The sequence below is a fragment of the Micropterus salmoides genome, unplaced genomic scaffold, assembly GCF_014851395.1.
Source record: "Micropterus salmoides isolate LMB-PRFRI ecotype aquatic unplaced genomic scaffold, ASM1485139v1 Ms_hic_scaffold_17, whole genome shotgun sequence".
In the NCBI taxonomy this organism is placed as follows: Eukaryota; Metazoa; Chordata; class Actinopteri; order Centrarchiformes; family Centrarchidae; genus Micropterus; species Micropterus salmoides.
Window position 1 is genome coordinate 298,281 of NW_024040817.1, and position 144,179 is coordinate 442,459.

Here is a 144,179-nt window from a genome sequence, read left to right on the forward strand (position 1 = left end):
GCCCCATCCGAGCCTCTCTTGCAGCCACGGACCACCACTTCAGCCCAGGTTGACTGATGCTTCGGAGTCGAGCAGGATGAAAGCCTGGGAAGGCTAGAGGGGTCCCAAAACACGGTGTCCTGGATGTTAGCGGTTGTGCTAAGAGAAACAATCTGTTTGGCTTGTACTGAAGCTACATCCATAAAGCCAGTCAGCAGGGAATCTTTCTCTTTGAGTTCCTCTGAAAGTCGTCGGATATCTTCCATAAGGTCAGCAATCTTCTTGTTCGCTTTCTTAAGGAGTGAGCAGTCCTCATGGGCTATCATAGTCACCGGAGCTTTGTTGTGGTCAGTAGCGTTGATCGCGTTTTTACGGTCATCTAGCTTAAAATCCATGTCGGATGACTAAAATCCTTAACCCACGTAAAACTTAAATAAAGTTAAGTTAAATAAAAAGGATATAAAAAATGTAACGGAAAAAAAGAGTGGATTAAAACTGGATAAGAGTCCGGTTTAAGACGGAGCTTCCGACAGGTGGCTACAGACGCCAACACATGCGCAGAGTGCAGATTACGTCAGCAATTACGTCAGAGATCTTGTGACAAGATGATGCAAGCACCTGTCACCAAATGAACAAAGCCTGTGGGCATGCACATCTTTATCTCACCTCATGGTTGTTCTATCCCGGACGAGCCCCCATTTGTTACGTCCCACCCTTTGGTGGCAACATGGGACGAACAACATCCCAACACTGACCCAAACTCAACACAAATAAACCCTTTAAAACAACCAAATCAAGTGAATTTATTAATATTAACTAGACAATAAATTAAGAACACCAAAAACACAATACAAAAATGCCCCAGCTGGGAAGCAGCAAGGCTAGCAGTACCAAATCAAGAAGGGTCCCCTCCTGACACTTGCACAGCAGCTTTTAAAGCCCGCCTTCAAAGGCCAGGTGGACCTTATTCGGTAATTAGCTGGAGCACTCCCAGAACAGAACTGAAAGACAGAAAACATGGACACAGCACAGGCTCCGCTCTCAGAGACACTGAGGAGAGACCAGTGTTCCCAGTCCTGATCTGACTCACTGGGACTCTGTTACTGGTTTTACTCTGCTACTGCTCTCAGTCTGCTGTCTGTAACTCTGTCTCTCTTTTTTCTGTCATCAGATATTATTAACATTATTCAACTTTAATTAGTGAAGTTGTTAACACTGTAAGAAAATAAAAAAGTTATTTCAAATTAAGCAGTATTCCATGAATTCCTTTATGCCAAAAAATATGTATATTTCTTCATGTTATAAGTGCAGTATTGTATTTGATGTCAGAAGAAGACTTATTCATTACTGGTGATGGTTTTATTAATACATTCTGGGATTGCATCATTTATTTTCACTCAGCCAGAAACTCCTTGAGTCTCACCTTACAATGTCTCTGTTTAGCAGAACTATCTTAATGCAATACTAAATAATAAACAAGGTGTGAATGAAAAGTGAAAGAGAGTGTTTTCATGAAATCCTTTAAGTTAATAATTATCTACATTACTCAATACAGCTTTAAGGTTTAAACATAGAATACAGAGTAATGTCAACATGAGATTGTTCTTATCTCAGATTATTACACCAAAGATTTTATGTCAGTGTCGCACATATGTGTTTAAGATCACCACTAATCAGTTATTGTTTACATCTTGATTTAATGTTTTTAAATGTGCTGGTCAGTAGTTTTCAGGAATCAACATTTTCTAATATGTCATTATATCTTAAATTTTATTATCTGCAGACAAAATACTGTTTCATCAGCTAAAAACAAATGTGGGTTTTGTTTAGTTATATTTTAAGTGTTCTAACATGGCTTCACCATATTTCCTATTTCGTCAGTGTTTTATTTGCATGAAGAAAATATTCTCCATCCTGTCAATACATCCACAAAAGTTTCAACAAAAATAATTTCAGGCTTTAAAATAAGGAGACTCATCAGTAAAAACAACAACACAATATCAAAATATCGCAAAATATAAAAGTGATTTCACATTTTAGCAAATCCATATGTAGGTGCATTGAATTTAAATAACACACTCACCTAAAACAAAGGAAAACTTACAAAATGACATTTCTTATTATTGTAACCTCTCAGTGTGTTCAATAAAATGTAACTTTAGAACTTTTAACTGCGTATATTTTATTTTAATTAGTACTGTTGTGTTTTTATTTTGAAGTCTCCCATTTGTATATGAATGTTGAATTACTTGGAAAATAACATTTCAGGACACTGAGAAACATATGTCATTATTTTAATAAATCTTTAAATAATTTTGTGTGAATATTTCAAAAACTTCTGTCTTTTTTTTAAATAATTGACTTTGGATATTCTGTTTTAACACTTTTCAAAAAACTATCAACAAACTACTACTTACTTCTGAATATTCTGTATTTCCATGATTTTGTTACACTTTTGTTGTGCTGTTATTTCTTTTATACTGTTTTAATATTGAAACATCTAGTGTTTTCATTTCCAAACTTTCCAAGGAAGGCAGTAATAAACTCCTACATCTTCAGTCTGGACTCCTCTGATGGTCAAAGTGAAGTCAGTTCCAGACTGACTCCCACTGAAACGATCTGAAACTCCAGACTGACCGTTTGTAGCATGATAATCAAGAGTTTAGGAGCTTCTCCAGGTTTCTGAAGGTACCATAACTAACACTTGTACTGGCTTTACATCTGAGAGAGACAGTCTGTCCTGGAACAACAGACTGAGCTCCAGGAGACTGAGTCAGGATGATTTCTCCTGATGAATCTGGAAAACATGAAAAAGAGGAGAAGGGTTATTGAGACAAATCCTGTTTGGAGAAAGATGATCAACATCCAAACAGAAGAGTCTCGTTTCTTTAACATGGAGAACAGATGGAAGAAGGTAAATGCTGCTTGTTTCAGTGTTTCTCCATCACAGCAGAACATCATTGTGGTGAACTTGGTTGCATCCTGAAGCAAAGTTTTCAGAAGAGAGTCTCACCCTGAACAAGGAGCCCCAGGGTGGCCAGCAGTAGAATCAGTGACATCATTATTGTGCTGCCGGCGTGTCAGTGGCTCTGAAAGGCCTGGACAGCCACTGATCAACACTGGCCTCTTAACGGCTGGGAGCAGAGAGGCAGGACACATATGCAAACACACAGAGTCAGTGAGCTGTAGCTGTCCTCAACATATCATGGTGTTTCCCCCTCAGTGCTGAGAGCGTTGATCTACATATTTACATATTTACATGTAGACGATACTGAAAACTTCCTCTACATGTAATGGTAATATGGTGTTTTAGACCATGATTAGTGTAGCGGCCCCTTGGATTTATTGATCAAGACGCAGAGAGTTTCAAACGGGTGTCGATTTATTATTCCTCTCAACGTGCACCATGCACCATGAACACCGTGAAAACTACAGAATAAAACAGAAGAAACACAAAAGGTTCTATGTAGCTTCACAAATAATTTGCACATAAATTGTGTTCACATATTAATCATGTTTACACACAATACAAATCATTTGACTAACAACCAATATGAAATGAAATATTTTTAAGCCTTTATGACAAATAAATATCACATGCCTTTAAATGAAATACAATATATTATAATTGTTCACAGAAATAATATTGCTTTTATATTGACGACATGTGCAATTAACCCATAAACAAATGAAGTAATGACATTCTCCTTTCCTTAAACAAAATCCCTTCTGATAATAATACACTAGACACATTTTCTTTCATACCTCATTCCGCTCTCCAAGGACGCTAATCAAATGGTTTTCGCCATCGGCTATCACGCTCTCTAGCTCGACACGCTCACAGTTCGTAGGTCTTAGAAATAACATGTACAAACAATACGAAAATAATAAAATCACAATGTAAACTCCTTCTTTACAAGATTCAAATAGATGAACATGATAAATAACGTGTTTACCAGTTTTTTACCGTTCTTCCGACGACGCGTGAGCACCACATTGTGAAGAGAAAAATAGCAGGAAGTTTAGCGTCACAAAAAACATAAGAAGAAAACGACACCTTTCAAAATAAAAGCAGAACAGGCAAGGTGACACTGTAGAACTACAATGTCTTATTAAATATATAAATATAATACTATGTAGGAGAATATTAATGCGATTTATCAGACATTTACACTCCCACCAAATCCTAGTACAATGAATGAACAAATACACAAATTTAAATGAATTGTACAGGATTTCTTGAAATGAATAGCCTTAACTTAAGCTATCAGAGGTGTAACTATATAGCCTCACGCATAATAAAGTGGTGTGCAGTGTTGTCAATTGTTTTCTTCTAATCAGTTCTCAAGGAGGAGCACCAATTTTTTGATTGGTCTCTCAATTACTGAGGGCTTGGTTGGAAAATCTTGTTTTTTATGAGGTTTCCTCTCCCCAACTTGCACTTTAACTCGACGAACTAAGCCATCACTACTTTGAACAGTCTCAATCACCCGTCCAAGTTGCCACTGATTTCTTGGGAGATTATCATCTTTAATAATGACAATATCATTCACTTTGAGGTTGCGCTGAGGTGAGTGCCATTTCTGTCTTATGGACAAGTTCAACAGATACTCCTTTTTCCAGCGGCTCCAAAACTGTTCGATAAGATACTGAACTCTTCTCCACCTCTTTGTCGCATACAGGTCCTCCTTGACAAATACTCCAGGAGGAGGAAGAGCAACTTTAGATTTCATCAGGATGAGGTGATTCGGTGTTATAGGCTCCAGTGCCTGAGGATCATTGATTCCATCCACTGTTAATGGGCGGCTGTTAACAATAGCCATGGCCTCATATAGCAGTGTTCTGAGGGAGGCGTCATCAAGTCGACCTGGGCACTGTGCAAAGGTGGCATTCAGCACGTTTCTAACAGTTCTGATCTGGCGTTCCCAGACACCGCCTGCGTGACTGTCAGAGGGAGCATTGAAGACAAATTCACACTGCTTCTCAGTCAGGAAGATTTCCAGTAGCTTAGTGTCACATTGTTTAAGTGCTTCCTTGAGCTCATTCTTGGCGCCAACAAAATTAGAGCCTTGGTCACAGCGTAGTTGTTGAACAGCTCCTCTCAGGCTGATGAAGCATCTCAATGAGTTGATGAATGAGTCTGTTGACAAATCTTCGAGCATTTCAATATGAACAGCTCTAGAGTACAGACATGTGAAAATCAAGCCGTATCTTTTGTATTCTTTGCGGGCTTTCTTTACAATGAACAGGCCGAAACAGTCCATGCCGCTGTATGTGAAAGGTGCTGAGGCTTCGACGCGTTCTTTGGGAAGTTCGGCCATTTGCTGTGTCTCTGTCGGCCGTCGCAGTTTCCTGCAAACACACAAGCGTGTATCAGCTTAGCAACCAACTTGCTCCCACCAATTACCCAGAATCCGTTGGCCCGAAGTTCCATTAAAGTCTGGCTTCGCCCCTGATGACATGTCTTAGCGTGGAAATGGGACACAATCAGCTTGGTGATGTGGCTGTTACTTGATAAGATGACTGGGTGCTTGACTTTGTGACAGAGCGATGACTGGTTCAATCTCCCACCAACACGGAGGAGTCCTTCAGACCAGATAGGGTCGAGACGGAAAAGAGAGTTTGATTTTGGAAGGTCTCTTTTGCCCTGAAGCATCTTTATCTCCTGGGGGAAGGCTTGCTGCTGTAAGATCTTAATCACTTCGTCTGCAGCCTTCTCACGCTCCTTAACAGTCACATACTCACTGTGTTGTTTCTGTTTAGACCCCAGCCTCTTGATTCTTGCCACAACCTTAAGAATAGTTGTCCAGGAGGAAAACTGACTCAAACGCCTGAGGATGTCATTGTAGTTTTTGACTTCTGTTGCAAGCACCTGAATTGTCTTGACTTCTGGGTCACCCACGAGTAATTCTGATGGAGCGCTGGGTGTTAGAAGTAATTCACGCTCCCAGAGAAACTTCGGTCCTCGCAGCCAGTTTGTTGAATGAATGTCTGAAGCACGAAGACCTCGGGAAGCATGATCTGCCGGGTTTTCTGCGGTGTCTACATAGTGCCACTGACTGGGATCACTGTTATCCCTTATCAGCTGAACACGGTTCGCAACATATATGTGGAACCTGCGGGCATCATTGTTAATGTACCCAAGCACTACTTGTGAATCTGTCCAGAAAACCTCTTCATCAATCTTTATGTCAAGTTCACCTTTTAACATGACACTGACTTTTGTAGAAACCACGCTGCCGCGAGTTCTAGCCTCGGGATACTTGTGACCTTTGAGGGTGCAACTCTTGCTTTCGCCAACACGAGACTGCAATGGACTTCATCCTTGTCATTTTTATACCTGAGGTAAGAACATGCACCGTATCCCACGCAGCTGGCATCCGAAAAATGGTGCAGCTCTACTCTGACAATGTTGTGGAAGTCATATGGGTGGTAACATCTCGGAATTGAAACCTCTTTCAACCTGTGAAGCCCATTTATCCACTCCTCCCACCGTGGCCTCAGATCTTCTGGGAGTGGATCATCCCATCCGATGCCTCTGTGACACAGCTCTTGAAGTATACGCTTTCCAGTTAGACTGAATGGAGCGATGAATCCAAGTGGGTCATAAAGAGAGGCAATGACAGAAAGGCAACCACGCCGGGTTGAAGGCTGATCTTTTAAGCTGCTGCTAAAGCTGAAAGTGTCCGTTTTAATCGACCATTGAATGCCGAGTGCACGCTCTGATAGGGTTGGATCGAGTCCCAGAGGTTCGATGGTTGCTGCTCTTTCTGAGGGATCTAAGGAGGCGAGGGCTGCTTCCTCATTTGAGTTGAATTTATGGAGGCGTAGGCCTCCTCTTTTGCACAACTCCTGTGACTCAGTGATCAGTTTCTTGGCTTCCTCGACCGATGGGACGCTGACTAACCCGTCATCAACATAAAAGTTCTTCTCTACAAATGTTGATGCCAATGGATAGGTAGCTTTGTGTTGCCGTGCCAGATGTTTCAAGCCAAAATTGGCGCATCCTGGGGATGAGGCGGCTCCGAAGAGATGAACTGCCATCCTGAATTCCTGTGGTTCCTTCTCCAAATCTCCACCTTTCCACCAGAGGAATTTCAGATAATTCCGGGATTCAGGAGTAACCGAGAACTGATAAAACATTCTTTCGATATCACAGATAATCGCACCCTCCTTCCTGAAGCGGCAAAGAACTCCTACCAGAGGATTGATAAGATCAGGTCCAGTTAAAAGAGTGTCATTTAGAGAAACCCCATGGAATTTGGCTGAACAGTCAAATACAACCCTCAGCTTGTCTGGTTTTCTGGGGTGATAGATGCCGTGATGCGGAAGGTACCACTCAGTCTCTCCAGCAGATGTTGTAGGGGCAGGCTCTGCATCACCCTTGTTAATTGTTTCTTCCATGAATGTTTTGTATTGATTGTAATATTGTTTGTTGGTCTTTAATTTCTTCTTAAGGAACTGCAGGCGAACTGTGGCTAGTCTCTTGTTGTTTGGTAGGTTGGGTGGACTGTTTCCCTTGAAAGGGAGGGGCATCTCATAATGCCCATCTTTCTTCTGTGTGATGTTGTCACTGAGGAACTGTATGAAATGAACATCGTTCTGGGACACATATTTATCTTCATAAGCTCTCTCTGTGAAGTCTGATTCTAGGGCTTTTAGAACATCTGTCGCCGATGGAATTGGCAGTTCTTTTACTGTGAGCCGATGCACAAAGCTCTGACTTCCTTGTCTGTCTAGGTGAGGGTTTGATGAGCCTATGATACTCCATCCTAGTTTTGATCTCTGTGCAAACGGTTGATTTTCCTCCCCAATGATGACCTCAAGAGGAGCCAGTGCTGATGGACAATCATATCCAATCAGGAGCCCTACATCACATTCTTGAAGGGGTGGTAACTTATCTGCCAAATGTCTGAGATGAGGCCACAGTAATGCGGTTTCCTTCGTTGGGATGTAAGACTTGTCCACCGGGATAAAGTCACGGCTGTAGGCCTGCTGTACTTGGATGTGGTTCTTGGAGTGCAGTCCTCGAACTTGTAGACCATGGACGTTCTTGCTGGATATGATTGTGTCAATAGCCGTCATAGTACTCAGTTTCAGTTTTACTGGCTGGGCATCCACGTTCAGTTTGTCAAGTACATCTTCTAAGACAAACGTGGAGTCACTCTGTGTGTCCAGTATTGCATATGTAAGTACTTCTCTGTGTGGCTCTTGTATTGAAGACACAAGGACTGGGACAATACTTGAGGTAGCGGCAGCACGTTGTGTTGATGTATGGGACATGACCTTGTGCATTTCCAAGCTTGCATGGTTTTCTGTGGAAGTGGAGGTATTCGTTGTTGCTTCCACAGGTCTTTGTTTCCTGTCATCGTGCAAGCAGGTTGGGTGACGACGGCTGCATATGTTGCATGTGTGTCGCCTCTTACAATCTTTGGTCATGTGACCCTTCCTCAGGCACCCAAAGCACAGCCGATTTTCACAGATGAATGCCCTTTTATCTTCAGCACTCTTTGCTGCGAAGGTGGGACACTTTGTGATGTTATGAGCTTCACTTTTACAGACGGCAAGGTGATTTTGGTTTACTGCCGTTTGTTTCTTGTTTCTCCTGAGCGAAACTCTTCGTTTGTGCTTTTATATTGAAAGCTTTGGCTCTCTTTAGTGATCTTTCATCTATGGCCTTGAAATTCATCAACAATGGAGAAGCAATAGGGTTACAGGCTATCCGTGCCTCTTTGCTCAGGAACTTTGTGAAGGATGCAAGGTCTGGATAGCTTCCGCATGTGTCAAGTTCCTCAACATCAATTCGACTCCACTTGCGCACTATCCATTCTGGTAGTTTTTTGAGCAACTTGTGGTTTTCCTCACAATCATTAAGGATAGCTAATCCTTTGACGTGTGGGATCGCCTCAGTGCAGCCTTGGAGGAAGTCAGCGAACCCTTGTAGAGCTAATGGGTCGTTAGTGTTGATTTTTGGCCATCTCATGAGCTTATCTCGGAAAGCCTTTTGAATGATGAACGGGTTCCCATATCTGTCATGTAAGACTTTCCATGCTCCACTGTATGCGCTCTCTGAATCTCGATAAAAGAAACCTTCTACAGCTTTGCGCGCCTCTCCAGCAAGATAATTTTTGAGGTAGAACATCTTCTCACTTGGTGGGAGAGGTTTTCTGTCAATAAGAGCTATGAATGACATCTTCCAATCTGTAAACTGTAAAGGGTCACCACTGAACGTGGTTGGTTCGGGGACCGGCAAGCGATTCATGCTTAATGAGCTGGCGATTGCTTGGGCTAGACTGACAGACTCCTGGGTCATTGTCACTTCATGAGCAGCTTGGTGAGGTTGGAAGGATGCAGCATCAGGATTTAATCGAGGTTCAGTTTCCGTTCTGTAGCAAGCAGAGTTAGTTTTGTCAATCTCCTCATCATGGTTCTCAAAACCTTCAAAATCATCATATGCTCTCACACGAGCTGCTGCTATGGCAACGTCTTTTGCTGCTTGTAACTGCTGCAATTTGGCTCTCTCTTGTTCCAACTGTTGTTGCATTTCCACCTCCTTTTGCTTCATTTCTACTAACATTTTTGCCTCTTTAAGTTTCCATTCATTCTCTAACTTGTGAAGATGTGCTTGCTGTGTTTGGATTTCTTTCATGGCTTTTGATTGTTCCAGCTTAGCCGCAAGCTCTGCTTGTGCATCTACTCTACTGCTGTGGGTACTGGCTGAGCTGGAATGGTTGCTCAATCTCTCCGATGACTCCGCTGAGCTTACCGTTTCAGTTTTAGTGTGGCCAAAGACAGACCCATATTCATCTTTGTTTAATGTTTCTCTTACCCTTTCCTTCTCAAGTTGGTCATTACAATCTTGATTAATGGTCTCTAGACGGTTACTTATGAGGTCACAAATGTCTTTTGTTAGCGTAACACAGGCATCCATTTTCTTTACAATCTCTGGTGTGGTGTTACCGTTACGTAGGATAGGTTCATACTGCTGGCCTACGTCATCATGCTTTGCTTGAATGTCTTGCTGTAATTCATTAAGGTCTTCTGATGAACAGAGGGTTTTTAATTTTTTCCTAGTCTCCCTAGCTACCAGCTTCCAAGAGTCATAGGTCTTGTTAAATGCTTTCTCACGTTTTCTGGTGTCTTGGTCATGCATCTCTTGGCCTTTCTCTGTTAGCTTTCTTTCACGTGAGCTGGACCTGCATGGTGTGTCTTTACGTGACATCTTGTTTGTTTGTGCTGCTGCTTTAAGTCGAGTGTAGCCTTTGATTGTCCTACGCCTGAATTTGCACTTGTAAGCTGTAGTTATCTTTTACTACAGAGTAATTTTTATGCCAAGCGTTAGCAGATTATGGACATCTAAAAGGATTTTAGCGTAAAACTGCAGTAACAACAAAATTCACCCTTCAACCTTTTCATAAATAGACATGACACAAGCACATTGGTCTTGAAATAGTCACAATTTTTGGAAGTGTTAGGAACTGAGAATTAGCTCACAAGTTATTTTGACCTTATAATACCACGTTATTATTTAAGTCACTTCAGTTATGCTGTAAGTTTGCGTGTGAAGAAATTGTCCATTTTTTAGCCTTTTTGCTCCTTGGCATCCAGTGTCTCTTTTTGCATCTCTAGTTGTACCTTAAGCATGCTGTCCATTTCAAGTCTTGCCTGGGTGCAGGAGTTGGATGGAAGCGATGTAAACTGGCTGGTATCAGGTTGGTAGTTGGACCTCAGATGTGATGGCGTCAGCTTCTCACCAGGGATGACAGGGCTGGTGCAGCGATGAGTTTTCACTGTAGCGGCCCCTTGGATTTATTGATCAAGACGCAGAGAGTTTCAAACGGGTGTCGATTTATTATTCCTCTCAACGTGCACCATGCACCATGAACACCGTGAAAACTACAGAATAAAACAGAAGAAACACAAAAGGGTTCTATGTAGCTTCACAAATAATTTGCACATAAATTGTGTTCACATATTAATCATGTTTACACACAATACAAATCATTTGACTAACAACCAATATGAAATGAAATATTTTTAAGCCTTTATGACAAATAAATATCACATGCCTTTAAATGAAATACAATATTATAATTGTTCACAGAAATAATATTGCTTTTATATTGACGACATGTGCAATTAACCCATAAACAAATGAAGTAATGACATTCTCCTTTCCTTAAACAAAATCCCTTCTGATAATAATACACTAGACACATTTTCTTTCATACCTCATTCCGCTCTCCAAGGACGCTAATCAAATGGTTTTCGCCATCAGCTATCACGCTCTCTAGCTCGACACACGCTCACAGTTCGTAGGTCTTAGAAATAACATGTACAAACAATACGAAAATAATAAAATCACAATGTAAACTCCTTCTTTACAAGATTCAAATAGATGAACATGATAAATAACGTGTTTACCAGTTTTTTACCGTTCTTCCGACGACGCGTGAGCACCACATTGTGAAGAGAAAAATAGCAGGAAGTTTAGCGTCACAAAAAACATAAGAAGAAAACGACACCTTTCAAAATAAAAGCAGAACAGGCAAGGTGACACTGTAGAACTACAATGTCTTATTAAATATATAAATATAATACTATGTAGGAGAATATTAATGCGATTTATCAGACATTTACAATTAGTGACATTAATATCAAAGTAGGTTTGACATCTTTAGGTGTCTGTAATATGGAAATTTCTTTAAGTAAAGTAGTGTTGGGTGTTTGAGGGGATGCTGAGTCTGACGATCTCAGAGAGCTTCCTCGAGAAACTCCAACCAGAAAACATGGAAGTCATCATCAGTTACATTACTATTTTTATGACATGATCTTCCTCAGCAGATGGAGTTCACCCAGCTGTCATGGAATATTTTAACTTTGAAGCCAACGTGGACATGAAGTCCTAAAAATGCAGAGAGGAATAGGAATTTGAAAATCTGCATTTCAATGAAAACTGGGTGACTCCATCTGCTAAGAAAGATCATGTGATGTGATTGAAAGCTCCACAACAGTTAGTGGATGGATGTTGTGGGTTTGTTTGCTGTTTCCAAGGTTAAGAATAAACATTTAGTCACAGTGTATTTGTGGAGTTTTGATTTGCATGTTAGAGAAAATGTGTTATTCCATATTGTTTATGTATGGGATATAGTTATATATCAAGGAGGTTATTTATTTCTTTTGTATTTTTATGATTTAGTTGATATTTAGCTTTTCTATAGAGGACATATGTGTATATATTTAAAATACTATTTTGTGCATTCAGGGATGTACTGGTTTTGTTTGGGCAGTCTCTGATCCTGAATGTTTCTGATGCCGATCTGTTTCTTCATATTTCCAATTAAATGTATATTGTTGAAATTGCTTTAATCCCGTATGAGGCTGAGGTCAAAGGTCGTGACCAAGACTTTTCTTATCTGCTTTCCCAGGCTGGCTACTCTGGATTATTTGGCAAATCAGAAAAGACAGTGGGATCATAAAAAGACATGAATGGATCGTGAGAAGCTGTGATGGACAAAGTAATTTGATTTCATATTTTTTACAATTGAGCTTATTTTGCTACATGTTCATTGGTAGTTAAAGCAAAAGTTGGGAAATCTTCAACCTTTGTGTGTGTGTGTATGTGTGTGTGTGTGTGTGTGTGTGTGTGTCCTAAATTTCTAACACTGTATGACACACACTATCTACCAAAACACACTCATCACAGATAGAAATACAACATCGGTTATTTGTTTGTCATATTCCCATGTGTAGTGTTGTTGGTGCAGTTGTAATCCAGTGCTGTCATCTTGTGGATATGTTATATAATACAAGTGCCCAAGTTACTTAAACAGGCTTTTTCCTAACATGTCTGTGTGTTGAGAGTGATTTATTCAGAGCGGAAAGGGCACCAGACACTGAGCCAGGACAGACATAAGTCTGATAAGAACTGTGCTCTGGTCCAGATTGAAGTATCTCAACAACTACAAAATGGATTGCAGAGAAATTTTGCACAGACATTTGTGGTGCCCAGAGGAAAAATCTGACTGACTTTGGTTGCTGACTTTTTCTCTTACGCCACCGGCAGGATAAACTTTTTGCTTATTCTGTGAAACACTGTATCTCAACATATAACTGACAGATTGGTATAAAATTTGTAAAGACAGTCATGGTTCCTATACAATAAATCCTAATTACAGTGGAGCTCCCTGACCTTTCCTCTGGCACCACCATGACGTTCATATTCAACACCCATTTGATGGATGGACCATGAAATGTGATTCACATATTCAGGTCCCCCTCCAGGTAAATTGTAATAATTTGGTGATCCTCTCACTTTTCATCCCTGCATCATCATTTCAGTTTGTCCAGTACTTTGATTTATGAATAAATCTCTGCAGAGCTTATAACATTCACATCAGCCTCACCTTTACTCTGTGCTCAATGCTAATTAGCATATGTGATAACACACCAAACATGGTGAACACAGCAGAGGCGGGACCAAGTCATTGTTTTACAAGTTACAAGAAAGTCCCAAGTCGAGTCCCCAGTCCAGACCTATCATGTTGGGCACATCTGAGTCAAGTCTCAAGTCAAGTCCCAAGTCCTAAACTTTGAGTTTCGAGTCCTAAACAAGTCATAATGCGCTCTTTTCATAAGTTTCTTTTCCAAGTTAAAAATAAGAAAATGTGTTGAATAAAACATTAGCCTGTACAGAAAGAAGGCAGAGGAGCACTTTCACACAACAAATGTTCTATAATTTCATGAATTAAATGAAATGTTCATGTAGGGCTGCTAATTATTTTGGTCAATGTTGAGATCACAATTATTTAACATGATTACTCATTGACTTAGGAAATATTAATCTATTGAACTTTTAAAATGTAATACTTTCTTTTTAAAAACTGAATGATGAAATAAGAAATAATAATCCAACATTATTAACTTTAAGCAGCATCTATAGTACAAGAGGATGACAGCAGTTTCCCCCAAATTGACAGCTTTGGGTAACAGATGGGTTACTGAGGGGGCTGTATGTGTGTTGTGTGTGTGTGTGTGTGTGTGTGTGTGTGTGTGTGTGTGTGTGTGTGTGTGTCCTCAGTGAAGTGTATCAGTCTCTGCAGTAGCTTCCAGCTGCAGCACTCAGTTCAGTTTCTGTTCAGTCTGACTGAGGGAGGTTTTGGTACGACGCTTTTTCACTGTGTGAACACACCCTGACTGTTGATAACATGAACACTCTGACAGTAGTAAACTGCTGCATCTTCAGTCTGGACTCCACTGATGGTCAGAGTGAAGTCAGAGTTTGATCCACTGCCTGTAAAACGACCTGGAATCCCTGATGCTCGAGTGCTAGCAAGTAAATGAGGAGTTTAGGAGTTTCTCCATCTCTCTGTTGGTACCAGGCTAAATGTGGTAGTTGCTCGAAACATATACATTCTGACTGGTCCTACATCTGATGGAGACGGAGCCTCCCAGAGCAGAGCTCACTGCTCCAGGCTGAGTCACTGTGACCTGGCCTCTGGACTCTGAGGATACAGAGACAAAAACATAAAGCAGCGTCATGGTTTTGTGGGCTTCATTTCAGAGGGACGGATGTTCATAGAGGAGAGGAGTTTGATTCTCTGGACTTTACCTGTGAAGCAGCAGCAGAGGAGAGTCCAGATGAGGACGCAGATCAAAGTCATGTTTTTGATGAGGAGGATTTCTGTGGCTTCTGTTGTCATGAAGGACAGCTGTCAGTCATCCAGTGTTCAACTCTCAGGACTATAAACTCTCCCAGAGCACTGGAGCATGGTGCTGCTGATGCAAAGTGGCTCTCTATGGAAATGCTTTGACTAACTCCAGTTAGTTATACTATATTTTAATATGGTATAGTAAAAATACTATGATCATAACAAACCAACTTCTGCCAGTACAAATCATCTTTTCAGCACCATTATTATTGCTCTGAATAGCAATTTAAGAGACAGTAAATGCTTTTCTTTTATTCTAACAGAGTTAATGCACATCTCTGCCATCTAATGTTGTGTCACTACGAGAACAGATAACAGGTAGGGGTTACACAGAACTATCAATCGTCTGCTGTGCTGTAGAGACACATTTATACAGATGTGCAACCGCAGCTTTAAAATTTTTTATCTTCTTCATATCACATTTATTTTCCTTTCACAGGTTGATATTCATTGTTTACTCTTCTGTTTGTTCCTAATGTTTCATTCAACACTTGATTTGCTGTCATCAATTGAGTTATTCTTAAATGTTTTTATGGTAACACATGTGGCAATGAAACGAATTTGAAAAGTTGAACGAATATTGTATGGAAGATTCCAAAGGAAATTTAGAGATCGCTGTTTCTTGTTTATATCTGTGTCATTCTATGATACAAACGTTCATTTTGTACAGTATGACGTTGCTGGACCACAAAGTCCAATAACACGGTTGCTGAATGTAAAATTTACTACAGTTTCCTCCATTATAAAGTTGTAGCTGTTATTTGCCACAGTAATAAGGATTTGTACATTCTTCTTGTGTTAGCTCCTGTCTCCAGAGACAATAGAGCCAATGTTGTATTCCCCAACATAGTTCTGAGACTGACAACATTAAGTGGAGAGAGTTTGTGCTGAGATTGTATTTCTGATTCCAAGTTCAAGAAAGAACTTTAAATGTCAATGTATTTGTTGAATTTTTGTTGCATATAAAAAATGCTTTGTATTCAGTTATAGTTATGTGTAGATGTAGTCAGATGATGTACGTGATTCATGATTTTTTAATAATTCCAATTGATATTTAGCTGTTCTTTACACAACTGTCACATCCCCGGCTTGTCTAGGGGCGTGGGACTAACAAAGAGAAATAAACCGGGTGGAAAAAACCATGGGTGACCCAAAACACGTCAAGTTAATGTATTTATTTCAAATTAGTAACAAAAAAAGGTGTTTAACAACTTAAAGCGATCTTTCATCCTATCAGAGATGATATGGGGTTTGTTATGTAAAGTAAATTAATTAACAAGATATTCAGCGAAAAATATGCAACACAATACACGGTCTCTACGGCTCCCAAAGTGCTGGTGAGGCACATGTGGAGATCGCCGCTCCTCTCACTACACCGGCTTTCAGTTGGTCGTGAACACCGGGCCGACGGCTGCCACCGCAGAGTCACCAGACATACAGCGCGAGAAGGAGTTAAGATCACGTCCCGCTACGAACCACACAATAAACCACACAGTAAGTCATACAGTCTAACACGAGCAGCCAAGGAAGAGTGAGAGTCAGAGCACTTCACTGGCTCAGCTTGAAACCCACTGATGGCCGCTGACCAGCTCCAGCTGCGGGATTTACGCAGCGCCAGGCTCAGTGCCCAGGTACAGACCTGCAGAAAAGAGACAGAGACACCCACAGCAACAAGCACAACCCACAGACCTCACGGGTCGTAACAACATTTTTATATTTGAAATAATATTTTGTGAGTTGAGGGAGTTTTGTTTGGACCATTTTTTACCATGAAGGTGTCTGATGCTGATCTGTCTTCATATTTCCTTTAAACTGGAGCCAGAATGAGATAGAGGTCAAAGGTCATGGCCAAGCACAATAGCTGTTAAAGGAACAAGGGTGACATTTTCAGTCCACTTAATGAAATTTTGTATGTGTTGAGTATGTGTGTGTGTGTTTGTGTGTGTGTGTGTGTGTGTGTGTGTGTGTGTCCTCAGTGAAGTGTATCAGTCTCTGCAGTAGCTTCCAGCTGCAGCAGTCTGTTCAGTTTCTGTTCAGTCTGACTGAGGGAGGTTTTTGTACGACACTTTTTCACTGTGTGAACAACCACTGACTGTTGATATAATGAACACTCTGACAGTAGTAAACTGCTGCATCTTCAGTCTGGACTCCACTGATGGTCAGAGTGAAGTCAGAGTTTGATCCACTGCCTGTAAAACGTCCTGGAATCCCTGATGCTCGAGTGCTAGCAAAGTAAATGAGGAGTTTATGAGTTTCTCCATCTCTCTGTTGGTACCAGTGTAAACGGTTAGAGCTATATACATTCTGACTGGTCCTACATCTGATGGAGACGGAGCCTCCCAGAGCAGAGCTCACTGCTCCAGGCTGAGTCACTGTGACCTGGCCTCTGGACTCTGAGGATACAGAGACAAAAACATAAAGCAGCGTCATGGTTTTGTGGCTTCATTTCAGAGGGACGGATGTTCATAGAGGAGAGGAGTTTGATTCTCTGGACTTTACCTGTGAAGCAGCAGCAGAGGAGAGTCCAGATGAGGACGCAGATCAAAGTCATGTTTTTGATGAGGAGGATTTCTGTGGCTTCTGTTGTCATGAAGGACAGCTGTCAGTCATCCAGTGTTCAACTCTCAGGACTATAAACTCTCCCAGAGCACTGGAGCATGGTGCTGCTGATGCAAAGTGGCTCTCTATGGAAATGCTCTGACTGACTCCAGCAGGGACTTGATTACTCTGATGATGCTGTTTATCAATGGATCAATCAGTTTATCAGAGTATTCATCTCAAATGGTTTAAAATCTTTTTTACATGATTTTGGTTTCATGCTACAAGATATATTTTGTTTCAAAATATCTTCTGCCTAAATTTCCAAAGAAAAAATATAGAAATTGAATTTAACATTAATATAACTAAAACATCCATTCTGGAAATTTGTGTGACTGTCTTAATTTTACATCTCAGCTGATAAAATATTACAAACAGAAACTATTTTTGGTGAGTTTGTTTGTGTCAAAGTCAGAGAGCCGTGTCTCTCTACAGTGAGAGGTTTTTGTACGGCGGCTCAATGAGTTTGTATCACTGTGGTTGACTTTTGGTGGAGGAACCAGACTGGATGTTGGAAGTAAGTCAAACATTTAACAAACTTTTATTGAGTTGTTGTTTTTTTCTTTTATATTCAGCATGCCAAAAAACCTTTTGAATGTCCATATTAATGTATAATGTTTAATCTAATACTTTGCACTAGGAAACAAAGTTCCCTTCGCCAAAAAAAACTCAACTCATTGCAATGAATATATACATATTAGCAAAAGGGATAATGATTTCCATCTTTAATGGTTAAGTTGTACCTTGAGAGGTTGTAGCTTTAGTTCTGCCTGAAAAAGTCTACAGTGAGGGTTTTTTGTAGTGCAGCTCAATGTGTTTTTCTCACTGTGGTTGACTTTTATTGATATTTTAAATTCGCTTTTGAATGTTTGATGGAGATAAATATATTTAGTTTGTTTCAGTGATTGGGTTTTTATTTCTCCTCATTTACCAGCAGCTTTACTAAACATTTCTTTACACATTACTCACACTGAAATTCAAACAGCTTGAAGTGGAGAACAGATAAATAATAACAATAATAACTTTAGTTATGATTAAATATAACCCCGCGACCCTGTACGCAGGATAAGCGGTTGATGATGGATGGATGATTAAATACAATTCACTTTCTCCACGTAATGATTGAAATCTGGATGAAGAACATTTGATTATTGTCAATTAGTTTGATATGTTTCAGGTCGTTCTGTATGATGATTCTCTCTGTGCTGATTTGCATGAGAGGCTTCTTAAAGGGAAGTGAAACAATGTGTGAGTGAGTGACTGGTGGAGCAGAAAAACCATCTGACAGAAACTCCTTAAAGGAGAAAATCAGCTCTCACACAGTAAAGGTGTCCTCTAAGCTGATTGGTGTCTCCTAGGTGATGTCCGTCCCACCCTGACGGTGCTGCCCCCCTCCAGTGAGGAGCTGCAGCAGGGGAAGGCCATGCTCATGTGCCTGGCCAACAAGGGCTTCCCCTCAGACTGGAGTCTGGCCTGGAAGGTGGACGGCAGCAGCAGCAGCAGCAGCAAGTTTTAAATAATGCTATTTTCTTATTCATAGTCACGCTGACTCTGTTATCTTTTTCAGATAATAAAGATGGTTTTGTTCAAATCAAAATGTTTCTGAGGATATTATTATTTAAACAGAAGTATTATTCTTTTTAAAATTAAAATTATTAAACTACTGTCAGAGCTTATTAATAGACATTTTCTAGGCTTTAATTTTAATTTTATTAAAAATGTCTGAAATCATATAACTACATAAGTACAGCATGATAATGTTTTCATTTTCAATGTTATAATAAAGCATATTTATGTGGATAAGAAAGATAAGTGAAAGTCCTGTTCAAAATTACCTTTACATAACTGTAAAACAGAATATATAGTTTTACAGCACAGGAAAAGAATAACAGGAAACATCAGCATAAATGGATATAACATTCAAGCAATCTGAAACATAAACGTATTTTAGTAACATCTCAAGCACAAATGTAAAAAAAAGATGAAGATGATTTCTAATGGGTTACTATTTATAAAGTGGATTAAATTTCATTATTAAACATTTAGTTTCTGAGTTTTATAGTACAATTTCATTTGTAGTGATTTACTTTTGCACTGAGTTTTGTGTTGAATTTATTAAAAAGAGTAAGAATTGTCATCTGTATGAACTGTCTAATGACACAGTTGACATCAGTTGACTAAAAGTTAGAGAAGTTTATAAATGTATTCTTCACCCAAAATCATGGTCCATAAATGCAGTACTGTCATGTTTGAAATGTTATTAATTTACACATAATTATAAGAAATATTTTTGTCATGTCTTATGTTTAATTTTCTGTGCAGCTGTTGATTCAGATCAGTTCCTCTCCAGCTGCGAGAGGTTTTTGTACGACGTTGTATCACTGTGTGAGTGGGAAGCTGTTATGCTGCTGACAGTAATAACTCCTGTATCTTCAGTCTGAACTCCTCTGATGGTCAAAGTGAAGTCAGTCTGTTGGGCTGTTGCACTGAAACAATCTGAAACTCCAGGCTGATGAGCTGTAGTATCATAAATGAGGAGCTTCTCCAGCTTTCTGATGGTACCAGTTAATGTCATCACCTATAAGTGTACTGGCTTTACATCTGAGAGAGACAGTCTGTCCTGGAACAACAAATGAATCTGGAAAACGAGGAGAAAAAAAAAAGAGGAGAAGGGTTATTGACACAAATCCAGTTTGGAGAAAGATGATCAACATCCAAACAGAATCTCATTTCTTTAACATGGAGAACAGATGGAAGAAGGTAAATGCTGCTTGTTTCAGTGTTTCTCCATCACAGCAGAACATCATTGTGGTGAACCTGGTTGCATCCTGAAGCAAAGTTTTCAGAAGAGAGTCTCACCCTGAACAAGGAGCCCCAGGGTGGCCAGCAGTAGAATCAGTGACATCATCATTGTGCTGCCGGCGTGTCAGTGGCTCTGAAAGGCCTGGACAGCCACTGATCAACACTGGCCTCTTAACGGCTGGGAGCAGAGAGGCAGGACACATATGCAAACACACAGAGTCAGTGAGCTGTAGCTGTCCTCAACATATCATGGTGTTTCCCCCTCAGTGCTGAGAGCGTTGATCTACATATTTACATATTTACATGTAGACGATCCTGAGAACATGTCATTTTCAGTAACTTATACATGTAATATGGTAATATGGTGTTTTAGACCATGATTAGTGACATTAATATCAATGTTGGTTTGACATATTTAGGTGTCTGTAATATGGAAATTTAAGTAAAGTAGTGTTGGGTGTTTGAGGGGATGCTGAGGCCGACGATCTCAGAGAGCTTCCTCGAGAAACTCCAACCAGAAAACATGGAAGTCATCATCAGTTACATTACTGTTTTTATGACATGATCTTCCTCAGCAGATGGAGTTCACCCAGCTGTCATGGAATATTTTAACTTTGAAGCCAACGTGGACATGAAGTCCTAAAAATGCTCAGAGGAATGTGAATTTGAAAATCTGCATTTCAATGAAAACTGGGTGACTCCATCTGCTAAGAAAGATCATGTGATGTGATTGAAAGCTCCACAACAGTTAGTGGACTGTAGTGAACAACGGTGTGGATTTGTGCATTTTACATGGAATAAATTTGGAGCTACCCTAAATTCCTTTCTCCTCCCCAGAGAAGAAGGGGAGGGGTCAAAGTTGCTTTCTCTAAGTGCTAGCCCGACCATAAAACTGGCACCTTTTTGATTCCGAAGCTGATAACGCGGGGCCTGACTGTTAAACTGACAAAGGGACACGAGCCAGCCATTGGCATCTCCCTGAACAGCCTATCAAAACTGGCCCCCCACACACGTTTCCGTGGCAACTGACCTTATTCTTTGTTTTATTACCACATCAAAGGGATACTCCTTGTCTCACCTAAGTGTGACATGGTCCAGGACAGCTGAACTTTCAATGTAAAAGGACTGCAGTCTCCAAAAGACTCAAAGCATCTAATTAAATTGAATTAAATCTTTAGTTACCTGAATATGTTTGCCTCTATTTGAGTAGTTATGTTAACTGTTGTTGCTATCTGTTGTTGATATTAGTGCTGAAAAGAAGTTACTTGTGCAGTGTTTTTATTTTCAGCAAGACACTCCTTCATCTAATGTAATCCAAGCTTTCCTCATGTAACCTGAGCTTCCCCAAGTGGACGAAATAAGTATTACATGCCCTCGTCGGAAATGCCGTTAAATGTATAAATATCCTGACCACTAATGTGACAATTGTTTCCTGTTACCAAATGCCTAGAACGGTACAACCGTTCAACCATTGAGGTTCAATTGTGGAAAATATTTGATGATAATACGTGCAAATAGATTTCTTTTCTTTAGACATTAAGTTTAGAAAGGCAGTCCCTTGGGAAACCTGAGACGCCCCCTGGGGAACCACGCCCCAGGCAACAAAAGAGCGACACGCGACCTTGCGTACTTTCTCTTCTCTTCGCTGTTGGCTCTGCCACCCTGCTCGGCCCTCTGGACGCTTCGGCACGAGCAGTGTGCCTCGCCAGGCAACGCCCAGACTCGGCCAGCGAAACAAACAGGCCCTTTGTTCGCTTGAAGCTACACACCTGAAGTGCCGCGACATCAATCTGCCTTCAGTTTGTTTTATTTTCTTTATTTCTTTTGTTTGTTAAGGTTATCAGTCCGTTAAGTTACACTGGACTAATTCAGGAACGACCAAGTTCCATTTTAAGCCTTTTTCGTCGAGCCAACTTCACCGAGGTCAGACCAAGCCACGTGGTCTCGCCAGCTACAACGAAGGAAACCTGAAAACAGCCCAATTGCCAGACGGAGGAGGCGTTTTCAATCAGACACGGAGAACCCTGGAGAATCCCTAGCAAAAAGCCAGGATCGGCAGCTAGCGTGGGACCAGCAACAGGCCAAAAGCAGGCTGTCGACAAGCAGTAAGACTTAACACACATCCTGTGATCAGATGTCCATTTAACTCCTAAACTATAGCATTAGTTTACTTTCATTAGCTCTTCTATGCCGTATGAGTCAAATGCTTCCCACAACCGAACCTCCAGGCTCATTGTTCAGCAAATGTTTATGTTCCCTGTATCCAACCATCTTTTTATCACCTTAGTTAGAGAATAAAGTCACTGCAATATAATCAAGAGATGTGTGTGTTGCCTATTTATAGTTCCTGCCAAGAGAATTGACCCTTTAGATATGAGACTGACTGACTGATTTAAGATAATTGAGCGATTATTAACTAACTGATCACTAGTAATAATTGTATAATTATTCAAAACTACCTAGAGGTCCGGAGACTCGAGGATTATAACAACTCCGGTGGTGCCCTTAACGAGGAAATTTAGATTTTATGAATAAAAATTCATAATTGGGTACCAATTCTTATAAATTTATTAAAATGCATAACTAATAAATTTAGGTCTACTACACTGGACAGGTCACCAGTCCATCGCAGGGCCAAAGTGGACATGAAGTCCTAAAGATGCAGAAATTTGACTCTAGGATTATAACAACTCCGGTGGTGCCCTTAACAAGGAATTAAATAAATTTAGATTTTTATGAATAAAAATAAATAATTGGGTATCAATTCTTATAAATTTATTAAAATGCATAACTAATAAATTTAGGTCTACTACATAATGGAGCCTGCCGTGTGAGGCCTTGTGACATACTATAATAGACTATACACACAGCCCTGATGCAGAGAAATAATTATTGAGTCCCAGAAAAATTTTCCCTCCAAAATTTTGCCACTGAAATAATTATCGCCCAGTAAATTGCTCCATAGAAACTCTCCTGTCTTCCCTCTTAACTTAACGTTAGTGATGAAAGTGTGTGTGAGTTTTGACCATGTTCTTTGTTGTGAAATGAAATGCTTTGTGCAACTTGTTTGGCCGCCGGGCCATTGTTCTTTGTTGTTCAGTACAGAGCTGTAGTGAGCTGAGCTATGAAGACCGAGCTAATGTTAAACTGAATGCATTCCTGTAACGTTACCATTTGAGAAATCTGAGCTAAAGCTACATACAATCTCTGATGACGAGCAGATGAAATGCCCTTTTGGTTGAGAGAAACTTAACCGATATTGATAATTTTAAGGCCTAATAAGAGGCAGACAGATTACAGTTGCGCTGTGCCAATGTGATTTGTTAGCGGCTATAAATAACAGTCTGACGCGCTGAGCCGTGGGTTGTTATGTTATATGAAAAACTCCGGTAATCTGTTGAAATTAGCTACTTCAACAAATACAGCTGCCCGGCAGTGGAGTCACAGGCGTGAAGACGCCGAGTTTAGCCTGTAGCGTTGTACCTACCGAGCTAAGTTAACGCTAAATCGCTTGAAATAGCTTGAAAGCAAGCTGAGTCATTGTCTATGAAGATTCTCAGTCATCCAGGTCATAGTTATCCAACGAAGGTTAAAATCAAGGGCAACTGGACTTGGTTGAAGATACTGGAAGACGTTTCGTCCCCAAGCTGAGTCATTGAAACAAAGGAGCGAGTCCTTCCCCCATTTTGAGCGGGACTGGTGTCCGTCAGTGTTCTGATTTACTGCCGTTGCTGCAACAACGGTTTGCTAACTGACGCTTCTTCTTCTACATTGAGAAATAAGCCGCGCCCGAGGCGGAGCCACAGCTCCCCTACTGGCTGGCGGAATAAATTGCATGCTCTGCATTAAATCGACTTCAGCGTCATCAGTGACAGAGATGAGCGTTTGAATCGAGTGAATTAAACCAGACTTTGGTGATAGATCTTGTTAACTTAAGACACATAAACCATTGTGTTGACACTCAGATTAAATTAATAAGGAGTGCTACTCCTTAAGTGTAGGATAGAGCACAGGCTCTCCTTTTTCCTTGAATAACCTTTAATGATCTATTGGGTGTTTGCTTGTAACAAGGTACTGAGCCAGTTTGGTACCCTAACCTAGGATTACACTGAGTAGTTCTATTAATTTTGATGCAATCTTTTATTCAAAGATTCGCTTTTCTAATTTTGATCCAGCTGTATTTGAATGAAAAGCTTTATTCTCATTACTGCTGCAATATCCCTGATTTTGACTTTGTCATTTTGAAGCCTTTTCTGTAGTGCTATTTTTGATCCTTGCAGGAATAAAATAAATACAGAATAACATCTTGATTTGAATTTTGTTAACCTTTTGGACTGATTGGAATTCTGAAACCCACATTAAGCTTGATAAGTTGAATTGATAGCTTTCCAACTAGGCTTTCTTTAATCCTTGTTCATTATAAATGTAATTTGGACTCTGACTTTTATAGCAATTGGAATTGTGATAACTTGATAACTACCAAAGGGTAATTAAAATCTTTTAAGTTTAATCAGCTTTGATTTTTTTTTTTATTTAATCCACTTTAATCAGCCTGGGATTTTTGTTAATGTAACTTTGAACTTTGAGTTTATTCTCATTGCCTTTGAACTTTGATTTTAGAAATATAATAATTTTAATCTCAAAATTTTAATTTTTCCAATTTTGAACTTTGATTCTAAAATTTTATTTTTCTCAAACAATTTTTTTTCCCAACTTTGACTTTGATCATTAAGGACTTTGAGCTTTGATTGTCAAGCTAGTTGTAACATGAACTTCTATAGCATTTAACTTTAATCCCAAGTGTGATTTAATTTAATTTTTCCTATTTTTGCTTTCACCCTAAATGACCAAACTGAAAATTTTAATTTAAGTCTGACTTGAAAGTCAGCTTTCTCCAACCTGACATTCCCTTTTCCTCAACTAGTAAACACACTAGCTGAAACTGTTTAACTGACTGGCTCTGGTCTGCTGTACCAGCTAACACCTGTAGTCCACTTCTGATTTTATTAAACCAAATTGTATAACTGAGTCCATAGATTTGATTTTGATCCTTCTTTTCTTCAGATTCCAACCTTCCAAATTGACTGAAAGGAACATCAACAGCTCCAGGAAGCTATAGAAGCAACACCCATTTATTTTTGTATTTTTATGCATATCCTCTGAGTTGACACACTTGTTTGTTGTCTGATTTGGACTCACACCAAAGTCCTTAACCAAACCACTTGAGTACCTGCCTGTGAACATGGCAGACCCACGCTTAGTGGCAGCCAGTGGGGGCGACCCACTGGAACACTTTGACTCCATCTTGGCCCACATGACCGAGACCTTGATACCTGGCTACTCAAGCCAACTACAAGGCACCGACGCGGTGAACCTTGAAACAATTTTTGCAGAGCTGGTAACAACTGCTCTAGCCACTTCCTCAAAGGACAAAGCCTTGTCCCAGATGCTAGGAAAACTAGCTATTGTAATGTCTGCCCAGTCTAAGCACACGCACCAGCTTGAACAGCAGCTGGAAAACACCAGGCAGTCACTAAGTGAAGCGGAAGAACGCATCACTGACCTACAGGCTCCTTGCTACCTCCCACAGGAGGGTGGAGTCGATGAGGAGAAAATTGAGCTGCAAGAAAAGGCCAATCAGCTTGAACACTCACTCTTTCAGCAAGAACAGGAGTTAGAGTGGACTAAAAGTAAACTTAAAGACACAACTGAATCCCTTGACCAATCAGAAACCCTCCTTAGACAAGCAGTGGGGGAAATTAAAGAGCTAAAATTACGAGTTAAAGTTTATAGCAAACTTAGAGAAGCTGACCAAAAACGCATGCAAGAAATGCGAAGACAGCTAGAGGATAGGGACAGAGTAACCCAATCCCCGCTACAGCAGGAAAACAAGGAGGAGTTGGCTGATACCAGAAGAGAGTTCCAGCTCTCATGTGAGACAGCCAAACATACTCCCTCCTACAAAACACTCCCACCAGAGAGAGACAAGGCTTGCTCCCCTTTGCCAGCCTCAGGAGGATGGTCTCCACGTCCACTCCCACAACTGATCCCACAGGATCATATGACAGAGCGCCAGAGAAATAGCCCTCCACCTACTCAGGTGAAGACGGCTTACTCCCCCGGCTGCATCCGCCGCCCACTGCTGACCATGACTTAAGCCCCTCTGACAGGGACTTAGACAAAATCGCTCGCCACATAACACGCTTCGAGCCTGAGTCTACAGGCTCAAATGAGACCAGTATCTATCTAAAAGATATTGAATACTACTTGCGGAAATTCCCTGCTGCCACCACTGACGACAAGATATACCTGATCAAGGTGACATCTAGTCGAGAGGTCAGCAGTTTTATTGAACGCCAGCCCAGGTATGTCAGACAAGATTATGACTCACTCTGCCAGGCACTGGTGGAGGAATATTCTGACTTGACAGCACAATCAGGTCTAACGGCTGCACTTGCTGTTAAGCAAGGGAGGCCAGAACCTCCTCAGCAGTACTATAACCGACTCAGACAAGCGTACTTTGGTACCAAAAATGAGCCCGATATGGAGGAAGAGTTGAACTTCAAATATCTTTTTATCCAAACCTCCACCCCACTACCAGTCATCATCTGGGTGTGGCAGCCTGCCCACGCACCCAAACCAGTCGACAGCTACGGGAGTTAGCTACAAAAGGTTTTGAAAAGCAGAGACTCACCATGACGAGGCATTCTGAGCCCCATGGTGTCCTCACTCTCAGCATCAATTCCCTACAGGTGGAGCCAAAACGAGCCCCTGGTCTTGAAACACCTGCGTCAACCTGCATCACCTCCCAGAATTATAGACCAAGCCAGAAGCAGAGGTGCAGCCTGCCTCAGCAAAATGAGCATGGTCGACGTAACTCAGAGCCATCTTGGTCTGAGAAGAGGCAAAATCTGAGGCCTGAAACCCACCTCTTTTCACGGAAGGGGGGACACAAGCAGCACAAATCCCAAAACAATTGGGACAGGCGATCTCAGAGAGCTACACTCCAGAGATCCCACTATAGAGACACAAATAGCGATAACACTGAAAGTGAGTCTGGCACACCCACTTTTAGTAAGGAGGAAATTACAGCGCTTAAGCGCCTGCTCCAAACCCTGTCCAAACAGGAAGACAAGAAGGCAGAGCACTTGGCCACAGCTGCTGCAAAGCCAAAGTCCCCTTCTCCTGACACTTTGTCAAAACGACTGACACGCTCACACAGATGGACTGAGAGAACCGCTCCCTCCAGGACACTCCTGCTGGTACAGTCCGACTCAAGAGAAATCCTCTCACAGAGTCCAAAGCCACTCAGGGCAGTCCGCCCTCCCAACACTTCTTGTGTCACCTTACTGAAAGGGGAGTTTCACGGAAATTCTACCTGCCTGTAACACTTGAAAACACTCTGGTGCAGGAAGCACTTCTTGATTCAGCCGCAGACATCACTGTAATGTCATCAGCCCTCTTCAGGCAGCTACAGGCTATGACCCGCTCCCACCAAGACCTGAAACTACAGACTTGTGACCTTGAGGTCCAGCCACTCGGCCCTGAAAACCTCAATTTGACAGCCATGACATTAGTCCACATGTCTATCGGTCCCATGGACCTCATCCACCCGGTGTATGTCTCACCATTTGACGCCATTCCTCTACTCATTGGCAAAGACTTCCTTAACCTTTTGAGCCACTGCTTGACTTTCAGAACTTGACGATCTGGGCACAGGTGAAACGACCTCTGCGTATCTCACTGTCTGAATACATCACAGAATGAGAAACCCGCCTCTGTTCTTTAGTTACCACTTCAAATGACGCACTGATCCCCAAAACCACTCCACTGGATTGGCCGATCAGCACCGACACTCATGACTGTGAGCTCAGGACTCCAGAGATGGGGCACACGCCTTCTTCCTTGCCTCCTGACCTCTCTACTAAGGAAGTGATTCACACTGAGCCTTCAAAGGCTACTGTCAGCCTTTCTTCTTTGCCGCTTACCAGCGACTCTGTTCCCACAGGCAACATGACAATGACAGACAGATGGGTGCACAAACTGTCACCGCCTTCCCTGTCAACACGTCACCAGAGCCATCCTCCACGACTTTACATAAAGGCATGAGAGGGGGGTCAGACACCACATATAGTCATCCTACAGCTGAACTTACAGCAAACAAACAGGGTGCTGTTAAAGACACACCCCAGCACTCCCAAGCGGATTTGCTCCCCCCACCCACCCTCCCACCCTTATGACTTGCGATGCCACCAGAGCCCAGGCAGCAGGCTTGTCTCTGACAGCCACCCCTGCGCCACAAATGTCAGTCCCTGACTCTCTTGGTGACTCTGACTTAATTCGGCTTCAAACTCTTGATCCCGCCATTAGCAAAATGCTCCTCTGCCTTTCTGACGCAGAGCCTGTCTCCAACACTGAACTTGATTCCATCCCTGGCTTGAAACACCTTTACCTGGTGCGCTCTTCTTTGCGTGTCGTCACGGGCATTCTCTCGTATGTCTCAGACGCCCGCACTTCACCTGCGTTCGTGGTGCCTCAGAGCCACAGGGGGGATGCTCATGCACGCCCATGACTCACCTTACAAAAGCCACAAAGGGTTCAGTGCAACACACAATGCACTAAAACAAGTAGCATATTGGCCAAACATGCAAAAAGATGTAGCAGACTACATCAAAACCTGTAAGGTTTGCTGCCAGTCTCAACCAGCAAAACCATCACACAGAGCCTCCTTACAACGGAGAGGCATTTCTTTTCCCTTGTCAAAGACACAATTTGACAGGAGGGAACCCCTAACTGAACCAGCCAGAGGAAATAAAAACTTCCTCACAGGCCAAAATAATTTGGACAGCACACAAAGATGCAAAGTCTATAACGACCAAAACACGTCTCACAACAAGCTCCGAAGGGGGGACAGAGTTTGTCATCACATCTCTGCTCCACTAAGGAAACAGGACGGCCAGAGAACAGGAAGACTTGCACACAAGTTCTCTCCCCACTGGACCGATCCTTCTGTGGTCACAGACAAACAGTCACCTGTTCTGGACCGAACTAAGCTTCACAAAAATCCCATGGGACTTGTCGGGAACGATAACGTCCTAATAAATTAATAATTAACAGAAATCCTCAATTAGGGACGATAGCTGCTAGTGGTTAAAAGGTCATTAGAGTTCACGTGCGTGCCTTGTAAAACAGAACTTGGAAGCCAGGTATCTTTTACTTCGGTCTGCCACCCACAGCTCTAGCCACTATTCTGTGTCTCCCTGTTGCAATTTAAACCTACCACTAAGTTACCAGTGGCGGTCTTTAACCAATTACCAATTTTCCAAAAATTTCCACCCACCAGGTGGAGCCGCTCAACCTGACCACTTAGTCACAAGTGGGGGTTACTGTCCAAATTTATTGCTCCTTTAACCAATTAAGAATACCTGCTCCAGAGCAGACATCTTCTTGCAGCAACGGCAGAAATAGAATACCACTCAGAACAGTTCCTCTCAGGACTAAAAGCCGCTTCTTTTTATAAAACTTGTTTTTGAAAGGGCTAAGACCCTCAGACAAGTCTGTTAGCCTAAACCAGCTAAACAACCCTCAAGCTCACTGCAGGTTATGGTTCTGAATATCAAAGAATTTCTGAGAAAAATAATGTTGGTCATGCTCACACACGACTTGTCATTATTTTAAGATATTTGTTTTGCTTCCCAAATTAATTTTCCGCTTTACTTTGTTTCAGATGATTAAGTAACACAGCAGGCACCTGCTACTTTAAGACTAGCTAATTGGGGTTACCCTAAGTGACTAGCAGAATTAGTAGCCTTAGAAGGACATCAACCTGATCACAGATGTTGTGTTTTGCCACCTGCTCTGCTCTGCTTGACTCCTTCCACCTCACCAGCATCATCAGCACCTGACCAGCAGTTGACCAACACATCATCAGTACCTGACCAGCAGTGGACCTGCACCTGACAAACCACACTTGTTGTTTCTCATTGCGTCCAAAACGTTACCTATCGGAGGGAACATTTTGGCCGAAGGGGGGACTGTAGTGAACAACGGTGTGGATTTGTGCATTTTACATTGAATGAATGTGGAGCTTCCCTAAATTCCTTTCTCCTCCCCAGAGAAGAAGGGGAGGGGTCAAAGTTGCTTTCTCTAAGTGCTAGCCCGACCATAAAACTGGCACCTTTTTGATTCCGAAGCTGATAACGCGGGGCCTGACTGTTAAACTGACAAAGGGACACGAGCCAGCCATTGGCATCTCCCTGAACAGCCTATCAAAACTGGCCCCCCACACACGTTTCCGTGGCAACTGACCTTATTCTTTGTTTTATTACCACATCAAAGGGATACTCCTTGTCTCACCAAGTGTGACAGTGTCCAGGACAGCTGAACTTTCAATGTAAAAGGACTGCACTCTCCAAAAGACTCAAAGCATCTAATTAAATTGAATTAAATCTTTAGTTACCTGAATACGTTTGCCTCTATTTGAGTAGTTATGTTATTGTTGTTGCTATCTGTTGTTGATATTAGTGCTGAAAAGAAGTTACTTGTGCAATGTTTTTATTATTCAGCAAGACACTCCTTCATCTAATGTAATCAATGCTTGTTCATAATACTTTCTTACAAAATCCCTTTAGAAATGATGACAAAGAAATGTTTTACGATACTCTTAATCGCCAGCTTGAATTTAAGGATGAATCAACAAATTCTCCCAGTTCCTAAGGAGAGACGATCTTTGATTTAATCCAAGCTTTCCTCATGTAACCTGAGCTTCCCCAAGTGGACGAAATAAGTATTACATGCCCTCATCGGAAATGCTGTTAAATGTATAAATATCCTGACCAATAATGTGACAATTGTTTCCTGTTACCAAATGCAAATGCATTGTGGAAAATATTTGATGATAATACGTGCAAATAGATTTCTTTTCTTTAGACATTAAGTTTAGAGTCCCTTGGGAAACCTGAGACGCCCCCTGGGGAACCACGCCCCAGGCAACAAAAGAGCGACACGCGACCTCGCTTCTGGCTCTCTCTTCTCTTCGCTGTTGGCTCTTCCACCCTGCTCGGCCCTCTGGACGTTTCGGCACGAGCAGCGTGCCTCGCCAGGCAACGCCAGCGAAACAAACAGGCCCCTTTGTTCGCCTGAAGCTACACACCTGAAGTGCCGCGACATCATCTGCCTTCAGTTTGTTTATTTTCTTTATTTCTTTTGTTTGTTAAGGTTATCAGTCCGTTAAGTTACACTGGACTAATTCAGGAACGACCAAGTTCCATTTTAAGCCTTTTTCGTGGAAGCCAACTTCACCGAGGTCAGACCAAGCCACGTGGTCTCGCCAGCTACAACGAAGGAAACCTGAAAACAGCCGAATTGCCAGACAGAGGAGGCTTTTTCAATCAGACACGGAGAACCCTGGAGAATCCCTAGCAAAAAGCCAGGATCGGCAGCTAGCGAGGGACCCGTGCAACAGGCCAAAAGCAGGCTGTCCACAAGCAGTAAGACTTAACACACGTCCTGTGATCAGATGTCCATTTTAACTCTACTCCTAAATTATGACATTAGTTTACTTTCATTAGCTCTTCTATGCCGTATTAGTCAAATGCTTCCCACAATCGAACCTCCAGGCTCATTATTCAGCAAATGTTTATGTTCCCTGTATCCAACCGTCTTTTTATCACCTTAGTTAGAGAACCCAACGAGGGTTAAAATGAAGGGCAACTGGACTTGGTTGAAGATTATCTTCAACCAAGAAGATTATCTTCAACCAAGTCCAGTTGCCCTTCATTTTAACCCTCGTTGGATAACTATGACCTGGATGACTGAGAATCTTCATAGACATCTTAGTTAGAGAATAAATTCACTGTAATATAACCAAGAGCTGTGTGTGTTGCCTATTTATAGTTCCTGCCAAGAGAATTGACCCTTTAGATATGAGACTGACTGACTGATTTAAGATAATTGAGCGATTATTAACTAACTGATCACTAGTAATAATTGTATAATTATTCAAAACTACCTAGAGGTCCGGAGACTCGAGGATTATAACAACTCCGGTGGTGCCCTTAACGAGGAAATTTTGATTTTATGAATAAAAATTCATAATTGGGTACCAATTCTTATAAATTTATTAAAATGCATAACTAATAAATTTAGGTCTACTACACTGGACAGGTCACCAGTCCATCGCAGGGCCAAAGTGGACATGAAGTCCTAAAGATGCAGAAATTTGAAAATCTACATTTCCATCAAAATGACTCCATCTGCTAAGAAAGATCATGTGATGTGATTGAAAGCTCCACAACAGTTAGTGGATGGATGTTGTGGTGAGTTTTCTTTTTTTTTTTGCCGTTTCCAAGTTTAAGAATAAACATTTAGTCTCAGTGTTTAGTGTTTAGTCTCGGAGTTTAGATTGCATGTTGGAGAAAATGTGTTATTCGATATTCTATATATAGTATATGCAGATATAGTTATATCAAGGAGGTTACTTCTTTCTTTTGAATTTTTATTATTTAAGTTGATATTTAGCTTTGCTATAGATAACATGCGTTTATATATTTAAAACACTTTTTTGTGCTTTCAGGGATGTATTGATTTTGTTTGGACAGTCTCTGATCCTGAATGTTTTTGATGACGATCTGTGTCTTCATATTTTCAATTAAATGTACATAGTTGAAATTGCTTTAATCCAGTATGAGTTTGAGGTCAAAGACTTTTCTTATCTGCTTTCCCAGGCTGGCTACTCTGGATTATTTGGCAAATCAGAAAAGAGAGTGGGATTATAAAAAGATCTGAATAGATGGTGAGAAGCTGTGATGGACAAAGTAATTTGATTTCATATTTTTTTGTAATATTATTTTGCTACATATTCATTGGTGGTTAAAGCAAAAGTTGTGAAATCTTGAACCTCATAGATGACGTGTGTGTGTGTTTGTGTGTGTGTGTGTGTGTCCTCAGTGAAGTGTATCAGTCTCTGCAGTAGCTTCCAGCTGCAGCAGTCAGTTCAGTTTCTGTTCAGTCTGACTGAGGGAGGTTTTTGTACGACGCTTTTTCACTGTGTGAACACATACTGACTGTTAGCAATGAATTCACCCAGACAGTAGTAAACTGCTGCATCTTCAGCCTGGACTCCACTGATGGTCAGAGTGAAGTCAGTTTTGATCCACTGCCTGTAAAACGATCTGGAATCCCTGATGCTCGAGTGCTAGCATAGTAAATGAGGAGTTTAGGCGTTTCTCCATCTCTCTGTTGGTACCAGAATAGGTCCTCTCCATCATCTACCCTATGACTGGTCGTACATCTGATAGAGACGGAGCCTCCCAGAGCAGAGCTCACTGCTCCAGGCTGAGTCACTGTGTACTGACCTCTGGACTCTGAGGATACAGAGACAAAAACATAAAGCAGAGTCATGGTTTTGTGGGCTTCATTTCAGAGGGACGGATGTTCATAGAGGAGAGGAGTTTGATTCTCTGGACTTTACCTGTGAAGCAGCAGCAGAGGAGAGTCCAGATGAGGACGCAGATCAAAGTCATGTTTTTGATGAGGAGGATTTCTGTGGCTTCTGTTGTCATGAAGGACAGCTGTCAGTCATCCAGTGTTCAACTCTCAGGACTATAAACTCTCCCAGAGCACTGGAGCATGGTGCTGCTGATGCAAAGTGGCTCTCTATGGAAATGCTCTGACTGACTCCAGCAGGGACTTGGATTATTCTGATAATGCTGATCAGTGGATCAATCAGTTTATCAGAGTATTCATCTGAAATGGTTTAAAATCTTTTTTACATGATTTTGGTTTCATGCTACAAGATATATTTTGTTTCAAAATATCTTCTGCCTAAATTGCCACAGAACAAATATAGAAATTGAATTTAACATTAATATATCTAAGACATCCATCCTGGAAATTTGTGTGGCTGTGTTAATTTTACATTTCAGCTGATAAAATATTACAATCAGACACTATTTTTGTTGAGTTTGTTTGTGTCAAAGTCAGAGAGCCGTGTCTCTCTACAGTGAGAGGTTTTTGTACGGCGGCTCAATGAGTTTGTATCACTGTGGTTGACTTTTGGTGGAGGAACCAGACTGGATGTTGGAAGTAAGTTTCTGCTCAAATACTAAATACAATATTATCAAATCCTGCTTAAAATTAAACTTTTCAATGTTTAAGGCAGATAAATATATCTTGTTTTAATTATAAAACTTTTATTGTTCATGTTTTTATTTCTCTTCCTTTACCATGGAGGCTAACTCAGAGCAGCTTAACTAAACTGTTCCTCACACAGTCCTGTCAAAATGAAATATAATCAACTTGGAAGTGGAAAAAATATAAAACTTTAATCTTAATGTAAAAATGTTGAGTTTAGTTTAAAATGTTCTCAACAATAATGGCTGTTGTTGTGATTAAATACAATTCACTTTCATGTAAAACTGAAGTAAAGACAAATATGAGTGTTTTAAAAATGTTGCCTATTGTTATGAATTTGAAAAAAGAATACAATATTTCCATATTAATAGTGAAAGGACAACTGGCACTACTTTCAACACAGTGGTCAGTGTATCTGTCAGTAAGTGAAGTGATACAGCTGAGCAGTGATACCTGTGTGACTGAATTTGCACTTGAAAATTAACGACGTTTAAACTGTATCTAGTGGTTCAACTCATCATTATAGCTGTTAATGTAAGTGAAGAAACACTTTGAAATCACGATGAAGAACATCTGATTGTTGTTAGATCATTTCTGTTTTGTTTTCCACAAAATAATCTATTGTATTGTCAAGTTTCTTGATGATCTTGATAAGATAGTTTGTTATTTTATTTCCACTGTAGTTTAATATATTTCAGGTCGTTCTGTATGATGATTCTCTCTGTGCTGATTTGCATGAGAGGCTTCTTAAAGGGAAGTGAAACAATGTGTGAGTGAGTGACTGGTGGAGCAGAAAAACCATCTGACAGAAACTCCTTAAAGGAGAAAATCAGCTCTCACACAGTAAAGGTGTCCTCTAAGCTGATTGGTGTCTCCTAGGTGATGTCCGTCCCACCCTGACGGTGCTGCCCCCCTCCAGTGAGGAGCTGCAGCAGGGGAAGGCCACGCTCATGTGCCTGGCCAACAAGGGCTTCCCCTCAGACTGGAGTCTGGCCTGGAAGGTGGACGGCAGCAGCAGCAGCAGCAGCTGGGAGGAGAGCAGGAGCCCCGGGGTGCTGGAGAAGGACGGCCGCTACAGCTGGAGCAGCACCCTGAGGCTCCCTGCAGACCAGTGGAGGAAGGTGGGCTCTGTGACCTGTGAGGCCACCCAGGGCTCCCAGGCTCTGGTCTCAGAGACGCTGAGGAGAGACCAGTGTTCCCAGTCCTGACCTGAATCACTGGGACTCTGCTACTGGTTTTACTCTGCTCTCTGAACTCTGTAACTCTCTCTGTGTCTGTGTCTCTTTCTTTCCTTAAGTCATTCTCTAATCACATGTTTCATGGTTAAAGTTTGTTTACTGGATTTAATTTGGATTATTTCAACACAATAAAGACCAGTTCATTCAAATTTGTTGTTTTCATTTCTGTTATAGTGACTGTACTCTGTTACTCTGTCATCAGATCATATTAACAATATTCAACTTTAAGTAGTGAAGCTTCATTGATGTAATAATGCTCATGCTGTAAACACTGTAAGAAAATAAAAAAGTTATTTCAAATTAAATAATATTTCATGATAGTTTTATTTTTTACCAACAAAGATACATTTTCCTTCATTTTATCAGTGCAGGATTATATCTGAGGTAATTTCTTCTTCTCCTTGAGTCTCACCTTACAGAGTCTCTGTTTAGCAGAGACACTGTAAAGTTTCTCTTTATAGCTGCATTAAGAGAACTTTCTAAATGCAGGTATAAACAAGGTGTGAATGAAAGAATGAAAGCGGGTGTTTTCATGAATTCATTTAAATGTAGTTTGTACAAATCTACATTACTCAATACGTTTCAAGGATTAAAAATGAAATTAAAGTACTTTCAACATGAGATGGTTCTTATCTCAGATTTTCAAACCAAAGATTTTATGTCAGTGTTGCATATACCACACAGTGACACATTGGTCTATTCTGATGAAGCATGCAGGGTGAAACAGTAAACACAAATATCAAATTTCCATCACATACTCCTCCCTTGTGAGCATTCTTTGATCACTCAAGAATATACAGCATTACAAAAAGATCATCAGGTCATAGAAAGGCATCATGATGTAATCTACACCAGTTTAACCAAGAAAACGAATCTGGGTCCTTCCTTTCATCACAGTTCTGCTGCTGCAACAATGGCATGTTCACTTGTTCATGGAGTGTGATCATTTGAATAGACACACATTTATCAATAGCTCTTACAGTCAAACCTCTGGCACATGGAATAATGCAACATCCACAGAGAGGTAACAGCGCTACAGCAATCATTAGGCCTGCTAGTATGGGCATCACTAAGGCTTTTTATTTAGCAAATACAGAATCAGACCAGTCAAACATATTAGTGTCCACTTCAGAGTTCTCTGCAAGTTCTTCTCGTAGCGAACGCATTCCTTCCAGCACTGGGGTCACCGAACCATCTGGAGCTGTATTGTTGGGCACAAACGTACAAGAGGAGTTATTAAAATTATCCAAGCATCCCAGCCTCTTTGGGTGCTTCTCTTGCCTCTAACACTGCTATGTGATGTCAATGCCTGTGTGTAGTTCACTGTGGTGTTCTGTTGTGGTGGCTTTTGTGCATCATGCTTGTGATCTAAGAACTGCAACAGAGGCACTGTTAATGCTATTGCAATGGCAGCAAACATCTGTGTTGTTCCTCGTAGGCCCACATGTCTGGGTGCCTGACTGGGTCCCATGGATGTCTCCTTCCAGAGACAAACATGCTACTCACTCTTAAGTCAGCAGTGGTGAGACCAGGAGTTTTTCCACTAGCTCCCTTGTGTTGATGTTTGCTGTCTAACAGCCTTTGAGTCCGAGACAAAGGGTGCCTAAGCGTTCCCAATCCCTCCTTCACTCACAACACAAGGTCAGGGAAAACAGTGGTGCAGTTGCTGATTGTGCACGCTTGTTGATCTGTAACTGTTCTGGTGCAGGCACCTTCCTGCAGTGGCTGGTATGTATCCATGTAGCTCTTTCAGCCTCCACAACCACCACAAAACCTCCTGGCGGGAGACTGCATCGGCTTTGTTGCTGGAGAGGGAAAAACTTCTATCCATTTTGGAAACATATCAACTATCATCAACAGTACTTTTTTGCCTTTGCTTGGGTTTAGTTAAAAACCTCCCTCATAAGGTGGTTAAACGGTTCATCTGGTGGTGGATGTGCTGCTAATGAAACCTGTAATCCCCTCCCTGTGTTGTGTCTTAGGCAGATTGAGCATGTTTGACAAAAGTTGTGAGGGTGTGTTGTGAAACCTTTCACGAACCAGTGGCAGTTTCCTAAACTCTTTGTGGTTATCATTCATCACCAATGTAGGCTGTTCAAGCTCATCAGCATTTACTAATAAATTAATATATTATTACTTTGTTTTTTTTTACCTTCAATGTGCTTAAGTTTTTATTTTTCTGTGAGAAATTGTGACTCACCCACTGTGTGTGTGTCCCAGTTGTTTCCTGTCACTAGCGTCCGTCCCGCCCCCTCCAGCTCAGTCCATTTGGATCTGTTTTGTATCTGTCCAGACAATCTCTGTGCACCAATGTCCATTTTTGTCTGAAAGGCCTGGACAGCCACTGATCAACACTGGCCTCTTAACGGCTGGGAGCACAGTGTGTGTGTGTGTGTGTGTCCTCAGTGAAGTGTATCAGTCTCTGCAGTAGCTTCCAGCTGCAGCACTCAGTTCAGTTTCTGTTCAGTCTGACTGAGGGAGGTTTTTGTACGACGCTTTTTCACTGTGTGAACACATACTGACTGTTGATATAGTGTTGACTCTGACAGTAGTAAACTGCTGCATCTTCAGTCTGGACTCCACTGATGGTCAGAGTGAAGTCAGAGTTTGATCCACTGCCTGTAAAACAATCTGGAATCCCTGATAGTAGCTGATTTGCAAGTTTAACAAGCAGTTTAGGTGTTTCTCCATCTCTCTGTTGGTACCAATGTAAATAGTGGTATGGGCTGCTATAATAAACATTCTGACTGGTCCTACATCTGATGGAGACGGAGGCTCCCAGAGCAGAGCTCACTGCTCCAGGCTGAGTCACTGTGACCTGGCCTCTGGACTCTGAGGATACAGAGACAAAAACATAAAGCAGCGTCATGGTTTTGTGGGCTTCATTTCAGAGGGACGGATGTTCATAGAGGAGTTTGATTCTCTGGACTTTACCTGTGAAGCAGCAGCAGAGGAGAGTCCAGATGAGGACGCAGGTCAAAGTCATGTTTTTGATGAGGAGGATTTCTGTGGCTTCTGTTGTCATGAAGGACAGCTGTCAGTCATCCAGTGTTCAACTCTCAGGACTATAAACTCTCCCAGAGCACTGGAGCATGGTGCTGCTGATGCAAAGTGGCTCTCTATGGAAATGCTCTGACTGACTCTAGCAGGGACTTGTATGTGAAATATAGTCATCATATACATAACAAACCAACTTCTACCAGTACAAATTATTTTTTAGCACTATTGTTACTGCTCTGTATAAAAATTTGTAAGATGACTGCTTCTGTTTTTTCTAATGGAGTTATTGCACATTCCAATTCTAATGCTGTGTCAGTACCAGAACAGGTAGAGGTTACAAAGAACTGTCAGTCACCTGCTGTGCTGTGGAAACACCTTGATACTGATGTGTGAATTTTAATGCTTCATTTGCAACACTTCATTTGCTGTCAGTGAACCCAGACTGGATGTTAACTGTAAGTAAATTTGACTCTTTTAATAACCAAAGTTAAATTTCATAACTGTAGACATTGCTGTATTTTTGCTGTTGCAATGATTCTTGAATGCGCTACATTATGTCCTCCAACAGATTAAAATCTTCTTCAGTTAACCAGTTTTGTATCACAAGAATTAAATTTCAGCAGTTTCAAGATATGTTTTCGGTCTGACAAAAAAAAAGTAATTTTCATGTTTTAATTGATCTATGTGAAGATTATTGTAAAATGTATTTTTTCAACCTTACATGTTTGTCATTTGCTTATTAAAGGTTCAGTGTACAATATTTAGGAGGATCTTTTGACAGAAATGCAATATAATATCCATAACTATGTTTTCAGTAGTGTATAAAGAACTTACATGATGAACCGTTATGTTTTTATCACCTTAGAATGAGCCATTTCTATCTATCTACACTGAGGGTCCTCTTACGTGGAAGTCGTCATGTTTTTACAGTAGCCCAAACGGAGAAACTGCTCTACAGACTGTGTTTCGTCACTACATTGAATAAGTCTGAAAAACAAGCAGAAGAAAAAGTAATGATAGTAGTAGTTTTAGCAGTAGTAGGGTTTATTAGAAGAGAAGCGAAATTCTGACAAATGGAGGACCACACATATTATTTAACCCAAGAGCCGACCTAACATGTCGGCCACCGTAGCTTCTCCTGCATGCTTGGAAAAGAAGGGCTGAGCGGTGACTGATGGTGCATTCATGTGGTGTTGGAATAATTGGATTTATTTTCAATTTCCTTTATTGAAAAAAAGAAGAGTGAAGTGTAAATGGGACATAAAAAAGTATAGAAAACAGCAAATATAAGAAGACACAAAAAACACTTTGCCAGGGGTAGTCTGTATCATATATAAACATTAAAAGAGGACCATGTGTTGAAAGTTTTCACAGCCTTTTTGTTGTTGGATTTAGAAATTAAATTGCTCTGATAATGCTAATCTAACACATCTTTGTAGTAGCGTCCATGTTGATTCCACATTCCGACAAAAGAGCGCATGAACACACCAGAAGTCGGAAGAACGACTTCACAACTCGGGAAATGGGACCATCCGAGGAGCACGTGAATGCACAGTGAGCCGTTGGTTGCAAACTGCCACCCTCACCACGAAATGCAACTAAAACTTATACACTGAACCTTTAAACATGAATGCATCATAGAAACAAAATGTCATTTTAACTTCTTTAAATTTGTAGTGAAACCTGTTTGTTGCCATGGTTCAGCAGTGATGCCTGCCTTATGCCAAGGTTACTGAGCTCAGCAGATGAGAAGAGAAACGCTTCTTTCACATATGTCTCAATGTCAAGTGTTTTTTAACTGCGAGGTGTCCACACTTGACAAGGACCAGACTTCGGATTTCACTCAGAATAATTTATTTGAATAATTGAACAGGAGTTGAACAGTATAGGTGAAAAACCTTTAAACACAGAAATAAAAAGCATTTTGAATAAACAGGTATTTCCACAGTAAACACAAGTCAAGGTAAATATTTCAAAAACGGTAAGTATATTTAAATTCAATATTATTCTTCACATTTCACCAAACTAATTATGCATTTTAATTAATCTTTAACAAACCAATTTTGGCTTACTATTTAAGCATTCTTTTACACAAATTAGGTAGAAAACCCACACATTTTAACCATATGTATCCATGCATTTGAACATAGTTTCTCCCTCTCTTCAACCATGCAGTGACAACTTTAACACACCCATATTAACACCTAAACAGAAAAAGATTTAAACAACGTTCAAGTGAGCTTACCGATAGCCCGTCAAATCAAAAGTCTCATTCCCCGCAGTGGATGTGTGCTGCTCATTCCGTCGTGTCAGTCCCTTTCCACCAGCCAAATGACTGCGTTATATGGTCCCGCTGATTGAAGTGTGTGCGAGCTTCTGATTGCTCAATCTAATTCACCTGGTCGAGGGTGCGCCAGGGCGCGCACGCACGGTCACACGCGGCTGCCGATGCAGAGCGGGGCGGCACGCAGGTGAGACGGCATGCAGGAGGAGGCGGGCACACGGGAGACAGGCGCACCTCTGCCAGATCAGCGCGACACTCAATATCTGGCAATCTTTAACTCTCATTTGTAATTTATTGAATATTTACTGCATGTTGTTATGCTCTTTATTGTTGATCAATAAGGCCAAAAAGTTTTATCCAAATTCATGAAAACTTCACATTTGCTCTCTGTCTCTCTCTGGTTCTGTCTTTTTCCCTTTACACGTTTTAACATTAAGTGTTCTTGCCTGTTGTATTATTGGTGGTTTTAATAGTTCAACACAATAAAAAATCTCATCAAATACTGCTTTCCTTGTGGATTATATTTATAAAATTGACATGTCATGATTTTCTTTTTGTTGCCATACATCTAATAATAGGACCAGTCATTTGAATAAGGTATGAAGACACAATAATAGCAAGAATGTCTTTTTTTAATGTCACTTGTTCATACTTTAATTACTGGGGTACCACTAACTATAAAGCATGTTAATATAAAACCGCCATTTATCTCGTATCACAGGAGATTCCTCTTAATGAAGATTTATATGTTGTTTAGACCTAATTTGTAGCCAGAAATGATGGTAAGTTTTATTTCTCTGAATAAATATAAGAATATCAGGAATTTTATTTTTAGCAACAGAAATAAAGAGCAGGATATAATCAGCATAAAGTGATACAACATGACTGTGAGATTTTAACCCCAGGAATGTTTTAAATAACAGGCCCAATAAAAGGGATGACAACTCAGTCTGTGTATGTAAATAAAGACCTATTCATCTCATCAGTGGTGTCCAATTACAGGAATAACTACTGTCTTTGTTTTTAATAATCACATTCCATTAGAGACCGGGTTTACCACAGGGTCAGATAACTAGTATTTTATAAGATCAGGGGATAATAAAAAAAGGCATTAAGGACCATGTACAGAACACATCTGATAGTTTTGTCAGTACAACCAGACAGTGTTTATCTGTTATCCTAAAGCAGGTAGTGGTGTGAAAGGAGTCCATTTTAACAGAAGCAGTAAGTCTGTGCTACATGTTGTTCTTCACATCTGCCCTCTCTGTCCTGCTCTGCCATCTTTGGTTATGAAGGTTTCTGGTGCTGATGTGTGTCCATATTTTATTTTCACTTGAAATAGTTGAAAAACCTGTGATCCAGTGAGAGGCTGAGGTCAAAGGTCATAACCAATACCTTTCTCGTTAACTGTCCCAGTTTGGCTCTTTTTTATTAATTGTCAAACCAGACAAGACAATAGGATTATAATGAGATATGGATGAATGGTGAGAAGCTGTGATGGAGAAATTTATTTGATTTTCACTAAGATATTTTTAATCATTGTAGTGATACATGTTCATAGGTGGTTAGTTCAAACATGTTGAAATGTTCAATCTATTTGAAGAAAATGTGTGCGTACTGTATGTGTGTGTGTGTGTGTGTGTGTGTCCTCAGTGAAGTGTATCAGTCTCTGCAGTAGCTTCCAGCTGCAGCAGTCACTTCAGTTTCTGTTCTGTCTGACTGAGGGAGGTTTTTGTACGACGCTTTTTCACTGTGTGAACACAGCTTGACTGTTGATAGAGTGAAAACTCTGACAGTAGTAAACTGCTGCATCTTCAGTCTGGACTCCACTGATGGTCAGAGTGAAGTCAGAGTTTGATCCACTGCCTGTAAAACGATCTGGAATCCCTGATGCTCGAGTGCTAGCACGATAAATGAGGAGTTTAGGACTTTCTCCATCTCTCTGTTGGTACCAGTGTAAATAGTGGTAGTTGCTCCAAACATAAACATCCTGACTGGTCCTACATCTGATGGAGACGGAGCCTCCCAGAGCAGAGCTCACTGCTCCAGGCTGAGTCACTGTGACCTGGCCTCTGGACTCTGAGGATACAGAGACAAAAACATAAAGCAGCGTCATGGTTTTGTGGGCTTCATTTCAGAGGGACGGATGTTCATAGAGGAGAGGAGTTTGATTCTCTGGACTTTACCTGTGAAGCAGCAGCAGAGGAGAGTCCAGATGAGGACGCAGATCAAAGTCATGTTTTTGATGAGGAGGATTTCTGTGGCTTCTGTTGTCATGAAGGACAGCTGTCAGTCATCCAGTGTTCAACTCTCAGGACTATAAACTCTCCCAGAGCACTGGAGCATGGTGCTGCTGATGCAAAGTGGCTCTCTATGGAAATGCTCTGACTGACTCCAGCAGGGACTTGGATTACTCTGATGATTCTGTCTAGCAATGGATCAATACTCACATTTTGTGTCTGATATTTAAAATGTGATGTGTTCACAGGGACATGTTGTTTTTTGTTTTTTGTTTTATCAGTTTGTTTGAAAATGTCACGCTCTGCCGGTTGGCCATCCTTGGTGTTGCACTTTTGTGTTTAGTTAGTGTTATTTTGGTCTGTTGGGTTTTGGGGGTCTGTCTTGTCTTTCGTCTAGTGTTCGGTAACCCTTGTCATGTCTGTTACCCCAGTGATCCCTCTGCATGTCTGTCTCTGTTTTCCCCTGCGCTCTCTCTCTCTCTCTCTCTCTCTCTCTCTCTCTCTCTCTCTCTCTCTGTCCCTACCTGTGCCTCGTTAGCCTCATGTCTTTCACCTATGTTGCTCCCGCCCTGCTCGTTAGTCCCTGTGTATATATACCTGGTGTTTCTGTCTTGTCTTTGTCTGGTCATTGTTGATGTTACCCCCCAGTCTGTTGTGTGTTTACTCTCTGCCTGCCTGTAACCAGCCTTGCTTGTCTCGTCTCCCTGTACTTTTGGATTTCTGTTATTCAGCCACTCACCTGTAAGTGTGCTCGCTTTTGGTTATATTAAAACCTTTCGTTGAACTATACCTGCTCCGCTCTGTATCCTGCGTTTGGGTCCTCCAACCTGCCTCCACACCACAATCGTGACAGAAAAAGTAGTTCAGTAGTTAACATTGTCATTTGAATATTTCATTGTTGATTCTTAGGTACATGAAATGGACAAACATACCATCTTCATGTAGGAGGTTTTTGCTTGAGACAGGAAATATTTACAGTCTTCACTATATGTGAAATATTTAAAGAATAAAGAAAATACATAAGAGGAAAACTGTGCCTGTTACTACTTTTTATCTTTAGTCCTGAAAACCATCTGTTGTCATGGTTCAGCAGTGATGCCTATCGGTTGCCATGGTTACTGAGTTCAGAGAGGGAAGTGAAACCAGTTTCATCCAATCTGAGGAAGATCGACACACTAGCAGCCTCCTCTCCTGAGTCGAGTCGTCCCAGAACACTGAGGAGAAGCTCTCTGTGTCTTAAAACAATAACAAAATTATAAACATCGATTCCATTGTGTTCAATAACTGCTGAGATACGTTCTGGTGAAATTTCATTATTTGAGTAGACTACTTAAATTTCATACGTTATATGACACAAGCTATCTATCAAAACACAATTATCACAGACTCAGAACTACAACAAAGGGTATTTTTTTGTCATATTCCCATGTGTAGTGTTCAGTTGTAATCCAGTGCTGCTCTCTCGTGGAATTGTCATTGTACTACACATGATTTTCAAGTCACTTGAGGTATTTTTGTGTCTTTTTAATGCAAGCAACAAAAAGAGCATATTTATCGCACTGCAATGACAAATAAAGTTTGTAATGTGCAGCAACACGAAGGAGGTTAACCCTGGCTGCTAGCACAGCTTTAGGGTTAACTGGTCGACATGCACATAATCAATAACTTAAGTTTAGGCACACATTCTGTGATGGTTGTGGTAAGGGTAAGTGGCTTCGGGGAGCTGTCAAGAGTAACATAGCTAGCTAGCTTGCTAGCCAGCTAGCTGGCAGTATCAAAGTAGTCCTAGAAATGCAATTCCGGTCCTAAGATTGCGATCCTGAAAATTCAGCCTTCGGTTCTGCAGCTACATACTACTCCAAAAATGGTCAAAATAAGAGATTCTATTGGTGGGTTTGACTGACCAATCATGGGTTTGCATTGACTGCTTCAACTCCGAGCAGCCCTCAATTGTGACGTGTAACGTTAACAAAATAAAACTGTGACGTTGCATAATCAACAATAAGCCTGTAATCTGTTTTTAACTTACAGAGCACAAACATGTAGCCTAATGTACAATGCATCTACAATTAATGACTTATTATAAGCTTATAAACTACTGTAAGTCAACAAACCCTGTTGACTCTCAAACCCAGTGTAAAGTTAACTAAATAAAACTGTTAAGTTACAAGGTCAACAATAAAGCTATAACCTGTTTTTAACTTACAGAGCACAACCATAATGTGCAATGCAACCAATGGCAGCGTAAACTACTGTAAGTCAACACATCCTGCACACTCTCAAACCAGTGTAACGTTATAACTAAATAAAACTGTAAGGTTACATGATCAACAATAAACCTGTAACCTCTTTCTAGCCAACGGCAATAATTAATTAAGGTGATGGCAGCTAGTGGGAAGTAATAATTACGTTAATTGACCACCACAAGTTTTGCAAGTAAACAAACGCTCATTCATCTTTTCATAACAAACGACAGTCGGAGTAAACCTCTCGTAGGTCGTAGCTGAAGCAAGAAGCAAGCTAACGTTAGATGGTCAACACTGAGCTAAAGATGTTTACCCACCATGTTCGCGTTCAGCGCTTCTTTGTTTGGGTGTTGTTGTATGAAGTTTTAAAGCCAAAGTTTATGATGAATGGCACAGCCGCTGCCTGGGTTTGTTGTCCTCTCTCGTGTGCGTCCGCGTGCAGCAGATGTTATGTGTTAGGTTATAGGTAACGGAGGGAGGGCAATAACGGCAAGCTCATCAGACGTTTCCTAATAAATAAACATTGTTCACGAGTCCCGCACCTCGAGTCCGAGTCGAGTCTGAAGTCTTTGAGGACGAGTCTGAAGTCGAGTCTGAAGTCACTGTGTGTGCGACTTAAGTCAGACCCGAGTCCAAGTCTCTAACTCGAGTCCCCATCTCTGGTGACCCCCATGTCACAAATACACACACACTAAGAGACCTTTGGATACATGCACATAGACTCATTACACTGCACAGTACACAGTTCTGATGGACAGGATGCAACAATTTTTAATTATTTATGGAACAGGGACAGTGAAAAAAGAGAGAGAGAATTATTTCAACATCTGGACAAGGAGCGCTGCGCTGTTGTTTTGTTTCTTTTTCTCCTTCTCTGATCTTAGCAGTACCAAGGGGGACATATACACATGGCGAAGCAAAGTGATTTGGACACGGATGGATTTGGGGATGCAAGTCCGCCCAGAGTTGGCTGACTGTCAACAGGCCCATAAGCTGGAATCTGAATACACTGGTTAAAACATTAAACTGTGACCTCATGTCTGAGGTGCAAATTGAATGAGAGTCTATAGCTATAGTGAACACAAAGTTTGATTTGATGTGTGAAATAATATTTACTAAAAAAAAAAGAAGCGCTTGGAAATATTAAACATGTTTTCTTTTTGTTCACTGCTACAGGCTGGAGTGACCTGTACGCACCAACATTTTCAAAAAGATTGTGCTGAAGGCCAACCAACAGAGCAACAGAGTGGTGGTAAATGCATTAGTGCACCCGCGAGTCCGAGTCTCTAACTTGAGTCCCCATCTCTGGTTAATGGTATGGTGTGAATATGCCAATATTGGCCTATTTGTGTTTAGAGTATTGAAAATGTAACTATAGATTGAACAAAATGATGTTAGCGGTTGTAAATGACTGTAAGTAGGTCACCTATGGTTTGTTGTCCTGGGTCCAATTCATATTGATCTTTTGTTAACGTAGGTTTATACAATTAAAGCCATGTTTTGATCATGACATTTTCCTGATGCTGATTTTTTGTTGTGATTTCTGTTATTCAGTATAAAGCTGAGGTCGAAGGTCATAACAAAACTTTTTTTAATTAAATGTCGCAGATTGGATGTTTTTAATTTATTGGAAATACGAACAGAGATATGAACATGGGATTATAATAGGATATGAATGGATGGTGAGAAGCTGTGATGGAGAAAGTAATTTGATTTCCACATCATTTTTTGTCATTGAACTTGTTTTGCTAAATGTTTATTGGTGGTTAAACAATTAAGGTGAAATGGTAAATCTGGTAGATGAAATTGTGTCTGTACAGTGTGTGTGTGTGTGTGTGTGTGTGTGTGTGTGTGTGTGTGTGTGTGTGTGTCCTCAGTGAAGTGTATCAGTCTCTGCAGTAGCTTCCAGCTGCAGCAGTCAGTTCAGTTTCTGTTCAGTCTGACTGAGGGAGGTTTTTGTACGACGCTTTTTCACTGTGTGAACGCATACTGACTGTTACAGTTTTTCTCAAATGCTAAAACACAAAAGCCAATCCTCTAAACCAAATGACCAGTTGTCTAAACACATTTACTAAATCTAGCCATCATTTTCCAATATCATAAACACATTTCACATGAAGACACAATTCACAAAACACAATCCTCCGTTCACATAAATCTTAACACATTTTTCCTTGCTAAAACACAAGTTGCAAAAGAACTCTGCTCATATTCTCAAATGAAAGCTCATGTGATGCAAAATGCTTGCCACAGTCAGCAATATTTGAACAAAATGAACACACCTGGCATCATTCATTACACACAACGACTCAAAATTGAAAACACCTGTTGCTAATGCTGTGACCACATGTATGAAAGCAAGTTCAGAGGGCACAGTTTGCTGAAGATTCCAAACAAACACAATGGATGAAGGCAGAGTCAGGGGAAGAGGTAATTGAGTCAGAGGAGGGAGAAGAGCAGGCCAGGGAGGAAGAGGAGCAGGCCAGGGAGGAAGAGGAGCAGGCCAAGGAAGAAGAGGAGGAGGCCAACAAGGGAGAGGAGAAGGTCCAGGAGGGAGAGCAAGACAACCTCGCACCATCATTACGGACGAGATGCGAGCAACAGTCATTGACCATGTCATTGTCCATGGCATGACGATGGCTGAAGCAGGACTAAGAGTCCGTCCAAACCTGAGTAGGTTCACCGTGGCCACCATTATCAGGGCATTCAGACAACACAACAGGTATTGTACTCTATTGCTTTCTTTGTCACAATACAATTTTACAAGCCTGTGAAAGTAGTCTATTAGTTTCAAATCAGTTGTTACTGTATTGTAAAACATGTCAATTGACAACACGTTTCTTTCTTTAGAGTTGAAAGAATGCCACATAGAGGTGGGAGGGTTGCCATATTTCCAGCGTCACAAGAAACCCTCATTGTGGATATGGTTCGTGAGAACAACCTCATCAGACTCCGGGAGATCAGAGACAAAGTCATTGCCGATAATGTGAACTTTGAGGGCATTGATGATGTCAGCTTGGCCACAATAGACCGAGTTCTCCGGCGCCAAAAGATGCGGATGAAACAAGTCCATAGGGTTCCCTTTGAGCGAAACTCTGCACGACACAAAGACCTATGTTACGAGTATGTGCAAGTAAGTATACATCCATGTTCACAGTACAGTTGGTGAACATACTGTGTTGCTCAGTGGCCTACATTACTTCTGGACAATACTATGCTACCTGATTGACTGTTGTTCTGAACACCTGTGCACTTTCACATTTTCACAGAGAATATTACAGTTGGACGCGATGGCCAGACCTCATGAGTACCTCTTCCTGGATGAGGCTGGCTTCAACCTGCAGAAACGAAGGCAAAGAGGCCGTAACATCATTGGCCAAAGAGCCATCACTGAGGTTCCTGGCCAACGGGGGGGGTAATATTACTCTTTGTGCGGCCATGGGTTTGGAGGGGCTTGTCCACCGGCAGGCTGTCCTTGGGTCTTACAACACCTAACGTCTCCTAACCTTCCTAGAGGAGCTAAAAGATATCCTTCTGGACCGCCAACAACACCATCCTGAGCCCGAACATCCCATTTATGTGATCATTTGGGACAATGTACGCTTCCACAGAACAAACCAAATCAGAGAGTGGTTCACCACCAACAGTAACCACTTTTTAAATGTCTGTCTGCCACCCTACTCCCCTTTCCTGAACCCTATAGAGGAGTTCTTCTCATCGTGGAGATGGAAGGTTTATGACAGACAACCATACACTAGAGAGAACCTCCTAAGGGCAATGGAGCTGGCGTGTGTTGACATCCCAGTGGAGAACTTCCAAGGATGGATCCGCCATTCCAGGGCGTTTTTCCCGCGGTGCCTGGCAAGAGACAATATAGCCTGCGATGTGGATGAGGTGATGTGGCCCGATGCAGCTCAGCGACATGATGCCGCACAGTGATTGTGGTGTAAATAAAAAAAACTTCACACCCTGATCATGTTTTCAAGAGTACTGTTGTGTGCAATAGATTCTGTTTTTGCATTGAGTTGTGTTACAGTAGTGTACAGAATTTACTATAGATTTATACTCTTCATATGAAACTCACAAATCTAAATGCCCAATCCTCTGCAGAGATCTAAGAAATCCATTATTGTAAAGTTTCTAAAAATATGCATTGGCAGTTATGAAACAAAGAACCTTCTCACAAATTGAGCATTGTGTTTTCAATTGTTTTGCTGTAGTGTGTAATGATGTGTATAGTGTTTACATTTTTGAAAGCTTCGAGCTGCTCTTTTGGTGTGAAAGTTTGAGTTTTGAAGGGAGAAGGTGTGGTTGTGTTTATGTAGCTTTAGAAAAGGGTGTTGTGTTTAGACATTGGAGAACATGGACGAAACGTTTGTGAAATGTGTTTTAGCATTTGAGAAAAACTGTAATATAGTGAACACTTTGACAGTAGTAAACTGCTGCATCTTCAGTCTGGACTCCACTGATGGTCAGAGTGAAGTCAGAGTTTGATCCACTGCCTGTAAAACGATCTGGAATCCCCGATTCTCGAGTGCTAGCATAGTAAATGAGGAGTTTAGGAGTTTCTCCATCTCTCTGTTGGTACCAGTGTAAATAGTTCCCACTATAAACATTCTGACTGGTCCTACATCTGATGGAGACGGAGCCTCCCAGAGCAGAGCTCACTGCTCCAGGCTGAGTCACTGTGACCTGGACTCTGAGGATACAGAGACAAAAACATAAAGCAGCGTCATGGCTTCTGTTGTCATGAAGGACAGCTGTCAGTCATCCAGTGTTCAACTCTCAGGACTATAAACTCTCCCAGAGCACTGGAGCATGGTGCTGCTGATGCAAAGTGGCTCTCTGGTGTTTCCCCCTCAGTGCTGAGAGCATTGTCCTCAATATTTACATATTTATATGAAGTGGATACTAAAAAGTCTGGTAGTAAACTGTTTCAGTGATTTTGTTTTTTCATTCCAATGTGGAAAATGAGTTTAATATGGTCTGTTGACAATGAATAGTGACTTGTGTTTGTGGTTGTTTATAATATTGAGATTTTCTCAAATAAAGAAATGATGAGTCATGAGGGGAGGCTGAAGCTGGTATATCAGGTAGCTCGCTAAAGAAACTACTAGGAATTTTGGACATGACGGCAGAGCCAGAAAACAGCTATTATGGAATATTTAAACTTTGAAGCCAACATGGACATGAAGTCCTAAAAATGCTCAGAGGAATGGAAATTTGAAAAAAAAAATACAGTTTGCAGTTAGAGTTATAAACATCTAATAATATGAAGTAGGTCACTTGTGTCTTTTTGTCTTGATTCCATTTGATAATGAGCTTTTCTTTACATAAATTTAGCTTAAAATAATATTTTCATCGTGAAGCTTATGCTGATCTTTGCCTTCATATTTTTGTTTTAATTTCTGTAATCCAGTATGAAGCTGAGGTCAAAGGTCATGACCAAACATTTTTGTAATTGACTGTCCCAGATTGGATCTTAATGATTATTTGGAAAATAGATACGAACATGGGATTTTTATTAGGATATGAATAGATGGTGAAATGCTGTGATGGAAAGATTCATTTGATTTGCACTAAATAAGTTTTTGTCATTGAACTTGTTTTTTAGGTTAATTGATGGTTAAAGCTGCAATGTTCCATCAATTTGATGAAACAGTGTGTGTGTGTGTGTGTGTGTGTGTGTGTGTCCTCAGTGAACTGTATTTGTATTTAAAATTCAGATTAAATGTTTATGCTTTCCAATCAAATTTCACCACAAGATAAATACAGTGAATGATCTACACTTTGTCACTCCCCTTAGCATTTCTATGAGTCTCACTGGACTGCCACAAAGCTTTGCTAACATGTGATCAAAGTTTAGGAAACAAAACTATTGGTTAGGTAAAAAAAAATAGAATAGATAAAATTTTTAAAAGTCAGTAACGTAGCTACGTAACACTTGTGTAATTTGATGTCCAGCAAGATAATTATTTGACACAGAACTTGTTCTGATACTGATACTGTGATATTTGTAATCCACTTTATAAAATTGTGCATTTGCTGTATGTGTGTGTGTGTGTGTGTGCATCCTCAGTGAAGTGTTTCAGTCTCTGCAGTAGCTTCCAGCTGCAGCAGTCACTTCAGTTTCTTTTCAGTCTGACTGAGGGAGGTTTTTGTACGACGCTTTTTCACTGTGTGAACAACCACTGACTGTTGATGTAATGTTGACTCTGACAGTAGTAAACTGCTGCATCTTCAGTCTGGACTCCACTGATGGTCAGAGTGAAGTCAGAGTTTGATCCACTGCCTGTAAAACGATCGGGAATCCCTGATACTCGAGTGTTAGCATTGTAAATGAGCAGTTTAGGAGTTTCTCCAGCTCTCTGTTGGTACCAGGCTAAACGGTGGTTGTTGCTATAAACATAAACATTCTGACTGGTCCTACATTTGATGGAGACGGAGCCTCCCAGAGCAGAGCTCACTGCTCCAGGCTGAGTCACTGTGACCTGGCCTCTGGACTCTGAGGATACAGAGACAAAAACATAAAGCAGCGTCATGGTTTTGTGGGCTTCATTTCAGAGGGACGGATGTTCATAGAGGAGAGGAGTTTGATTCTCTGGACTTTACCTGTGAAGCAGCAGCAGAGGAGAGTCCAGATGAGGACACAGATCAAAGTCATGTTTTTGATGAGGAGGATTTCTGTAGCTTCTGTTGTCATGAAGGACAGCTGTCAGTCATCCAGTGTTCAACTCTCAGGACTATAAACTCTCCCAGAGCACTGGAGCATGGTGCTGCTGATGCAAAGTGGCTCTCTATGGAAATGTTCGTACTGACTCCAGCAGGGACTTGAATTTCTCTGATGATGCTGTTTATTAATTAATGGATCAATACGTTCAACAAAGTATTGATTATGAATGCGTGAGAGCTGAATAGTAAAGTAATGGGAAAGCCAGTATTGGATCAATACTCACTGAAGATCAATACTCACATATTATGTCTGATATTTGAAATATGATGTATTCACAGCAGTCCTTTTAGTCTTCAGTGTCGTTAACCAGACTGCAATCCACTCCAATTAAAATTGTTATATTCGGGCTCAAGAACTTTGCAATTTCTTTTGATTCAGTGTTTAATGTGCACAGGATTCAATCTTCTTCCCAGAGTAAGGATTTTAAAGCCATTGGACATGTTTTAGTTGTTGATGTTGTTGTTTTATCAGTTTGAAAGAGTAGTTTAGTAGTTATCCTTGTTCATTTGAATGTTTCAGAAATGAAGCCCGACTGTACAGTGATGATTCCAGCTTACATGAACACATTATCATTTATGATTGTCATTTTTGATTGAGACAAGAACTATTTATTCTAGTTGAAACAAATAAAGCCTCACAATCTTCTCCATATGGGAAATATTTAATTAAAAAAATATATACACCTGAATAAAAGTGTGCCTGTTTTAACTTTTTATCTTTAATATTGAAAACCGTCTGTTGTCATGGTTCAGCAGTGATGCCCGTCTGTTTCCTTGGTAACTGATTTCAGAGAGGGAAGTGAAACCAGTTTCATCCAATCTGACGAAGACCAACAGAAACTTGCAGCCTCTTCTGCTGCAATCAACAGGATGGAGTTTAGTTTACCTCATTTAAAGTTTATTATCTCTCTCTTTGCAGTGGGTCGAGTCATCGCAGAACACTCTGGAGAAGCTCTCTGTGTCTTAAAACAATATAAAAAAACATAATAATAAGCATCAATTGCATTGTGTTCACATGTATTGTTACAAGAATAACTGCTGAAATATATTGCATTCTTGTCTCACTGTCAGATAAGTAGGATTTTATAATGTCATTACTTATTTTTTTTACATTGTATGACATAAACTATCTATCAAAACAGACTTATCACAGATTTAGAACTACAACAATGGTTATTTTATTGTCATATTCCCATGTGTAGTTGTAACCCAATGTTGCTCTCTTGTGGAATTGTTATGGTACCACACAAGTTCTCAAGTAACTTATGCAGGCTTTTTCCTGATGTGTCTGTGTGTTGCGAGTGATTTATCCAGAGCACAAAGGGCATCAGTGACACTGAGGCAGGACAGACAGAAGTATGATAAGAACTGTGCTCTAGGGTACTTTACATTTTTAGGCTTCCCATGGCTCCATGGACGGCAATGTTGGTCTGTTAATCGGCTGGTCAGTCCACTACTTTGGTCCAAAGTTCAGGTCTTTCAGGTCAAAGTTGTCTGATTCTGTTATATAGGCTGTAGTATCACTAATTTAGTAAAGACTTTTGTGGTTCCTAGATGCTGTATGACAATTACAGTGCAGCTCCACATGAGGTTCACATTTATCATTTTAGTGAAATGTCTCAACAACTATTTGATGGGTTGTCTTGAAATGTTGTACACACATTCATGTCCCCCTCTGGATGAATTGTAATAACGTTGGTGATCCTCTGACTTGTCATGTGGTGCCATCATTTACAGTTTTTTTCAATACTAACAAGCATTAACCTGAACTTAAGATACTCTATTAACTCTTAACACAGTAACACACCTACCTCACAGAATTAGCCAAATCTTGTATTTTCTGCTCAAAATCACATTTTGTTCTTTCAAATGGCAAAAAAACATTCTCTACATACACAGACTATCAAAACAAAGCAAACCTGACTCAAAATAAAATCATTCTAACAAAACACTAGCACATTTTCTTTCCAAGAGGAATAGATCAATCAGTCATAGCACAATAACCTTCTAAATACAAACAGTTGATGGCATTACAAAAACTGCATTACTTTCATGTTTTAGCTCTAAATGCATACAGTAGACTGTGTGAAATCCATTGTTTTTTGTAATTGAGTTTCCTTTTCCTGTAAACCACCCTACATTTTTGGCGTCAAGTGTCATCTTTGCTTTATAGAATGTAGAGTAGGAAAAAGATTTAAGAATTACAGACAGCTTGTTTTTAGACAGAATTACAAAAGCAAAAGCATTTTTAGCAACATAAAATACAAAAAGGGCGGCAGCAGCTCAGTCCATAAGGACTTGGCTGGAAATTGGAGGGTCGCCGGTTTAAGGGAGTCCATCTCTAACTTCAAGAAGCTCTTGAAAACTCATCTCTTCAGAGAACACTTCCTCTTATAACACCTCTAACATGCACTCCCTGTGCTCTTCATCTTCTTCTATCTCCTTACAATTCTCTTGGATTGATTGCACTATTTGTTGACTCTTCTTTCCCTAGGTATTTACTCCAATGGCTAATAGCTCTTACTAGTATTTATTGTCAGTTGTAGATCTCTTACTGTATCTATTCTTAATTGATGCTTGTATGTCGTTTCTCAAATGTAAAACGCTTTAGATAAAAGGGTCTGCCAAATGAGTAATTGTAAATGTTGTCACAAACCAGCGTTTAGCCCGTGACAAAAAGGAGGTGAGAGACAACAGGTTTGCATCCTAAAGAGATGATTTATTGTAAAAGTAACAGAAAAGTCAAATAATCATCAAAAATATGTGGTGTGGCAAAGTATGTCTATCAGTTGTGTCGGCAGTGAATGGATGAGTGAGAGGTGTGTGTGTGTTGTCAGGATAAACCAAAAAAAAAAAAAAACACAGGACAAACCTGATAAGACGCCGGCCTAGGAGGAAACAGAATAAAAGACTAATCAGTCCAGGCTAAATAAGCTCTGAAGGTAGAGCTGCACAGGTGATTGCCCAGCTCAGGCTTCTCCTGCAGAAGGGAGCAGGAAGGGGGAGGAGCTGTAACAGTGTAAATACACAATTACACAGAAACAAAAAAAAGCACAGAATGGATAGGGGGAAAAAATGCCTGTCCTGTTCTTTTTCTTTCTCTCCTCTTCAGTGTTGTTATGTATCCACATTGGATAAACTCATCTCAGCAGAAATTCTCCTTTTTACTGCATTGTGTATAATACTGAAAGAACTTCAGCACCTGTCTATGTATCTGGTTGAGATTGGAATTAATTAGATGATCTATTTTACCTAAATTACAAAAAAAAAAATGTTTATTCAGAAATGCTTATCAGCTGTTTCAATATAGATTTTGAGCTGCTATTGTAGCAGAAGTAGAGGCTTTATACATTATTTAAGGTTTTGGAAATGATATCTTCATTTCTGACATGTTGTGTGCTAGCATTTGTAAATAACACAAAAAACACCCATAGTTTTGTTATTGGGTAAGCTTGTACCTAAAGAAAAACATATCATTTAAGAAATGGTTTAATTTACTGCATATTCTGTAGAAACAACATGAAGTGTGTTAATGGCAGAGATGCTCACAAGTCTTTGATCTAGAGTCCAAGTCAAGTTTCAAGTCTCTGAGCAAGAGTCCAAGTCAAGTCTCAAGTCTCTCGTGGTTATGATGAATGTTGTATCACCTGCTGCGTTCAATCCAGGTTGCTAATAAAACTGCATGGCCATAAGGAATTCTGTAACTGTAACCTGTTTTTCATTTACAGAGCAAGTAAGTCAAAACACTCCCCAGACTCTTAAACCCAGTGTAACGTTAACAAAATAAAACTGTGACGTTGCATAATCAACAATAAGCCTGTAATCTGTTTTTAACGTACAGAGCACAAACATGTAGCCTAATGTACAATGCATCTACAATTAATGACTTATTATAAGCTTATAAACTACTGTAAGTCAACAAACCCTGTTGACTCTCAAACCCAGTGTAAAGTTAACTAAATAAAACTGTTAAGTTACAAGGTCAACAATAAAGCTGTAACCTGTTTTTAACTTACAGAGCACAACCATAATGTGCAATGCAACCAATGGCAGCGTAAACTACTGTAAGTCAACACATCCTGCACACTCTCAGACCAGTGTAACGTTATAACTAAATATATAATATATATATATATATATATATATAGTTATATAATATAACTAACGGAGGGAGGGCAATAACGGCAAGCTCATCAGACGTTTCCTAATAAATAAACATTGTTCACGAGTCCCGCACCTCGAGTCCGAGTCGAGTCTGAAGTCTTTTGAGGACGAGTCTTCAATCGAGTCTGAAGTCACTGTGTGTGCGACTTAAGTCTCTAACTCGAGTCCCCATCTCTGGTGACCCCCATGTCACACACACACACACACACACACACACGCCGCTGTGAGTGAGGATGGACACACACACACTAAGAGACCTTTGGATACATGCACATAGACTCATTACACTGCACAGTACACAGTTCTGATGGACAGGATGCAACAATTTTTAATTATTTATGGAACAGGGATAGTGAAAAAAAAAGAGAGAGAGAATTATTTAAACATCTGGACAAGGAGTGCTGCGCTGTTGTTTTGTTTCTTTTTCTCCTTCTCTGATCTTAGCAGTACCAAGGGGGACATATACACATGGCGAAGCAAAGTGATTTGGACACGGATGGATTTGGGGATGCAAGTCCGCCCAGAGTTGGCTGACTGACAACAGGCCCATAAGTTGGAATTTGAGTACACTGGTTAAAACATTAAACTGTGACCTCATGTCTGAGGTGCAAATTGAATGAGAGTGTATAGCTATAGTGAACACAAAGTTTGATTTGATTTGTTGTGTGAAATAATATTTACTAAAAAAAAAGAAGCGCTTGGAAATATTAAACATGTTTTCTTTTTGTTCACTGCTACAGACTGGAGTGACCTGTACGCACCCACATTTTCAAAAAGATTGTGATGAAGGCCAACCAACAGAGCAACAAAGTGGTGGTAAATGCATTAGTGCACCCGCGAGTCCGAGTCTCTAACTTGAGTCCCCATCTCTGGTTAATGGTATGGTGTGAATATGCCAATATTGGCCTATTTGTGTTTAGAGTATTGAAAATGTAACTATAGATTGAACAAAATAATGTTAGCGGTTGTAAATGACTGTAAGTAGGTCACCTATGTTTTGTTGTCCTGGGTCCAATTCATATTGATCTTTTGTTAACGTAGGTTTATACAATTAAAGCCATGTTTTGATCATGACATTTTTCTGATGCTGATCTGTGTCTTCACATTTTTGTTGTGATTTCTGTTATTCAGTATAAAGCTGAGGTCGAAGGTCATAACAAAATCTTTTATTAATTAAATGTCCCAGATTGGATCTTTTTAATTTATTGGAAATACGAACAGAGATATGAACATGGGATTACAATAGGATATGAATGGATGGTGAGAAGCTGTGATGGAGAAAGTAATTTGATTTCCACATCATCATTTTTTGTCATTGAACTTGTTTTGCTAAATGTTTATTGGTGGTTAAACAATTAAGGTGAAATGGTAAATCTGTTAGATGAAATTGTGTCTGTACAGTATGTGTGTGTGTGTGTGTGTGTGTGTGTGTGTGTGTGTGTGTGTGTGTGTGTGTGTGTGTGTGTGTGTGTGTGTCCTCAGTGAAGTGTATCAGTCTCTGCAGTAGCTTCCAGCTGCAGCAGTCAGTTCAGTTTCTGTTCAGTCTGACTGAGGGAGGTTTTTGTACGATGCTTTTTCACTGTGTGAACACATACTGACTGTTGATAACATGAAAACTCTGACAGTAGTAAACTGCTGCATCTTCAGTCTGGACTCCACTGATGGTCAGAGTGAAGTCAGAGTTTGATCCACTGCCTGTAAAACGATCTGGAATCCCTGATTCTCGAGTGCTAGCATAGTAAATGAGGAGTTTAGGAGTTTCTCCATCTCTCTGTTGGTACCAGGCTAAATAGTTAGAGCCATAAACATCCTGACTGGTCCTACATTTGATGGAGACGGAGCCTCCCACAGCAGAGCTCACTGCTCCAGGCTGAGTCACTGTGACCTGGCCTCTGGACTCTGAGGATACAGAGACAAAAACATAAAGCAGCGTCATGGTTTTGTGGGCTTCATTTCAGAGGGACGGATGTTCATAGAGGAGAGGAGTTTGATTCTCTGGACTTTACCTGTGAAGCAGCAGCAGAGGAGAGTCCAGATGAGGACGCAGATCAAAGTCATGTTTTGATGAGGAGGATTTCTGTGGCTTCTGTTGTCATGAAGGACAGCTGTCAGTCATCCAGTGTTCAACTCTCAGGACTATAAACTCTCCCAGAGCACTGGAGCATGGTGCTGCTGATGCAAAGTGGCTCTCTATGGAAATGCTCTAACTGACTCCAGCAGGGACTTGGATTTGCTATCGTAACGTAATCATCTATATAACAAAACAACTTCAGCAAGTACAAATAATCTCTTTAGCACCATTGTTACTGCTCTGTATAACAATTTAAGAACGACTGCTTCTGTTGTGTCTAATGTAGTTAATGCACATCTCTCAGTACCAGAACAGGTAACAGGAAAAGGTTACACAGAACTGTCAATTTTCCTGCTGTGCTGTGGAGACGCCTTGATACTGATGAGTAACTGTAGCTTAAAAATAATTTGATAATTCATCATATCACATTTATTTTTCTTTCAGAGGTTAATATTCGGTATTTACCCTTTTGTTTGTTTCATTATTCCTCATTTCCAACACTTGCTGTCAGTGAACCCAGACTGGATGTTAACTGTAAGTACATTTGACTCTTTTAATAACCCAAATTATTATTATTTTTTTAGTTTTATTTCATAACTGTAGCAATAATTCTTGAATGCGGTACATTATGTCCTCAAACAGATTAAAATCTTCTTCAGTTAAACCAGTTTTGTTTCACAGGAATTCAATTTCAACAGTTTCAAGATATCACGTTTAAAGTCTGACAAAAAAAAATTTAGCATATTTTTTCACTTTAAACCTTACATGTGTCATTTCCTTATTAAAGGTTCAGTGTACAATATTTAGGAGGATCTTTTGACAGAAATACAATATAATATCCATAACTATGTTTTCAGTAGTGTATAAAGACCTTACATAATGAACCGTTATGTTTTCATCACCTTAGAATGAGCCATTTCTATCTATCTACACCGAAGGTCCTCTTACATGGAAGTCGCCATGTTGTGCCGCCATGTTTTTACAGTAGCCCAAACGGAGATACATACAGACTATGTTTCATCACTACATTGAATACATCTGAAAAACAAGTAGAAGAAGAACAACAACAAGTAACGTTAGTAGTAGTAGTAGTAGTAATTTTAGCAGTAGTAGTAGTAGTAGTAGTATGGTTTATTAGAAGAGAAGTGAAATTTGGACAAATGGAGGACCACACATATTATTTAACCCAAGAGCCGACCTAATGTGTCGGCCAACATAGCTTCTCCTGCATGCTTGGAAAAGAAGGGCTGAGCGGTGACTGATGGTGCATTCATGTGGTGTTGAAATAATTGGATTTATTTTCAATTTCCTTTATTGCAAAAAGAAGAATAAAGTGTAAATGGGACATAAAAAAGTATAGAAAACAGCGTACAAATATAAGACACAAATAATAACAATTTTGCCAGGGGTAGTCTGTTTCATATATACATATTAAAAGAGGACCATGTGTTGAAAGTTTTCACAACCTTTTGTTGTTGGATTTAGAAATTAAATTGCTCTGATAATGCTAATCTAACACATCTTTGTAGTTATGTTGATTCAACATTCCGACATAAGAGCGCATGAACACACCAGAAGTCGGAAGAACGACTTCACAACTCGGGAAATGGGACCATCCGAGGAGCACGTGAATGCACAGTGAGCCGTTGGTTGAAAACCGCCACCCTCACCACGAGATGCTACTAAAACTTACACACTGAACCTTTAAACATGAATGCATCACAGAAACAAAATGTCATTTTAACTTCTTTAAATTTGTAGTGAAACCTGTTTGTTGCCATGGTTCAGCAGTGATGACTGCCTTATGCCAAGGTTACTGAGCTCAGCAGATGAGAAAAGAAACACTTTCATCTTTCAGCCCCGTTGGGTCTGGACGCCATGGTACATTTGTGGCCGAGGCTACGTCTGTACGCTTTTCCCCCAGTCACTCTGCTCCCGGGGGTTCTGGAGCGGGTACGCCAGGACAATGTCGGCCTACTGCTCGTAGCCCCGTTCTGGCCAACCCTGGTGTGGTTCTCGGACATCATGATCGCTCCTGGACAGCCCGCCGTGGCGGGTCCCTCTGAGGAGAGACCTGCTGCCCCAGGCGCAGGGCCGGGTTCTTCACCCTTGCCCGCCATATGGCGACTGTGGGTCTGGCCCCTGAGGGGGCACAGTACCTAGAGGCGGGTCTAACAGCCGGAGCAGACAAGACCCTCCTCAGCTCCAGGGCCCCGTCCACACGGATCCTCCGTGGTGCCCGGAGGATGAGACCTGCGACTCGGTCCAAGGTTCCCACTTGGGATCTGGCGGTTGGGATCTTGGGGCATTGGCTGAGGCCCCCTTCAAACCCCTGGAGTCAGCTGAGGCTAAGCACTTGACCCTCAAGATGGCCTTTCTCCTTGCTATCACCTCTCTGAGGAGGGTGGGGGATCTCCAAGCGCTTTCGGTTTCCCCGCAAGCCTGGAGTTTGCCCCGGGGAATATTAGGGCTATCCTGCACCCTCGTCCAGGATACATCCCTAAAGTGCCTTCTTGTGCGGCAGGGTCCACCGTGCTGCAGGCATTTCATCCTCCACCTCATGTGACGGCGGAGGGCGGGAGACTTCATCTGCTCTGCCCTGTCAGAGCACTGATTGTTTCAGAGCCAAAGCCAACACCTGTCTGATTCCAACACCAACAATCTGGTCGATCACTTCAATCATATCTGCTTGTCATCACTAAATATTACTGCTCCTCTAAAGGTTAGGCCTGCGTCTAAAGCTAGTAAGCAACCCTGGATAAATGACAGCATTCGCAGCCTAAAAAGGGAATGCAGGAAAGCAGAGCACAGATGGAAGAAATCCAGTCTCCAAGTCCATTACCTCAGTCTGAAGGATTTATTAATTAACTACAATAACATGGTTAAGGATGCGAGAACACAATTTTTCTGAACTCATTACTACACATAAACACAATCACAGGTTTCTGTTTAAGACTGTTGATCAGCTGGTAAACCCAACCCCTCCTTGTGCCTCAGCTGGAAGTAATGATGACTGTGAATTGTTTTTATCTTATTTTACCAATAAGGTGGTGTCAATCAGAGCCTCTATTACCCCCACTGCCTCTTACTCAGAGGTTCCTCACCAGCAACAAGAGAGTTTTAACCAGTTTTATCCCATCGACTTGTCTGAGCTTTTAAAAACAGTATCACAAATGAGAGTGTCCTCCGGCCCACTTGATGTAATACCTACAAAATTTTTACTGAAAGTAATAGATTCTGTTGGGCCCCATTTGATCTCTGTTTTCAACAGCTCCCTATCTACTGGTTGTGTCCCTGATTATTTTAAAACAGCTTGCGTGAACCCACTTTTAAAGAAACCTGGTTTAGATCCCTCCCTCCCACATAATTTTAGACCAATTTCAAAACTGCCTTTTATTGCAAAGATTCTAGAAAGAATTGTGTCCAAACAGCTGCTCACTGTACTGGAAAATAACAAAATATTTGAAAAGTTTCAGTCTGGTTTTAGGAAGTACCACAGCACTGAGACTGCCCTGCTTAAAGTCACCAATGACCTTTTAATGTCTGCTGATGAAGGTATGTGCTCAGTCCTGGTACTCCTGGACCTTAGCGCTGCTTTTGACACCATTGATCACAACATCATGTTAGACAGACTGAGGCACTGGGTGGGGATCTCTGGTACTGCCCTAGAATGGTTTTCATCCTACCTGTCAAATAGGAAGTTTTGCGTGTCTGTAAACAACTATGTCTCCTCATTCTGTCCAGTTAAATATGGTGTGCCTCAGGGGTCGGTCTTAGGACCCATTTTGTTTTCCTTGTATCTGCTTCCCCTTGGACATATTATCCATAAACATGGCATTTCTTTTCATATTTATGCTGATGACACACAAATATACTTGCCCGTCAGATCCACAGACCCTGGAATGCTGAGTTCACTTAACAACTGCCTTTGTGAAGTTAAAAAATGGATGTCAAATAATTTCCTCCAGCTGAACTCAGACAAAACAGAAATCCTGGTCATCGGGTCCCAGCAGATGGCAAATCAAATACTGCCATCTGCTGGTTCCCTAGTAAATCACATTAAGCCTGTGGCAAAGAACCTTGGTGTTTGGTTTGATAGTAATTTAAATTTCGAGCAGCACACCACAAAGTTTGTTCAATCATGTTTTTATCAACTTAGAAATATAGCAAAAATTCGATCTATGTTAACTTTTAAGGACACCGAGACCATTTTACACGCCTTTGTCTCATCACGCCTGGATTATTGCAACAGCCTTTTCACCTGTTTAACCCAAAAATCTACTGATCGACTCCAGACTGTCCAGAACTCAGCTGCCAAGCTTTTAACCAGAACAAAGAAATATGACCACATTACTCCTATTTTAGCTTCATTACACTGGCTCCCAGTATGTTTTAGAATTGACTTTAAAATTCTATTGATCACTTTTAAAGCTCTTCATGGCCTCTCGCCTTGTTATATTTCTGACCTTTTAGTCCCATACGCACCAGCACGTACCTTGAGATCCTCGGGCAGAGGTCTGTTGTCTGTTCCAGAGTCTCGACTGAAAACTAAAGGGGACAGAGCGTTTGCTGTCAGGGCCCCGAGGCTCTGGAACAGCCTGCCCGAGGAAATCAGGTCGGCTGAGTCAGTGAACTCTTTTAAGTCCCTTCTTAAAACATACTTTTATAGGAGAGCTTTTCCCGATCTTATTTGACTTTATTTTATCCCTTTTATTTTATTGTATTTTACTAATTTTATATTAATTAATTGTATTATTCTTTACACTTGTTAAAGCACTTTGTAACTTGTTTTTGAAAAGTGCTCTACAAATAAGGATTATTATTATTATTATTACACTCTGAGGTCCTCCCGTTGGAGGAAGACTGACCAGCTGCTAGTGTGTTTTGGGTCCCCCAGGGCTGGGCTCCCTGCATCCAAACATACTATTAGCAACTGGATTGTTCAGTTCATGATTATTTCCCTGGCCTATCAGGTGCGCGGTTTGCCTTCACCTGTGGCTGTGAGGGCTCATTCTACCAGAGGCATGGCGGCCTCTCGAGCCCTCCTTTCCGGGGCCTCTTTGCAGGATGTTTGTTTAGCGGCTGGCTGGGCCACTCCGCACACGTTCATTCGGTTTTACAGTCTTGACCTTCCTTCGGCACCTGGCACTCGTGCGCTCTCCTCTTAGTCGTGCCACTTTATTGCACACTGGGGCAGGCGGGGTTTTCAGCATGGTTTAGTGGGTATCTCGTTCCCATAGTGTCGTAACCGACGCAGTTCGAGTTCCCTCGAAGGGGAACGTTTCGGGTTACGTATGTAACCCTGGTTCCCCGAGAAGGGGAACGAGACACTGCGTCGGCCCGCCGCACCTCTCTCCCCGCCTGAAGCGCCTGCTTCATAGTTTAAGCTAATGATGAGTGTGTACAGGTGTGCTTTATACTCCTCCGGTTATTCCGTCACACCTTACTGTTCTAGCAACAAGCCAATAGGATTGGAGTGATTTCATTCATGTTCAGACCTGCTACGCCTAGAGGCGTTCCCATAGTGTCGTAACTGACACAGTGTCTCGTTCCCCTTCTCGGGGAACCAGGGTTACATACGTAACCCGAGACGTTTTATCCAAATTCATGAAAACTTCACATCTCTCTCTCTGGTTCTGTCTTTTTCCCTTTACACGTTTTAACATTAAGTGTTCTTGCCTGTTGTATTATTGGTGGTTTTAATAGTTCAACACAATAAAAAATCTCATCAAATAATGCTTTCCTTGTGGATTATATTTATATTTTTTATTAAGATTGACATGTCATGGTTTTCTTTTTTTTGCCATACATCTAATAATAGGACCAGTCATTTGAATAAGGTATGAAGACACAATAATAGCAAGACTGTCTTTTTTTAATGTCACTTGTTCATACTTTAATAACTGGGGTACCACTAACTATAAAGCATATTAATATAAAACCACCATTTATCTCGTATCACAGGAGATTCCTCTTAATGAAGATTTATATGTTGTTTAGACCTAATTTGTAGCCAGAAATGATGGTAATTTTTATGTCTCTGAATAAATTTAAGAATATCAGGAATCTTATTTTTAGCAACAGAAATACAGAGCAGGAAATAATCAGCATAAAGTGATACAACATGACTGTGAGATTTTAACCCCAGGAATGTTTTAAACAACAAGCCAAATGAAAGTGATGACAACTCAGTCTGTGTATGTATAAAAATAAATAAAGACCTTATCATCTCATCAGTGGTGTCCAATTACAGGAATAACTACTGTCTTTGTTTTTAATAATCACATTCCATTAGAGACCGGGTTTACCACAGGGTCAGATAACTAGTATTTTAAAAGATCAGGGGATAATAAAAAAAGGCATTAAGGGCCATGTACAGAACACATCTGATAGTTTTGTCAGTACAACCAGACAGTGTTTATCTGTTATCCTAAAGCAGGTAGGAGTTGGTGTGAAAGGAAGCCATTTTAACAGAAGCAGTAAGTCTGTGCTACATGTTGTTCTTCACATCTGCCCTCTCTGTCCTGCTCTGCCATCTTTGGTTATGAAGGTTAATGGTGCTGATGTGTGTTCATATTTTATTTTAACTGGAAATAGCTGAAAAAGCTGTGATCCAGTGAGAGGCTGAGGTCAAAGGTGATGACCGATACCTTTCAAATTCACTGTTCCAGTTTGGGTCTTTTTATTAATTGGCAAACCAGACAAGACAATGGGATTATAATGAGATATGGATGAATGGAGAGAAGCTGTGATGGAGAAATTTATTTGATTTGCACTAAGATATTTTTAATCATTGAACTTGTAGTGATACATGTTCATAGGTGGTTAGTTCAAACATGTTGAAATGTTCAATCTATTTGATGAAAGTGTGTGTGTGTGTGTGTGTGTGTGTGTCCTCAGTGAAGTGTATCAGTCTCTGCAGTAGCTTCCAGCTGCAGCAGTCAGTTCAGTTTCTGTTCAGTCTGACTGAGGGAGGTTTTTGTACGACGCTTTTTCACTGTGTGAACACATATGGACTGTGATAACTCTGACAGTAGTAAACTGCAGCATCTTCAGTCTGGACTCCACTGATGGTCAGAGTGAAGTCAGAGTTTGATCCACTGCCTGTAAAACGACCAGGAATCCCTGATGCTCGAGTGCTAGCATAGTAAATGAGTCGTTTAGGTGTTTCTCCATCTCTCTGTTGGTACCAGGCTAAACAGTGGTTGTTGTTATAAACATAAACATTCTGACTGGTCCTACATCTGATGGAGACGGAGCCTCCCAGAGCAGAGCTCACTGCTCCAGGCTGAGTCACTGTGACCTGGCCTCTGGACTCTGAGGATACAGAGACAAAAACATAAAGCAGCGTCATGGTTTTGTGGGCTTCATTTCAGAGGGACGGATGTTCATAGAGGAGAGGAGTTTGATTCTCTGGACTTTACCTGTGAAGCAGCAGCAGAGGAGAGTCCAGATGAGGACGCAGATCAAAGTCATGTTTTTGATGAGGAGGATTTCTGTGGCTTCTGTTGTCATGAAGGACAGCTGTCAGTCATCCAGTGTTCAACTCTCAGGACTATAAACTCTCCCGGAGCACTGGAGCATGGTGCTGCTGATGCAAAGTGGCTCTCTATGGAAATGCTCTGACTGACTCCAGCAGGGACTTGGATTACTCTGATGATGCTGTTTATCTATGGATCAATCAATTTCCCTGAGTATTGATAAGACATTTTCAAAAAACCTCTTTTATATGATTTTGGTTTTATGCTTCTAGACAACAGAGTTATTTCAGCTAATTGCTAGAGAATAAAATGTAAATTTAATTTAAAATTAACTAGTGCTGGGCAACAATAAATTGTTAATCGTGATTAATCGCATTGTTACACACAAAATTGAATCATGAATTCTAAAGTAGTGTATTGCTTGACTTAAATGTACTGCTACATACACAAAAATGCAAAAACATGTGGTTTGCAAAGAGCTTTTTACCAGCAGTATTCCCTTTACACAGCAGCAATAAAATATTTCTTGTAAATCTCAACTTAAACATTAATGTAATCAAATCAATTATTAAACCACAACTATTTACCACTGCCAGGGAATTACCTTTTATCTAGCTTGTTAAAACAAGTTACCATCAGAGTCCAGTATTCTTGGGATTGGGAACATAGAAACAGTCTATGTTCAGTAGAAAGTGTCCCTGTTACAGTGAGGTGAAGTGGTCGAGCACAAGGTGTACTGGGGTTCCCGTGAAACTGTCGTGGTCTTGCTCGCCTCACGCACACGCCCGCCTGCTGCCAAAGTTGAATTGTCTTGAATTTTTTGTACGTGACGCGCAGCACAAATCATTGGAAGAGAGACTGATCCTCGCTGTTTGTGAGTTTCCAGAATCTAAATAGTTATCAGGACATCAACAGGAGGGAATTCACATGGCAGAGCATCCCCGCAAAACTAAATGCAGGCCTATCAGGTAAAGTTAGCCTGTGTATAATTTTAATTTAAGTTAAAGGCTACGGCTGTGTAGCGCACAGAGGCCGTTGCCATGGTTACTATCCATAGAGCGCCTGCCGTTCACTCGCAGAGAGCTGTCTCCCTGTCTGTTCACCTGAGAACCTGCCGAAGCCTCTCTGCTGCTTGTTTGGGTTATTTTGCAGGCTGATCAACATCCCACCTCTCCTGTGACCCATGGTTTGATTGTAGGCCTATGTGTATTCAGAGCCAGTGAGCAACGGACTTTCAAAATAATAATTTAAAAATCTATCGCCGTTAATTAATGAATGCTTTAACGCGATAATAATATGTTAAGGCAGCCCTAAAGTTAACATATTAAATTTAAACAATCAGAGACTATTTTTGGTGAGTTTGTTTGTGACAAAGTCTTCCTTCACCATGGAGGCTAACTCAGAGCAGCTTAACTAAACTGTTCTTCACACAATCCTGTCAAAATGAAATTTAATCAACTTGGAAGTGGAGAATTTATAAAACTTCAATCTCAATGTAAAAATGCTTAGATTAGTTAATTTTAAAATGCTCTCCACAATAATGGCTGTTGTTGTAATTAAATACAATTCACTTTCTTCATGTAAAATTGAAGTGAAGTGATACAGCTGAGCAGTGATACCTGTGTGATTGAATTTGCACTTGAACAGTAACGATGTTTAAACTGTATCTAGTAGTTCAACTCATCATTATAGCTGTTAATGTAAGTGAAGAAACACTTTGAAATCCAGATGAAGAACATCTGATTGTTGTCAGTTAATTTCTGTTTTGGTTTCCACTGAATAAATTATTGTACAGTCAAGTTTTTGATGATCTTGATAAGAAAGTTTGTTATTTATTTCCACTGTAGTTTAATATATTTCAGGTCGTTCTGTATGATGATTCTCTCTGTGCTGATTTGCATGAGAGGCTTCTTAAAGGGAAGTGAAAAAAATTGTGAGTGAGTGACTGGTGGAGCAGAAAAAACATCTGACAGAAACTCCTTAAAGGAGAAAATCAGCTCTCACACAGCAAAGGTGTCCTCTAAGCTGATTGGTGTCTCCTAGGTGATGTCCGTCCCACCCTGACGGTGCTGCCCCCCTCCAGTGAGGAGCTGCAGCAGGGGAAGGCCACGCTCATGTGCCTGGCCAACAAGGGCTTCCCCTCAGACTGGAGTCTGGCCTGGAAGGTGGACGGCAGCAGCAGCAGCAGCAGCTGGGAGGAGAGCAGGAGCCCCGGGGTGCTGGAGAAGGACGGCCGCTACAGCTGGAGCAGCACCCTGAGGCTCCCTGCAGACCAGTGGAGGAAGGTGGGCTCTGTGACCTGTGAGGCCACCCAGGGCTCCCAGGCTCTGGTCTCAGAGACACTGAGGAGAGACCAGTGTTCCCAGTCCTGACCTGACTCACTGGGACTCTGTTACTGGTTTTACTCTGCTACTGCTCTCAGTCTGAATTGATCAAAGATCTCTCCCTCTCTTTCTCTTTCCTTCCCTAACTCACTCTCTTATTACATGTTTCATTGATAAATTTAGTTTTTGTTGTTGTCATTTCAATTGTTTCATTAAAATAAAGACGAGTTCATCAAAGCTGTTGTTTTCAATTCATGTTATGGTGAAAGTTACAGTTTTGCTGTTTTGATAGTTCCATTAAATCCAGAAAGGTTATAAATGTACAAATATATTTGAGATTGTTTCTATTGTTTGGAAATGTCTTGAAATTATAAAATAATTTAAAGCATGCGTAATGCGTAAAATACGTAATATTTTGAGAGCAATTAATCAGATAATCATTAATGTAACATTAATGCAACAAAGACATTATTTGTTCAAGATTCCTTAAAGCTAGACCGTAGAAACTGCTTCATTACACAAACTGCAAATTAGATTTTTGGTGACAACAAAGATAATTTTTAAACTATTTCAAGGTATATCAGGATTAAAATATGTGGCTTATAAATGAATTGTACTATCGGTAAAAACTCTCATGTTGAAATGGGTTTAGAAATGTCCTGAAAGTTTCATGAATCTGGTTAAACTAAAAGTCTATGATGAATTTGTGGCATTTCAATTATGAGGTAAGTTATTATCAGCATATTATATCACAATAGTATCAGAATCAGTAGTTTGATCTCAAAATACAACATGTGTGTTTAAGTTTGTTGAAAACTAAACTGTGTGACTTCAATATAAAACTTATGAATTTCAAGTTACATTTTATTTATTTTAAATCTAATCTATAAAGGAAACATGAAAATTCATGCCAGATCAAAACTAGTTTTAATGTGTTGGACTTATTGTCAGTAAATTACTAAAGGGTTTCTATAACTCTGCAGCTGTTGATTCAGATCAGTTCCTCTCCAGCTGCGAGATGTTTTTGTACGACGTTGTATCACTGTGTGAACGGACGGCTGTAATCCTGCTGACAGTAATAAACTCCTGCATCATCAGTCTGGACTCCTCTGATGGTCAAAGTGAAGTCAGTTCCAGACTGACTCCCACTGAAACGGCGAAGGGTTATTGAGACAAATCCAGTTTGGAGAAAGATGATCAACATCCAAACAGAAGAGTCTCATTTCTTTAACATGGAGAACAGATGGAAGAAGGTAAATGCTGCTTGTTTCAGTGTTTCTCCATCACAGCAGAACATCATTGTGGTGAACCTGGTTGCATCCTGAAGCAAAGTTTTCAGAAGAGAGTCTCACCCTGAACAAGGAGCCCCAGGGTGGCCAGCAGTAGAATCAGTGACATCATCATTGTGCTGCCGGCGTGTCAGTGGCTCTGAAAGGCCTGGACAGCCACTGATCAACACTGGCCTCTTAACGGCTGGGAGAAGAGAGGCAGGACACATATGCAAACACACAGAGTCAGTGAGCTGTAGCTGTCCTCAACATATCATGGTGTTTCCCCCTCAGTGCTGAGAGCGTTGATCTACATATTTACATATTTACATGTAGACGATACTGAAAACTTCCTCTACATGTAATATGGTAATATGGTGTTTTAGACAGTTATTACTGACATTAATATCAATGTTGGTTTGACATCTTTAGGTGTCTGTAATATGGAAAGTTCTTTAAGTAAAGTAGTGTTGGGTGTTTGAGGGGATTCTGAGGCCGACGATCTCAGAGAGCTTCCTCGAGAAACTCCAACCAGAAAACATGGAAGTCATCATCAGTTACATTACTGTTTTTATCACATGATCTTCCTCAGCAGATGGAGTTCACCCAGCTGTCATGGAATATTTTAACTTTGAGGCCAACGTGATCATCCATCCATCGTCAACCGCTAATCCTCCGTACAGGGTCGTGGGGGCTGGAGCGAATCCCAGCTGACATCGGGCGAAAGGCGGGGTACAACCTGGAAAGGTCGCCAGTCCATCGCAGGGCCAACGTGGACATGAAGTCCTAAAAATGCAGAGAAATAGGAATTTGAAAATCTACATTTTCCTGAAAACTGGGTGACTCCATCTGCTAAGAAAGATCATGAGATGTGATTGAAAGCTCCACAACAGTTAGTGGATGGATGTTGTGGGGAGTTTTTGTTTTGCCATTTCCACGGTTAAGAATAAACATTTAGTCTCAGTGTATTTGTGGAGTTTTGATTTGCATGTTGGAGAAAATGTGTTATTGGATATTGTTTTTATACAGTACATGCAGATATAGTTATATCAAGAAGGTTACTTCTTTTTTTTGAATTTTTATGAAGTTGATGATTGAAGTTTATATATTTAAAACACTATTTTGTGCTTTCATGGATGTACTGGTTTTGTTTGGGCAGTCCCTGATCCTGAATGTTTCTGATGTCGATCTGTGTCTTCATATTTTCAATTAAATGTATATATTTGAAATTGCTTTAATCCCGTATGAGGCTGAGGTCAAAGGTCATGACCAAGACTTTTCTTATCTGCTTTCCCAGGCTGGCTACTCTGGATTATTTGGCAAATCAGAAAAGACAGTGGGATTATAAAAAGACATGAATGGATGGACAAAGTAATTTGATTTAATATTTTTTGTAGTATTATTTTGCTACATGTTCATTGGTGGTTAAAGCAAAAGTTGTGAAATCTTCAACCTCATGGATGACGTGTGTGTGTGTTGTGTGTGTGTGTGTCCTCAGTGAAGTGTATCAGTCTCTGCAGTAGCTTCCAGCTGCAGCAGTCATTTCAGTTTCTGTTCAGTTTGACTGAGGGAGGTTTTTGTACGACGCTTTTTCACTGTGTGAACAACCACTGACTGTTGATGTTATGTTCACTCTGACAGTAGTAAACTGCTGCATCTTCAGTCTGGACTCCACTGATGGTCAGAGTGAAGTCAGAGTTTGATCCACTGCCTGTAAAACGATCTGGAATCCCTGATGCTCGAGTGCTAGCATAGTAAATGAGGAGTTTGGGAGTTTCTCCATCTCTCTGTTGGTACCAGTGTAAATAGCTCCCACCATAAACATCCTGACTGGTCCTACATCTGATGGAGACGGAGCCTCCCAGAGCAGAGCTCACTGCTCCAGGCTGAGTCACTGTGACCTGGCCTCTGGACTCTGAGGATACAGAGACAAAAACATAAAGCAGCGTCATGGTTTTGTCGGCTTCATTTCAGACGGACGGATGTTCATAGAGGAGAGGAGTTTGATTCTCTGGACTTTACCTGTGAAGCAGCAGCAGAGGAGAGTCCAGATGAGGACGCAGATCAAAGTCATGTTTTTGATGAGGAGGATTTCTGTGGCTTCTGTTGTCATGAAGGACAGCTGTCAGTCATCCAGTGTTCAACTCTCAGGACTATAAACTCTCCCAGAGCACTGGAGCATGGTGCTGCTGATGCAAAGTGGCTCTCTATGGAAATGCTTTGACTAACTCCAGTTAGTTATACTATATTTTAATATGGTATAGTAAAAATACTATGATCATAACAAACCAACTTCTGCCAGTACAAATCATCTTTTCAGCACCATTATTTTTGCTCTGTATAGCAATTTAAGAGACAGTAAATGCTTTTCTTTTATTCTAACAGAGTTAATGCACATCTCTGCCATCTAATGTTGTGTCACTACCAGAGCAGATAACAGGTAGGGGTTACACAGAACTATCAATCGTCTGCTGTGCTGTAGAGACACATTTATACAGATGTGCAACCGCAGCTTTAAAATTTTTTATCTTCTTCATATCACATTTATTTTCCTTTCACAGGTTGATATTCATTGTTTACTCTTCTGTTTGTTCCTTAATGTTTCATTCAACACTTGATTTGCTGTCATCAATTGAGTTATTCTTAAATGTTTTTATGGTAACACATGTGGCATTTAAACAAATTTGAAAAGTTGAACGAATATTGTTTGGAAGATTCCAAAGGAAATTTAGAGATCGCTGTTTCTTGTTTATATCTGTGTCATTCTATGATACACACGTTCATTTTGTACAGTATGACGTTGCTGGACCACAAAGTCCAATAACACGGTTGCTGAATGTAAAATTTACTACAGTTTCCTCCATTATAAAGTTGTAGCTGTTATTTGCCACAGTAATAAGGATTTGTACATTCTTCTTGTGTTAGCTCCTGTCTCCAGAGACAATAGAGCCAATGTTGTATTCCCCAACATAGTTCTGAGACTGACAACATTAAGTGGAGAGAGTTTGTGCAGAGATTGTATTTCTGATTCCAAGGTCAAGAACTTTAAATGTCTGAATTTGAATTTTTGTTGCATGTAAAAAAATGCTTTGTATTCAGTAATAGTTATGTGTAGATGTAGTCAGATGACGTACGTGCTTCATGATTTTTAATAATTCCAATTGATATTTAGCTGTTCTTTACACAACTGTCACGTCCCCAGCTTGTCTAGGGGCGTGGGACTAACAAAGAGAAATAAACCGGGTGGAAAAAAACATCGGTGACCCAAAACACGTCAAGTTAATGTATTTATTTCAAATTAGTAACAAAAAAAGGTGTTTAACAACTTAAAGCGATCTTTCATCCTATCAGAGATGATATGGGTTTTTTTTATGTAAAGTAAATTAATTAACAAGATATTCAGCGAAAAATATGCAACACAATACACGGTCTCTACGGCTCCCAAAGTGCTGGCGAGGCACATGTGGAGATCGCCGCTCCTCTCTACACCGGCTTCAGTTGGTCGTGAACACCGGGCCGACGGCTGCCTCCGCAGTGTCACCAGACATAAAGCGCGAGAAGGAGTTAAGATCACGTCCCGCTACGGACCACACAATAAACCACACAGTAAGTCATACAGTCTAACACGAGCAGCCAAGGAAGAGTGAGAGTCAGAGCACTTCACTGGCTCAGCTTGTAACCCACTCATGGCCGCTGAGCAGCTCCAGCTGCGGGATTTACGCAGCGCCAGGCTCAGGGCCCAGGTACAGACCTGCAGAAAAGAGACAGAGACACCCACAGCAACACAAGCACAATCCACAGACCTCACGGGTCGTAACAACAACATTTTTATATTTGAAATAATATTTTGTGAGTTGAGGGAGTTTAGTTTGGACCATTTTTTACCATGAAGGTGTCTGATGCTGATCTGTCTTCATATTTCCTTTAAACTGGAGCCAGAATGAGATAGAGGTCAAAGGTCATGGCCATGCACAATAGCTGTTAAAGGAACAATGGTGACATTTTCAGTCCACTTAATGAAATTTTGTATGTGTTGAGTATGTGCGTGTGTGTGTGTGCGTGTGTGTGTGTGTGTCCTCAGTGAAGTGTATCAGTCTCTGCAGTAGCTTCCAGCTGCAGCAGTCACTTCAGTTTCTCTTCAGTCTGACTGAGGGAGGTTTTTGTACGACGCTTTTTCACTGTGTGAACACAGCTTGACTGTTGATAACATGAGCACTCTGACAGTAGTAAACTGCTGCATCTTCAGTCTGGACTCCACTGATGGTCAGAGTGAAGTCAGAGTTTGATCCACTGCCTGTAAAACGACCTGGAATCCCTGATGCTCGAGTGCTAGCAAAGTAAATGAGCAGTTTAGGAATTTCTCCATCTCTCTGTTGGTACCAGGCTAAAAGGTGGTTGTTGTTATAAACAAGAACATCCTGACTGGTCCTACATCTGATGGAGACGGAGCCTCCCAGAGCAGAGCTCACTGCTCCAGGCTGAGTCACTGTGACCTGGCCTCTGGACTCTGAGGATACAGAGACAAAAACATAAAGCAGCGTCATGGTTTTGTGGGCTTCATTTCAGAGGGACGGATGTTCATAGAGGAGAGGAGTTTGATTCTCTGGACTTTACCTGTGAAGCAGCAGCAGAGGAGAGTCCAGATGAGGACGCAGATCAAAGTCATGTTTTTGATGAGGAGGATTTCTGTGGCTTCTGTTGTCATGAAGGACAGCTGTCAGTCATCCAGTGTTCAACTCTCAGGACTATAAACTCTCCCAGAGCACTGGAGCATGGTGCTGCTGATGCAAAGTGGCTCTCTATGGAAATGCTTTGACTAACTCCGGTTAGTTATACTATATTTTAATATGGTATAGTAAAAATACTATGATCATAACAAACCAACTTCTGCCAGTACTAATCATCTTTTCAGCACCATTATTATTGCTCTGTATAGCAATTTAAGAGACAGTAAATGCTTTTCTTTTATTCTAACAGAGTTAATGCACATCTCTGCCATCTATCAATCGCCTGCTGTGCTGTGGAGACACATTTATACAAATGTGCAACCGCAGCTTTAAAATTTTTTATCTTCTTCATATCACATTTATTTTCCTTTCACAGGTTGATATTCATTGTTTACTCTTCTGTTTGTTCCTAAATGTTTCATTCAACACTTGATTTGCTGTCACCAATTGAGTTATTCTTAAATGTTTTTATGGTAACACATGTGGCAATGAAACGAATTTGAAAAGTTGAAAACGAATATTGTATGGAAGATTCCAAAGGAAATTTAGAGATCGCTGTTTCTTGTTTATATCTGTGTCATTCTATGATAAACACGTTCATTTTGTACAGTATGACGTTGCTGGACCACAAAGTCCAATAACACGGTTGCTGAATGTAAAATTTACTGTTGTTAAGTTTCCTCCATTATAAAGTTGTAGCTGTTATTTCCCACAGTAATAAGGATTTGTACATTCATCTTGTGTTTGCTCCTGTCTCCAGAGACAATAGAGCCAATGTTGTATTCCCCAACATAGTTCTGAGACTGACAACATTAAGTGGAGAGAGTTTGTGCTGAGACTGTATTTCTGATTCCAAGTTCAAGAAAGAACTTTAAATGTCAATGTATTTGTTGAATTTTTTCTTGCATATAAAAAAATGCGTTGTATTCAGTTATAGTTATGTGTAGATGTAGTCAGATGACATACGTGATTCATGATTTTTTAATAATTCCAATTGATATTTAGCTGTTCTTTACACAACTGTCACGTCCCTGGCTTGTCTAGGGGCGTGGGACTAACAAAGAGAAATAAACCGGGTGGAAAAAACCATGGGTGACCCAAAACACGTCAAGTTAATGTATTTATTTCAAATTAGTAACAAAAAAAAGGTGTTTAACAACTTAAAGCGATCTTTCATCCTATCAGAGATGATATGGGGTTTGTTATCTAAAGTAAATTAATTATTTGCTATCGTAACGTAATCATCTATATAAAAAAAACAACTTCAGCAAGTACAAATAATCTCTTTAGCACCATCGTTACTGCTCTGTATAACAATTTAAGAACGACTGCTTCTGTTGTGTCTAATGTAGTTAATGCACATCTCTCAGTACCAGAACAGGTAACAGGAAGATTTTACACAGAATTGTCAATCACCTGCTGTGCTGTGGAGACGCCTTGATACTGATAAGTAAGTTTATTTTTCTTTCAGAGGTTAATATTTAGTATTTACCCTTTTGTTTGTTTCATTATTCCTCATTTCCAACACTTGCTGTCAGTGAACCCAGACTGGATGTTAACTGTAAGTACATTTGACTCTTTTAATAACCCAAATTATTATTATTTTTTAGTTTTATTTCATAACTGTAGCAATAATTCTTGAATGCGGTATATTATGTCCTCAAACAGATTAAAAACTTCTTCAGTTAAACCAGTTTTGTTTCACAGGAATTCAATTTCAACAGTTTCAAGATATCACGTTTAAAGTCTGACAAAAAAAAATTTAGCATATTTTTTCACTTTAAACCTTACATGTGTCATTTCCTTATTAAAGGTTCAGTGTACAATATTTAGGAGGATCTTTTGACAGAAATACAATATAATATCCATAACTATGTTTTCAGTAGTGTATAAAGACCTTACATAATGAACCGTTATGTTTTCATCACCTTAGAATGAGCCATTTCTATCTATCTACACCGAGGGTCCTCTTACATGGAAGTCGCCATGTTTTTACAGTAGCCCAAACGGAGAAACTGCTCTACAGACTGTGTTTCATCACTACATTGAATACGTCTGAAAAACAAGCAGCAGAAGAAGAAGAAGAACAAGTAACGTTAGTAGTAGTAGTAGTAGTTTAGCAGTAGTAGTAGTAGTATTAGTAGTATGGTTTATTAGAAGAGAAGTGAAATTCTGACAAATGGAGGACCACACATATATTTAACAAAGAGCCGACCTAACGTGTCGGTCATCGTAGCTTCTCCTGCATGCTTGGAAAAGAAGGGCTGAGCGGTGACTGATGGTGCATTCATGTGGTGTTGAAATAATTGGATTTTTTTCCTTTTCCTTTATTGCAAAAAGAAGAATAACGTGTAAATGGGACATAAAAAAGTATAGAAAACAGCAAACAAATATAAGAAGACACAAATAATAACAATTTTGCCAGGGGTAGTCTGTATCATATATACATATTAAAAGAGGACCATGTGTTGAAAGTTTTCACAGCCTTTTTGTTGTTGGATTTAGTAATTAAATTGCTCTGATAATGCTAATCTAACACATTTTTGTAGTAGCGTCCATGTTGATTCCACATTCTGACATAAAAGCGCATGAACACACCAGAAGTCGGAAGAACGACTTCACAACTCGGGAAATGGGACCATCCGAGGAGCACGTGAATGCACAGTGAGCCGTTGGTTGCAAACTGCCACCCTCACCACGAGATGCTACTAAAACTTACACACTGAACCTTTAAACATGAATGCATCACAGAAACAAAATGTCATTTTAACTTTTTATCTTTGTAGTGAAACCTGTTTGTTGCCATGGTTCAGCAGTGATGCCTGCCTTATGCCAAGGTTACTGAGCTCAGCAGATGAGAAAAGAAACACTTTCATCTTTCAGCCCCGTTGGGTCTGGACGCCATGGTACATTTGTGGCCGAGGCTACGTCTGTACGCTTTTCCCCAGTCACTCTGCTCCCGGGGGTTCTGGAGCGGGTCCGCCAGGACAATGTCGGCCTACTGCTCGTAGCCCCGTTCTGGCCAACCCGGGTGTGGTTCTCGGACATCATGATCGCTCCTGGACGGCCCGCCGTGGCGGGTCCCTCTGAGGAGAGACCTGCTGTCCTTCACCCTTGCCCCGCCATATGGCGACTGTGGGTCTGGCCCCTGAGGGGGCACAGTACCTAGAGGCGGGTCTAACAACCGGAGCAGTCGAGACCCTCCTCAGCTCCAGGGCCCCGTCCACACGGATCCTCCGTGGTGCCTGGAGGATGAGACCTGCGACTCGGTCCAAGGTTCCCACTTGGGATCTGGCGGTGGTTCTTGGGGCGTTGGCTGAGGCCCCCTTCAAACCCCTGGAGTCAGCTGAGGCTAAGCACTTGACCCTCAAGATGGCCTTTCTCCTTGCTATCACCTCTCTGAGGAGGGTGGGGGATCTCCAAGCGCTTTCGGTTTCCCCGCAAGCCTGGAGTTTGCCCGGGGGAATATTAGGGCTATCCTGCACCCTCGTCCAGGATACATCCCTAAAGTGCCTTCTTGTGCGGCAGGGTCCACCGTGCTGCAGGCATTTCATCCTCCACCTCATGTGACGGCGGAGGGCGGGAGACTTCATCTGCTCTGCCCTGTCAGAGCACTGATTGTTACACTCTGAGGAATCAGCCTCAATACTCACGTTCCCCTTCCAGGGAACTCGAACTGCGTCGGTTACGACACTATGGGAACGAGATACCCACTAAACCGTGCCGAAAACCCCGCCTGCCCCAGTGTGCAATAAAGTGGCACGACTAAGAGGAGAGCGCACGAGTGCCAGGTGCCGAAGGAAGGTCAAGACTGTAAAACCGAATGAATGTGTGCGGAGTGGCCCAGCCAGCCGCTAAACAAACATCCTGCAAAGAGGCCCCGGAAAGGAGGGCTCGAGAGGCCGCCATGCCTCTGGTAGAATGAGCCCTCACAGCCACAGGTGAACTATGGAAATGCTCTGACTGACTCCAGCTGGGACTTGGATTACTCTGATGATGCTGTTTATAAATGGATCAATCACTTTATTAGAGTATTGATAAGACATTTTAAAAACATGATTTTGGTTTCAAAATGCCATTTGTCTTAATAAAATGAATTGCCAGAGAAATAACATTGAGACAGATAAATAGATCTTGCTTCAATTATAAAATTTTATTGTTCATGTTTTTATTTTTCCTCCTTTACCCTGGCGGCTAACTCAGAGCAGCTTAACTAAACATTTCTTTACACATTCCTGTCAAACTGAAATTGAAACAAGTTGAAGTGGAGAAAAGATGAAACTTTAATCTTAATGTTGAAATGTTTGCCAAGATTAGTTTTAACATTTCCAACACAGTATGACTTTTGTTATGATTAAAGTAAATTGAACAGAGTGCAGATAAAAACAGGTATTTCAAAATGTTGCATGTTGTTATATGTGTTATTGTTAGGAAAAGGAATACTTTATTTCCACAGGTAAAAGTGAAAGGACAAGTGGCACTACTTTTTGTTAGTTACCGCAATTGTCCATTTTTCTGTCAATAAGTGAAGTGATACAGCTGAGGAGTGATTCCTGTATGTTTGAATTTGCTCTTGAACAGCAAAGACATTTAAACTGTATCTAGTGGTTCAACTCATCATTATAGCTGTTAATGTAAGTGAAGAAACACTTTGGTGATGATTGAAAACATGTGATTGTAGTCAGTTCATTTCTGTATTGGTTTCAACTAAATAAATAATTATACAGTTAAGTTTTTTTCATGATCTTGATAAATTTGATTTGCATGAGAGGCTTCTTAAAGGGAAGTGAAACAATGTGTGAGTGAGTGGCAGGTGGAGCAGAAAAACCATCTGACAGAAACTCCTTAAAGGAGAAAATCAGCTCTCACACAGTAAAGGTGTCCTCTAAGCTGATTGGTGTCTCCTAGGTGATGTCCGTCCCACCCTGACGGTGCTGCCCCCCTCCAGTGAGGAGCTGCAGCAGGGGAAGGCCACGCTCATGTGCCTGGCCAACAAGGGCTTCCCCTCAGACTGGAGTCTGGCCTGGAAGGTGGACGGCAGCAGCAGCAGCAGCAGCTGGGAGGAGAGCAGGAGCCCCGGGGTGCTGGAGAAGGACGGCCGCTACAGCTGGAGCAGCACCCTGAGGCTCCCTGCAGACCAGTGGAGGAAGGTGGGCTCTGTGACCTGTGAGGCCACCCAGGGCTCCCAGGCTCTGGTCTCAGAGACACTGAGGAGAGACCAGTGTTCCCAGTCCTGACCTGACTCACTGGGACTCTGCTACTGGTTTTACTCTGCTCTCTGAACTCTGTAACTCTCTCTGTGTCTGTGTCTCTTTCTTTCCTTAAGTCACTCTCTAATCACATGTTTCATGGTTAAAGTTTGTTTACTGGATTTAATTTGGATTATTTCAACACAATAAAGACCAGTTCATTCAAATGTGTTGTTTTCATTTCTGTTATAGTGACTGTACTCTGTTACTCTGTCATCAGATCATATTAACAATATTCAACTTTAAGTAGTGAAGATTCATTGATGCAATAATGCTCATGCTGTTAACACTGTAAGACAATAAAAAAAGTTATTTCAAATTAAATAATATTTCATGATAGTTTTATTTTTTACCAACAAAGATGCATTTTCCTTCATTTTGTCAGTGCAGGATTATATCTGAGGTAATTTCTTGTTCTCCTTGAGTCTCACCTTACAGAGTCTCTGTTTAGCAGAGACACTGTAAAGTTTCTCTTTATAGCTGCATTAAGAGAACTTTCTAAATGCAGTATAAACAAGGTGTGAATGAAAGAATGAAAGCGGGTGTTTTCATGAATTCATTTAAAATGTAGTTTGTACAAATCTACATTACTCAATACAGTTTCAAGGATTAAAAATGAAATTAAAGTACTTTCAACATGAGATGGTTCTTATCTCAGATTTTCAAACCAAAGATTTTATGTCAGTGTTGCATATACCACACAGTGACACATTGGTCTATTCTGATGAAGCATGCAGGGTGAAACAGTAAACACAAATATCAAATTTCCATCACATACTCCTCCCTTGTGAGCATTCTTTGATCACTCAAGAATATACAGCATTACAAAAAGATCATCAGGTCATAGAAAGGCATCATGATGTAATCTACACCAGTTTAACCAAGAAAACGAATCTGGGTCCTTCCTTTCATCACAGTTCTGCTGCTGCAACAATGGCATGTTCACTTGTTCATGGAGTGTGATCATTTGAATAGACACACATTTATCAATAGCTCTTACAGTCAAACCTCTGGCACATGGAATAATGCAACATCCACAGAGAGGTAACAGCGCTACAGCAATCATTAGGCCTGCTAGTATGGGCATCACTAAGGCTTTTTATTTAGCAAATACAGAATCAGACCAGTCAAACATATTAGTGTCCACTTCAGAGTTCTCTGCAAGTTCTTCTCGTAGCGAACGCATTCCTTCCAGCACTGGGGTCACCGAACCATCTGGAGCTGTATTGTTGGGCACAAACGTACAAGAGGAGTTATTAAAATTATCCAAGCATCCCAGCCTCTTTGGGTGCTTCTCTTGCCTCTAACACTGCTATGTGATGTCAATGCCTGTGTGTAGTTCACTGTGGTGTTCTGTTGTGGTGGCTTTTGTGCATCATGCTTGTGATCTAAGAACTGCAACAGAGGAACTGTTAATGTTATTGCAATGGCAGCAAACATCTGTGTTGTTCCTCGTAGGCCCACACATGTCTGGGTGTCTGACTGGGTCCCATGGATGTCTCCTTCCAGAGACAAACATGCTACTCACTCTTAAATCAGCAGTGGTGAGACCAGGAGTTTTCCCACTAGCTCCCTTGTGTTGATGTTTGCTGTCTAACAGCCTGTGAGTCCGAGACAAAGGGTGCCTAAGCGTTCCCAATCCCTCCTTCACTCACAACACAAGGTCAGGGAAAACAGTGGTTCAGTTGCTGATTGTGCACGCTTGTTGATCTGTTACTGTTCTGGTGCAGGCACCTTCCTGCAGTGGCTGGTATGTATCCATGTAGCTCTTTCAGCCTCCACAACCACCACAAAACCTCCTGGCGGGAGACTGCATCGGCTTTGTTGCTGGAGAGGGAAAAACTTCTATCCATTTTGGAAACATATCAACTATCATCAACAGTACTTTTTTGCCTTTGCTTGGGTTTAGCTAAAAACCTCCCTCATAAGGTGGTTCAACGGTTCATCTGGTGGTGGATGTGTTGCTAATGAAACCTGTAATCCCCTCCCTGTGTTGTGTCTTAGGCAGATTGAGCATGTTTGACAAAAGTTGTGAGGGTGTGTTGTGAAACCTTTCATGAACCAGTGTCTTGCTTCACCACAATATTTCATTAGTGATACAGTTACAGTTTTACAACACCAGCACTCTGTAGTTTTCTAGTAAGGCTAAACTAAAAAGGAAGAAGAAGAATTGGTTAGTGTTAGATATTAGGCTCTGGCCGCTGCTCCTGTTTAGGAGAGGGAAAACTTTCAACAATGACAACAAGACAGTAATTCTTTCACGTGATGTTAGTTCAATCAATTATACGATCACGTCCCTCATTTCGCTGTAAATAAAAACAAATTATGGCACGTTATTCTGGGTGACACTCTGCTCTGTGTGTGTAAAACAGCCTCTCTGAATGAGTGTTACGAACCTCCAGTGGAAAGTCCAGGGGATGAGGAGGTTAGTGACAATAATAGAATCATTCCAGGTTGAAGGAAGCCAGGAGACAGCTTTTACAGGTCGTACGCGTTTTATTTACAATGAGGAGAAAAAAAAGCTAAGGTACCCTCAGGGAGGGTCTACAAAAAACAACTTCCCAAAAACAAGGAAGCGCCCACAAATGCCACAAATGAGAAAACAACACAGGATACAATAACGAATTTCGCCCTCCCTCCACTGAGGGAGTGAACCCCACCACAAGGTTCAGACTTATCGCTTGCTGCACTGTCGTTTCACCCAGCTCACCATGCCGTCTGCACTCCCCACTCTCCACACCCAGTCTGCCTGCTTTCTGCTCCTTATACCGGCTCCTGCGCTCCCGCTGATTGTAACTGGGGACAGGTGTGCACCCTAGCCTCCTGGCTGCAACATTAGAGGGGGGAAGGGCAGGACCTGCAGGGCACAGACAAGCAGCAGTACACAGACACAGGGCTCAAGGGCCGTAACAATGAGTTTCAACCTTGAGCTTCCAGGCTGTCTGATAACACATCTCACACACAGACTTGTTGTTCACATTACATTCCATCTCTAACACTGAGCGACTTAGATTTGCATTCAGTTCCCCCTTTTCTCTGTGGAGGAGAGTGCATGGGCAAAACTCCGGACCATGTTTAAAAAAAGGGATTTAAACAATAACATCAAAAGACAAGGAACGAGCAGGCAGCAGTCTTTTCCTGTAAAAATGGCGTCAATCTGTTAGCGTGCATCGCATTTTATCATCAACACAGCAGCAGCACACAAAGAAACATCCAGCATAACATAAAAGCAACGGACACAGCAAGCAACATGACAATAAGCACCGGGCATCTGGTCTGCTTCCAAGATGTAGTGTCAAAACAGGTCATGTGATCGTCCTTTGGTCAGCAGCCTAAGTAAAAACGTAGGTCATGTGTTTGTAGTACCTGAGTACAGGCAGACTATAGAGAGCCATTTCAGTCAGTGAGGCTCTGTCAGCTCAGCTTCGTCAGTTCAAGTTATTCAAGTGCACTATTAGTTTACCATGAATCATGAGAGAGAGATTTATCTCTCTGTTCATCCTTTTTTAGTAATAGGATCTCTTGTCCATAAAATCATCATCACCTCTTTATGGTTATTGGTTCTGGAATAGATGAAAAGGCTTGAATGCATTGGGAGAGAGAGCTTTACTCTCATTGTGATCGCATTCCCAGATAAGTTATTCTGTCTATTCGAATTGCAATTAGAGACAGACAAACTAACCTTGTGTGTGGCCATTGTGGACGAACCGCTTTAGCAACACAATGGTCATCTCAGCATGCTGTGTGTGATGGACTGCAGAACGGAAACCGACCAGTCGCGTGGGAAATAAGATTTTAAAAACAGACGTTGCCTTTGATGTAAAGCTGTGAAACCTGCAGTGCTCACTGGTGCACTAATGCATTTACCACCACTCTGTTGCTCTGTTGGTTGGCCTTCAGCACAATCTTTTTGAAAATGTGGGTGCGTACAGGTCACTCCAGCCTGCAGCAGTGAACAAAAAGAAAACATGTTTAATATTTCCAAGCGCTTCTTTTTTTTATTAAATATTATTTCACACATAAATCAAATCAAACTTTGTGTTAACTATAGCTATAGACTCTCATTCAATTTGCACCTCACACATGAGGTCACTACGGTGGCCTGTAGGTTTCAGGCCTAATACAAAAGCCACAACACGAACACAAATCCCACAACACAAATACAATTAAAGCTGCAAGCAGCGTTGGGCGGGCCCTCGCACTTCCTGTGTCCCCTTTGTGGCACTACATAGCACTTGGCGCTATGAATATAAATTAATATTGGCGTGTGGATGTCTTCGGGGTGGAACATTTATCAAGCACGTAAAGTTTTGTTCAGATGTGAGCATGTACACTGAAGTTACAACAATTTCCTGTGTCATGGCGAAGAGTTGATCTTTGACGCCACGCCACGGACACGCCCATCGACGAAAACTCACAGATAGCACAACTTTCCCTGCCGCCGCTCGACTGCGGTAATGTTTACGTTTATCTTGTGGGGAGCCCCTCACCTAACACAGCTCAGGCTTGTCTCTTCCTCCATTTGTGCATCAGAAAGTACAACTACCATCCAGCATTTTGGCAATGCAAAAGTAAAAAACTCATAGTAACAGTGGATCACTTGCTTCCTGGCAGTGGAAAATAACGTCTTTTTTGTCCTCCAAGGGAGCGTTTTTCATGGAATGTGACGTCACGTCAAAACTATGAATAGGGGGTGCTGCAGCACCTCCACACCCCTTTGTATAAGTATAAAGTCATCTCCATGGTAACCTGAGACTCCTTGCTTTTTGTTTAGCACATTTTGAGTCTATTTATGATGCTAATCTGCACAGATAGCTGTTTAATTCACACAAATATCCCGCTGTATATTATTTGACCAGAACAGAAGTATTACTTATTTATCAAACGGGTAAGAAGTTCTTCTTCCACGTAGGCCTACATTTACTAATTTGGCATTATGCGGGAAAAAGTCACAGGAAGAAGAAAGTTCTTTCTAAAATTTGAACCCAGACCTCCTGAATGTGGAACAGCTACATAGTCGCTGTACTACTGTGTAGCTGTGTTCTGCAGACAGTAATCTACTGTTACTAACGTCTCTTTCGTTGTCAACTTCCGTTGTGGCTTTTGTATTTGTGTTGTGGCTTTTTGTAATCGTGTTGTGACTTTTTTGTTCGTGTTGTGGCTTTTTGTATTTGTGTTGTGGCTTTTTTGTTCGTGTTGTGGCTTTTTTGTTCGTGTTGTGTGTTCGTGTTGTGGCTTTTTGTGTTCGTGTTGTGGCTTTTGTATTAGGCCTGAAACCTATGGGCCACCATAGGTCACAGTTTAATGTTTTAACCAGTGTACTCAAATTCCAACTTATGGGCCTGTTGTCAGTCAGCCAACTCCGGGCGGACTTGCATCCCCAAATCCATCTGTTTCCAAATCACTTTGCTTCGCCATGTGTATATGTCCCCCTTGGTACTGCTAAGATCAGAGAAGGAGAAAAAGAAACAAAACAACAGCGCAGCACTCCTTGATCCAGATATTGAAATAATTCTCTCTCTCTCTCTTTTTTCACTGTCTCTATTCCATAAATAATTAAAAATTGTTGCATCCTGTCCATCAGAACTGTGTACTGTGCAGTGTAATGAGTCTATGTGCATGTATCCAAAGGTCTCTTAGAGTGTGTGTGTGTGTGTGTGTGTGTGTGTGTGTGTGTGACATGGGGGTCACTCATTCAGTGCTCTGATAACTGAAATAAGTGTTTAACAACTATGTCATCAAAATTCATTATTATGATACCTTATATGCAATACCTGCCTGTTTTCAACATATCATGTAGCAATATTATCCCCTGCTGGGGTTCAATTTACTAACAGCTACTTTGGCAGTTTGCTAAACTCTTTGTGGTTATCATTCATCACCAATGTAGGCTGTTCAAGCTCATCAGCATTTACTAATAAATTAATATAGTATTACTTTGTTTTTTTACCTTCAATTTGCTTAAGTTTTTATTTTTCTGTGAGAAATTGTGACTCACCCAGTGTGTGTGTGTCCCAGTTGTTTCCTGTCACTAGCGTCCGTCCCGCCCCCTCCAGCTCAGTCCATTTGGATCTGTTTTGTATCTGTCCAGACAATCTCTGTGTACCAATGTCCATTTTTGTCCACCGGTCTCCCCTACTGTCCATTTTCTCGTTAATACAGAGTTCTTCAGCCCCTTTTGATGGCTATTTTATCACTTTGTCCTCTTTGTATAAATCTTCAGCTTGCATGCCCTATCAAATTTCAAAATATATATCAAAAAAATATCAAATTTCCATCACACCTATTTCATCAGTGTTTTATTTGCATGAAGACAATATACTCAGTCCTGTCAATTCATCTACCAAAGTTTAAACAAAAAATATTTTAGGCTTTATGATGAGAAGACTCATTAGCAAAAAAACAACAACACAGAATATATCAAATTAACAAAATATGAAAGTGATTTCACATTTTACAAATCAACATGGAGGTGCATTGAATTTAAATAAAATACTCACCTAAAACAAAGGAAAACTTACAAAATGACATTTCTTATTATTGTAACCTCTCAGTGTGTTTCAGTAAAATGTAACTTTACAACTTTTAACTCCATGAGTTTCATTCTAATTAAAGTACATTTACATACATTACATTACAGTATGGTTATGTTTTTGAAATATCTAGTGTTATGGTTTCTGTGCAGCTGGTGATTCAGATCAGTTCCTCTCCAGCTGAGGGAAGTTTTTGTACGACGTTGTATCACTGTGTGAATGGGAAGCTGTGACCACCCTGGTGACAGTAATAAACTCCTGCGTCTTCAGTCTGGACTCCTCTGATGGTCAAAGTGAAGTCAGTTCCAGACTGACTCCCACTGAAACGATCTGAAACTCCAGACTGACGGTTTGTAGCATGATAAATCAAGAGTTTAGGAGATTCTCCAGGTTTCTGAAGGTAACAGTCTACCTCATAACTAACACTTGTACTGGCTTTACATCTGAGAGAGACAGTCTGTCCTGGAACAACAGACTGAGATCCAGGAGACTGAGTCAGGATGATTTCTCCTGATGAACCTGGAAAACATGAAAAAGAGGAGAAGGGTTATTGAGACAAATCCAGTTTGGAGAAAGATGATCAACATCCAAACAGAAGAGTCTCGTTTCTTTAACATGGAGAACAGATGGAAGAAGGTAAATGCTGCTTGTTTCAGTGTTTCTCCATCACAGCAGAACATCATTGTGGTGAACCTGGTTGCATCCTGAAGCAAAGTTTTCAGAAGAGAGTCTCACCCTGAACAAGGAGCCCCAGGGTGGCCAGCAGTAGAATCAGTGACATCATCATTGTGCTGCCGGCGTGTCAGTGGCTCTGAAAGGCCTGGACAGCCACTGATCAACACTGGCCTCTTAACGGCTGGGAGCAGAGAGGCAGGACACATATGCAAACACACAGAGTCAGTGAGCTGTAGCTGTCCTCAACATATCATGGTGTTTCCTCCTCAGTGCTGAGAGCGTTGATCTACATATTTACATATTTACATGTAGACGATACTGAAAACACGTCATTTTTAGTAACTTCTACATGTAATTTGGTAATATGATATTTGAAACAATTATTACTGACATTAATATCAATGTAGGTTTGACATCTTTAGGTGTCTGTAATATGGAAAGTTCTTTAAGTAAAGTAGTGTTGGGTGTTTGAGGGGATGCTGAGGCCGACGATCTCAGAGAGCTTCCTCAAGAAACTCCAACCAGAAAACATGGAAGTCATCATCAGTTACATTACTGTTTTTATGACATGATCTTCCTCAGCAGATGGAGTTCATCCAGCTGTCATGGAATATTTTAACTTTGAAGCCAACGTGGACATGAAGTCCTAAAAATGCTCAGAGGAATGTGAATTTAAAAATCTACATTTAAATGAAAACCGGGTGACTCCATCTGCTGAGGAAGATCATGTGATGTGATTGAAAGCTCCACAACAGTTAGTGGATGGATGTTGTTGATGATGAGGATGAGTTTGTTTTGCTGTTTCCAAGGTTAAGAATAAAATTTAGTCTCAGTGTATTTGTGGAGTTTTGATTTGCATGTTGGAGAAAATGTGTTATTCCATATTGTTTAGTATATGTGGATATAGTTATATCAAGAAGGTTACTTCTTTCTTTAGAATTTTTATGATTGAAGTTTATGTATTTAAAATATTATTTTGTGCTTTCAGGGATGTACTGGTTTTGATTGGACAGTCTCTGATCCTGAATGTTTCTGATACCAATCTGTGTCTTCATATTTTCAATTAAATGTATATCGTTGAAATTGCTTTAATCCCGTATGAGGCTGAGGTCAAAGGTCATGAACAAGACTTTCCTCATCTGCCTTTTCAGACTGGCTACTTATTTGGCAAATCAGAAAAGACAGTGGGATCATAAAAAGATCTGAATGGATGGTGAGAAGCTGTGATGGAGAAAGTAATCTGATTTCATATTTTTTGTAAAAAAATTTTCCTACATGTTTATTGGTGGTTAAAGCAAAAGTTGTGAAATCTTGAACCTCATAGATGACGTGTGTGTGTGTATGTGTGTGTGTCCTCAGTGAAGTGTGTCAGTCAGCTGCAGCAGTCAGTTCAGTTTCTGTTCAGTCTGACTGAGGGAGGTTTTTGTACGACGCTTTTTCACTGTGTGAACACAGCTTGACTGTTTATAGCATGATAACTCTGACAGTAGTAAACTGCTGCATCTTCAGTCTGAACTCCACTGATGGTCAGAGTGAAGTCAGAGTTTGATCCACTGCCTGTAAAACGACCTGGAATCCCTGATGCTCGAGTGCTAGCAGCGTAAATGAGGAGTTTAGGAGTTTCTCCATCTCTCTGTTGGTACCAGGCTAAAAGGTGGTTGTTGCTCCAAAATTGAACATCCTGACTAGTCCTACATTTGATGGAGACGGAGCCTCCCAGAGCAGAGCTCACTGCTCCAGGCTGAGTCACTGTGACCTGGCCTCTGGACTCTGAGGATACAGAGGCAAAAACATAAAGCAGCGTCATGGTTTTGTGGGCTTCATTTCAGAGGGACAGATGTTCATAGAGGAGAGGAGTTTGATTCTCTGGACTTTACCTGTGAAGCAGCAGCAGAGGAGAGTCCAGATGAGGACGCAGATCAAAGTCATGTTTTTGATGAGGAGGATTTCTGTGGCTTCTGTTGTCATGAAGGACAGCTGTCAGTCATCCAGTGTTCAACTCTCAGGACTATAAACTCTCCCAGAGCACTGGAGCATGGTGCTGCTGATGCAAAGTGGCTCTCTATGGAAATGCTCTGACTGACTTCAACAGGGACTTGAATTTCTCTGATGATGCTGTTTATTAATTAATGGATCAATACGTTCAACAAAGTATTGATTATGAATGCGTGAGAGCTGAATAGTAAAGTAATGGGAAAGCCAGTATTGGATCAATACACACATCAATCACATATTATGTCTGATATTTGAAATATGATGTATTCACAGCAGTCCTTTTAGTCTTCAGTGTCGTTAACCAGACTGCAATCCACTCCAATTAAATTGTTATATTCGGGCTCAAGAACTTTGCCAATTTCTTTTGATTCAGTGTTTAATGTGCACAGGATTCAATCTTCTTCCCAGAGTAAGGATTTTAAAGCCATTGGACATGTTTTAGTTGTTGATGTTGTTGTTTTATCAGTTTGAAAGAGTAGTTTAGTAGTTATCCTTGTTCATTTGAATGTTTCAGAAATGAAGCCCGACTGTTCAGTGATGATTCCAGCTTACATGAACACATTATCATTTATGATTGTCATTTTTGATTGAGACAAGAACTATTTATTCTAGTTGAAACAAATAAAGCCTCGCAATCTTCTCCATATGGGAAATATTTAATTAAAAAAATATATACACCTGAATAAAAGTGTGCCTGTTTTAACTTTTTATCTTTAGTATTGAAAACCGTCTGTTGTCATGGTTCAGCAGTGATGCCCGTCTGTTTTTTTGGTAACTGATTTCAGAGAGGGAAGTGAAACCAGTTTCATCCAATCTGACGAAGACCAACAGAAACTTGCAGCCTCTTCTGCTGCAATCAACAGGATGGAGTTTAGTTTACCTCATTTAAACTTTATTATTGCTCTCTTTGCAGTGGGTCGAGTCATCGCAGAACACTCTGGAGAAGCTCTCTGTGTCTTAAAACAATATAAAAAAACATAATAATAAGCATCAATTGCATTGTGTTCACATGTATTGTTACAAGAATAACTGCTGAAATATATTGCATTCTTGTCTCACTGTCAGATAAGTAGGATTTTATAATTTCATTACTTATTTTTTTTTACATTGTATGACACAAACTATCTGTCAAAACAGACTTATCACAGATTTAGAACTACAACAATGGTTATTTTATTGTCATATTCCCATGTGTAGTTGTAACCCAATGCTGCTCTCTTGTGGAATTGTTATGGTACCACACAAGTTCTCAAGTAACTTATGCAGGCTTTTTGCTGATGTGTCTGTGTGTTGCGAGTGATTTATCCAGAGCACAAAGGGCATCAGTGACACTGAGGCAGGACAGACAGAAGTATGATAAGAACTGTGCTCTAGGGTACTTTACATTTTTAGGCTTCCCATGGCTCCATGGACGGCAATGTTGGTCTGTTAATCGGCTGGTAAGTCCACTACTTTGGTCCAAAGTTCAGGTCTTTCAGGTCAAAGTTGTCTGATTCTGTTATATAGGCTGTAGTATCACTAATTTAGTAAAGACTTTTGTGGTTCCTAGATGCTGTATGACAATTACAGTGCAGCTCCACATGAGGTTCACATTTATCATTTTAGTGAAATGTCTCAACAACTATTTGATGGGTTGTCTTGAAATATTGTACACACATTCATGTCCCCCTCTGGATGAATTGTAATAACGTTGGTGATCCTCTGACTTGTCATGTGGTGCCATCACTTACAGTTTTTCTCAATACTAACAAGCATTAACCTGAACTTAAGATACTCTATTAACTGTTAACACAGTAACACACCTACCTCACAGAATTAGCCAAATTTTATATTTTCTGCTCAAAATCACATTTTGTTCTTTCAAATGCCAAAAAAACATTCTCTACATACACAGACTATCAAAACAAAGCAAACCAGACTCAAAATCAAATCATTCTAACAAAACACTAGCACATTTTCTTTCCAAGAGGAATAGATCAATCAGTCATAGCACAATAACCTTCTAAATACAAACAGTTGATGGCATTACAAAAACTGCATTACTTTCATGTTTTGGCTCTAAATGCATACAGTAGACTGTGTGAAATCCATTGTTTTTTGTAATTGAGTTTCCTTTTCCTGTAAACCACCCTACATTTTTGGCTTGAGGGTCAAAATGTGCATTTTTAAAGTGTCATCTTTGCTTTATAGAATGTAGAGTAGGAAAAAGATTTAAGTGACAGAATTACAAAAGCAAAAGCATGATAAGCAACATAAAATACAAAAAGGGCGGCAGCAGCTCAGTCCAAAATGACTTGGCTGGAAATTGGAGGGTCGCCGGTTTAAGTCCAGCTCAGATCACAGACACGGAGTGTGAACTGGTAGCTGGAGAGGTGCTAAGCCCTAATATTTATGACCTGTATGTAAAATACTAACATTGATAACATAGTGAAAACATTGAGTTTCCCCTTGTGGGATTAATAAAGTATGTTTTCATCTTCTTCTATGAAATTACAGCCAGTGATCAACAAATAATCCAACCTATTTGGCTTTTGGTTCAAAATGTGTAAAAATACTGTCAAATACTTTGACATTCCTTTTTGGCCACTTCGCTCCTCCAGCGTACGCCGTCTCGCTCTGCCTTCTCTATACACAAAGCAATCACAGTCCCGGCTGTTCTCATCTCTGACACCACGATTGTGAAACAAGCTACCACATGCCATTAGAACAGGGGAGTCCATCTCTAACTTCAAGAAGCTCTTGAAAACTCATCTCTTCAGAGAACACTTCCTCTTATAACACCTCTAACATGCACTCCCTGTGCTCTTCATCTTCTTCTATCTCCTTACAATTCTCTTGGATTGATTGCACTATTGTTGACTCTTACTTCTTTCCCTAGGTATTTACCTAGTATTTATTGTCAGTTGTAGATCTCTTACTGTATCTATTCTTAATTGATGCTTGTATGTCGTTTCTCAAATGTAAAACGCTTTAGATAAAAGGGTCTGCCAAATGAGTAATTGTAAATGTTGTCACAAACCAGCTCTTAGCCCGTGACAAAAAGGAGGTGAGAGACAACAGGTCCGCATGCTAAAGAGATGATTTATTGTAAAAGTAACAGAAAAGTCAAATAATCATCAAAAATATGTGGTGTGGCAAAGTATGACTATCAGTTGTGTCGGCAGTGAATGGATGAGTGAGATGTGTGTGTGTGTGTGTGTTGTCAGGATAAACCAAAAAAAAAAAAACACAGGACAAACCTGATAAGACGCCGGCCTAGGAGGAAACAGAATAAAAGACTAATCAGTCCAGGCTAAATAAGCTCTGAAGGTAGAGCTGCACAGGTGATTGCCCAGCTCAGGCTTCTCCTGCAGAAGGATCAGGAAGGGGGAGGAGCTGTAACAGTGTAAATACACAATTACACAGAAACAAAAAAAGCACAGAGTGGATAGGGGGAAAAAATGCCTGTCCTGGTTTTTTTCTTTCTCTCCTCTTCAGTGTTGTTCTGTATCCACATTGGATAAACTCATCTCAGCAGAAATTCTCCTTTTTACTGAATTGTGTATAATACTGAAAGAATTTCAACACCTGTCTATATCTCTGGTTGAGATTGGAATTAATTAGATGATCTATTTTACCTAAATTACAAAAAAAAAAAGTTTATTCAGAAATGCTTATCAGCTGTTTCAATATAGATTTTGAGCTGCTATTGTAGCAGAAGTAGAGGCTTTATACATTATTTAAGGTTTTGGAAATGATATCTTCATTTCTGACATGTTGTGTGCTAGCATTTGTAAATAACACAAAAAACACCCATAGTTTTGTTATTGGGTAAGCTTGTACCTAAAGAAAAACATATCATTTAAGAAATGGTTTAATTTACTGCATATTCTGTAGAAACAACATGAAGTGTGTTAATGGCAGAGATGCTCACAAGTCTTTGATCTAGAGTCCAAGTCAAGTCTCAAGTCTCTCGTGGTTATGATGAATGTTGTATCACCTGCTGCGTTCAATCCAGGTTGCTAATAAAACTGCATGGCCATAAGGAATTCTGTAACTGTAACCTGTTTTTCATTTACAGAGCAAGTAAGTCAAAACACTCCCCAGACTCTTAAACCCAGTGTAACGTTAACAAAATAAAACTGTGACGTTGCATAATCAACAATAAGCCTGTAATCTGTTTTTAACTTACAGAGCACAAACATGTAGCCTAATGTACAATGCATCTACAATTAATGACTTATTATAAGCTTATAAACTACTGTAAGTCAACAAACCCTGTTGACTCTCAAACCCAGTGTAAAGTTAACTAAATAAAACTGTTAAGTTACAAGGTCAACAATAAAGCTGTAACCTGTTTTTAACTTACAGAGCACAACCATAATGTGCAATGCAAGGACGAGTCTTCAATCGAGTCTGAAGTCACTGTGTGTGCGACTTAAGTCTCTAACTCGAGTCCCCATCTCTGGTGACCCCCATGTCACACACACACACACACACACGCCGCTGTGAGTGAGGATGGACACACACATACACACACACTAAGAGACCTTTGGATACATGCACATAGACTCATTACACTGCACAGTACACAGTTCTGATGGACAGGATGCAACAATTTTTAATTATTTATGGAACAGGGACAGTGAAAAAAAAAGAGAGAGAGAATTATTTAAACATCTGGACAAGGAGTGCTGCGCTGTTGTTTTGTTTCTTTTTCTCCTTCTCTGATCTTAGCAGTACCAAGGGGGACATATACACATGGCGAAGCAAAGTGATTTGGAAACGGATGGATTTGGGGATGCAAGTCCGCCCGGAGTTGGCTGACTGACAACAGGCCCATAAGTTGGAATTTGAATACACTGGTTAAAACATTAAACTGTGACCTCATGTCTGAGGTGCAAATTGAATGAGAGTCTATAGCTATAGTGAACACAAAGTTTGATTTGATTTGTTGTGTGAAATAATATTTACTAAAAAAAAAGAAGCGCTTGGAAATATTAAACATGTTTTCTTTTTGTTCACTGCTACAGGCTGGAGTGACCTGTACGCACCCACATTTTCAAAAAGATTGTGATGAAGGCCAACCAACAGAGCAACAAAGTGGTGGTAAATGCATTAATGCACCCGCGAGTCCGAGTCTCTAACTTGAGTCCCCATCTCTGGTTAATGGTATGGTGTGAATATGCCAATATTGGCCTATTTGTGTTTAGAGTATTGAAAATGTAACTATAGATTGAACAAAATAATGTTAGCGGTTGTAAATGACTGTAAGTAGGTCACCTATGTTTTGTTGTCCTGGGTCCAATTCATATTGATCTTTTGTTAACGTAGGTTTATACAATTAAAGCCATGTTTTGATCATGACATTTTTCTGATGCTGATCTGTGTCTTCACATTTTTGTTGTGATTTCTGTTATTCAGTATAAAGCTGAGGTCGAAGGTCATAACAAAACCTTTTTTTAATTAAATGTCCCAGATTGGATCTTTTTAATTTATTGGAAATACGAACAGAGATATGAACATGGGATTACAATAGGATATGAATGGATGTGGAGAAGCTGTGATGGAGAAAGTAATTTGATTTCCACATCATCATTTTTTGTCATTGAACTTGTTTTGCTAAATGTTTATTGGTGGTTAAACAATTAAGGTGAAATGGTAAATCTGGTAGATGAAATTGTGTCTGTACAGTATGTGTGTGTGTGTGTGTGTGTGTGTCCTCAGTGAAGTGTATCAGTCTCTGCAGTAGCTTCCAGCTGCAGCAGTCAGTTCAGTTTCCGTTCAGTCTGACTGAGGGAGGTTTTTGTACGACGCTTTTTCACTGTGTGAACACATACTGACTGTTGATATAGTGAAAACTCTGACAGTAGTAAACTGCTGCATCTTCAGTCTGGACTCCACTGATGGTCAGAGTGAAGTCAGAGTTTGTTCCACTGCCTGTAAAACGATCTGGAATCCCTGATACTCGAGTGCTAGCAGTGTAAATGAGGAGTTTAGGAGTTTCTCCATCTCTCTGTTGGTACCAGGCTAAATAGCTCCCACCCAAAACATCCTGACTGGTCCTACATTTGATGGAGACGGAGCCTCCCAGAGCAGAGCTCACTGCTCCAGGCTGAGTCACTGTGACCTGGCCTCTGGACTCTGAGGATACAGAGACAAAAACATAAAGCAGCGTCATGGTTTTGTGGGCTTCATTTCAGAGGGACGGATGTTCATAGAGGAGAGGAGTTTGATTCTCTGGACTTTACCTGTGAAGCAGCAGCAGAGGAGAGTCCAGATGAGGACGCAGATCAAAGTCATGTTTTTGATGAGGAGGATTTCTGTGGCTTCTGTTGTCATGAAGGACAGCTGTCAGTCATCCAGTGTTCAACTCTCAGGACTATAAACTCTCCCAGAGCACTGGAGCATGGTGCTGCTGATGCAAAGTGGCTCTCTATGGAAATGCTCTGACTGACTCCAGCAGGGCCTTGGATTACTCTGATGATGCTGTTTATCAATGGATCAATCAATTTATCCATTGATAAGATTTTTAAAAAACCTCTTTTATATGATTTTGGTTAATTATTTTGTTTAAAATATGTTCTGAGTTATTTCAGTTAAGTGATAGAGAAAAAATGTAAATTTAATTTAAAATAAATTAGTGCTGGGCAACGATTAAATTTTTTAATATGATTTTCTTGAAAACTGAAAATTGAATAATGAATTCTAAAGTAGTGTATTGCTTGATTTAAATGTACTGCTACATACACAAAAATGCAATAACATGTGGTTTGCAAAGAGCTTTTTACCAGCAGTAATCCCTTTACACAGCAGCAATAAAATATTTATTTAAATCTCAACTTAAACATTAATGTGATCAAATCAAATATTAAACCACAGCTATTTACCACTGCCAGGGAATTACCTTTTATCTAGCTTGTTGAAACAAGTTACCATCAGAGTCCAGTTTTCTTGGGATTGGGAACATAGAAACAGTCTATGTTCAGTAGAAAGTGTCCCTGTTACAGTGAGGTGAAGTGGTCGAGCACAAGGTGTACTGGCGTTCCCGTGAAACTGTCGTGGTCGTGCTCGCCTCACGCACACGCCCGCCTGCTGCCAAAGTTGAGTTGTCTTGAACTTTTTGTACGAGACGCGCAGCACAATCATTGGAAGAGAGACTGATCCTCGCTGTTTGTGAGTTTCCAGAATCTAAATAGTTATCAGGACATCAACAGGAGGGAATTCACATGGCAGAGCATCCCCGCAAAACTAAATGCAGGCCTATCAGGTAAAGTTAGCCTGTGTATAATTTTAATTTAAGTTAAAGGCTGCGGCTGTGTAGCGCACAGAGGCCGTTGCCATGGTTACTATCCATAGAGCGCCGGCCGTTCACTCGCAGAGAGCTGTCTCCCTGTCTGTTCACCTGAGAACCTGCCGAAGCCTCTCCGCTGCTTGTTTGGGTTATTTTGCAGGCTGATCAACATCCCACCTCTCCTGTGACCCATGGTTTGATTGTAGGCCTATGTGTATTCAGAGCCAGTGAGCAACGGACTTTCAAAATAATAATTTTTAAAAACTGTCGCTGTTAATTCATGAATGCTTTAATGCGATAATAATACGTTAACGTGCCCAGCCCTAAAATTAACATGTTAAATTAAAACAGTCATATTTTCACATGTCAGCTGATAAAATGTTACAAACAGAAACTATTTTTGGTGAGTTTGTTTGTGTCAAAGTCAGAGAGCCGTGTCTCTCTGCAGTGAGAGGTTTTTGTACGGCGGCTCAATGAGTTTGTATCACCGTGGTACACGTTCGGTGGAGGAACCAGACTGGATGTTGGAAGTAAGTCAAACCTTTAACAAAACTTTTATTTCAATAGCTATTTTTCAACGTTTATAATCAGCATGCCAGAAAACTGTTTGACTTTCCATATTAATGTATAAAGTTTATTAAAATTATTTGCACTAAGAAACAAAGTTCACTTTAGTAATAGAAATTTACCAACTCATTATATAAATAGTAAATATACAATATTAAGCCACAGCAGAAATCATTATTTCCAACCTTAATGGTAAAGTTGCATCTTGAGGGCTTGTAGCTTTAGTTCAGTCTGACAAAGTCAGAGAGCCGTGTCTCTCTACAGTGAGAGGTTTTTGTACGGCGGCTCAATGAGTTTGTATCACTGTGGTGGACTTTTGGTGGAGGAACCAGACTGGATGTTGGAAGTAAGTTTCTGCTCAAATACTAAATACAATATTATCAAGTCCTGCTTTAAATTCAACTTTTCAATGTTTAAGGCAGATAAATATATCTTGTTTTAATTATGAAACTTTTATTTTTCATGTTTTTATTTCTCTTCCTTTACCATGGAGGCTAACTCAGAGCAGCTTAACTAAACTGTTCCTCACACAGTCCTGTCAAAATGAAATGTAATCAACTTGAAGTGGAGAAAATATAAAACTTTAATCTTAATGAAAAATGCTTAGATTAGTTAATTTTAAAATGCTCTCCACAATAATGGCTGTTGTTGTGATTAAATATAATTCACTTTCTTCATGTAAAATTGAAGTAAAGATAAATATGAGTTATTGATATGAATTTGGAAAAAGAATACAGTATTTCCATATTAATAGTGAAAGGACAACTGGCACTACTTTCAACACAGTGGTCAGTGTATCTGTCAGTAAGTGAAGTGATACAGCTGAGCAGTGATACCTGTGTGACTGAATTTGCACTTGAAAAGTAACGACGTTTAAACTGTATCTAGTGGTTCAACTCATCATTATAGATGTTAATGTAAGTGAAGAAACACTTTGAAATCCAGATGAAGAACATCTGATTGTTGTCAGATCATTTCTGTTTTGGTTTCCACTGAATAAATTATTGTACAGTCAAGTTTTTTGATGATCTTGATAAGAAAGTTTGTTATTTTATTTCCAGTGTAGTTTAATATATTTCAGGTCGTTCTGTATGATGATTCTCTCTGTGCTGATTTGCATGAGAGGCTTCTTAAAGGGAAGTGAAACAATGTGTGAGTGAGTGACTGGTGGAGCAGAAAAAACATCTGACAGAAACTCCTTAAAGGAGAAAATCAGCTCTCACACAGCAAAGGTGTCCTCTAAGCTGATTGGTGTCTCCTAGGTGATGTCCGTCCCACCCTGACGGTGCTGCCCCCCTCCAGTGAGGAGCTGCAGCAGGGGAAGGCCACGCTCATGTGCCTGGCCAACAAGGGCTTCCCCTCAGACTGGAGTCTGGCCTGGAAGGTGGACGGCAGCAGCAGCAGCAGCAGCTGGGAGGAGAGCAGGAGCCCCGGGGTGCTGGAGAAGGACGGCCGCTACAGCTGGAGCAGCACCCTGAGGCTCCCTGCAGACCAGTGGAGGAAGGTGGGCTCTGTGACCTGTGAGGCCACCCAGGGCTCCCAGGCTCTGGTCTCAGAGACACTGAGGAGAGACCAGTGTTCCCAGTCCTGACCTCACTGGGACTCTGCTACTGTTCTCTGAAATCTGTAACACCCTCTCTCTGTGTCTCTACTTTCCCCTCAGTCACTCTCTAATTGTGTTTTTCAATTGCAAGTTTATTTTCCTTGATGTAATTTTGATTATTTCTACACAATTAAAATCAGTTCATCACAATACTTGTTTTCATTTATGTTATTGTGAAAGTAACAGTTCAGGGGAGCGGCTGGCTCACTTGGTAGAGCACTTTCCCCATTTATAAGGCTGAGTCCTTACTGCAGCAACCTGGGTTTCACTGTTCTATTGAAAATACAGGCTACAAATTCCCAAAAATATCTTTAAAAAAAGAACAGATCATGCTGTGTTAAAAGTTCCATAATAACCCCGAAATGTTTAATTAAGCTAAGTTAAAAGGCATGTATTCATCCTTTGTGGATTCCTTAAAGCTTTAGGGACACCAGCTTTATTAAACTTATTGTTCTTTTTTGTTTGGTAGCAAAGGTAATTTAATACATATTTAAATGTAAATGAGGTAATACTTTATGTTATGAAGTGTGTGATTGGCAGAAAGTGTTGAAACGGGCTTCTTCTTTACATAGAAATAAATATTCTATTTTAAAAAACTAAACAAATGTTAAAATGTTGCTACCACTAGTAACTTATCTACTTTTCAACTCATCTACAGTAGATATGTATATAGCATTGCCCTACATATTTACATATTGACACGGTCAGCATTTGTGTAATCTCGTGAGACTTGGTGCAATTCAAACATGGCAGCGCGCAGATAAACAAACATTTCATGAAAACAAACAATCCGCCAATTTAAGCCAACAAATATTAACAGTCAAATTGCTCTGGAGGACCTCGAAGACGAGTGTTTGGAGGACCTTGAAGTTTACATTGATGAGTGTTTTCACCGAGTGGCCATGGGGAAATCAAAGAGAAACTACACTGAAGATTCACCTGGAGCATCACTGGAAGCAGTCTCCTCACAAGGTGCAGATTTCACAGAAATCCTGGATTCAATAGACAAGAAATCGTCTAGCTTTGATGCCCGATTAACTCTGGTGGAAGTACTTCAGAAAGAGTTACAGGGTCTGCAGGAATCCCTTGAGTTCAGCCAGAAACGGATGGTTGAGCTCGTGGCAGAAAACAAGGTCCGCCAAGGTTTGGTTAAATCCCTCACGGAGGGAATGATGTGGCTCTCGGCGGAAAATAAAAACATTAGAGGAGCGATCATCAATCTCCAGGCTCGTAGTATGCGGGATAATCTGGTAATTTTGGGCATCACGGAGCAGGCCCGCCGTCAGGGGGGGGTCAAAGGGTACAGATGACCCCGGCCCGAGGCCTTGGGGCCCATGCAAAGGTCTATGGTTAACCCTTAAATGTGATCAAGTTAGACACTTTACTAACGGTCTTTTATAAATAACAAAACTTTTTAGATGTATTACATGAAAAATAAATTTATTGTTGTCATTAAAACATATTTCAAACTTGTCATCTGATAACCGCCCCCCCCCACCCCCACCCCTCACTTTAAGCGAACACTGCAGCCTGTCAGGGGCCCACAAAAGAGCTGCCAAAACAAACAGAGAAAAATAAAAGCATAGGGAGGCAATGGCCAAATCTCTGGCCAAAACTGTGTTCAGAAGCACCATGTATGTCTGACAGGTGAAGGTGAGGAGCTAACAGGCAGACTAGCAAAACTTTAGCTTGCTTAACCTTTAAATAATGTAACACCAGAGTTACCAACTCTCAGGCATCCAGAGTTAGACTCACGCAGTTGACAATTTTCATACTTTCTCACGGTACACATCCATTTTCTTACGCGGTGAAAAACAAATGTATAACTTATAATAACGAGTCGGGCTAGTGAACTCACAGCTGATGCGATTTGATATCGCGCTGTGAGTCACAGTAAATAACTGAAAGAGTTTTCCAAAAAAAACATCTAAAATCTGAGGCGCAGGTCTCCTCTGTTTGGGACTGTGAGCTGCTCTTTATCTGAGGTGCTAAAGTGAACATTTGTGTGGATTTGTGGTGAGATTTCTGCCTGAACAAAAGTGTTTTCAGTTAGTTTCAGTTAGTTTCGTTTACCTCCTCCTATCATCTGGTAGTACAGTCCCAAACGGTTCTGTGTCTGCAGACGTTCAGCAGCGCAACATCGCAGGTGTATGCACAGCAGAGTATAGGGCAGGTAGACTGTTAAAGTATATTATTAATTCTCATACATGATGACATTATTGTTGTAATATTATGACTTTTTTTCTGGACCTGTCAGAGAACACAGATATGTAGGGGATATTCTGAATGTTCAGAAAAATTTGAACATCAGCAGAAACCTGCTGAAACACATGAGCTAAAGTGCAGGAGTTTCTAACTGAACTAAAATTATTTAATATCATTGAGGTGAGTAAAGGGCCCTGCGATGGACTGGCGACCTGTCCAGGGTGTACCCCGCTTTTCGCCCAATGTCAGCTGGGATAGGCTCCAGCCTATATGTGAGCATGGCCTGGATGAGTCTATAACACTGAATTTGGAAATGATTGTTAGGGACTCCATCTGTGTCACTAAGGCTAATGGCCAAGAGCTTCTATGAAATTGCCCGTGTTTGTTTTAGAACTAAGAAGTTGGTCGAGGTGGTGCTGGATTGGGTGTTGATGAGGGGCCCAGTTTGGAAAATGTTGTCCCCCTGTCCAAAATTCCTTACAGCGGGCCTGTCCCGGAGAAGGCGGATGAAGCCCCAAAGGAGCTTCATTCAAAATCATCTGAAGCTCCCGGACGCTTGCCTTTGATCGAGTGCACCGCCTGGGAGAACCCAGGCCCATGGTCGCGAAGTTTGAACACTTCAAGCAGAAGGAACTGGTTAAAGGCCGCGGCAGGGAGCTGAGAGGAACCAACTGCAGCATGAACAACCGGTTTCCCCAGGAGATCCTGTTCCTGATAAGAAAGAAGCTTATTGCAGATGATGAATAAACTTTACGTTTGATGGCCAGCTGTACCGCGACAGAGACACCACTCCGTTTTTTCCACTAAGAACCAAATCCAGCAACGGGTGAGCTTTATCACTATGCAATAATTTTTTACCTCTTTCCTTCTCAGTTAATTTCTCCGTGACAGATGGCAGGTTAATAGGCCTAGTTATAAAATACAGTTCACGTCTCAACACTGTGGTTATCTGACTAGACTGTCTGATAATGTTTTGTGGGTTTTCCTCTGTTTTTGTTTCACTGTTTCTTTCTTTTGTTAATGGTGCTCTTTCTCCTCCATTTACACGTTGATCAGCCGCGCTATTTTCATGCTGTTTAATTCGGCACATCGCTAGCACACACAGGTGCATACAACATGCACACATACAGGCGCATACAACACACACACCACACGCAAGGATACAACACACACTAGCCTACACTACATCCCTTAAGTATAATTTATACTTCTGCAACGAATTGATGGCGTAGCCTCTGCGTAGCCCCCTACCCTACACTGTCACCTACGCCATAGCCTGACGTGCACTTCTTCAAAAATGTAACCACACATCGAGGTAACGCAAACCGTAAGCACTGTGATTTGTCGGCAGCCTCACAATACCTCAGAGCCGATAGAAAGTGTCCTGTGCTTTGAAGTAACTTTTACTAGCGGCCAAAACAGTGGCTGTAACTCGTGGATCAATATATTTGACCATCAGAACCCGAGCGAAATGACTCGTTTCACTATCAGAATGTGATCCATTCGGTCGATATCATTTGAAAAGGCTACACCAGCCACACGTATACAATTCGTGAAAGAGACGGACAAGAGATGCACAAGTATAAATGCATGGTACGTGCGTAGCCTACGGGTAGCTTCGCACATAGATCCTAGGCAGGAGTATAAATCAAGCTTAGTTGAATGATGACCACACTTAAGCTCACCTCTTGGAATGTTCGCGGAGTTGGTTCAAGGGAAAAGATTAAATTGTTTTAATCTAAATAATGTGCAAGCAGACATTGTCCTACTACAGGAGACTCATTTATCCAAGACTGCAGATAAACTAACCTCACCACAGTTTCCTCCCTCGTACTCTGCCTGTTTTAACTCAAAACAAAGAGGTGTCACCATTATGATAAACATCATCTGAACCTGTTTGGTCTGATGGCCTTCAGCACATAAGCCTTTATTGTTGTTTTGTATCCTTACTGTGAGTCGGTGGTTTTATGGTGTTAGTGGAATGCATGTCTTTAACTGCCGTGTTGTTGCTGTAGTATGAAAGAGGCTCAGGAGCGCGAACAGAGCTGAATCTTACCCGGTGTCCCCACATTACAAGCAGAATAGTGTCTGATGCAACCAGGAGAGAAAACAGGCTTGTGCTTCGTTTCTAACTGAGTTTTGCGCCCATTGACAATAAGGCAATGGAAGCTGGATTAATTTCATTGAAAAACTTACATATAGTCCCATTAAGAATGAACTTTTGATCTCGATTCACTTGTCTGGTTTTGAGCTTTTTATTTACAGTCTATAGTTTTGAGGTGCATGTAAAAGAACATGTGTTATTGCATATATTTCATAAAAAGTATATGCAGTTATAATTAAATTATATACATGTAAATGTGAGCCATTTTGATTATGAGATTTTCTGATGCTGATCTGTGCCTGAGACTGAGGTAAAAGGTCATGACAGAGACTTTTCTTCTTAACGGTCCCAGGGTGGCTCCTTTGGATGACTTGGCAAATAAGACAAGAGAATGGCACATTAAGATATGAATGGATGGTGAGATGTTGTGATGGAGAAACTAATTTATTATTCAACAATATATTTTATCATTGACCTTGTTTTGTTTAATCAAGGTCAATGATATGTGTGTGTGTGTGTGTGTGTGTGTGTGTCCTCAGTGAAGTGTATCAGTCTCTGCAGTAGCTTCCAGCTGCAGCAGTCAGTTCAGTTTCTGTTCAGTCTGACTGAGGGAGGTTTTTGTACGACGCTTTTTCACTGTGTGAACACATGCTGACTGTTGATATAGTGTTGACTCTGACAGTAGTAAACTGCTGCATCTTCAGTCTGGACTCCACTGATGGTCAGAGTGAAGTCAGAGTTTGATCCACTGCCTGTAAAACGACCTGGAATCCCTGATGCTCGAGTGCTAGCATAGTAAATGAGGAGTTTAGGAGTTTCTCCATCTCTCTGTTGGTACCAGGCTAAAAGGTGGTAGTTGCTCCAAACATAACATCCTGACTGGTCCTACATCTGATGGAGACAGAGCCTCCCAGAGCAGAGCTCACTGCTCCAGGCTGAGTCACTGTGACCTGGCCTCTGGACTCTGAGGATACAGAGACAAAACATAAAGCAGCGTCATGGTTTTGTGGGCTTCATTTCAGAGGGACGATGTTCATAGAGGAGAGGAGTTTGATTCTCTGGACTTTACCTGTGAAGCAGCAGCAGAGGAGAGTCCAGATGAGGACGCAGATCAAAGTCATGTTTTTGATGAGGAGGATTTCTGTGGCTTCTGTTGTCATGAAGGACAGCTGTCAGTCATCCAGTGTTCAACTCTCAGGACTATAAACTCTCCCAGAGCACTGGAGCATGGTGCTGCTGATGCAAAGTGACTCTCTATGGAAATGCTCTGACTGACTCCAGCAGGAACTTGGATTACTCTGATGATTCTGTCTAGCAATGGATCAATACTCACATTTTGTGTCTGATATTTAAAATGTGATGTGTTCACTGGGACATGTTGTTTTTTGTTTTTTGTTTGTTTGAAAATGTCACGCTCTGCCGGTTGGCCATCCTTGTGTTGCACTTTTGTGTTTAGTTAGTGTTATTTTGGTCTGTTGGGTTTTGGGGGTCTGTCTTGTCTTTCGTCTAGTGTTGGGTAACCCTTGTCATGTCTGTTACCCCAGTGATCCCTCTGCATGTCTGTCTCTGTTTTCCCCTGCGCTCTCTCTCTCTCTCTCTCTCTCTCTCTCTCTCTCTCCCTACCTGTGCCTCGTTAGCCTCATGTCTTTCACCTGTGTTGCTCCCGCCCTGCTCGTTAGTCCCTGTGTATATATACCTGGTGTTTCTGTCTTGTCTTTGCATGGTCATTGTTCATGTTATCCCCCAGTCTGTTGTGTGTGTACTCTCTGCCTGCCTGTAACCAGCCTTCTTGTCTTGTCTCCCTGTACTTTTGGATTTCTGTTATTCAGCCACTCACCTGTAAGTGTGCTCGCTTTTGGTTATATTAAAACCCTTCATTGAACTATACCTGCTCCGCTCTGTGTCCTGCGTTTGGGTCCTCCAACCTGCCTCCACACCACAATCGTGACAGAAAAAGTAGTTCAGTAGTTAACATTGTCATTTCAATATTTCATTGTTGATTCTTAGGTACATGAAATGGACAAACATACCATCTTCATGTAGGAGGTTTTTGCTTGAGACAGGAAATATTTAAGACAGTTAAAACAATAAAAGCCTTACAGTCTTCACTATATGTGAAATATTTAATTAAAGAATAAAGAAAATACATAAGAGGAAAACTGTGCCTGTTACTACTTTTTATCTTTAGTCCTGAAAACCATCTGTTGTCATGGTTCAGCAGTGATGCCTATCGGTTGCCATGGTTACTGAGTTCAGAGGGAAGTGAAACCAGTTTCATCCAATCTGAGGAAGATCGACACACTAGCAGCCTCCTCTCCTGAGTCGAGTCATCACAGAACACTGAGGAGAAGCTCTCTGTGTCTTAAAACAATAACAACAAAATTATAAACATCGATTCCATTGTGTTCAATAACTGCTGAGATACGTTCTGGTGAAATTTCATTATTTGAGTAGACTACTTAAATTTCTTACATTATATGACACAAGCTATCTATCAAAACACAATTATCACAGACTCAGAACTACAACAAAGGTTATTTTTTGTCATATTCCCATGTGTAGTGTTCAGTTGTAATCCAGTGCTGCTCTCTTGTGCAATTGTCATTGTACTACACATGTTTTTCAAGTCACTTGAGGTATTTTTGTGTCTTTTTAAAAGAAGCAATGTTTTGAGAGCATTTTTATCGCACTGCAATGACAAAAATAAACAGGACTTTTTTTGTGTCACAAAAAAGTTTTAATTGCTTATATGTCCTCTTTGATTTCAAGGCAAAAAGTTTTCCTTGCAAGTTTTGCAGGTTAAAGCATTTTTCAAGTGAGAAAGTTTTGCAATTTGAAAAGTTTTGCAAGTCAAAAATGCAATATTATGTAGCTGCAGTACCGGAGGCTGCAGTTTCAGGACCCCCGCAATCCTGGGACCACAGTTCTAGGACTGTAGTTCTTTCGTGACAATGCCATCTAGTGGAGTGGTGGTGGTAATGCACAGCAACGTGAAGGAGGTTAACCCTGGCTGCTAGCACAGCTGTAGGGTTAACCGGTCGACATGCACATAATCAATAACCTAAGTTTAGGCACACACTCTGTGATGGTTGTGGTAAGTGTAATTGGCTTCAGGGGGGTGTCAAGAGTAACATAGCTAGCTAGCTAGCCAGCCAGCTAGCTGGCAGTATCAAAGTAAACTAGGGTCGTAGAAATGCAGTTCCGGTCCTAGGATTGCGGTCCTGAAACGGCAGCCTCCGGTACTGCAGCTAGATACTACTCCAAGAATGGTGAAAATAAGAGATTCTATTGGTGGGTATGTATAATAGTTAGCTAACATTAGCCGTCTTAGCATGAAGCTTGACTGGTAGTGCATCAGACATGACTAGCTAGGTAAATTTTAGCTGCTCATGTTTAACGCATTGTACATGATATCTAGCAGAACTAGTTTTCTGTGACTGTGGTAAATGGAGTTTATGGTCACACAGCATAAACTAGACTTTAGACCACTGATATTTCATTGGAAATATAGACTGTTATCTAGATATTTTGAGGTGTTGCTGCCTTGTTATGTTTTCTCCTTTAGATGTGACATAGAAGCATTTATTATACTCATTTATTTTCCTCCCATAGTTGCACTCTAGATCATTGGTGACAGCTATGTGCAGCATGAGAGCCAGAGAGCTGCAGAGAGCTTAGGAAGCATCTTCACCCTGCCGGATGTCTCTTGGTCTGACTGGCTTCTCCCTTTCTTTTCCCCTCCCTGCGAAGAAGTGCAGCACTGGATGTCCTCATCATCCACTGTGGCAGCAGCTGCACGGGGGAGGTCAGCATTGTGAAGCTGGTCAACATGATGGAGGACCTGCACCGGCTTTACCTCCAGCACCCTGGCATGAAGATCCTGTTTTCATTTGTGACCCAAAGTGTTGGTGGAAGGCTGGTGCCCATCAGTGAACAGTGTTATGGCTGTATTTGTTTGTAGCTTAAATGATGCCATGATTGAGAACCGTTGCATCTGACATGGCAGCCCTGGGCTATATTAGAAAAATCTAATTCATTTCACAACTAGCATAATTATGTTTTTAAGTAAAGTAGGTAATTGCCTTAAAGGCCACCTCCAAATGCAGTGAACTGCTTTCAGTTGGCAGTTTCACAGCTTTTGAATTTGGCTTTTATGACCCTTTTTTTGCTCCTAAACATAGCTGACCGTCATGGTTAATATTGTTTATTTATGTTCAAAATGGTTATTAAAAAAGTAACACGCCCACCTTTATCCCCCTTTCTCCCTACCACTCTATGGCCCAGTCTATTTATTTGAATAAATGTGTTTACTACATGTCCACATTTGTGAATATTTTAAAAATAACACATGGTTTACATTGCAATAAATTGTATTTATAAATTTCCACTCCTTTTGTCTTTTATACTGACTGGAAATGTTAAATTTCACATTCTGATATACTGTAATTCTAGTTCAAACACACAAGAACATGTGCACATCCAACAAACCTGTAGGCATAGTGCTGAATGAAAGGCCTTAGAGTGAAAATTTAAGAATGACCTGCACACTGCGTAGTTATGAATCCCCCTAGGCAGTATCATTTATTGCAATGTTTCAAACTCTGAGGTCTTCTCAGGCAAATACACAGGTATTGTGAAACTTATACAGTGAGGTTTAAAAACAACCAGCTGATCAATAGCTGCCTTCTATCAGCAATGGCGCCACCAAGGGGGGGTCGGGGGGGGGCCACGGCCACCCTAAGAAAATGGGTGGCCACCCCAGTGGCGCCCCCTGGCAAGGAGCATATGCATAAAATTCTATATACTGTTTATGTATATAACCACTGGGTTTGAGTTAAAATGTGAATAGCAGCTTTCCTACAAGTGTTCTCATGTTAGGCTCTGTCACTTTAAGAGGGTAACCTCTGACCCTGAGGTGTGACTATGGCTGTGTCCGAAATCCCCACTCATTCACTACTCCCTACCCCCTATGTAGAGAGTTGTATGTAGAGCATTAAATAGTGAGCTCACTCGCATTGTTAAAACTCTTTCGGACACTACCCCGATCGTTATTTCAGCGCCGTTAATTACGTAATTGCCGTCGGCCAATCAGTTTTTTCTATTAGCGGAATGCATGATGGTATATATGGCTTGGTTAGTGACTATCGGTTGTACACTACTTTTCAAAATGCATTCTGGGATACATTGAGTGGACTATATAGGGTATAATAACTCTCACTATATAGTCCACCATAGTGAGTAGTGGGTGATTTCGGACACAGGGACAGGGATATATGTTTCTTATGATCACAGGATCTCTGGATCTCTGGAATGTTTCCAGAGATCTACTGGATCTCTACTTCTGACTCGCAAGGAAAATATTTTGTCTTCAAAGAGGACATATTAGCAATCAGAACTTTTCTGTGACACAAAAAAAGGCCTGTTTATTTTTAATTACAAACTTTTTATTGCAGTGTGATAAATATGCTCTCAAAAATTTTTTTTGTTTGCTTGCATTAAAAAGACAATAAACCTTATAACTTATACAAGCCTTTTCCTAACGTGTTATCCAAAATGATTTATCCAGAGCAGAAGGGGCATCAGTGGCAGGACAGATCTAAGTCTGATAAGAACTGTGCTCTATAATATTTTCATTTTTAGGCTCCCATGGCTCTGTGGATGGAAATGTTGGTCAGTCCACTACTTTGGTCCATATGATGGATTGTAGTGAAATTTTGTACAGAAACATTGGTTGATGACCTTTCCTCCTCCGCCACCGGCAGGTCAGTGTTTTCTTATTCTGTTAAATTCTCATTGCTTACACCATGTGGTCATTGAGAAAGCACTAACATTCAATATTGTTCACTCAATCAGCACAGATTGAGCTCAGTTGACCCTTCTACCACATCCCCCGACGATTGAGACAAAAGCCAACAATATGAACGACAACAACATTGTTCCTGTCAAGCTGGGTTGTCCTCTATTCATTATTACATTAAAAAGCAGAACAGTAGGGCTTTATAACGTTACATTCAGTAGGAAGTTAGCTAGCGTTAGCTAACTAACATTAGGAACAATCCATTCTGGATTTATTTCAGGTTTTGGAAAGAGAGTAAATCGTACTTGTCCTTTCAACCTCTCTGGGTTGCGACTGTAATTATTACAAGGGCCCCAGCGTTTGACCATATCTTAGAAAAATACAGCCAAAAAAAGCTAGAAAACAACTCCTTGCATTAGAGTCAATGGAGCGCAGCCATGAAAGTGTCGGACCTCAGTTAGAGAGAGTCCTATACTGTGCTGTGATTGGCCAGCTGCATATTCGGGGCGTGGCTTAGCGAAGGGTCAATTAGCACACAGTTACCCAGGTGGAAACACAAGGAGGAGGAAGAAGATCATTATGGAGAAGATGAAGAGGTGAAGGAAGAGGAGGAACAGTAGGAGTTAGAGGAGGAGAAGGGATAGGAAGAAGAAGAGGAGGAGGAGGAGGAGGAGTTTCTGAGGGCTTGTGTGTCATGTCTGAGGTCAAAGTTTGGTTTTTCTGCAAGATTGAATGGTTTTAAGTGGAAAGCTTCATTTTGACCTGAAAATAGGATGTTTGGGAAATTGGTTGAGCAGTTGTGGATTTGTGGTTAGAGTTTTGAGAAAAAGAGGCATAATTTTAAGAAATGTGTTTAAGCAATCGAGAAAAACTGTAATAGTGAGAGAAGACTTGGTTACTGTAGTATCACGTACCCACGTACAATCTTTCCCTAACCTTTTGGATGTTTCATTCAGGATGTGAATCCATATTTCTAGTGTCAAAGTGCTGTGCTTTGTTCACCAACCATCCACCCTGATCACCTGCCTGTGCCGTCCAGAAACGTAGCCCTTTCTTCACAATTCCTATAGAGTCAGTTGTGAATATTTACCTCTTTTCTCTGTTATTTTTTGATATTGTCTTAAGTTTCATTGACTAAACCATTAGTCTGAGACAAAAATCACCAGGCAGTGATTTTGTTTCTCATTAGCCTGTTGAAAACAGACGCCATCAGTACCGGGGAAAACGGTGCTGTGGGCGAAATTACTGATTGAAAAAAACCCCACCAATGTTGTAGCTTCGATTCTATTTTAGATTTCATTTCTGCAGAGAGGAAATATAGTGGTGCAGTGGTTAGCACTGTTGCCTCACAGAAAGAAGATTGTGGGTTTAAACCCTGGTTGCCCTGGCTTCCTCCCACTGTCCAAAGACATGCATTTTAGAATAATTGGTGTCTTTGAAATTGTCCTTGTGTGAGTGGTTATTTGTCTATGTGTGGCACTGTGATGGACTGGAGACCTGTCCAGGGTGTACACTGCTTTTGCCCAGTGTAAGCTGGGATTGGCTCCAGCCCCCGCAACCCTGTACGCAGGATAAGCGGTTGACGATGGATGGATGGAAATTTACATGTAAAGGATACTAAAAAGTTATTAGTAAACTAATCAAGTGATTTGTAACTGTTATGTTTTGTCTTTCTATTTTGGGAAAGTTGTGTTTTTGATAAGTGACATGAATATTGAAGTTCAAGACATTTATTTGTTCCTGAGGGGAAATTAGTTTTGCTGCAGTAGCAAAGAAGTTAACACACAGTACATAACAACAAAGACGACAACATTGTAGCAGACCTAAATTTAATACTTATGCATTTTAATAAATTTATGAGAATTAATACCCAATTATGAATTTTAATATTCATAAAATCAAATTTCATTCTTCGTTAAGGGCACCACCGGAGTTGTTATAATCCTAGAGTCTCCGGACCTCTAGGTAGTTTTGAATAATTATACAATTATTACTAGTGATCAGTTAGTTAATAATCGCTCAATTATCTTAAATCAGTCCGTCAGTCTCATATCTAAAGGGTCAATTCTCTTGGCAGGAACTATAAATAGGCAACACACACAGCTCTTGATTATATTACAGTGAATTTATTCTCTAACTAATGGGATAAAAGATGGTTGGATACAGGGAACATAAACATTTGCTGAACAATGAGCCTGGAGGTTCGATTGTGGGAAGCATTTGACTCATACGGCATAGAAGAGCGTCTGAAAGTAAACTAACGCTATGGTTTTAAGCTTTACAATGGACATCTGATCACAGAACGTGTGTTAAGTCTTACTGCTTGTCGACAGCCTGCTTTTGGCCTGTTGCTGGTCCCACGCTAGCTGCCGATCCTGGCTTTTTGCTAGGGATTCTCCGGGGTTCTCTGTGTCTGATTGAAAACGCCTCCTCCGTCTGGCAATTCGGCTGTTTTCAGGGTTCCTTGGTTGTAGCTGGCGAGACCACGTGGCTTGGTCTGACCTCGGTGAAGTTGGCTCGACGAAAAAGGCTTAAAATGGAACTTGGTCGTTCCTGAATTAGTCCAGTGTAACTTAACGGACTGATAACTTTAACAAACAAAAGAAATAAAGAAATTAAAACAAACTGAAGGCAGATCGATGTCGCGGCACTTCAGGTGTGTAGCTTCAAGCGAACAAAGGCCTGTTTGTTTCGCTGGTCGACTGCGGGCATTGCCTGGCGCAGCACGCCGGCGCGTGCCGAAGCGTCCAGAGAGCAGAACAGAGTAGAAGAGAGCCAACAGCGAAGAAGAGAGAGCGTGTGAGGTCGCGTGTCGCTCTTTTGTTGCCTAGGGCGCAGTTCCCCAGGGGGCGTCTCAGGTTTCCCAAGGGACTGCCTTTCTAAACTTAATGTCTAAAAAGAAATCTATTTGCAAGTATTATAATCAAATATTTTCCACAATCGAACCTCAATGGTTGAACGGTTGTACTGTTCTAGGCATTTGGTAACAGGAAACAATTGTCACATTATTGGTCAGGATATTTATACATTTAACGGCATTTCCGATGAGGGCATGTAATACTTATTTCGTCCACTTGGGGGAGCTCAGGTTACATGAGGAAAGCTTGGATTACATTAGATGAAGGAGTGTCTTGCTGAAAATAAAAACACTGCACAAGTAACTTTCTTTTCAGCACTTATATCAACAACAGATAGCAACAACAGTTAACATAACTACTCAAATAGAGGCAAACGCAATCAGGTAACTAAAGATTTAATTAAATGCTTTGAGTCTTTGGAGACTGCAGTCCTTTTACATTGAAAGTTCTGTGTCTGGACCATGTCACACTTAGGTGAGACAAGGAGTATCCCTTTGATGTGGTAATAAAACAAAGACTAAGGTCAGTTGCCACAGAAACGTGTGTGGTGGGGCCAGTTTTGATAGGCTGTTCAGGGAGATGCCAATGGCTGGTTTGTGTCCCTTTGTCAGTTTAACAGTCAGGCCCCGCGTTATCAGCTTCGGAATCAAAAAGGTGCCAGTTTTATGGTCGGGATAGCACTTAGAGAAAGCAACTTTGACCCCTCCCCTTCTTCTCTGGGGAGGAGAAAGGAATTTAGGTTAGCTCCAAATTTATTCAATGTAAAATGTACAAATCCACACCGTTGTTCACTACAACATCGATTAAAAATACAGGGTCAGACCAACGGGTAAATGAATACCACAACATTAAAAGTTTAAGTTCAAGTCAGCCTTATGTGCAGACGTTACCTATTCTTTACAGAGTTAAGCAGAGAGATAGCAGAGGGTACGAAGGTATCGATATGTTTTGGCTGGTGGCTGACTGAAGCGGGAACCAGAAGGCAGCATCTTAAATTCTGCATGCGGGGGGTGAGAACTATCAGACATGATGGATTCTGCCTTTTTAAGCACATGTCTATTGTACAGTTCAGTTAGTTTTATCTGCTGAATCCCAATGATTTTGCTGCTAACTTTATTTACCATTGCTAATGTGTTTTTCGGTTTTAAACTTAGAGAAGCATACCAGCAAATACATGAAAAAGTAAAGACGGACACAATAAAAGATTTATAACACAATGTCATCAGGGAACTGTCCACTTGAAACTTAGTTAGCTTTCTCAGACAGAAAAGACGTTGCTGATTTTTCTTACTCAGTATATCTGTGTTTAGTTCAAAGGTCAACTTGTTATCAATGATGATTCCCAGATACTTATACGACTCAACAATTTCAACCTCTTTACCATCTATAATCGTCTTTTCAGGAGTTGGATGGTGACGTCTAAAATCAATGCATATTTATGTATAGTGACTTTATTGGTTGTTGAAAATTTCCCGAAGCAAAAACCCGGAACATCAAAACGACTAACTTGCGTTATCATTCAGTACCATAATGTATAGTTGTATCACATATGTTTTCAGTCAACAACGGACTGTCAAATCAAACAACATTTCAGTCAGTTTTCACATCAAACTGGAGGGATAATAAATAATTAACTACTCTAATAATAAATTCTAAATTTAATTAAACTAAAATAAAAGTGCCTAATTTTTAGAAAAAATGAAACTGAAAGTATAGTTTGAAGTGATGAAGTGTAGTCTTAACCAATTTTATAATAAACACTCAACACATCATAACAAATGAACAGCTGTAATGCCTCCTCGTCTTTCATCCCCTCTTATAGAGTTACCACTTTTCTACTTTCTCATGTCACATGAGACGATTGAAGCACATGCGATTGGTCTGTGAGTTTCCTGGGCCGCTAAACCAGTACAGTAAATGCTAGAAAAGCTGTGCGGGTTAAAATTGAAACGCTCCGTCCCGAGGTAGTAAGTCTCAATAATAAATCAGCTGTAGGTTGGCGGTCCGGAGAGGACAGCGGCTGGGTCCGGATCCGGACCACAGTCCGCCTATTAGTGACCACTGGTATAGATATTTCATCAAGTGAAGCATTAATGAGTCTGGAGTTGGTGCTGGGGTCAAGGATCTCAGATAGTTTGCTAAACTCCGGCCAGAAGTTTTTTTAGATGTCATCATCAGTTACAGTTGGACAGATTGCCTCAAGTCAATGTTGTAATATCAGTGAACAGTATTGTGAGGTTTATGCTGCACTTTGAGGACTTCTTGCCCTTGTTGACTCAAAAGTTGAGACTGAAAGTTGATGCTTGATAAATCATTTCACCACAAGTTCCATTCAGTAGCTCTTCTGGAGCTTTGGATCAATTACATGAACTTTGAAGCCAAAACACAAAATCCCTAAAAGATCAGAGGAATGGAAATTTGAAAATCTACATTTCAGTGTAAACATGCCGACTCCATCTGCTGAGAAACATCATGTGATGTAACTGAAAGATCCACAATAGTTTGTGGTTTATTTGTTTATTTGCTTTTACTTTCTTTCTATTCTTTGTACCATTTTGGGCTAGGGCAACATGCAATAGTACTGGCTTCTGGAATTATACTGTAGTTTAGTCAGATGGTGGTGATCTCTCTACATGTTTAGTGACCTCAGATTGTGACCCACTTTTAATGTGAAGTGAAACAATGTGTGAGTGACTGGTGGAGCAGAAAAAATACCTGACAGAAACTTCTTAAAGGAGAAAATCAGCTCTCACACAGTAAAGGGGTCCTGCTGAGAGAGCAGTTTCCTACATATTCACATATTTACATGTAGAGGATTCTGAAAAGTCTAGTAGTTAACTGATCCAGTGATTTGTAACAGTTTTTTTGTCTTCCTTGTTTGTTAAAAAAAATAATATAAATGCAGGTTCACCCAGCTGTCATAGAATATTTTCACTTTGAAGCCAAAGTGGACATGAAGTCCTAAAAATGCTCAGAGGAAGATGAATTTGAAAATCTGCGTTTCAATGAAGACTGGGTGACTCCATCTGCTGGTTGCGGTCTGTTTTCTTTTTTTGTTGTTTCCAAGGTTAAGAATATCATTTACTCTCAGTTGGTGGAGTTTTGATTTGCATGTTAGAGAAAATGTGTTATTCCATATTCTTTATATATATTTACGTATATAGTTATATCAAGAAGGTTACTTATTTCTTTAGCATTTTTATGATTGAAGTTGATATTTAGCTTTTCTATAGATGACATGCGTTTATATATTTAAAATACTATTTTGTGCTTTCAGGGATGTACTGATTGTGTTGGACAGTCTCTGATCCTGAATGTTTGCCGATCTGTGTCTTCATATTTCCCATTAAATATAATTGAAATTGCTTTAATCCAGTATGATGCTGAGGTCAAAGGTCATGAACAAGACTTTTCTTATCTGCTTTCCCAGGCTGGCTACTCTGGATTATTTGGCAAATCAGAAAAGACAGTGGGATTATAAAAAGACATGAATGGATCGTGAGAAGCTGTGATGGACAAAGTAAGATTTCTTTCTTTTTTTTTTTTATTGAGCTTATTTTGCTACATGTTCATTGGTGGTTAAAGCAAAAGTAGAGAAATCTTCAACCTTATAGAAAACATTGTGTGTGTGTGTGTGTGTGTGTGTGTCCTCAGTGAAGTGTATCAGTCTCTGCAGTAGCTTCCAGCTGCAGCAGTCAGTTCAGTTTCTGTTCAGTCTGACTGAGGGAGGTTTTTGTACGACACTTTTTCACTGTGTGAACACATACTGACTGTTGATATAGTGTCGACTCTGACAGTAGTAAACTGCTGCATCTTCAGTCTGGACTCCACTGATGGTCAGAGTGAAGTCAGAGTTTGATCCACTGCCTGTAAAACAATCTGGAATCCCTGATGCTCGAGTGCTAGCATAGTAAATGAGGAGTTTAGGAGTTTCTCCATCTCTCTGTTGGTACCAGGCTAAAAGGTGGTAGTTGCTCCAAACTTCAACATTCTGACTGGTCCTACATCTGATGGAGACGGAGCCTCCCAGAGCAGAGCTCACTTCTCCAGGCTGAGTCACTGTGACCTGGCCTCTGGACTCTGAGGATAGAGACAAAAACATAAAGCAGCGTCATGGTTTTGTGGGCTTCATTTCAGAGGGACGGATGTTCATAGAGGAGAGGAGTTTGATTCTCTGGACTTTACCTGTGAAGCAGCAGCAGAGGAGAGTCCAGATGAGGACGCAGATCAAAGTCATGTTTTTGATGAGGAGGATTTCTGTGGCTTCTGTTGTCATGAAGGACAGCTGTCAGTCATCCAGTGTTCAACTCTCAGGACTATAAACTCTCCCAGAGCACTGGAGCATGGTGCTGCTGATGCAAAGTGGCTCTCTATGGAAATGCTCTGACTGACTTCAACAGGGACTTGTATGTGAAATATAGTCATCATATACATAACAAACCAACTTCTACCAGTACAAATTATCTTTTTAGCACCATTGTTACTGCTCTGTATAAAAATTTGTAAGATGACTGCTTCTGTTTTTTCTAATGGAGTTATTGCACATTCCAATTCTAATGCTGTGTCAGTACCAGAACAGGTAACAGGTAGAGGTTACAAAGAACTGTCAGTCACCTGCTGTGCTGTGTGAATTTAAATGCTTAATTTGCAACACTTCATTTGCTGTCAGTGAACCCAGACTGGATGTTAACTGTAAGTAAATTTGACTCTTTTATTAACCAAAGTTAATTTTATTTCATAACTGTAGACATTAGTGTATTTTAGCTGTTGCAATGATTCTTGAATGCGCTACATTATGTCCTCCAACAGATTAAAATCTTCTTCAATTAACCAGTTTTGTATCACAAGAATTAAATTTCAGCAGTTTCAAGATATCATGTTTTCGGTCTGACAAAAAAATAATTTTTAATATGTTTTAATTGCAAGATTATTGTAAAATGTATTTTTTCAACCTTACATGTGTTTGTCATTTACTTATTAAAGGTTCAGTGTACAATATTTAGGAGGGTCTTTTGAAAGAAATGCAATATAATATCCATAACTATGTTTTCAGTAGTGTATAAAGACCTTACATGATGAACCGTTATGTTTTTATCACCTTAGAATGAGCCATTTCTATCTATCTACACCGAGGGTCCTCTTACATGGAAGTCACTATGTTTTTACAGTAGCCCAAACGGAGAAACTGCTCTACAGACTGTGTTTCGTCACTACATTGAATACATCTGAAAAACAAGCAGAAGAAGAAGAACAACAAGTAACGTTAGTAGTAGTAGTAGTAGTTTTAGCAGTAGTAGTAATAGTAGTAGTATTCGTATGGTTTATTAGAAGAGTAGTGAAATTTTGACAAATGGAGGACCACACATATTATTTAACCCAAGAGCCGACCTAACGTGTCGGCCACCGTAGCTTCTCTTGCATGCTTGGAAAAGAAGGGCTGAGCGGTGACTGATGGTGCATTCATGTGGTGTTGGAATAATTGGATTTATTTTCCTTTTCCTTTATTGCAAAAAGAAGAATAAAGTGTAAATGGGACATAAAAAAGTATAGAAAACAGCAAACAAATATAAGAAGACACAAATAATAAAATATTTGCCAGGGGTAGTCTGTATCATATATACATATTAAAAGAGGACCATGTGTTGAAAGTTTTCACAGCCTTTTTGTTGTTGGATTTAGAAATTAAATTTCTCTGATAATGCTAATCTAACACATCTTTGTAGTAGCGTCCATGTTGATTCCACATTCCGACATAAGAGCGCATGAACACACCAGAAGTCGGAAGAACGACTTCACAACTCGGGAAATGGGACCATCCGAGGAGCACGTGAATGCACAGTGAGCCGTTGGTTGCAAACTGCCACCCTCACCACGAGATGCTACTAAAACTTATACACTGAACCTTTAAACATGAATGCATCACAGGAACAAAATGTCATTTTAACTTCTTTAAATTTGTAGTGAAACCTGTTTGTTGCCATGGTTCAGCAGTGATGCCTGCCTTATGCCAAAGTTACTGAGCTCAGCAGATGAGAAAAGAAACGCTTCTTTTACATATGTCTCAATATCTGGCAATCTTTAACTCTCATTTGTAAGTTATTGAATATTTATTACGTGTTGTTATGCTTTTATTGTTGATCAATAAGGCAGAGACCAAAAAGTTTTATCCAAATTCATGAAAACTTCACATCTGCTCTCTCTCTCTCTCTGGTTCTGTCTTTTTCCCTTTACACGTTTTAACATTAAGTGTTCTTGCCTGTTGTATTATTAGTGGTTTTAATAGTTCAAAACAATAAAAATCTCATCAAATACTGCTTTCCTTGTGGATTATATTTTTTTTTTTTCAAGTTTGACATGTCATGATTTTCTTTTTTTTGCCATACATCTAATAATAGGACCAGTCATTTGAATAAGGTATGAAGACACAATAATAGCAAGACTGTCTTTTTTTAATGTCACTTGTTCATACTTTAATAACTGGGGTACCACTAACTATAAAGCATGTTAATATAAAACCACAGTTTATCTTGTATTACAGGAGATTCCTCTTAATGAAGATTCATATGTTGTTTAGACCTAATTTGTAAGAATGTCAGGAATCTTATTTTTAGCAACAGAAATAAAGAGCAGGATATAATCAGCATAAAGTGATACAACATGACTGTGAGATTTTAACCCCAGGAATGTTTTAAATAACAGGCCCAATGAAAGTGATGACAACTCAGTCTGTGTATGTAGAAAAAAATAAGACCTATTCATCTCATCAGTGGTGTCCAATTACAGGAATAACTACTGTCTTTGTTTTTAATAATCACATTCCATTAGAGACCGGGTTTACCACAGGGTCAGATAACTAGTATTTTATAAGATCAGGTGATAGTAAAAAAAGGCATTAAGGGCCATGTACAGAACACATCTGATAGTTTTGTCAGTACAACCAGACAGTGTTTATCTGTTATCCTAAAGCAGGTAGGAGCTGGTGTGAAAGGAAGCCATTTTAACAGAAGCAGTAAGTCTGTGCTACATGTTGTCCTTCACATCTGCTCTCTCTGTCCTGCTCTGCCATCTTTGGTTATGAAGGTTTCTGGTGCTGATCTGTGTTCATATTTTATTTTAACTGGAAATAGCTGAAAAAGCTGAGATCCAGTGAGAAGCTGAGGTACCTTTCTCATTAACTGTCCCAGTTTGGCTCTTTTTTATTAATTGGCAAACCAGACAAGACAATGGAATTATAATGAGATATGGATGAATGGTGAGAAGCTGTGATGGAGAAATTTAATTTAAAGATATTTTTACTCATTGAACTTGTAGTGATACATGTTCATAGGTGGTTAGTTCAAACATGTTGAAATGTTCAATCTATTTGATGAAAGTGTGTGTGCTGTGTGTGTGTGTGTGTGTGTGTGTGTGTCCTCAGTGAAGTGTATCAGTCTCTGCAGTAGCTTCCAGCTGCAGCAGTCAGTTCAGTTTCTGTTCAGTCTGACTGAGGGAGGTTTTTGTACGACGCTTTTTCACTGTGTGAACACATGCTGACTGTTGATCCAGTGATAACTCTGACAGTAGTAAACTGCTGCATCTTCAGTCTGGACTCCACTGATGGTCAGAGTGAAGTCAGAGTTTGATCCACTGCCTGTAAAACGACCTGGAATCCCGGATTCTCGAGTGCTAGCATAGTAAATGAGGAGTTTAGGAGTTTCTCCATCTCTCTGTTGGTACCAGTGTAAATAGTGGTTGTTGCTCCAAACATAAACATCCTGACTGGTCCTACATTTGATGGAGACGGAGCCTCCCAGAGCAGAGCTCACTGCTCCAGGCTGAGTCACTGTGACCTGGCCTCTGGACTCTGAGGATACAGAGACAAAACATAAAGCAGCGTCATGGTTTTGTGGGCTTCATTTCAGAGGGACGGATGTTCATAGAGGAGAGGAGTTTGATTCTCTGGACTTTACCTGTGAAGCAGCAGCAGAGGAGAGTCCAGATGAGGACGCAGATCAAAGTCATGTTTTTGATGAGGAGGATTTCTGTGGCTTCTGTTGTCATGAAGGACAGCTGTCAGTCATCCAGTGTTCAACTCTCAGGACTATAAACTCTCCCAGAGCACTGGAGCATGGTGCTGCTGATGCAAAGTGGCTCTCTATGGAAATGCTCTGACTGACTCCAGCAGGGACTTGGATTACTCTGATGATGCTGTTTATTAATGGAACAATCAGTGTTGATAAGACATTTAAAAAATATATATTTACATGATTTTGGTTTCATGCTTCTAGACACATACTGACTTATTTCAGTTAATTGCTAGAGAAGAAAATGTATAAATTTATTTTAAAATTAACAATTAAAACATTCATTCAAGTCTTATTTTCACATGTCAGCTGATAAAATGTTACAAACAGAAACTATTTTTGGTGAGTTTGTTTGTGTCAAAGTCAGAGAGCCGTGTCTCTCTACAGTGAGAGGTTTTTGTACGGCGGAGTTTGTATCACTGTGGGAAACGTTCGGTGGAGGAACCAGACTGGATGTTGGAAGTAAGTTTCTGCTCATATACTAAATACAATATTTTCAAGTCATACTTTAAATTCAGCTTTTGAAAGTTTAAGACAGTGTGGTATCCAATATATGTGCATTTGACTCATAACAGTTTAAGCACTTTAGCAGCAGGACAGAGGGTCAGTGACCTCCTGAGGGGAGAGCAGTGATTGGTGGTTATGTAGGGACTGAACCCTTCTATAGAATTTGACCTCCAACCCCTTGTTTTGTTACCTCAGAATAGTACTGTACCCTTCTATGGGTCGGAGCTTTATTTTGCAGACTCAAACCCTTCCATGGTATCTAACAGATACCTACACATATCCTATATAAGCTATGTTTGATGTACAGAGAGACAGAGTGGCCATCGGGCTGGGTCACTCTCCAAGCTGCTGCAGAGCTTGTAATTGATGCTGAACTCCTTGATTTAATAAACTTTTATGATCAAGAACAGTGTCATTTCTTCTCAACACATCATCGCAGCATTATTGTTCGGACACCACAACAGGTAAATAGATCTTGGTTTAATTATAAAACTTTTATTGTTCATGTTTTAATTTCTCTTCCTTTACCATGGAGGCTAACTCAGAGCAGGGTTCGAATCATTGAATCACTCATCAATTATTGAAGTGGAGAAAATATAAAACTTTAATGTAAAAATGTTTAGATTAGTTTAGTTTAAAATGTTCACCACAATAATAGCTGTTGTTCTGATTAAATACAATTCACTTTCTACAGGTGAAATTGAAGTGAAGATAACGAAGGGTGTTTTAAAAATGTTGCGTATTATTATTTATTTGGAAAAAGAATACAATATTTCCACATATGAAAGTGAAAGGACAACTTGCACTACTTTTGTAAGTTAACAAAATGGTCAGAATATCTGTCAATAAGTGAAGTTATATAGCTGAGGAGTGATACTTGTATGATTGAATTTGCACTTGAACAGTAAAGATGTTTAAACTGTATCTAGTGGTTCAACTCATCATTATAGCTGTTAATGTAAGTGAAGAAACACTTTGGTGATGATTGAAATCCAGATAAAGAACATCTTGTTGTTCTCAGTTCATTTCTGTTTTGGTTTCCACTGAAAAAATTATTGTATTGTTAAATTTGTTGATGATCATGTTAAGAAAGTTTGTTATTTATTTCCAGTGTAGTTTGATATATTTCAGGTCGTTCTGTATGATGATTCTCTCTGTGCTGATTTACATGAGAGGCTTCTTAAAGGGAAGTGAAACAATGTGTGAGTGAGTGACTGGTGGAGCAGAAAAAACATCTGACAGAAACTCCTTAAAGGAGAAAATCAGCTCTCACACAGTAAAGGTGTCCTCTAAGCTGATTGGTGTCTCCTAGGTGATGTCCGTCCCAGCCTGACGGTGCTGCCACCCTCCAGTGAGGAGCTGCAGCAGGGGAAGGCCAAGAGGAGGAGGAAGAGGAGGAGTCCTGCTCATCTTGTGTCCTTCACAGTAGCATCCATAATTTGAACCTTCAGAAATTAGAACAGGTTGCAACAATCTAATGGTTATTTCTGCAGTACAGTGTTGTAAAAAATATTCATTTTTGGCAATAAAGGTAAAAATTATACTTTTGGTTTACATACGTTTATGCTTTTCTTTTCTTGTATGGTACTGTATACAATACTGTGCTACAGCAGTAATATTTTGACAAATAAATATTTGCTGTTTCAACACTGCATTGGTGTTTACAGTGAATTTCTCAGCACATTTTAGCAGATTACTTACACTGTAAAACAATTTATGAAAGTGTACACATAGGCCTATGAAAGACAAAAGAGTATTAGATTTAGAACAATAGTGTGTAAATGGTATATCCAAAAACGTACTATTATGAAAAAAGTGCCATTTGATGCAAGTGCTTCATTTTGGGATGTGTTTAAGGCATTTTGAATGCAGTGTTATATTTTGAAGGCGATATGAAGCATTTGCATTTTGTGTGTGCAGTTTTCCGAATTGTGTTTAGAGTTTTGAAAAAAGGAGACATAGTTTTGAAAATGTGTGTAAGCAGTTGGAATGAACTGTAATGTAATATTAATGCAACCAAGACATTATAAAAATCTGTTTATTCTAGATGGCAGAAACTGCTTCACTACACAAACTGCAAATTAGTTATTTAGTGACAAAGCTAATTTTTAAAAGTATTTCATGGTAAGTCAGATTTACAATATTTGACTCATAAATGAAGATGTGCTATTGGTAGAAACTCTCATGTTGAAATGGGTTTAGACATGTCCTGAAAGTTTCATGAATCTAATTAAACTAAAAAGTCTATGATGAATTTATTTCATTTGAATTATGAGGTAAGTTATTATCAGCACATTATATCAGTATCAGAATCAGTAGTTTGATCTCAAAATACAACATGTGTGTTTACATTTGTAGAAAACTAAACTGTGTGACTTCAATATAAAACTTTTAAATCTATTTTATTTGAAATATAATCTATAAAGGAAATTAATGTGTTTGACTTCATTGTCAGTAAATTACTAAAGTATTTCTATAACTTTCCAGCTGAAGGAGGTTTTTGTACGACGTTGTATCACTGTGTGAACGGACGGCTGTAATACTGCTGACAGTAATAAACTCCTACATCTTCAGTCTGGACTCCTCTGATGGTCAAAGTGAAGTCAGTTCCAGACTGACTCCCACTGAAACGATCTGAAACTCCAGACTGACGGGTTTGAGCATCATAAATCAGGAGTTTAGGAGCTTCTCCAGGTTTCTGAAGGTACCAGTGCAAGTCATTAGTAACACCTGAACTGGCTTTACATCTGAGAGAGACAGTCTGTCCTGGAACAACAGACTGAACTCCAGGAGACTGAGTCAGGATGATTTCTCCTGATGAAAAAGAGGAGAAGGGTTATTGAGAAAAATCCAGTTTGGAGAAAGATGATCAACATCCAAACAGAAGAGTCAGAACAGCTGAGAGCATTGATCTACATATTTACATATTTACGTGTTGAAGTTACTGAAAACTTTTTCAGTAACTTCAACATGTAATATGGTGTTTTAGACAATGATTAGTGACATTAATGTCAATGTAGGTTTGACATCTTTAGGTGTCTGTAATGTGGAAATTTCTTCAAGTAAAGTAGTGTTGGTGTTTGAGGGGATGCTGATGCCGACGATCTCAGAGAGCTTCCTCAAGAAACTCCAACCAGAAAACATGGAAGTCATCATCAGCTACATTACTGTTTTTATGACATGATCTTCCTCAGCAGATGGAGTTCACCCAGCTGTCATGGAATATTTTAACTCTGAAGCCATTCACTAACAGGACCGCACCAAGTTAGAGGTGGTTTATGTGATCATGTTTACGAGGAGGGGTCAAGAGGGAAGGGATGAAAGGGGTCGAGGGAAGGTGGAAAAAGAGAACCCGGGGGTCGAGACTCAGGGTGGGGACTCGTCTCTGTAGAGGCTCGCTTGTGGAGCAGCTAATGGGAGAGAGAGTTTGGGCGATCTTATGTATGTGGTGGTGATTGGATTAGCAGGTGTGTGTGATGGGACACTGATGTGGTTTAATCAGTGAGGGGGAAGAGGGAGGCGTGGTCCTGTTACTGGACCTCAGTTTACATAACGCCATAAGTGGACATCCATCCATCATCAACCTTATCCTGCGTACAGGGTCGCGGGGCTGGAGCCAGTCCCAGCTGACTTTTTCATTTTGGAGAAAATGTGTTATTCGACATTCGTTAGTATATGCGGATATAGTTATATCAAGGAGGTTACTTCTTTCTTTTGAATTTTTATGATTTAAGTTGATATTTAGCTTCTCTATAGATAACATGCGTTTATATATTTAAAACACTATATTGTGCTTTCAGGGATGTACTGGGTTTTTTTGGACAGTCTCTGATCCTGAATGTTTCTGATGACGATCTGTGTCTTAATATTTTCAATTAAATGTACATAGTTGAAATTGCTTTAATCCAGGATGAGGTTGAGGTCAAAGACATTAACAAGACTTTTCTTATCTGCATTCCCAGGCTGGCTACTCTGGATTTTTGGCAAATCAGAAAAGAGAGTGGGATCATAAAAAGACATGAATGGATCGTGAGAAGCTGTGATGGACAAAGTAAGATTTCTTTCGTTTTTTTTAAATTGAGCGTATTTTGCTACATGTTCATTGGTGGTTAAAGCAAAAGTAGAGAAATCTTCAACCTTGTAGAAAACATTGTGTGTGTGTGTGTGTGTGTGTGTGTGTGTGTGTGTGTGTGTGTCCTCAGTGAAGTGTATCAGTCTCTGCAGTAGCTTCCAGCTGCAGCAGTCAGTTCAGTTTCTGTTCAGTCTGACTGAGGGAGGTTTTTGTACGACGCTTTTTCACTGTGTGAACACATACTGACTGTTGATATAGTGTTTACTCTGACAGTAGTAAACTGCTGCATCTTCAGCTGGACTCCACTGATGGTCAGAGTGAAGTCAGAGTTTGATCCACTGCCTGTAAAACGATCTGGAATCCCTGATGCTCGAGTGCTAGCACGGTAAATGAGGAGTTTAGGAGTTTCTCCATCTCTCTGTTGGTACCAGGCTAAAAGGTGGTAGTTGCTCCAAAATGAACATCCTGACTGGTCCTACATTGATGGAGACGGAGCCTCCCAGAGCAGAGCTCACTGCTCCAGGCTGAGTCACTGTGACCTGGCCTCTGGACTCTGAGGATACAGAGAAAAAAATAAAGCAGCGTCATGGTTTTGTGGGCTTCATTTCAGAGGGACGGATGTTCATAGAGGAGAGGAGTTTGATTCTCTGGACTTTACCTGTGAAGCAGCAGCAGAGGAGAGTCCAGATGAGGACGCAGATCAAAGTCATGTTTTTGATGAGGAGGATTTCTGTGGCTTCTGTTGTCATGAAGGACAGCTGTCAGTCATCCAGTGTTCAACTCTCAGGACTATAAACTCTCCCAGAGCACTGGAGCATGGTGCTGCTGATGCAAAGTGGCTCTCTATGGAAATGCTCTGACTGACTCCAACAAGTACAGGGTTTAGTCTGATGATGCAGTTTATCAAAGGATGAATCAATATGTGAGAGTATTGATAAGACATTTATGATTCATGATTTTGGTTCCATGTTTGTAGGCATAGTTGGTTTAAAAATATCTTCTGCCTTAATTGCCAAAGAAATAAAAATATTAATTGAATTTAACATTGATATGTCAAATTAAAACATGCATTTTGCATATTATTATGTCTTTGGAAAAAGAATACAATATTTCCACATTTCAAGTGAAAGGACAACTGGCACTAATTTTCGTAAGTTAACACAGTGGTCAGTATATCTGTCAATAAGTGAAGTGATACAGCGGAGGAGTGATAGGAGTAAAGGGAAGTGAAACAATGTGTGAGTGAGTGACTGATGGAGCAGAAAAACCATCTGACAGAAACTCCTTAAAGGAGAAAATCAGCTCTCACACAGTAAAGGTGTCCTCTAAGCTGATTGGTGTCTCCTAGGTGATGTCCGTCCCACCCTGACGGTGCTGCCCCCCTCCAGCGGAGAAGGACGGCCGCTACAGCTGGAGCAGCACCCTGAGGCTCCCTGCAGACCAGTGGAGGAAGGTGGGCTCTGTGACCTGTGAGGCCACCCAGGGCTCCCAGGCTCTGGTCTCAGAGACACTGAGGAGAGACCAGTGTTCCCAGTCCTGACCTGACTCACTGGGACTTTGCTACTGGTTTTACTCTGCTCTCTGAACTCTGTAACTCTCTCTGTGTCTGTGTCTCTTTCTTTCCTTCAGTCACTCTCTAATCGTGTTTCATGAATAAAGTGATGTAATTTTGATTATTTCTACACAATAAAGACCAGTTCATCAAATTAGTTGTTGTCATTTCTGTTATTTTGAAAGTAACAGTTGGTAGAGGTCGCGCCCCATGAACAAGGCTGAGTCCTTACTGCAGCGGCCTGGGTTTGAATCCCACCTGATCATCACAGTTTCAGTATCAGCAGTGAGATTCTAAAACATATTATAACATAATGTTTTCCTACAAACACAGGCTCATTAAAACTAAACTGTGTGACTTCAGTTTAAAAAAAAAAATAATACATACATACATACATACAGGAAGACACACCATGGTAAAAGGTTAACACCATATGTTTATTTAACAAAAATAAGACATTAAGAGGTATTGCGAACTAACATAATTAAAGCATGAGGTATGTATCGGGGCGGCTGTGGCTCAGGAGGTAGAGCCGTTAATCGGAAGGTCAGCGGTTCAATCCCTGGTTGCTGCTGTTCCGCCAGTGTATGAATGAGTGTGACTGTTAATTTCCGTTTGAGCACTTAGGCTCAGTGTATGAATGTGTGTGACTGGTGAATGCAGATGTAGTGTAAAAGCGCTTTGAGTGGTCGAAAAGACTAGAAAGGCGCTATACAAGTACGGAGCATTTACGGAGCTTTAGTGTGTGGGTTCAGTAGTGTCAGTGCAGGATGATGGTTGCATGAATGTATATGTGTGAGGTGTTGTGTATTAGGCAAAAACAAGGTAAATACCACAAAGCAGCAGTCCAAAACCAAAGAAAACCAAACTGAAGGGGAAAACCGGGGAGCCGGGCCGCAGAGAGGTCTGACCTGGCCTCAACAGCAGCCTCCTGCAGAATGAGAAGACAGATTTACACATAGCCTACACTCAAGGGAACTGGGCCCAGGTGCCTCCAGTTACCACAATTGTCACGCTCTGCCGGTTGGCCATCCTTTGTGTTGCACTTTTGTGTTTAGTTAGTGTTATTTTGGTCTGTTGGGTTTTGGGGGTCTGTCATGTCTTTCGTCTAGTGTTCGGTAACCCTTGTCATGTCTGTTACCCCAGTGATCTCTCTCTCTCTCTCTCTCTCTCTCTCTCTCTCTCTCTTTCTCTTTCTCTCTCTCTCTCTCTCTCCACCTGTGTTGCTCCCGCCCTGCTCGTTAGTCCCTGTGTATATATACCTGGTGTTTCTGTCTTGTCTTTGTCCGGTCATTGTTCATGTTATCCCCCAGTCTGTCATGTGTATACTCTCTGCCTGCCTGTAACCAGCCTTGCTTGTCTTGTCTCCCTGTACTTTGGGATTTCTGTTATTTAGCCACTTACCTGTAAGTGTGCTCCCTTTTGGTTATATACACAGCGAGGACTGTTCGAAAGAGGCTCCTAGGGGCCGGGCTGAAGTGATGCGAAGCCAGAAATAAGCTCTTCATCAATTGATAGCAAAGACAAGCCAGGCTAAAGTTTGCAAAAGACCTTAAGGATTGGACTGTAGAGGACTGGAGTAAGGTCATCTTCACTGATGAGTCCAATTTTCAGCTTTGCCCAACACCTGGTCATCTAATGGTTAGATGGAGACCTGGAGAGACCTACAAGCCTCAGTGTTGGCACCCGCTGTTAAATTCGGTGGAGGATTGGTGATGATCTGGGCGTGCTTCAGCAAGGCTGGAATTGGGCAAATTTGTCTTTGAACAATATCTTGATGAACATGTTCATCAAGATATCACTTTTTCAGTCTGACAAAAAAAACAAATTCATAAAAGTTTTAAAATTTAAATTTAGCACAAGTACTGGGCCAAGTATTTTTCATATGTTTTAATTGATCTATGTGAAAGTTATTGTAAAATGTATGTTTTCACTTTAAACCTTACATATGTTTGTCATTTGCTTATTCAAGGGGTGGCTGTGGCTCAGGAGGTAGAACGGGTTGGCTGTTAATCAGAAGGTCGGTGGGTCAGGCTCCCCCTGGTTGCAAGTCAAAGTGTCCTTGGGCAAGATACTGAACCCCGAATTGCCCTGGCTGTTCCGCCAGTGTTTGAATGTATGTGAATGTTAGTTTGGTTTGAGCACTTAGGCTCAGTGAATGAATGTGTTTGACTGGTAAATGCAGATGTAGTGTAAAAGCGGTTTGAGTGGTCCTTACATAATGAACCGTTATGTTTTTATCACCTTAGAATGAGCCATTTCTATCTACATACACCGCGGGCCCCCTTACATGGAAGTCACCATGTTGCGCAGCCCAGACGGAGAAACTGCTCTACAGACTGTGTTTCGTCACTACAGACACTCAAGACACAAATAAGCCATGGTACAGCAGTGAGGCCTGCCTTATGCCAAGGTTACTGAGCTCAGCAGATGAGAAAAGAAACACTTCTTTTACATATGTCTCAATATCTGGCAATCTTTAACTCGATGTTCGGGTGGCCCTGCGACTAGTTAGCACTCAGGTCCTAGGCGTCCAGTTTCAGCAGCTGGGTTGTTTAGTGGAATCAACAAGCCTCACTCAAAAAGGGAGGTGAGGTCAGATAATGCCAAAAGGGGGGAGGGAGTTTTGACATGGAAAAGCTAGAGACATCGCCTGGGGTTTGGTAAGGATCTGCAGAGACTCAATCAGACATGCATCGCTTAAGGACTGTGCATTCAAAAAGCCTTAGTGAACCCCTCTCGCCGTAAAGGTGTCACTGGAGGTCACTTAGCAGGACAACAAAGGAGCTGTCCGGCCCCTCTCTCTCCACAGGTTGCCTCCGACATCAAAAGTACCACCCTTTCTGATCCCTTTTCCCGCAGAATGGCTGAGCCATAAAACACCATTCCCTTCTCTCTTTAGCCGATGTGCAAATGTGATAAGCCAGGCGTGCAAAAGGGGGACACGAACAACTCCTGCCTTCTTAAGCTTAAACAATGTGTCATTATAAACTGTTGTTCTGTTTAAATAATAATCCTCGCTAAGTTAGTAGTGGCGTTTGCCTCTTAGGTTAGTACGTTACCATGTTGTTGTTGATATTGTTGTTGAAAAGAACCTAAATAAGTTAATTTTGCAGTGTAATTTTCAGCAAGGATCCCTGACATTTCTTCATTTTATGTTGTAACCAATGCTTTGACACTTTAGAAATGATGATAAAGAAATGTCATCCTATACTCGATTAATTTTCCAGCTCGAATTTAATGTTAAATAACTAAATTCCCCAGCTCCGGAGCAAAGAATTGTTTAAAGAATAATCAAAGTTGAATATCTACTCTTCACGTAACCAGAGCTCCCCAAGTGGACAAAATAAGTATTACATGCCATCGTTCTGAAATGCCGTTTAATGTATAAATGTTACTCTATATATTAATAATTTGATGCCATTCGTGTATCTTGCTTATACTCTCTAAGTTAGAACGGGTAACAATCAATATTATCTAGAAAGCTAGTTAAGTTCCCCTCATCTGATGTGATTCCTAGGAAAGGTTAACTACTGACAATTGTTTTCCACTGTATCAAATGCTTAAAACTAAGAACTAAGAACTGTTTGACCATTAAGGTTTGATTGTGGGAAGATATTTGATTACAATACGCGCAAACAGATTTTGAATAGACATATTAAAAGTTTAAAGAAAAGACAGTTTCTCAGGAAACCGTAAACAAGGCCTCAAGGGGAACAAAGGACTGCCCCTCTGGGAACTACGCCCCAACAAACAAAAAGAAGACACACGCTCTTGTTCGCCCTTTTTTGTCCTGTTCTCTTCAACTGCACTTCGGCACACGCCCAGCGCCCTAAGAAGTTCGACCCGGCGAAGCGAAGGCTCTTTGTTCGTTCCAAGCCACACACGCGAAGTGCCGCGTCCTCAGCTTTCCCTCATTTCCAGCAACTAACTTGTTGTTTTTATTTTATTTTATTTTGTTTGTTAAAAGTTATCAGACTGTTAAGTTACACTAGTTTAATTCAAGAACGACCGAGTTCTTTTAAGCTTTATTCATCGAGCTAACTTACACTGCTCCCACTGACGTCCGGAACCCAACCACGTGGGCCCGCCTTGCCAGCAGTAACCCAAAGAACATCCAAAACAATAGCCTAATTGCCAGACCGAGGACGGTCAACACTGGAGTGTTTTTCTTCATTCAGACATGGAGAACCCCGGAAAATTCTCTAGCAGAAAGCCAGGAATCGGGCAGATAGCGTGGGGACCCGTGCAACAGGCCAAGGCAGGCCAACGACACCAGTAAGGCAAACCAAGGCATTCTGTGATCAGTGATGTCCAATAGTCTGTTAATCCAGTATCTTTAATCCTTAAAACTCCTAGACAAATTTAACTGAGTTATTATCATAGCTTGCATTCATTAGCTGCCCGTGTGAATCAAAGACTTCACACAATAGAACCTCACATTCTCATTGTTTAGCCATTGTTTATTTCTTTGATGTATATTTAACCGCATTTTATGTCACCTTAGTTAGTTACTAAATTTCACTGTAATCACAGGAATCGTGTGTGTGTTGCCTACCTCCAAGTCACTGCCACGAGAATTTACCCCTCCGATATGAGACTGACTGGTGGATTTAAGAAAACTGATCAATTATTAACTGATCACTAGTGAATAATTGTATATATATAATTGTATATGTATAATTATTAACCATACCTAGGAAATCCAGAGAATCTCGGGTGGTGCCCCGCGAAACGAGAGCTTAATGAATTAATATTCTCTTAATATTAAAATTCATAATTTTGGATTGATTCTCATAAGTTTATTAAAACATAAGTAGACGTGCTACAGTTTTAACTGTTAATAGCAGGTTTTGTCCTGGAGGTCTGTCCTAGGCGGCTTTTTGTTTGATTAAATCTTTTGAACTGTACCTGCCTGTTCCCATGTCTGCATTTGAGTCCACCCAACCATCTCCACACCACCACACACAACAATTAACTCTTTATGTATTCTTCTTTGGAACAACAACAACATGGTAATATAACTACTCAAATGGAGTGAAGAGACCTGCTAAGTAACTTAACAAAGATTATTTAATTAAACAAGGTAATAGGTAAGTTATGAGGAGTCAATATTAATTTGTCCACACAAAGGAATTCGGGGCAGCGTCCTTCTCTGGCGTCTGGAATTTCTCACACCTAAATGTGAAAGTGAGAGGGTATGTTAGGAGTCTAAATTGATGGCTCTTTGGTGGGGTAGGGAATCAAGACTGAAGAAGGGGGTCTTTGATGTCTGAGGTAATCTGAAAGAGGAACTTCGTTACCATGGTTACCCTGCCCTCTTGGTCTTGGGAATGTTTAGAGGTTGTTTAGTTTATGGCTGCTGAGGTCCTCACAGCCTGGTTCAGGTTGAGGTTAGTTTCTGGACAAGGTTAATATTGTCATTTTAATAGTCATACAAAGAGTCTGTTATATCTGCTTCACTGGAGGTGGTAGGTTTTATGGCTGAAACTGCCCAAGCAGCACTTTGGAGTGGAGCAAACCTTTCACCCCCTCCTCTGGGGTACTTTGGCTGTCTGTTGAGGGTTGATATCTCACCAGAGACCGGGTTTACGTCAGGGTCAGATAACTAGTATTTTATAAGATCAGGTGATAATAAAAAAAGGCATTAAGGGCCATGTACAGAACACATCTGATAGTTTTGTCAGTACAACCAGACAGTGTTTATCTGTTATCCTAAAGCAGGTAGGAGGTGGTGTGAAAGGAGGCCATTTTAACAGAAGCAGTAAGTCTGTGCTACATGTTGTTCTTCACATCTGCCCTCTCTGTCCTGCTCTGCCATCTTTGGTTATGAAGGTTAATGGTGCTGATGTGTGTTCATATTTTATTTTAACTGGAAATAGCTGAAAAACCTGAGATCCAGTGAGAGGCTGAGGTCAAAGGTCATGACCAATACCTTTATCATTAACTGTCCAAGTTTGGCTCTTTTTTATTAATTGGCAAACCAGACAAGACAATGGGATTATAATGAGATATGGATGAATGGAGAGAAGCTGTGATGGAGAAATTTATTTGATTTGCACTAAGATATATTACTCATTGAACTTGTAGTGATACATGTTCATAGGTGGTTAGTTCAAACATGTTGAAATGTTCAATCTATTGATGAAAGTGTGTGTGTACAGTGTGTGTGTGTTTGTGTGTGTGTCCTCAGTGAAGTGTATCAGTCTCTGCAGTAGCTTCCAGCTGCAGCAGTCAGTTCAGTTTCTCTTCAGTCTGACTGAGGGAGGTTTTTGTACGACGCTTTTTCACTGTGTGAACACATACTGACTGTTGATAACATGAAAACTCTGACAGTAGTAAACTGCTGCATCTTCAGTCTGGACTCCACTGATGGTCAGAGTGAAGTCAGAGTTTGATCCACTGCCTGTAAAACGATCTGGAATCCCTGATGCTCGAGTGCTAGCAAAGTAAATGAGGAGTTTAGGAGGTTCTCCAGCTCTCTGTTGGTACCAGGCTAAATAGTGGTTTGGGCTGCTATAGAAAACATTCTGACTGGTCCTACATCTGATGGAGATGGAGCCTCCCAGAGCAGAGCTCACTGCTCCAAGCTGAGTCACTGTGACCTGGCCTCTGGACTCTGAGGATACAGAGACAAAAACATAAAGCAGCGTCATGGTTTTGTGGGCTTCATTTCAGAGGGACGGATGTTCATAGAGGAGAGGAGTTTGATTCTTTGGACTTTACCTGTGAAGCAGCAGCAGAGGAGAGTCCAGATGAGGACGCAGATCAAAGTCATGTTTTTGATGAGGAGGATTTCTGTGGCTTCTGTTGTCATGAAGGACAGCTGTCAGTCATCCAGTGTTCAACTCTCAGGACTATAAACTCTCCCAGAGCACTGGAGCATGGTGCTGCTGATGCAAAGTGGCTCTCTATGGAAATGCTCTGACTGACTCCAGCAGGGACTTGGATTACTCTGATCATGCTGTTTATCAATGGATCAATCAATATATCTGAGTATTAATTATAAATCTTTTAAAAACTATTTTAATATAATATATACTATTTTAATATATATTATAAATTATTTTGGTTTCATGCTTCTAGACATATGTTGTTTCAAATTGTCCTTTATCTTATTTAAATAAGAATAAGAAACTTTCATTTTAAAATAATATATCAAATAAAAACATGCATTCTGGAAATTTGTTACACTGTCTTATTTTCACATTTAACATAGAGCTGAAGAAACAGCCATATTGGTGAGTTTGTTTGTGTCAAAGTCAGAGAGCCGTGTCTCTCTACAGTGAGAGGTTTTTGTACGGCGGCTCAATGAGTTTGTATCACTGTGGTGGACTTTTGGTGGAGGAACCAGACTGGATGTTGGAAGTAAGTCAAACCTTTAACAAACTTTTATTTTAAGAGCTGTTTTTGTTCTTTTATATTCAGCATGCCAAGAAAATATTTGACTTTCTAAATTAATGTATAATATTTAATAAAATATTATGCACTAAGATTAAATGTTCACTTCAGCAAATCCAATTCAAAAACTCGTTCCATTCAATATATAGAACAGTAGGCTAAACCTGTGGAGAAATCACTATTTACAATATTAAAGGTAAAGTTGTAGCTTGAAGGCTTGTAGCCTTAGTTTAGTTTGACAAAGTCAGACAGCCGTGTCTCTCTACAGTGAGAGGTTTTTGTACGGCGGCTCAAAGAGTTTGTATCACTATGGTGGACTTTTGGTGGAGGAACCAGACTGGATGTTGGAGTTTCTGCTGAAATACTAAATACAGCATTGTCAAATCATGCTTTAAATTCACGATTTGAACGTTTGAGGCACAAAACTTTTATTGTTCATGTTTTTATATCTCCTCCTTTACCATGGAGGCTAACTCAGAGAAGCTTGACTAAACTTTTCTTTACACATACCTGTCATACTGAAATTCAAACACCCTGAAGTGGCAAAAAGATCAAACTTTAATCTTAAGGTAAAAATGTATGCCAAGATTAGTTTTGAAATTTCCACTGCCATAATAACTGTTGTTAGGATTTAATAAAATTAACTTTCTTCCGGTAAAATTGAACAGATAGAAGATAAAGATGGATACTTCCAAATGTTGCATATATGTTGGAAATTTGTTTGAAATCATTTAAAAACGTTGGTAACGATGAGTGAAATACATATGAAGAACATTTCCTTCTGGTCAGTTCATTTTCTGTATTTGTTTACTCTAAATGTTTTAAATTAATGTATAGTTGAAATTATTGAAGAGAAATTTGATATTTTAAATCTGTAGTTAGATATATTTCAGGTCGTTCTGTATGATGATTCTCTCTGTGCTGATTTGCATGAGAGGCTTCTTAAAGGGAAGTGAAACAATGTGTGAGTGAGTGACTGGTGGAGCAGAAAAAACATCTGACAGAAACTCCTTAAAGGAGAAAATCAGCTCTCACACAGTAAAGGTGTCCTCTAAGCTGATTGGTGTCTCCTAGGTGATGTCCGTCCCACCCTGACGGTGCTTCCCCCCTCCAGTGAGGAGCTGCAGCAGGGGAAGGCCACGCTCATGTGCCTGGCCAACAAGGGCTTCCCCTCAGACTGGAGTCTGGCCTGGAAGGTGGACGGCAGCAGCAGCAGCAGCAGCTGGGAGGAGAGCAGGAGCCCCGGGGTGCTGGAGAAGGACGGCCGCTACAGCTGGAGCAGCACCCTGAGGCTCCCTGCAGACCAGTGGAGGAAGGTGGGCTCTGTGACCTGTGAGGCCACCCAGGGCTCCCAGGCTCTGGTCTCAGAGACACTGAGGAGAGACCAGTGTTCCCAGTCCTGACCTGACTCACTGGGACTCTGCTACTGGTTTTACTCTGCTCTCTGAACTCTGTAACTCTCTCTGTGTCTGTGTCTCTTTCTTTCCTTAAGTCATTCTCTAATCACATGTTTCATGGTTAAAGTTTGTTTACTGGATTTAATTTGGATTATTTCAACACAATAAAGACCAGTTCATTCAAATCTGTTGTTTTCATTTCTGTTATAGTGACTGTACTCAGATCATTTAACAATATTCAACTTTAAGTAGTGAAGCTTCATTGATGTAATAATGCTCATGCTGTTAACACTGTAAGAAAATAAAAAAAGTTATTTCAAATTAAATAATATGTCATGATAGTTTTATTTTTTACCAACAAAGATGCATTTTCCTTCATTTTATCAGTGCAGGATTATATCTGAGGTAATTTCTTGTTCTCCTTGAGTCTCACCTTACAGAGTCTCTGTTTAGCAGAGACACTGTAAAGTTTCTCTTTATAGCTGCATTAAGAGAACTTTCTAAATGCAGGTATAAACAAGGTGTGAATGAAAGAATGAAAGCGGGTGTTTTCATGAATTCATTTAAAATGTAGTTTGTACAAATCTACATTACTCAATACAGTTTCAAGGATTAAAAAATAAATATAAAGTACTTTCAACATGAGAAGGTTCTTATCTCAGATTTTCAAACCAAAGATTTTATGTCAGTGTTGCATATACCACACAGTGACACATTGGTCTATTCTGATGGAGCATGCAGGGTGAAACAGTAAACACAAATATCAAATTCCCATCACATACTCCTCCCTTGTGAGCATTCTTTGATCACTCAAGAATATACAGCATTACAAAAAGATCATCAGGTCATAGAAAGACATCATGATGTAATCTACACCAGTTTAACCAAGAAAACGAATCTGGGTCCTTCCTTTCATCACAGTTCTGCTGCTGCAACAATGGCATGTTCACTTGTTCATGGAGTGTGATCATTTGAATAGACACACATTTATCAATAGCTCTTACAGTCAAACCTCTGGCACATGGAATAATGCAACATCCACAGAGAGGTAACAGCGCTACAGCAATCATTAGGCCTGCTAGTATGGGCATCACTAAGGCTTTTTATTTAGCAAATACAGAATCAGACCAGTCAAACATATTAGTGTCCACTTCAGAGTTCTCTGCAAGTTCTTCTCGTAGCGAACGCATTCCTTCCAGCACTGGGGTCACCGAACCATCTGGAGCTGTATTGTTGGGCACAAACGTACAAGAGGAGTTATTAAAATTATCCAAGCATCCCAGCCTCTTTGGGTGCTTCTCTTGCCTCTAACACTGCTATGTGATGTCAATGCCTGTGTGTAGTTCACTGTGGTGTTCTGTTGTGGTGGCTTTTGTGCATCATGCTTGTGATCTAAGAACTGCAACAGAGGCACTGTTAATGCTATTGCAATGGCAGCAAACATCTGTGTTGTTCCTCGTAGGCCCACACATGTCTGGGTGTCTGACTGGGTCCCATGGATGTCTCCTTCCAGAGACAAACATGCTACTCACTCTTAAATCAGCAGTGGTGAGACCAGGAGTTTTCCCACTAGCTCCCTTGTGTTGATGTTTGCTGTCTAACAGCCTGTGGTCCGAGACAAAGGGTGCCTAAGCGTTCCCAATCCCTCCTTCACTCACAACACAAGGTCAGGGAAAACAGTGGTTCAGTTGCTGATTGTGCACGCTTGTTGATCTGTTACTGTTCTGGTGCAGGCACCTTCCTGCAGTGGCTGGTATGTATCCATGTAGCTCTTTCAGCCTCCACAACCACCACAAAACCTCCTGGCGGGAGACTGCATCGGCTTTGTTGCTGGAAAAGAAAAACTTTTATCCATTTTGGAAACATATCAACTATCATCAACAGTACTTTTTTGCCTTTGCTTGGCTTTAGATAAAAACCTCCCTCATAAGGTGGTTAAACGGTTCATCTGGTGGTGGATGTGCTGCTAATGAAACCTGTAATCCCCTCCCTGTGTTGTGTCTTAGGCAGATTGAGCATGTTTGACAAAAGTTGTGAGGGTGTGTTGTGAAACCTTTCATGAACCAGTGTCTTGCTTCACCACAATATTTCATTAGTGATACAGTTACAGTTTTACAACACCAGCACTCTGTAGTTTTCTAGTAAGGCTAAACTAAAAAGGAAGAAGAAGAATTGGTTAGTGTTAGATATTAGGCTCTGGCCGCTGCTCCTGTTTAGGAGAGGGAAAACTTTCAACAATGACAACAAGACAGTAATTCTTTCACGTGATGTTAGTTCAATCAATTATACGATCACGTCCCTCATTTCGCTGTAAATAAAAACAAATTATGGCACGTTATTCTGGGTGACACTCTGCTCTGTGTGTGTAAAACAGCCTCTCTGAATGAGTTTCAACCTTGAGCTTCCAGGCTGTCTGATAACACATCTCACACACAGACTTGTTGTTCACATTACATTCCATCTCTAACACTGAGCGACTTAGATTTGCATTCAGTTCCCCCTTTTCTCTGTGGAGGAGAGTGCATGGGCAAAACTCCGGACCATGTTTAAAAAAAGGGATTTAAACAATAACATCAAACAACAAGGAACGAGCAGGCAGCAGTCTTTTCCTGTAAAAAATCTGTTATCAATCTGTTAGCGTGCATCACATTTTATCATCAACACAGCAGCAGCACACAAAGAAACATCCAGCATAACATAAAAGCAACAGACACAGCAAGCAACATGACAATAAGCACCGGGCATCTGGTCTGCTTCCAAGATGTAGTGTCAAAACAGGTCATGTGATCGTCCTTTGGTCAGCAGCCTAAGTAAAAACGTAGGTCATGTGTTTGTAGTACCTGAGTACAGGCAGACTATAGAGAGCCATTTCAGTCAGTGAGGCTCTGCCAGCTCAGCTTCGTCAGTTCAAGTTAGTCAAGTGCACTGCTAGTTTACCATGAATCATGAGAGAGAGATTTATCTCTCTGTTCATCCTTTTTTAGTAATAGGATCTCTTGTCCATAAAATCATCATCACCTTCTTTATGGTGATTGGTTCTGGAATAGATGAAAAGGCTTGAATGCATTGGGAGAGAGAGCTTTGCTCTCATTGTGATCGCATTCCCAGATAAGTTATTCTGTCTATTCGAATTGCAATTAGAGACAGACAGACTAACCTTGTGTGTGGCCATTGTGGGCGAACCGCTTTAGCAACACAATGGTCATCAGAACGGAAACCAACCAGCCACGTGGGAAATATAACAATCACAATCTTTTTGAAAATGTGGGTGCGTACAGGTCACTCCAGCCTGCAGCAGTGAACAAAAAGAAAACATGTTTAATATTTCCAAGCGCTTCTTTTTTTTAGTAAATATTATTTCACACATCAAATCAAATCAAACTTTGTGTTAACTATAGCTATAGACTCTCATTCAATTTGCACCTCAGACATGAGGTCACTACGGTGGCCTGTAGGTTTCAGGCCTAATACAAACACCACAACACAAATACAATTAAAGCTGCAAGCAGCGTTGGGCGGGCCCTCGCACGTGTAGCGCGTTGGTGTGTGAGGCGGCCGTGTTGCATATTCTGGATCTCTGCCGGTGCAGCTGTGAATTTGCTACGCGCTTCTGACGCTGCATGAAGGTGTTTTACGTCACTTCCTGTGTCCCCTTTGTGGCACTACATAGCACTTGGCGCTATGAATATAAATTAATATTGGCGTGTGGATGTCTTCGGGGTGGAACAGTTATCAAGCACGTAAAGTACCGTTTGTATCCTGGAGAAGCCATTCCATGCATTTATGGACTACCCAAGATACACAAAGAAGGAGCCCCACTCAGGCCGATTATCAGCAACATCCTCACCATCCAAGAAAGGAAGGCTGTGACATCTCTGAGCAAGGATCAAAACATCACTATCCTACCTGCTGACAAAGGAAGATGCACGGTAGTACTTAACACAGTTGGCTACCAGAACAAAGTCAACACACTACTAATGGACACAAACACGTATGAGACACTGAGACGAGACCCAACCAGCGGATACAAGAAAAAGGCCATAGAATGTCTACAACAGTTACAGAAGGACAACACCATCACCCGTGAACAATATTACCGTTTGTATCCTGGAGAAGCCATTCCATGCTTTATGGACTACCGAAGATACACAAAGAAGGAGCCCCACTCAGGCCGATAATCAGCAGCATTAACTCGGTCACCTACAACATTGCCAAACACATTTCCACCATCTTAGCTCCATTGGTGGGAAACACGCCTCACCACATCCAAAACTCTATTGACTTTGTAAACAAAGTTCCAGGACTAAAACTGGATCCAGATGAAACCATGGTATCCTATGACGTGACTTCTTTGTTCACCTGCATCCCCACCATAGAGGCAGTAGAAACCGTTAGGAAATGGCTAACACAAGACAACACCCTGGACAACAGAACTAGACTCAGCCCTGACGAAATCTGCAAATTACTCGACCTCTGTCTAAACACCACCTACTTCCAGTACAACGGTGGATTCTACAGACAGAAGCATGGCTGTGCCATGGGCTCACCGGTATCCCCGATTGTGGCAAACATCTACATGGAAGAAGTGGAGAATAAAGCCCTCAACTCCTTCAGAGGAATAGCACCGAGCCACTGGTACAGATATGTGGACGACACCTGGGTCAAAATTAAAAGCCAGGAAGTGCAAGCCTTCACAGAACACATCAACTCTGTGGACAGTAACATCAAGTTCACACGAGAAGATGTTCACAACAACAGTTTGGCCTTCCTGGACTGCGCTGTACACATTGAAGAGGACAGGAACCTGCAGATTGGTGTTTACAGAAAACCCACACACACAGACCAATACCTACTCTTCGATTCACACCACCCACTGGAGCACAAGCTAGGGGTCATGAGAACACTGCACCACAGAGCGGAAAACATACCAACAAGCGCCCAAGCCAGAGAGAAGGAACAGAACCACCTGAAGGGGGCACTTACAGCCTGTGGATACCCTAAATGGACCTTTGTGAAGACAGCCACAAGATCCAAGAAGAACAAAACTACAGGGGAGGAGGAAAAGAAGTCAAACGCAACAACATTGTGATTCCATACGTGTCTGGAGTATCAGAGAAACTCAGGAGGATTTTCAACAAACATAACATCCCTGTGTTTTTTAAACCCAAGAACACACTAAGACAGATGCTGGTACAACCCAAAGACCGCACACCCAAACACAAGAAAAGCAATCTAGTGTATGCGGTCCAATGCAGTGAGGAATGCACAGACCTGTATATTGGGGAGACTAAACAACCACTACACAAACGCATGGCTCAACACAGAGAGGCCAACTCCTCAGGTCAAGACTTTGCAGTTTACTTACATCTGAAGGACAGAGGACACTCGTTTGAGGACCACCAGGTGCACATTTTAGACAGAGAAGATGGATGGTTTGAAAGAGGTGTCAAAGAAGCCATCTACACCAGGGTTGAGAAGCCGTCATTGAACAGAGGAGGGGGTCTACGCCACCACTTATCCCCCACTTACAATGCTGTCCTTTCATCACTTCCCAGGAAACTCAACAAACGTAACCTATTGGCCTCAGGTGAAGATACCAACGATGGTCGTTCAGTCTTGGCCACCGGTAGTCTTAATGACTGTAACGACACAGCAACAAGGAACACTAACGAACCAGCGGTATCGATGACCCGGGATAACGACCCCACTGAGGTTAAATAGCTGAGTTTCCCTGCCAGTCAGTCAGAACTGAAGAAGTCCTTCGGATGAGGGACGAAACGTCTTCCAGTATCTTTAACCAAGTCCAGTTGCCCTTGATTTTAACCTTCGTTGGATAACTATGACCTGGATGACTGAGAATCTTCATAGACTTCTACATGTAATATGGTAATATGATATTTGAAACAATTATTACTGACATTAATGTCAATGTAGGTTTGACATCTTTAGGTGTCTGTAATATGGAAATTTCATCAAGTAAAGCAGTTTTGGGTGTTTGAGGGGATGCTGAGGCCGATGATCTCAGAGAGCTTCCTCGAGAAACTCCAACCAGAAAACATGGAAGTCATCATCAGTTACATTACTGTTTTTATGACATGATCTTCCTCAGCAGATGGAGTTCATCCAGCTGTCATGGAATATTTTTGACTTTGAAGCCAACGTGGACATGAAGTCCTAAAAATGCTCAGAGGAATGTGAATTTGAAAATCTACATTTAAATGAAAACTGGGTGACTCCATCTGCTGAGGAAGATCATGTGATGTGATTGAAAGCTCCACAACAGTTAGTGGATGGATGTTGTGAGTTTGTTTTGCTGTTTCCAAGGTTAAGAATAAAATTTTAGTTTCAGTGTATTTGTGGAGTTTTGATTTGCATGTTGGAGAAAATGTGTTATTCCATATTCTTTAGTATATGCGGATATAGTTATATCAAGAAGGTTACTTCTTTCTTTAGAATTTTTATGATTGAAGTTTATGTATTTAAAATATTATTTTGTGCTTTCAGGGATGTACTGGTTTTGATTGGACAGTCTCTGATCCTGAATGTTTCTGATACCGATCTGTGTCTTCATATTTTCAATTAAATGTATATCGTCGAAATTGCTTTAATCCCGTATGATGCTGAGGTCAAAGGTCATGAACAAGACTTTCCTTATCTGCTTTTTCAGGCTGGCTACTCTGGATTATTTGGCAAATCAGAAAAGACAGTGGGATCATAAAAAGATCTGAATGGATGGTGAGAAGCTGTGATGGACAAAGTAATTTGATTTCATATTTTTTGTAATTTTTTTTTGTTACATGTTCATTGGTGGTTAAAGCAAAAGTTGTGAAATCTTCAACCTCATAAGTAACATTGTGTGTGTGTGTGTGTGTGTGTGTGTGTGTGTCTTCAGTGAAGTGTATCAGTCTCTGCAGTAGCTTCCAGCTGCAGCAGTCACTTCAGTTTCTGTTCAGTCTGACTGAGGGAGGTTTTTGTACGACGCTTTTTCACTGTGTGAACACATACTGACTGTTAGCAATGAATTCACCCAGACAGTAGTAAACTGCTGCATCTTCAGCCTGGACTCCACTGATGGTCAGAGTGAAGTCAGTGTTTGATCCACTGCCTGTAAAACGATCTGGAATCCCTGATGCTCGAGTGCTAGCATAGTAAATGAGGAGTTTAGGCGTTTCTCCATCTCTCTGTTGGTACCAGAATAGGTCCTCTCCATCATCTACCCTATGACTGGTCGTACATCTGATAGAGACGGAGCCTCCCAGAGCAGAGCTCACTGCTCCAGGCTGAGTCACTGTGTACTGACCTCTGGACTCTGAGGATACAGAGACAAAAACATAAAGCAGAGTCATGGTTTTGTGGGCTTCATTTCAGAGGGACGGATGTTCATAGAGGAGAGGAGTTTGATTCTCTGGACTTTACCTGTGAAGCAGCAGCAGAGGAGAGTCCAGATGAGGACGCAGATCAAAGTCATGTTTTTGATGAGGAGGATTTCTGTGGCTTCTGTTGTCATGAAGGACAGCTGTCAGTCATCCAGTGTTCAACTCTCAGGACTATAAACTCTCCCAGAGCACTGGAGCATGGTGCTGCTGATGCAAAGTGGCTCTCTATGGAAATGCTCTGACTGACTTCAGCAGGGACTTGGATTACTCTGATGATGCTGTTTATCAATGAATCAATCAGTTTATCAGTGTATTGTTTGGATCTATTAATTCTCTTTTTATATATGGATTTGGCCACAGATAAAATTATTTCAGAATGTCCTCTGTTGTATAAATTCCACTAAATTCACCAACAATGAAATTAACATCAGTGTTACACTGAAATTTCAACAATAGGATTTTTGTTTTATGGTCATTTTTTCATGAATATGTCTCTCTGATCATTTTTGTATTGTCATTTGACTGGATGTAATGTAAAGTTTATTTCCTATACATTTTTATTGTGTTTTTCTTCATTTTACTATGAGTCAGAATATTTTTAGATATTTAAAAAAAAAAATTACTTTTTAAAAAGTTTTTGACTGTTTGACTTTTTGTCAACTGTGACTGTTTACTTGAGTTTGTTTGTGTCAAAGTCAGAGAGCCGTGTCTCTCTACAGTGAGAGGTTTTTGTACGGCGGCTCAACGAGTTTGTATCACTGTGGTACACATTCGGTGGAGGAACCAGACTGGAGGTTAACTGTAAGTACATTTGACTCCTTTAATAACCCAAATTCCATATTTGTTCAGTTTTATTTTATAACAGTAGACATTACTGCAATATTTCAGCTGATTATTCGAATTTAATGTAATTGTAGTGATTCTTGAATGTGTCACATCATGTCCAGACTAAAATCTTCTTCAGTGAAAAAAATCTTCACTGGAATTCAAATTTAACACAGTTTTAAGATATCATGTTTTCTAAAAGGTTTTCTCTCTGAAAAAGCCCATGTAGTGGACATTTTTCAAAGGTTTTCATATCGTTCTGAAGGGTACTCACTTTTCATGGACATAACAAATTATTTTTTAATACATTACTGTATTAACAGTAATGTATTAAAAAATAATCAAACTTACTAATACACAGGACTATCTGTGTATTAGTAAGTATTTTTCTGATACATAACTCAGTACTCAAGTAGTAGTAGTCAGCACATTTTGAATGAACAAATCAAACAGACACCTTCAAGATTTTTTCTGTTTTGGACCAGAAATCTTAAAGTGAACAGAACATTAAAAAAAAATACTCCTGAAATGTTTCATTTTAGATACTGTATTTAATTTTTTTTAACATCATCATCATTATTTAACATTGTTTGTAGTTTGTTGATTAAACATGAATAAATCAGAGGAACAAAATGTCAGTTTAAACTTTTATCTTTAGTACTGAAACCTGTCTGTTCTCATGGTTCAGCAGTCTAGCCTGTCTGTTACCATGGTTACTGAGCTCAGAGAGGGAAGTAAAACTTATTTTCGATACGTCTCAACATCTGGCAATCTTCAACTACTATTATTGATCAGTAAAGCACAGACAAAAACAATCATCCAAATTCAGTTTCTCAAAAATGTCTTCTCTCTCTCTTTCTCTGCAGTGGGTCGAGTCGTCCCCACCCTGACGGTGCTGCCCCCCTCCAGTGAGGAGCTGCAGCAGGGGAAGGCCACGCTCATGTGCCTGGCCAACAAGGGCTTCCCCTCAGACTGGAGTCTGGCCTGGAAGGTGGACGGCAGCAGCAGCAGCAGCAGCAGCAGCAGCAGCTGGGAGGAGAGCAGGAGCCCCGGGGTGCTGGAGAAGGACGGCCGCTACAGCTGGAGCAGCACCCTGAGGCTCCCTGCAGACCAGTGGAGGAAGGTGGGCTCTGTGACCTGTGAGGCCACCCAGGGCTCCCAGGCTCCGCTCTCAGAGACACTGAGGAGAGACCAGTGTTCCCAGTCCTGACCTGACTCACTGGGACTCTGCTACTGGTTTTACTGCTCTCTGAACTCTGTAACTCTCTCTATGTCTGTGTCTCCTTCTTTCCCTCAGTCATTCTCTAATCACATGTTTCATGGTTAAAGTTTGTTTACTTGATGTAATTTTGATTATTTCTACACAATAAAGACCAGTTCATCAAATCTGTTGTTTTCATTTCTGTTATAGTGAAAGTAACAGTTGGTAGAGGTCGCGCCCCATGAACAAGGCTGAGTCCTTACTGCAGCAGCCTGGGATTGAATCTCACCTGATCATCATAGTTTCAGTATCTGCAGTGTGATTCTTCACAGAGTCAGTGAGCTGTAGCTGTCCTCAACATATCATGGTGTTTCCCCCTCAGTGCTGAGAGCGTTGATCTACATATTTACATATTTACATATTTACATGAAGAGGATACTAAAAATCTGGTAATAAACTGTTTCAGTGTTTTGTTTTGTCATTCCAATGTGGAAAATGAGTTTAATATGGTCTGCTGACAATGAATAGTGACATTATTTTAATGCGCATTGACGACAGATTTGGTTGTATATAATATCCATATTTTCTCAAATAAAGAAATGACAAGTCAAGAACGTTGGCTGAAGCTGGTATATCAGTTAGCTCGCTGAAGAAACTACTAGGAATTTTGGACATGAGGGCAGAGCCAGAAAACAGCTTTTATGGAATATTTAAACTTTGAAGTCAACATGAACATGAAGTCCTAGCAATGCTCAGATGGATAGAAATATGAAAATTTTAATTTAATGACTGGGCGTCTTCATCTGCTGAGGAAGATCAAGCAATGTGAATGAAAGCTAGACAACAGTTAGTGGATGGATGCTGTGCAGAGACTGTTTCACTGTTTCCAAGGTCATGAATGAACTTCTTATCTCAATGCATTCATTGA

At 40.6% G+C, this 144,179-nt stretch overlaps 1 protein-coding gene, 3 long non-coding RNA genes, 2 pseudogenes and 14 gene segments (V, D, J or C); 6 read left to right on the forward strand and 14 right to left on the reverse strand.

The window, feature by feature from the left end:
* Nucleotides 1-3,343: 3,343 nt before the first annotated feature.
* On the reverse strand, nucleotides 3,344-5,318 carry LOC119908173. The gene is made up of 2 exons (XM_038725942.1): nucleotides 3,745-5,318; nucleotides 3,344-3,408 (listed from the first exon to the last, which is right to left on the reverse strand). Exon 1 carries the CDS (start codon nucleotides 5,298-5,300, stop codon nucleotides 4,317-4,319), a length of 984 nt encoding a protein of 327 aa, XP_038581870.1. The 5' UTR covers nucleotides 5,301-5,318; the 3' UTR covers nucleotides 3,344-3,408; nucleotides 3,745-4,316.
* Nucleotides 5,319-10,810: 5,492 nt separating this feature from the next.
* Nucleotides 10,811-11,611, reverse strand: LOC119908174. Its single transcript, XR_005445201.1, has 2 exons — nucleotides 11,211-11,611; nucleotides 10,811-10,875 (listed from the first exon to the last, which is right to left on the reverse strand). It is a non-coding gene; the product is annotated as an uncharacterized LOC119908174 (long non-coding RNA).
* Nucleotides 11,612-14,153: 2,542 nt separating this feature from the next.
* Nucleotides 14,154-14,642, reverse strand: LOC119907623 (annotated as a pseudogene).
* Nucleotides 14,643-16,760: 2,118 nt separating this feature from the next.
* Nucleotides 16,761-17,241, reverse strand: LOC119907624. The segment is given in 2 exon segments: nucleotides 16,761-17,083; nucleotides 17,190-17,241. Coding segments are annotated over 2 exon segments (375 nt in total).
* Nucleotides 17,242-34,147: 16,906 nt separating this feature from the next.
* LOC119907448 lies at nucleotides 34,148-35,610 on the forward strand (the record flags this gene model as incomplete). The annotated part of the segment is given in 2 exon segments: nucleotides 34,148-34,175; nucleotides 35,103-35,610. Coding segments are annotated over 2 exon segments (357 nt in total), but the record flags the coding sequence as incomplete, so codon positions are not given.
* Nucleotides 35,611-37,909: 2,299 nt separating this feature from the next.
* Nucleotides 37,910-42,983, reverse strand: LOC119908123. The segment is given in 3 exon segments: nucleotides 37,910-38,080; nucleotides 42,612-42,824; nucleotides 42,932-42,983. Coding segments are annotated over 3 exon segments (384 nt in total).
* Nucleotides 39,485-40,799, reverse strand: LOC119908124. Its single transcript, XR_005445194.1, has 2 exons — nucleotides 40,707-40,799; nucleotides 39,485-40,359 (listed from the first exon to the last, which is right to left on the reverse strand). It is a non-coding gene; the product is annotated as an uncharacterized LOC119908124 (long non-coding RNA).
* Nucleotides 42,984-67,730: 24,747 nt separating the features above from the next.
* On the forward strand, nucleotides 67,731-68,509 carry LOC119906819 (the record flags this gene model as incomplete). The annotated part of the segment is given in 1 exon segment: nucleotides 67,731-68,509. A coding segment is annotated over 1 exon segment (321 nt), but the record flags the coding sequence as incomplete, so codon positions are not given.
* A 2,366-nt stretch (nucleotides 68,510-70,875) lies between these two features.
* Nucleotides 70,876-71,345, reverse strand: LOC119907504 (the record flags this gene model as incomplete). The annotated part of the segment is given in 2 exon segments: nucleotides 70,876-71,186; nucleotides 71,294-71,345. Coding segments are annotated over 2 exon segments (363 nt in total), but the record flags the coding sequence as incomplete, so codon positions are not given.
* Nucleotides 71,346-73,426: 2,081 nt separating this feature from the next.
* On the reverse strand, nucleotides 73,427-73,937 carry LOC119907503. The segment is given in 2 exon segments: nucleotides 73,427-73,778; nucleotides 73,886-73,937. Coding segments are annotated over 2 exon segments (384 nt in total).
* Nucleotides 73,938-78,914: 4,977 nt separating this feature from the next.
* On the forward strand, nucleotides 78,915-79,414 carry LOC119907309 (the record flags this gene model as incomplete). The annotated part of the segment is given in 1 exon segment: nucleotides 78,915-79,414. A coding segment is annotated over 1 exon segment (321 nt), but the record flags the coding sequence as incomplete, so codon positions are not given.
* Nucleotides 79,415-80,325: 911 nt separating this feature from the next.
* On the reverse strand, nucleotides 80,326-85,556 carry LOC119907312. The gene is made up of 2 exons (XR_005445087.1): nucleotides 85,246-85,556; nucleotides 80,326-80,468 (listed from the first exon to the last, which is right to left on the reverse strand). It is a non-coding gene; the product is annotated as an uncharacterized LOC119907312 (long non-coding RNA).
* Nucleotides 85,557-85,562: 6 nt separating this feature from the next.
* Nucleotides 85,563-86,572, reverse strand: LOC119907311. The segment is given in 2 exon segments: nucleotides 85,563-86,299; nucleotides 86,516-86,572. Coding segments are annotated over 2 exon segments (363 nt in total).
* A 1,307-nt stretch (nucleotides 86,573-87,879) lies between these two features.
* On the reverse strand, nucleotides 87,880-88,384 carry LOC119907310. The segment is given in 2 exon segments: nucleotides 87,880-88,225; nucleotides 88,333-88,384. Coding segments are annotated over 2 exon segments (384 nt in total).
* A 5,878-nt stretch (nucleotides 88,385-94,262) lies between these two features.
* On the reverse strand, nucleotides 94,263-94,732 carry LOC119907313 (the record flags this gene model as incomplete). The annotated part of the segment is given in 2 exon segments: nucleotides 94,263-94,573; nucleotides 94,681-94,732. Coding segments are annotated over 2 exon segments (363 nt in total), but the record flags the coding sequence as incomplete, so codon positions are not given.
* A 1,039-nt stretch (nucleotides 94,733-95,771) lies between these two features.
* On the forward strand, nucleotides 95,772-98,043 carry LOC119907625. The segment is given in 3 exon segments: nucleotides 95,772-95,828; nucleotides 96,202-96,253; nucleotides 97,553-98,043. Coding segments are annotated over 3 exon segments (438 nt in total).
* A 4,755-nt stretch (nucleotides 98,044-102,798) lies between these two features.
* LOC119907314 lies at nucleotides 102,799-103,323 on the reverse strand (annotated as a pseudogene).
* A 29,065-nt stretch (nucleotides 103,324-132,388) lies between these two features.
* LOC119907315 lies at nucleotides 132,389-133,735 on the forward strand (the record flags this gene model as incomplete). The annotated part of the segment is given in 2 exon segments: nucleotides 132,389-132,419; nucleotides 133,527-133,735. Coding segments are annotated over 2 exon segments (240 nt in total), but the record flags the coding sequence as incomplete, so codon positions are not given.
* Nucleotides 133,736-140,831: 7,096 nt separating this feature from the next.
* On the reverse strand, nucleotides 140,832-141,318 carry LOC119907316. The segment is given in 2 exon segments: nucleotides 140,832-141,158; nucleotides 141,266-141,318. Coding segments are annotated over 2 exon segments (375 nt in total).
* A 677-nt stretch (nucleotides 141,319-141,995) lies between these two features.
* LOC119907626 lies at nucleotides 141,996-143,436 on the forward strand (the record flags this gene model as incomplete). The annotated part of the segment is given in 2 exon segments: nucleotides 141,996-142,026; nucleotides 142,917-143,436. Coding segments are annotated over 2 exon segments (375 nt in total), but the record flags the coding sequence as incomplete, so codon positions are not given.
* Nucleotides 143,437-144,179: the final 743 nt, after the last annotated feature.

Excerpts from the sequence above, each read along its gene's own strand:
- LOC119908173 (XM_038725942.1), bottom strand. The coding sequence starts at position 5,300 with ATGGCCGAACTTCCCAAAGAACGCGTCGAAGCCTCAGCACCTTTCACA.